The sequence below is a fragment of the Rana temporaria genome, chromosome 4 (assembly GCF_905171775.1).
Source record: "Rana temporaria chromosome 4, aRanTem1.1, whole genome shotgun sequence".
NCBI classification, from domain to species: domain Eukaryota; kingdom Metazoa; phylum Chordata; class Amphibia; order Anura; family Ranidae; genus Rana; species Rana temporaria.
Genome location: NC_053492.1, coordinates 91,787,642 through 91,931,820, shown reverse-complemented (window position 1 = coordinate 91,931,820; position 144,179 = coordinate 91,787,642). Strand labels below are relative to the sequence as shown.

The 144,179-nt window shown below is 44.1% G+C and overlaps 1 protein-coding gene across 1 annotated transcript; it reads left to right on the top strand.

Moving 5' to 3' along the window:
• The first annotated feature begins 33,736 nt into the window (after positions 1 to 33,736).
• RNF144A (ring finger protein 144A) lies at positions 33,737 to 137,446 on the top strand. Its single transcript, XM_040348648.1, has 8 exons — positions 33,737 to 33,851; positions 68,793 to 68,938; positions 87,443 to 87,547; positions 89,283 to 89,343; positions 104,659 to 104,866; positions 133,751 to 133,898; positions 134,002 to 134,091; positions 136,713 to 137,446. The coding sequence occupies exons 2-8, from the start codon at positions 68,804 to 68,806 to the stop codon at positions 136,842 to 136,844; spliced, it is 879 nt and encodes a 292-aa protein (XP_040204582.1). The 5' UTR covers positions 33,737 to 33,851; positions 68,793 to 68,803; the 3' UTR covers positions 136,845 to 137,446.
• Positions 137,447 to 144,179: the final 6,733 nt, after the last annotated feature.

Here is a 144,179-nt window from a genome sequence, read left to right as displayed (position 1 = left end):
AGCACTTGTGTGTTAAACCAATCTTATTTTTTTCTACAATTCTCCTTTAAGGGGGCGTGGCAAGGGGTGTGTCTTATGCCTGAATACTTTTTGCTGATAGGTGTCCCTCATTCCCATCTCAAAAAGTTGGGAGGTATGGATATGCAGTAGCGTCCTCTGCTCCACCTGACACCTCCAACAGTGATCTGTAACATTTGGGAAATATTTATGATGGAGAGAAGGGGTATAATACCACAAGTCAAGTTTTTAAAGTGGTTTCCTGTACTCTCATACAGATTGAGGACTTCAAGGCAAACCAAATAATGTTACTCCATTGGTCCGCCTTAAAAGTCCTCTCCAAGTCTAGTTCCCATTTTTTCGAGGAAGGGCAATTGATAGCTGTCTGTGTGTGTTACCAACAGGGAATACATTTTTCAAACCACACTCCTGTATCAGTGCAATATGTCTTGAACATAGTCAGACTGTGGTGGAAGTCATGTGGAGGTGGGAGAGACAAAATTATGTAACTCCAAGACCCTCCAAGAGATCAAATGGAAGAGGGTTCTGATGTTACCCAGTCTATCCAATTTTTGGCTGGACTTACATTTTAAAACTGTGGTCCCCAAACTGCAGCCTGCATGCCAGTTGTGGCCCTATGCTTACCTTTGCCCTTGTGGCACTCGTCCACCCAGGGCCAGATTAAGAACATCATGGGCCTGGTGCTGAGGATTTTGGTGGGGCCTTTTAGGCTGCATTCACACCTCCGCGACGCGTACGCGGCGTATTTTGCCGCGAATAGTGTAACTTTTTTTTTACAAATCCTTCCTATTGCTTTGTATGGCCGAACGCCAATGCCGCCTGAAAAAAAGGGTCCGGGAATTTTTTTTATTCCGCAGGTGTACGGCGTCTATGAGATGTGAACCATCTCATAGACAGCAATGGGAATTCTCCCCTCCAGCGGCACGAGCGGCCGGCGTCTGGCGTTTTGTTGCGGAGGTGTGAATGGGGTGTAATAAATAATAAATAAATGCTTGGGAATGACATAAACGCAGCCCAGCCAAGGCAAGTGACCAAAGGCACAGAACCCAGAAGGAAGACCGGGTGAAGATGGAAGTGTCCAGGCCCCGCCTGATTCATCGCAGCACTGGAGGGCTCAGTCTGAAAATTGAAGTGTACACTAATGTGCTAATATGCTGTGCATACTTGTACATTGTGGCATAACCTACCCCAGGGCCTCTAAAAAGTAGTAATGTCAGGAAAGTTTACTACCGCTTTATTATCACAGGATCCCAGGAGCCTCTCATGGGGCCCCTACTGACCCGGTGGACGGTGGCCCTTGGGCAGTGCCTAAGTGCACAGTTGCCAACATTTAAAAAATATTTTCAGGGCCACTTTTTTATATAAGTGCTATATTTAGAGTAGCTGAGATCCCCAATGTTCCTCTATACATCATAGTAGTAATCACAAAATTAAATGAGTACTAATAATGGGGCAGAACAAATATGAGAACTGATATTTCCTTTAGTTGAACTAACAAAAGTGTGTCCATTCTAGAGCTGGTAACATTGAGGATATTCAGTATAATTTTAAAGAACTGTTTTTGTGGGTAAGCAACATAGGGGAGGAGTATGGACGGTATATAAGTGGGAAGTATGTGCAGGTGAGGGAGAGGAATGTGGAGGGTGTAACAGTGGGCACTATGTACAGGAGTGGAGTACAAAGGGTACGGAAAAAAGCACTATGTACAGGAGAGGAGTGTGAAGGGTATGACAATGGGCAGTATGTGCAGGAAGAGTGAGGGGGTATGACAGAGGGTAGTACGTACCAGAGAGAAGTGTGGAGGGTATGATGGGGCAGTATGTACAGGAGAGGAGTGTGGAGGGTATGATAGTGGGCTCTATGTATAGGAGAGGAGTGTGGAGGGTATGACAGTGAACACTATGTATAGGAGAGGAGTGTGGAGGGTATGACAGTGAACACTATGTACAGGAGAGGAGTGTGAAGGGTATGACAATGGGCAGTATGTACAGGAAGAGTGAGGGGGTATGACAGAGGGTAGTACGTACCAGAGAGAAGTGTGGAGGGTATGATGGGGCAGTATGTACAGGAGAGGAGTGTGGAGGGTATGACAGTGGGCAGTATGTACAGGAGAGGAATGTAGACGGTATGATAGTGGGCTCTATGTATAGGAGAGGAGTGTGGAGGGTATGACAGTGAACACTATGTATAGGAGAGGAGTGTGGAGGGTATGACAGTGGGCACTATGTATAGGAGAGGAGTGTGGAGGGTATGACAGTGAGCAGTATGTACAGGAGAGGAGTGTGGAGGGTGCGACAGTGGGCACTAAGTACAGGAGAGAAGTGTATGACAGCAGGCACTATGTACAGGAGAGGAGTGTGAAGGGTATGACAGTGGGCGCTATGTATAGGAGAGGAGTGTGGAGGGTATGACAGTGGGCACTATGTACAGGAGAGGAGTGTGTAGGGTATGACAGTGGGTACTATGTATAGGAGAGAAGTGTGGAGAGTATGACAGTGGGCACTATGTACAGGAGAGGAGTGTGGAGAGTATGACAGTGAGCACTATGTACAGGAGTGGAAGGATATTTAGGGACTGAGTAGTGGTTAAGCGGGTCATACATGGATTGAAATTACGCCAATTATGCAGAGACCAGCCATAGTCAATCTATGTATGGGCTAGCTGGTTTTACACAAGTCAATCTATTAATCAACTTGAGTACAACCAGCCTGTTTTTTTTTTTCTTAAAACAATCAGTGCTGCCAGCTAAAGTTAGCAACACTGATCATTGTACGCACTGGCAGAACACAATAACACTGCAGGAGTGATTCCCCCATCCACAGGTCAGCAGGTGAGAGGGTGTGTGGGGACAGGCTGGGGAGAGATACTAGTCAGTGGCTGGGTAGGCACTGGTAGTATCAGAGCCAGATACACACAGGTTACATACGCCACGATCGTTAGAGCGAGAACAATAATTCTAGTACTAGACCTCCTCTGTAACTCTAAACATGTAACCTAAAAAAATGTAAAGCATCGCTTAGGATACCAAAAAAAATTGTGCTAACTTAACTAACTAACTGTTTTTTTAATGATTGAAACATTTTTTTCCCAAAACATTTTTTTGAAGAATTGCTGGGCAAATACCGTGCTAGAGCTGCACAATTAATCGCTAAAAAAATTGTGATCTCGATTCAACCCCCCTGACGATCTTCAATGCAGAGTTTGCTGATTCTTTCATATAACAAGTGGAGAGACTTTCAGCTGTCAAAAGAAAATATCTGGGCAGTCTGCCAAGTTTTTAACAGGAAACATTGTAACTGACGCTTCCTTCTTAGATCAAAGGGATACACTTCTGTGTGTAAAGAACAAATCTGGGCAGTCTGCGAAGTTTGTAAACAAAATGAAACATTGTAACCAACTAACATTGTAACTAAATTTAACCACTTAAAGTCCAACACTTGTTTCTTAAGTTAGAAAGCAATATTATTTGCTAGAAAATTACTTGGAACTGCCAAACATTATATATATTTTAGCAGAGACTCTAGGGAATACAATGGCTATTGCTGCAATATGTTATGTCACACTGCATTTTCCCACTTCAATGAATAATAAAAACCATAAAAACAAAACAGTGAAGTTAGCCCATTTTTTTTTGTTTTTTTTGTTTTAATGTGAAAGATGATGTTACGCCGCAACAATCGTGAGAGAATCGTGATCTATCTTCTAAGCAAAAAAATTGCAATTCTCATTTTAGCCAGAATCGTGCAGCTCTATACGGTGCAACATAAAAAGTGCAAAGACCACCATAGAGTAATTTTCTAGCAAAAAACAAATGATGATTTTTACATGTAGTAGAGAAGTGTCAGAATTGGCCTGGGTGGCAAGGGGTTAATTACCATGAGTAATATACAAATAATTATTATAAGCACTGTGATCCTATCAGTCTGCTGTAGTGTCAGCTTGTATTTATATTGGCCGCTCTGAATGTAGCTTCTGACAGGCTGTGCAAGCAGGCCCGTATCTCCGGAACCATAAATGATAGCCGTCCCATATTTTAACCAGTTGTGGGGTAGCTCTTCCCATGCCTACCCCCAAATGTGGGGTTTCTGTGACCTCTGGTCATCGAGCTACAACCCCCCAAATTCGATCTTTTTTTTTTTTGGGCAAATGGGCCTATCTTGAGAAAGGGGCCTGGAGCTGCAGCTCCATCAGCCCCATTGTTAATCCGGCCCTGCGTCCACCCACTGATACAAATAAAAAGTCATTATTCCTTCCACTGACACAACTGATACAGCATAATTACTCCCACTGACACCAATAATGAGCCAATTCTACCCACTGACATTATAGATGGGGTACTATTCCTCCCACTGACACCAAAGATACACTCCATAGATATGTGCCTGCAGAGCATCATCTCGTTTAGCCCTCATTCTCTTTCCCATCCTCTTCCCCCAAAAAATGTTAAAAATGTTATTAGAGTGACTGGCACTCTTTTGTCTGGCCTCACTGTAGGGCCAGGATCACCGTAAGATGGGATGGAGACTTGTAGATCTCTCAAGAAAACAAGCAGAGGGCATGCCGTAATGTAATTTACTGTGACCCAAGGGAAAAAGGTGTTATATAATGTAAAAGTGGGACTGGAGTACTGTAGAGATTAAAATCTATGGCATATCTAATTGTACCGTAATTTCTCTCTGATGAGCTGTAATGCTGCCCCCTCTCACCATGCTGCCCTAGGTCTTGTTCAACGAGAACATAATGGTACATATTACCCTGAGAGAGTGTCATTTATCCAATAATGACGTGCTTGTAAGAATGATAAAATAAAATGTCCAAAAGAAAAAAAAATTAGACATCTATAAATGGCAATAAAAAAAAAAATCCATAGAATAGCTATGAATGAAAACTGAATCTAGCAATGCAGAAAAAAACAACTGGCACATGTATTCAGTTGCGAAAATCATGGACAAACACATAGCACACTGTAAAATATGCGTTACCACAAAGTAAAGCACTGTGCTTTGTGATTATAGATTATTACATCCCAATGCACATTTACAATGCATTGCAACGCATTATAGTGAAAAGCAATGCACAGACACATATACCCTGTGCGTTGTGCTGCACTTACAATAATCATGCAAGATCTATTATAAAGTTCATTGACAACGCGTTCAAAATGAACTAAATGGCTGTCATGCTAATCCAATGGTTTTGCTTTTTTCGGAGTCAATGACCTGGAGCAACATATGCAGATCAGGAGTTTGGGCTGAATTCTGACTTCTAGGGCCAGATTCACATAGGTTAGCGGATCTTTTGATCCTCGTAACCTATGTGATTTAAGATCCGCCTCCGCAAGTTTTTGAGGCAAGTGGATAATTCACAAAACACTTACCTCAAAACTTGCGGCGGCATATCGTAAATCCCCCGGTGGAATTCTAATTCCGCGGCTAGGGGGAGTGTACTATTCAAATCAGGCGCGTTCCCGCGCCGATCGAATAGCGCATGCGCCGTCCGGAAATTTTCCCAGCGTGCATTGCTCCAAATGACGTCACAAGGACGTCATTGGTTTCGACGTTTACGTAAATTACGTCCATCCGTATGCGCAAACGACTTACGCAAACAACGTAAAAAATTTAAATTTCGCCGCGGGAACGACGGCCATACTTAACATTGGCTGCGCCTCATAGAAGCAGGGGTAACTATACGCCGGAAAAACCGAACGCAAACGACGCCGGGAGGTCGTTCGTTTTGGAAGGTGGTGTAAATAAAGCGAAACGCCACCTAGCGGCCGGCCTGGAATTGCAGCCTAAGATCCGACGGTGTAACACAGTTACACCTGTCGGATCTTAGCCATATCTATGCGTAACTGATTCTATGAATCAGTCGCATAGATACGACCAACGTAAATCAGAGATACGACGGTGTATCAGGAGATACACCGTCGTATCTCTATGTGAATCTGGCCCCTAATCTGTATGCCTGTTCTGGGTCAGTGACTCAAAGTATTACAGACAGAAGACAGGTAATAAGCAGTTTTAGAAGGGGATCAGAAATTGAACTTTACATGGTAGTTAAACCTAAGTTGGTACATCTTTATGCTGGTCATTGGCAATACAAATTCTAGATGAAGTGCGACACTTATATAGTACATTATATCGAAGGCATGACAGTCAGAGTCTCAATACCTAGGCACATTCTATAGTCAGTACTGACGTCAATGATGAGAGTCCTGTTTCTAAGGTAATGTACAGCAGACAAGCACCCTGAGTCATTTCAGTGCTAAACATGTATTTATACCTGCCAGCTGTGCAGGGCTAATTACTGTGGGGACAGGAACATCATCTTTTGCCCATCTACATTAATTGAAAAAGTGCTCAAATCACAATAAGACAGTGGAAGATGTAAATCCACGTAGTTAATCTGTGCCCTTTCCTTTTAAAGTAATGAGTTTATTTCCTGTTATCTATATGTATAATATGCTAAATGTGTCCATACACAAAGGAACCTGATTATTATGAAGAAAATAATCAGATCCTTAAATGATCGTCCTTTACCCAACACGACCATGTATGATAAGTTGAATCTTTATTTCTTGTGATGTTTTTTTACCCAAGTGACCATACAAGTCCATGAGCAGTGCAAAATCTGTCTGTGGCTGGTCAAATTGCAATGCTTATAGGCAGGTTGAACGGTGTATGGTTGCAGTGAGTTGGATTGGATTGGATTGGATTGGAATAAATACTTATAGAGCGCCGAATGCGAGTTGTGAAACTCGCGTCTAAGCGCTTACCAGCAAGCTGGGGGTATCCAGTTCCCAAGAGCAAAAGAAGAAACTAGGACATCGAAGTAAAAGAGGGGAACAGACAATAAATAAACAGAAATATAAAAAGAAGGGGGGGGTGTCAGGGCACAAAAAGCCTATCCCTACTCCCTGACCATGGACCACAGCCTGGGATTAAGGCAGCGTCCTGCTAAGGGCTTGGAAGGCCAAGTCTCTATCTGTAGGCTTGTGAAAAAAGAAGTGTTTTCAAGCCCTTACGGAAGGCCATCAAGGAGGAGGATGCTCGGAGCTGATGAGGGAGCTGGTTCCAAAGAGAGTTCCCCAGTGTTTGGAGCCGGCGGCCACCTTTTGAAGCTGATCGACTAGATTTAGTAATTGCTAACAGGGCGTCAGTCGAGCGAAGCTCTCTGGGTGGACAGTAGTGTTGTGTCATATTCGATAAGTACATCGGACCTAGTGTTCAATAGGCCCGAAACACCAGACAGAGTGCCTTGAACTCAACCCGTTTTGCTATCGGGAGCCAGTGTAGATTCTTAAGCACCGGAAGATGTGATTCCGCCTTGGGCAGTTTGTGACTAGTCTTGCAGCATGATTCTGTGTAATCTGCAATCATTTTATCCACTTCTGTGGGAGCCCTAGAAAGAAAACATTAGAACAATCTAACCTAGAGTTAGCAGCTGGTCCAGGCCAGAGAAAGGGGTTAACTTGTGAAAGTTCTGTTCCTGGGCTTTTGGTTCTAGTTGTCCCACCTGTGATCTAAAAAGGGGGAGGGCTGAGATCCTGGGCTCTTCTTGGGGGTTTACCTGCTTGGTTGGACTTTCCTAGCTGTCTGTACTTGGAAGCAGGATTGAAGACACAGGACTTTTGGAGACAGCCAAGCCATGGACTCTTGCCTCACAGAGTTATGCCGCATACACACCATCACTTTATGTGATGAAAAAAAACGACATTTTCTGTGAAGTAAAAAACGACGTTTTTGAAACTTCAATTTTCAAAGACGAAGTTGCCTACACACCATCGTTTTTCTCACAATGTTCTAGCAAAGCGAGGTTACGTTCACCACGTTTTTCCATTGAAGCTCGCTTCATAACTAGCTTCTGGGCATGCGCGGGTGTAAAAACGTCTTTTTAAACAACGTTTTTTGCTACACACGGTCAATTTCTGTGAAGTAAAAAATGACGTTTTGAAAAACGACACATAAAATTGAAGCATGCTTCAATTTTTTTTGGTCGTTTTTTACAAGACATAAAACAACGTTTTCCCCCACACACGGTCATTTAAAGTGACGTTTTTAAAAACTTCGTTTTTTTTCAATCACATAAAGTGATGGTGTGTACGGGGCATTATGCCTGGGCAGCTACACCACCATAGTTAGAGTTAGGGGAAAGACGTTCATAATGAACTGTTATGCCACACATCTTTAGTAAAGTAACAATAACAGTTATGAGCCTTGTCTAAAGTTATTCAAATGGGTGCATGTTAGTTTTGGCGTATCTAGAGAACCAGGGTCTGTAAAGCACTACGGTGTATGAAGCAACATTGCTACAGAAGGGTTAACTTGGCAAATAAAAGAGTGTAGTTGCTAAGAGTAACCAATGTCATCTTCCACCAGGCAAAAGACACACCTTCTAAATTCACCAAGATTTGGTCTTGCTGGCTACATTTCACTACTACAGATGAGTACACACAGGTCGTATCATGAAATGACCTTGAGAGTGGTATTGGCAGTGGCGGCTGGTGCTCAACATTTTTGGGGGGGCGCAAACAAACAAAAAAAAAAACAATTGCAGCCTCACTGTGCCCATCAAACACAGCTACTGTGCTCATCAATTGCAACCACTGTGCCTATCAAATGCAGCCACTGTGCCCATCAAATGCAGCCACTGTGCCCATCAAATGCAGCCACTGTGCCATCAATTGTCGCCACAGTGCCATCAATTGTAGCCACTGTGCCATCAATTGTCGCCACTGTGCCATGCCTTCAAATGCAGCCACTGTGCCATGCCATCAAACGCAGTCACTGTGCTGTCAAATGCAGCCACTGTGCCATCAATTGTTACCACTGTGCCATCAATTGTTACCACTTTGCCATCAATTGTCACCACTGTGCCCAGCAATTGTCACCACTATGCCATGCCATCAAACGCAGCCACTGTGCCATCAATTGTCGTCACTGTGCCCATCAATTGAGACCATAAAACAGCTCACGCATTCACCTGAGGCCAGGAGGGCTATCAGGTCAGGATCGGAAGACGCCACCAAACCAGTGTCCGTTCCTTAAGTACCCTCCCCCAGAGTGCACAGTGGGTTGACCATGGCCGCTGGGCTGCTTCTGGAAAGAGATACCCAATGCATCCAGCCTGTTGCCTTTCCAACCGTGACCTGTGGTGATAGCGACACCCACCGTCAAGGGGAAAATCATGCAACCCAGCTGAACTGAAACAGAACAGCAAATTTAACACAATCTTTCTGAGCCAAACTATTGCTCAGACAACTATAATTTAACACATAGCGCCCCCTCATTGGGAGCAAGGCGCTACATAAGAATGGATGCAGAGAGTCCCCCCTATATCTTAGGGATACGGGGGAATTGATGCACGTTTGGTGTTGCCCAAAACTATTTAGGTATTGGGAAGAAGTGGTAGCCAGAATTTTTGACTTTCTGTACGTATTTTACCTAATCCTTTAAAGTGTGTACTGGGTTGGTTGATGGTCCTAGAGGAGGATGCTCTTGACCATATGTATTGGTCCTCTCTCTTTCATAGCAAGGAAACGAATAGCTATGTATTGGTCCTCCTACAGGGGGACAGACCCCCCCCCCCCCACAAGAACAAACTGGTCAATTCTCTCAACCATTAGCTGAGAGTACTGATCGGATGCTGGCATTTTTCAATCATTCCCGCTTGACAGAAGCTGGACGTTTGGCCGGCTTCTGTTGGGCTGGCTACCGTACACACAGGCCGAATATTTGATCCGTGTGTACAGGGCTTTTGGGTATCCTGGCAGCTGGCAGCACCACAGCAGGAGATTTGTCCATCTGCGCTGTTTAGGGCAGATTAAAAAATGTTATGTAGCGCCCCCTTACTTTCAGTATGGGCACTACGCTAAAGTTAGTGGGGAATGGGAGAGTTACTTTTGCTCCCATTCACAATTTGTTAAATTGCAGGGCTGCTGTCCTTTCAGAACTAGCTTGTAGGTCAGTCTGCGTTTCAGGGGTACGTTTCCACCTCTGGGCGGCAGTTGGCGCTAGAGGGGTTCTGGCAGAGCCACTTTGCCCAGCAGCCAATTAGAGGAGTTTTCCCTCACTGAGCGTGCTGGGGAAGGGTATATCTGGGGCAGACGCCATTGATTCTAGGTCCTTTTTCGCAGGATTCGAGTTCCAGGTGCGGCATCCACTTTCAGGGTGCGCGCATCCATGGACCCCGCCACCATGGCCTACCTGGCCGGAGTTGCGCACCATGCAGAGCTCCATCCTGATGCGGAAAGGGGCCCCAGCGACTTGCTGGGTCCCAACCTTTGCTAAGAGGATCCTAAGCTGTGCGGTGGGGAATCGGCTCAGGGAGAACCTGGAGAGAGGTTATCCAGGAGGCCTGAACGAACCATCGGGGATCTGGTCACCACGATCCTGACAGGTATATTGCAGCTGTCAACGGGTGGCTTTAACTGAATTTACTGTGAGGATTCGCTCAATCCAATTATTGCACCCTAAATCGCTAGGCCTGTGGCAGAGGTCTGTCCGGGGGCACTTTACCCACTCTGGCTAGAGTGGCGACAAACTGATCTTTTTATTACTAAGAGCAGGACTGCTCTTCTTCATATCCAAGGCCTGATACTAAAGTTGTTCTCATGCTTCATCAACCTTTCCTATCTTGTCTTATGTTGATGTTGGCCATGTTGGGCCTTGGAATAAAGCATTGAAGAAAACCCAATTGATGACTGGACCTTCGCTCATTGCCTCAACTCACTAGTATCACCCCTAGACACCCTGCAAGATAACTCAATACGCCGATCCCACAAACAACCAGCGGCTCCTGCGGGGGTAGCGATACAGTTAGATTTCTTTTGTTCAGTTGTCAGGCTAAGTTAAAGAAATCTAAAGGTTTATAGCCGGTTTAATAAGAGATTCATAAAAATTGGCCAGCAGTAGGAGAAATTTTCATCACAGACCACACCCATAACATGCACACCATTACATTCAGCACACCAAACCATGCACAACTTTACAGCCAGCACACCATACCATGCACGCCATTACACTCATTACACCATACCATGCACGCCATTACACCATACCATGCACGCCATTACACTCATTACACCAGGTGTGCCCAAACTTTTTTCAAAGAGGGCCAGATTTGATGAAGTGAACATGCGTAAGGGCCGACCATTTTGCCTGACATTCTTTGAACCATTAAAATTTGGTCTAAGTGTGTCAAGCACTAATACACCGCCCAACAAGAATTCACTTGCCTTTGTGGCTGTGTGTGGTGAAGAGATGAGCTTGGGCATGTTATTTGGATATACCGTATTTATCGGCGTATAACACGCACCTTCACTTTAGGAAGGAAGTTTCAGGGGGAAAAAATGTAAATAAAGAACTGTGAAGCAAAATAAGGGTCATTGCCCATCAATGCAGCCTAATCAGTGCCCATCTGCAGCCTCGCCATTGCCATGAATGCAGCCTCTCTATTGCCATGAATGCAGCCTGATCAATGCCCATCTGCAGCTTTGGAGGGCTGGACGAGCGCCAACAGATTACATACAGGAGAATCTCCTGTTTACACAGCAGCCTCTTTAATACAATGTCCCGCCTCCTATGATAGACAGAGGAGTCGTCCTATGGCAGCCCAGGAGACGGCACTTCCTATTACAAATGCCACCAAGTAAACCAGTGATTCTCCTGTATGTAATTTGACAGCACTCGTTCCCCCCTTCCGAGGCAGCACCGATAAATACAGTATATATCCAAATTACCAGGGGGGCCACATTAAACTGGAAAGGGGGCCGCAATTGGCCCCCGGGCCAGACTTTGGACATGCCTGCATTACACCATACCATGCACGCCATTACACTCATTACATCATACCATGCACGCCATTACACTCATTTCACCATACCATGCACACTTTTACATTCAGCACACCATGCCATGTATACCATTACACTGACCACATCATGCCATGCACACCATTACACACAGAGCACCATACCACGCATACTATTGCACTCATTGCACCACAGCATGCACAAAGCTTGCTTTTTGACTTCTAACACAGTAATACTAAGCATTTTATAAAGCAGTTACTCATTGGTTAAAGAACAAATGACATGAAGTGCACTTTCTGTCACAAGGTTACATAAAATAGAACAGTCATCTCGGCACGGTGCATCCAATGCAATCTAATTGTATGCTGTATATTAGAAAGGGAGCCGTAATAAAAGGTAAGCAAATTACAGAATATGTTTTTTCTGCTAATGATCACCAACTTTGTTGCTTAGAGACACGGGCAGTGTCTGTGACATTCTTCTCTCCCTGCAGTTTGTGTTTATTATGCAGATCCATTGAGGTTCACTAAAGCACAAATAACAAAGGAGCCTCTACATCAGTACTGCTCCAGAAAATGCGGTCATTGCAGATGTTAAAGACCCTGAACTCAGTGCCCAGTCCATTATCACAGTGGCTCTGTGCTCAGAGTTCAGCTTGTTTAAATGTGTGTTCTATGGAAAGAGTTCATTAATAACAACCAAAACATTTTTTTCTGCATTTATTAGCATCAATACATTATATAAAGTCCCAAACTTGTCTGCTGGTGAGCTCAGGATTCTGTGTTGGGGCTCTGGGCGACTGCACAGTAACAAGTGAATTTCCAAAGTAACAAAGTAGTGTCTCTTTAGAATACTACACACAGAAGTAACAGATGTGTGGTTCCTTTAAGATGATTTGCCTTAACCACTTGCCTACTGTGCGCATATACCCCCTTCCTGCCGGACGAAATTTTAGCTTCCGGCACTGCGTCGCTTTAACTGACAATTGCGCGGTCGTGCGACGTGGCTCCTAAACAAAATTGACGTCCTTTTTTCCCCGCAAATAGAGCTTTTCTTTTGATCACCTCTGCGGTTTTTATTTTTTGGGCTATAAACAAAAAAAGAGCGTAATTTTGAAAAAAAACACAATATTTTTTACTTTTTGCTATAATAAATATCCCATTTAAAAAAAAAAAAAAATTGTTATCTCAGTTTAGGCTGATACGTATTCTTCTACATATTTTTGGTAAAAAAAATAAAAAAAAAATAAAATCGCAATAACCGTATAGTGACTGGTTTGCGCAAAAGTTATATTGCCTACAAAATAGGGGACATAATTATGATTTTTTTTTTTTTTTACTAGGAATGGCGGCGATCTGCGATTTTTTTCAGGACTGTGACATTATAGCGGACACATCAGTCACATTTTTGGGACCATTCACATTTATACAGTGAACAGTGCTATAAATATGCATTGATTACTGTATAAATGTGACTGGCAGGGAAGGTGTTAACCACTAGTGTTGCTCACGAATATTCGCATTGCGAATATTCGACTCGAATATAGCATATTCGAGAAATCGCGCTATATTTCGAAATTCGCGGTGAATATTCGCAATTCCGAATATTCGATTTTTTACTATTTTTTTTTTTAATCAGATCACATCCTAGATATCTCCATCGACGTCTAAAAGCATTGCTGGTATCATTAGAGACCCTGGGCCGAGTAGCTGAAGCGTTCATTGAATTTTCCAGAAAGATCGCAATGCGATTATTCGGCAAACGCAATATCGCGCGATTATTTTCCTCGCCCCGATCTTCCGCATCAGAGCGATTTTTACAGTTTCATTTTTAAAACAGATCACATCCTAGTGATCTCCATAGACGTCTGAAAGCATTGCTGGTATGATTAGAGCCATTGGGCCGAGTAGCTGAAGCGATCATTTTATATTGCCGAATATTCGCAATGCGAATATTCGGCAATAGGAATATTGCGCGATTATTTGCTCCGCCCTTTTGCATCAGAGCCAATCAGAGTTCTCCTTCCACACTCGTCACAGGTTAGCAACCAATAGGAACCTGCCTGCATGGACATTATATAAGCTCACTCCCAGCACCATTTCATTGCAGATTCAGAAGCTGGCTATAGAGTGTGGAGGCTGTTTCTGTGTTCCTGGTTTCCTGTGTCTTTGTTCTTGATTGATTTAGATCATCACCAGCATTGCTATTTAGTGATTCCAGTGGATCTTTTCCAGTATATCAACTGCTTTTTTCAAAGCAATAGACCCAAGAGCTTTTTTCAAAGCTACGTTTTGTGCTGTTTTGTGCTGTTTTTTTCATTTGTGTTACTGTTTGATCCTGCAATCCTCCCTGTTCAGTTATATTTGCAAGAGATTTCAGAACACATTTTGCTGAGCTTTATAAAAGAGCTTTTCTAAAAGCTAAGTTTTGTTCATCTTGTGTTACTGTTAGATCTTGCAGGTTCGCTGTTCAGTGATATTTGATAGGCATCTCAGTTCAAATTTTGTTTAGTTTTCCCTAAAGAGCTTTTATAAAAGCTAAGTTTTGTGTTCAGTTTAGTTAAATTTTGTGTAGTAAGTGTACACACTGTTAGTGTACATTTATTTCATCTAGCTTAGCTTAGTGTGTGTTTAGTGTCTGTGTTTTGTGTTTAAAAAAAAAAAAAAAAAAAAAAGTTAGTGTTTGTTTAGTGCTTTTTTTTTTTTCTTTAATTTTGTAGTCCTTGTCTGGTGTACTACTTTTCTTATAGTTTAGTAGCTGTCTGTGTACGTCTTTGTCTGCGTGCCTGTCTTGTAAAAAAAACACAAAAACACATTTTGTTCACATTTCCCCCCCCCAATAAAGTTTCCCCCCCCCACACACATATCAGCAATAATGAGCGGCATCCGTGGCCGTGGCAGCAGGGGTAGGGGAGTTACTCCCAGTGCTGGATCGCTGCCAGCACGGGGTACCTCTCGTGCCCCTACTAGTGGTAGAGGATCGGGTGCAAGGGGAGTACGCCTGATCCGGGAGTTCTTCCCATCGGGCAGCCGCCCGATATTGCCATCTCAGGCTCAAGTAGTGGTGGACTACATGGGGCACAGCAGTGCCACTGAGTCGTCGGTCCCGACTCACAGTAGTACCACCATTACACCGTTGCCTGTACTACCCCCCCCCAGCCCCCAAGAGTCCAGCATCTTACTGTTCGACAGCGACAGTGATAGGGATCTCTTGGGGGAGGCCATGCATCAGGCAGACCTCCAGCTCTGTCCTGATGGTCAGGACCTTTTTGAAGGGATGGATGAGGAGGATGGGATACCTGCTGGCAGTATCCCAGAGACATCCCTTCAAACTGGTGCTGCTGTTTTGGTGCAGGAAACAGCAGCACCTAGTCAGACCCAGGCGTGGGTGAGGGGACAGCGGAGCCAGGCTAGAGGCTCCATGTCACGTGGTTCCCTCAGACCAACACATCTCAGCCCTTGGTCTGACATCTCTGGGGGCGAAGAGGGTGACCCATCATGGTTGCCATCTGACGCGTCGGCTCACTACGTCAGTGACGACGGGGAAGGTAGGCACCCTGGTGAAACGGTGCGCCAGGTCACCACCAGGGAGACCATCGTCAGGGTCTCCACTGGTGATGGCAGCAGGAGGTGTCAGGAGGAGGAGCAGCAGCAGCAGCAGCAGCAGCAGGCAGCTCCACCTGTGCGCACCGAATCCCAGCAGGTGCAAGTAAGCGTCACCCCATCTGACAGGAGGGCGGTGCTGAAGTCACCTGTCTGGAATTTCTTTACCCTGGTGGCAGACAACCCTACCGTGGCCATCTGCCGGATTTGTAAAGTGAGGGTGAAGAGAGGGAAGTGTTTGGCTCGGGTGGGTACCACAGCCCTGAACCAGCACCTGAGGATAAACCACTGGGCGTTGTATGACGAGATGAAGCGTGGTGGTGGTAGCAGCGCCACCACCACAAGTGAGCAGGGTACAGCAGCCCCTGCCACATCTTCATCTGTTTCCAGCAGGTCATGCCCCCCCGCTCCCTCTAGTAGAGGTACTGGTACCGGCAGCCAGACCTCTACTTCCACAGCACCCTCCACGTCTGTGTCCCGCACTGCCGTCCGGCGCCAGGCGTCGATTTCAGACGCCTTTGACCGCACCACTCCCTTCCCCCCTGGAGACCGACGTGTGCGTTCCCTCAATGGGCTCCTGGCAAGGGTTATTGCCCAACATCTGCTGCCCTTCAACATAGTTGACAGCAACCCCTTCAGGCAGATGTTGGAGCAGGCCCAACCCCAATGGCGTGTCCCCAGCCGCCATTTCTTTGCCAGGACTGGTGTCCCTGCCCTACACCAGCACATTGTGCAGAATGTAACCCTGTCGCTGGATCACGCTGTCAGCGACAGGGTTCATCTGACAATGGATGGCTGGACCAGCAGGCATGGGCAGGGACGCTACATCAGCTTCACGGCCCATTGGGTTTCCCTCCGAGGCGTCGGTGAGGGATCGTCGGCAACCGATCTTGTGGTGCCGCCCCGGGGTGTCCAGGGGAGAACTGCTGGTCTCCCTCAAGCCACTGTCTCCGCAGCTGCTGAGCCTCCCAGCAAGCGCCCCCGTAGCTACTCAAGTGTGGGGCACGTGCGCTGTCAGGCCGTGCTCCAGCTTGTTAGTTTAGGGGACCGGAGACACACTGCAGAAGAAGTGCTGAAAGCACTTCAAGCTCAGGTCCAGAAGTGGCTGACACCCCGAAGGCTCCAGCCAGGTATGGTTGTCTGCGATAACGGCAGCAACCTACTCGCCGCCCTCCATGCTGGCAGTCTGACGCACGTGCCCTGTCTGGCACATGTCCTCAACCTGGTGGTGCAGAAGTTCCTGCGCACTTATCCAGGGTTGAGTGACATTGTGGCAAAGGCGCGTAGGATTGCCAGCCACTTCAGGCGCTCCCCAACCGCTACCGCGTCCCTGTCCAAATTGCAGCGGAAGTACAATCTGCCCCTTCACAGGCTGATTGTGGACAGTGTGACGCGGTGGAACTCCACCCTCCACATGCTGAAGAGGTTGTGGGAGCAGCAAAGGGCGGTGAGGGAGTACCTGATGGAACTAGGCACTGAGAGGGCTTCACCACAACTCCCTTTCATCGCCTGTGCGCAGTGGGGGCAGATAAACCAGGTCTGCCAAGTGTTGTCCTCCTTCGAGCAGGCGACCAAGATGGTCAGCAGTGAGCAAATTGGCCTCAATAGCGTGCTGCCAATACTGTTCATGCTGGAGAGGACACTAGATCGCCTGCTCGAGGCTGGGGAGAGTGCCTTGGTGGAGCAGGAGGAGTCAGCAATGCTCCACCGAGACCAGGGCCAGGACCAGGAGGAGGAGGAGGAGGAGGAGGATGATGATGAAGAGGAGGAGGAGGTGGTTGCTGGTGTCGTCCCGGAGTCAGGGCCTGGTCAGGAGGGAGAGCCGGTGTTGGGGGCACCGATAGTCCGGGGGTTGGGCATGTCTGAGTTTGACCAGCAGCGCCTCAGGGATGAAGAGTCGCACCTCATTCACCTGGCCAGCATTGAGGAGTCACAGCGGGCTGTGCTCTTCCCCATGGCTGCCCACATGCTGAGATGCCTCAGGAGGGACCCCCGGGTTAAGACCATCAAGACGAGGGATGATTTCTGGATGGCCACCCTTTTGGATCCCAGGTGCAAGGGGAAACTGGAGCAGTTCATCCCAGCCAGCCGGAGGCAGCACCGGATGGAGGAACTGCAGGCAGCCATTGTCAGACGGTTGGAGCAGGCAACTCCCCGGCCTCCAGTTGTCCCCCCTCATCTCACCCAGCAGGTGGCTGCACCCAGCTGCAGCCGAGCAGGGGACCTAATGGAAGAGATGAGGATGTTCTTCCAAACCGAGCGACCCAGTACCACCACCAGCAGCAGCAGCAGCAGTCACCACCAGCGGCTGGCCCACATGGTGGCAGACTACATGGCGTCCGTCGGTGCTTCTGACAGTATGAGCACCGACGACCCCATGGAGTACTGGGTTGCCAGATTGGACACCTGCCGCGAGCTCGCTCAGTATGCGCTGGAGTTATTGTCTTGCCCCCCCTCCAGCGTACTATCTGAGCGGACATTCAGCGCGGCAGGTGGGGTGGTCACGGACAAGAGGACCCGTCTGTCCACAGACTCCGTGGACAGACTCACATTCATAAAGATGAATGAGTCCTGGATCGGCGGTGACTTTCTGGCACCCGTCGTCGGTTCAGGGCGCTGAAGGGTCCCTTGCCATGCATTCCCTGATGAAGCCCCGGACCTGATGTATTTACAGTGCTGAATATAACTATTTCAACATCAGAGAAAATCAATGTTAATATTTGGTACAGTAGGCTTTCTTTGCAATTACAGCGGTCAAACATTTCTTGTAGTTTTACACCAACTTTGCACACACTGGAGGAGGGATTTTGGCCCACTCCTCCACACAGATCTTCTCTACATCAGTCATGTTTCTGGGCTATCGCTGAGAAACACGGAGTTTGAGCTCCCTCCAAAGATTCTCTATTGGGTTTAGGTCTGGAGACTGGCTAGGCCACGCCAGAACCTTGATATGCTCCTTACAGAGCCAATCCTTGGTTATCCTGGCTGTGTGCTTTGGGTCATTCTCATGTTGGAAGACCCAGCCTCGACCCATCTTCAAAGCTCTAACTCAGGGAAGGAGGTTGTTGCCCAAAATCTTGCAATACATGGCCCCGGTCATCCTCTCCTTAATACAGTACAGTCACCCTGTCCCATGTGCAGAAAAACACCACCAAAGCATGATGCTACCACCCCCATGCTTCACATTAGGGATGGCGTTCTTGGCATGGTACTCATCATTATTCTTTCTCCGAACACGGTTAGTGAAATTATGATCAAAAAATTATATTATAGTCTCATCTGACCACATGATTTTCTCCCATGACTCCTTTGGATCAGTCAAGACAATTATGTCAGCAGTTATTTCACACCCTATATACTCTTATTAAGACTGCTGTACATCATGGCAACTCCTGCCCATGTGATATGACTCTGTATCAACTACTACTGTTAATACTACTACTGCTGCTTCAGCTGCTGCTGCCGCCCAGTCAATACACCTATGTCAGCAGTTGTTTAACACTCTATATACTCTTATTCCTACTGCTGTTCATCATGGCACCTCCTGCCCATGTGATATGACTCTGTATCAACTACTACTGTTAATACTACTACTGCTGCTTCTGCTTCTGCTGCTGCTGCCCAGTCAAGACACCTATGTCAGCAGTTATTTCACACTCTATATACTCCTATTCCTACTGCTGTTCATCATGGCACCTCCTGCCCATGTGATATGACTCTGTATCAACTACTACTGTTAATACTACTGCTGCTTCTGCTGCTGCTGCCCAGTCAATACACCTATGTCAGCAGTTATTTGACACTCTATATACTCCTATTCCTACTGCTGTTCATGATGGCACCTCCTGCCCATGTGATATGACTCTGTATCAACTACTACTGTTAATACTACTGCTGCTTCTGCTGCTGCTGCCCAGTCAATACACCTATGTCAGCAGTTATTTGACACTCTATATACTCCTATTCCTACTGCGGTTCATGATGGCACCTCCTGCCCATGTGATATGACTCTGTATCAACTACTACTGTTAATACTACTGCTGCTTCTGCTGCTGCTGCCCAGTCAAGACACCTATGTCAGCAGTTATTTGACACTCTATATACTCCTATTCCTACTGCTGTTCATCATGGCACCTCCTGCCCATGTGATATGACTCTGTATCAACTACTACTGTTAATACTACTGCTGCTTCTGCTGCTGCTGCCCAGTCAATACACCTATGTCAGCAGTTATTTGACACTCTATATACTCCTATTCCTACTGCTGTTCATCATGGCACCTCCTGCCCATGTGATATGACTCTGTATCAACTACTACTGTTAATACTACTGCTGCTGCTTCTGCTGCTGCTGCTGCCCAGTCAAGACACCTATGTCAGCAGTTATTTGACACTCTATATACTCCTATTCCTACTGCTGTTCATGATGGCACCTCCTGCCCATGTGATATGACTCTGTATCAACTACTACTGTTAATACTACTGCTGCTTCTGCTGCTGCTGCCCAGTCAAGACACCTATGTCAGCAGTTATTTGACACTCTATATACTCCTATTCCTACTGCTGTTCATCATGGCACCTCCTGCCCATGTGATATGACTCTGTATCAACTACTACTGTTAATACTACTGCTGCTTCTGCTGCTGCTGCCCAGTCAATACACCTATGTCAGCAGTTATTTGACACTCTATATACTCCTATTCCTACTGCTGTTCATGATGGCACCTCCTGCCCATGTGATATGACTCTGTATCAACTACTACTGTTAATACTACTGCTGCTTCTGCTGCTGCTGCCCAGTCAAGACACCTATGTCAGCAGTTATTTGACACTCTATATACTCCTATTCCTACTGCTGTTCATCATGGCACCTCCTGCCCATGTGATATGACTCTGTATCAACTACTACTGTTAATACTACTACTGCTGCTTCTGCTGCCCAGTCAAGACACCTATGTCAGCAGTTATTTCACACCCTATATACTCTTATTAAGACTGCTGTTCATCATGGCACCTCTTGCCCGAGTGATTTGACACTGTATTGTCAATGTCTACTACTACTATTACAGCTCAGTCAAGACACCTGTGTCCCAATTTTTTGGTACACTATTGACTACTATGACCACTACTGATGCTGTAAAGTATTCCCCAAGTGTTTTTATGCTATGTATTACTATTACCACTACTGCTTGTAAATCATGCCTGTGTGATACTTAGTGGGAATGCTTTAATAAGCATTCCTAGTATGGATACCCGTAAATGTATTAATCTTAATTAGTGTGAATGCTTTAATAAACATTTCCAGTATTGATATCCGTAAATTTAGTAATCTTATTATTCCTTACGTTTTTTGGTTCTGCGTAACTTCGGCATACTTTCAGCTATTGAGACCATTCAACTGTAAAAATGTTCGTCTCGTTCAGCTAATGATGGGACTTCTTCAAGTTTTTTTCTACTTTTTACACTTTTATAAATTTTAAGCTTTTAGACCCTTTTTTTAAACATTGAAGTCAATGAGAACATCCTTTTCCCCTTTGAATTCACATGCCATGCCAAAAGTTTCAGCTACTTCATACTTTCACTTACAGACACTGAAAAAACTTTAAAGCGGTCACAAAATATTTAGCTATCCGGCTATGACTTTTCAGATCGTTATCGTTTACAATTTTTTGGTGAAAACGCAATTTACGTTTTGCGAATTTTTCACAAAAATGCAATAGGTTATAATGTAATCCTATGGAGGGGATTTAGAGTCTGTCATGTGACCTTAACATTGGAGATCTTTGTAATTAAAAATATCTTTACAAAAAGGGGAAACAAATTGGTCTCACGCCCACAAGATCTACTTTTCATACACAATTTTTATATCAAAACGTAGCTATGCTTGTCTGGTTTATGGCAATGTGACCAATTCTGCGATACGTATTTTAGTTTTAATTATTGGAGCAACAGCCAGAAATTATGTCTCATAGACTCTCATGTGAAATTATCTAAAAAATGTTGCTGCAGAACTCACAAAGACGCTCTTTTCTAAATCGCAGACATGGCCACATTTTTAAGTTTATCTACATAAATTTCATATCGATGCGTTTACAAGGGCCGTGTATTTCAAACGGTGTAGTCGTTGTATCAATTGCATGTACGTTTGAGGATTTATTAAGCTTTGTTTGGAGGCTTAAATCATGTATTAGATCTGTGAATTAAAAGCGTTTGTAATGTTATTTCTTTCCATAAATAACTTTCCTGACCTCAGTGCAATATTCCTCCTCACTGACCTGGGGGGGAGGGGAAACCTATTGAGGGGGGAGGGGCGACCAGGAAGTCAGCATACTCTATACTTTGCAGATAGAGAAAGAAGCTGTGTGTCCTAAAGATAGTGTAGTGGTTATGGTGAATGTCTTTGGCAAGGGGCTCACCAATTAAGCTATTCAGCATTCCCACTCGCATTTTCCTCAGGAAATGCATTGTCTAGTTATATTATATTTTAATACTCCTGCTGCTGCCTCCATGCTGAGTAAAGCTTCATGACCTTTCTGGCACAGCGGATCCACCAACAGCCTCCGCTACAAGCTACCAGACCGGACTACCAGACCGGATCTAAACAGCAAGTGTAACTATAACAATGAACCTTATGTTAAACCCTGTTTTGCGGCATTTATACTGCAACCATTGGGCTGACTGCAAGAGCTCATCTGCATTCTCTCTCTTTCTTGCTCTCCCTCTCTCTCTCTTTGTATATATATATATATATATTGTTGCTTTTGTTATGTTCATTTTTCAACAGTTTATTTTGTGTTCGTCGTGTCTGTGTCGTGTGCTTTAGTTTGTCCTAGGTTAATGTTAAATAAAATAATAGTATAAAATGTTTTTGCTTATTATGAAGTTAAATGTGTTGATGTTGATTTGTTTGATGTGAAGTTAGATGTGTTGAAAAACCTACAACTCTATCTCAAAAAGAAATGAAACATTTCCAAAAAATAAGTTTTTTTAATACAAAAATAAATTTAAATATAGCTCTCAATCCGTTTCTGAATGCGGTGCATTTCCGCAATCTGACCCGATAGCTGCTGCTCTAGCAGAGCATTTTGTTGGGTGAGGTAGCTCATCTTCCGCTGGTTCTGAAGGATCTTCTGGTGCGTCTTTTCGATGAGTATATTTTGCCTCCTCAGATCTCTTGATGCTTTTAGGATATAATAAAAAAACATTTGGATTTCAAATAACGTTACCAAATAAATAAATATTTTTTTTTGCTTATTAATCAATCATTATCATGTGTATACACTTGTTATGTGTCTAACACATCCCGGGAGTGCAGAATTATTAGGCAAATGAGTATTTGGACCACATCATCCTCTTTATGCATGTTGTCTTACTCCAAGCTGTATAGGCTCGAAAGCCTACTACAGATTAGGCATATTAGGTAATGTACATCTCTGTAATGAGAAGGTGTGTGGTCTAATGACATCAACACTCTATATCAGGTGTGCATAATTATTAGTCAATTTCCTTTTCTTTGGCAAAATTGGCCAAAAGAAGGATTTGACAGACTCTGAAAAGTCCAAAATAGAGAGATATCTAGCAGAGGGATGCAGCACTCTTAAAGTTGCAAAGCTTCTGAAGCGTGATCATCAAACAAAAGAAGCGTGTGGAAAAACAAAGGTGCAAAATAACTGCCCATGAACTGAGAAAAGTTAAGCGTGCAGCTGCCAAGATGCCACTTGCCACAAGATTGGCCATATTTCAGAGCTGCAACATCACTGGGGTGCCCAAAAGCACAAGGTGTGCAATACCCAGAGACATGGCCAAGGTAAGAAAGGCTGAAAGACGATGACCACTGAACAAGACACACAAGCTGCAACGTCAAGACTGTGCCAATAAATATCTCAAGAAAGATTTTTCTAAGGTTTTATGGACTGCTGAAATGAGAGTGAGTCTTGATGGGCCAGATGGAAGAGCCCGTGGCTGGATTGGTAAAGGGCAGGGAGCTCCAGTCCAACTCAGACGCCAGCAAGGTGGTGGTGGAGTACTGGTTTGGGCTGGTATCATCAAAGATGAGCTTGTGGGGCCTTTTCGGATTGAGGATGGAGTCAAGCTCAACTCCCAGTCCTACTGCCAGATTATGGAAGAGACCTTCTTCAAGCAGTGGTACAGGAAACAGTCACCATCCTTCACGAAAAACATGATTTTCATGCAGGACAATGCTCCATCACACGTGTCAAAGTACTCCACAGCGTGGCTGGCAAGAAAGGGTATTAAATAAAAAAAAGTAATGACATGGCCTCCTTGTTCACCTGATCTGAACCCCATTGAGAACCTGTGGTCCATCATCAAATGTGGGATTTACAAGGAGGGAAAACAGTACACCTCTCTGAACAGTGTCTGGGAGGCTGTGGTTGCTGCTGCACGCAATGTTGATGGTGAACAGATCAAAACACTGACAGAATCCATGGATGTCAGGCTTTTGAGTGTCCTTGCAAAGAAAGGTGGCTATATTGGTCACTGATTTGTTTTTGTTTTGTTTTTAAATGTCAGAAATGTGTATTTGTGAATGTTGAGATGTTATATTGGTTTCACTGTTAAAAATAAATCATTGAAATGGCTATCTATTTATTTTTTGGTTAAGTTGCCTAATAATTCTGCACAGTAATAGTAGTCACCTGCACACACAGATATCCCCCGAAAATAACTAACACTAAAAACAAACTAAAAACTACTTCCAAAAAAATTCAGCTTTGATATTAATGAGTTTTTGGGGTTCATTGAGAACATGGTTGTTGTTCAATAATAAAATGAATGCTCAAAAAATACAACTTGCCTAATAATTATGCACTACCTGTATACTTCTAGCATCAATACCATATTATGGTTCTACAATCTGACAGGTGCGCTTTATATGTTGTCCATTTTTATATCTACATTTTGTTGTTGAAATGTTATTAATCATTGTGCACATATTTACCTTCCTGAATGAGGCTCACAGGACCGCTCTCTTCCTCCTGCTCTTCTGCTTGAGAAGTTGGGGTGGTGGGGGGGGGAAGCTCCTCAGCTTGCTCCTCAACAGGAGCTGGGGTTGGGGAGTGGGAGGGCCCTGGCTGCTCCTCCTCATGCATCTCCTCCTCTGCCGCATCCTCCTCTGCCGCATCCTCCTCCTCCTCCTCATCGGCCTGGCGCCTTCTGCGCTTGGCGCGGACAACTGGCATTGGAGCTCCTATAATAACACAATGTTCATATATTATAAAAATGTTTTCTAATGACGTATGCAAATTCTGTGTACTCTGCTGTATTGTATATGAATACAAATTGATTTATATAGACAGTTAACGAATGGGACAATGTTATATTAAAGGGTCTTGTGGGCACTACAGGGGACTGAGCGTGAGCTGGGATGCAACCATGTTAAAATGAGCTGTTTTTGTCTACTTTGTTTTGTTCAGACCATCTCATGTTAAAAAAAGGGCCTGATGGAGCACACGGGATTACTATAACAACCCCACGCCTAACACAGGAATTTAGTGGTAATCTATATATATAAAACTCAACGTGTGTGTTTGTGCATAAATGTATGTATGTATGTATGTATGTATGTATGTATGTATGTTCCAGCATCACGTACAAACGGCTAAAGATATTTATATGAAACTTGGCACACAGGTTACTTATATGTCAGCCACAAACATAGGATAGGTGGTTTAAACCTTACCCACCCCCACTTGCCATGGTCGGGGTTTTTCTTTAAAGTCCCATGCAAAGCAATGGGAAAATTATGTTCCCACATAACTTCTGTGTTCCTGTCTGCTGTCCCATGTCTTTTTTCAACAGTACTATGAATACCTTGGCTGGTGGTGATATATGTTAGCACAACATGGCATCTTGGTTAACAACATCTGACCTTACATGAATTACATATGACCTTACATAACTGTCACCAAAGGAGCTGCGGTGGCTCCACGCGATTGCCACTGCACTGACAACTGATTCACCTCTGCAGCTAGGGGTTCGGATCCCGCTCTCGGCTACCTGTGAATTGAGTTTGGTGGTCTCAGCCCCGCCCCTGGTGGGTGTGCTATGCGAGGTTGGGTTGGGAGGACCCCCTCACACCCGCCATTGCCAACCGGGGCATGGAGAAAGGTGGCAGATTGCCTCTGGGGGAGGCCTCCCAACTCCTGCAGGCCGGCTCCTCTCTCTTTCGAGTTCACGCACAAAATACACTTTTTAAAAAAAAAACATAACTGTCAACAATAACTTACCTGGATGATATTTAGCCCGAAGACGTCTGACCTGAACCATTTGGCGCCTCTTCAGGTCAGACCACTTCTTAACAATTGCCTTGTGGTCATGTTGGCCGCCAAAGTCAGCGATTAGGGCGCTGACCACAGCCCTTTTCTCTGGCTGCCTCCGCAGCTCATCGTATCCTGTTTCCAGGAACTTCTGCAAGATGAAGAACAAAGTATATTGTAATACTTCTGTTGACAGCCTTATGGATATATGACGTAAATGTATGCTATTCAACAATTGGAAGCATTCTCGCCTTATTAATCAATGACAGGGGTAACATGAAAGATTTTATATCCTGCCATTTCGGTCGCCACCTTTTTTGCATAAATATAGCAGCCATTATCATTTGCATAATTATGAATATATTATTAACAACACAGGATACACGTATAGGGGAGATATGCGTTGCTAACTCTTTTCCCTGTCAGGAGCCTAACGCCCCGGGGGGTCAGAGACGGGACCTTTTTCCGAGGACCACTGACGTATGTACCCGTCGCAGTTTTTTGTGATGTCACTCTTTAGGTGTGTGCACATTTTTCACTGCATCCGGGTGGAGTTTTTGGGTTGTGTTTTGCACGCCACAGGCTTTTCAACAGGAAAAAAACAGCTGGAGGCAGAATGGTTGCAAAACACTACGTGTTTGTTACTTAACTCTGGGTTTCAAGACCAGTCCACCTCCAGCTGTTGCAAAACTACTACTCCCATCAGCCACGGTCTGTCAGTGCATGCTAAGAATTTTACTTTTGCTGCATCTAGGGTGCCACAGTTTAGAGACCCGTGCATAAAGGCCTGAAAAATGGGGGCCTGCAGAACTTACAATACTAGAAGTGCCAGCATTCCCAGGCATGCTGGAAGTTGTAGTTCTGCAACATCTAAAGGGCAATATGTATTCGAACGTCCTTGGGCCTTGAGGACACTGAAGTCAGGACGTTCGCATACGTCCTATGTCCAAAAAATTTTTAAATTCATTATGCTAAATAACAAGGAAAAGTGCCTAAATACACATTTGCCAACCAGGGTGTCTGCAGCTGTCCAGGCATGCTGGGACTTGTAGTTTTGTAAAAGCAGGAGACACATTTTTTGTGAAATACTAATATATGATCATATATACTAACTTTTAAACTAGACTAAAATGCTGGGCTGGGCTGGGACTTGTAGTTTTGTAAAAGCAGGAGACACATTTTTGGTTAAATACTAATATCTGATCATATATACTAACTTTTAAACTAGACTTAAATGCAGTTGAAGATGATGAAATAACAGTGGTCAAAATACTTACACAAATCAGCAACTTTTCCTCAGACTTAGTGAAATTGCTTCCAACCATGTTGCTGTGTGATTGCGCTGCGATCATAAGTTGGAAACTGGCAAGGCTCCAGGAAATGGTCGCGTGTTGTTCGCGTGTTGATTGCGCTGCTTGGACCGAGATGGGTCCATATGGCTTCGGCTGTATGGACCACAGTAACTCTTTTCCCTGTCAGGAGCCTAACGCCCCGGGGGGTCAGAGACGGGACCTTTTCGGAGGACCACTGACGTATGCAACCGTCGCAGTTTTTTGTGATGTCACTCTTTAGGTGTGTGCAAATTTTTCCTTGCATCGGGTGGAGTTTTTGGGTTGTGTTTTGCACGCCACAGGCTTTTCAACAGAAAATAACCAGCTGGAGGCAGAATGGTTGCAAAACACTACGGGTTTGTTACCTAACTCTGGGTTTCAAGACCAGTCCACCTCCAGCTGTTGCAAAACTACTACTCCCATCAGCCACGGTCTGTCAGTGCATGCTAAGAATTTTACTTTTGCTGCATCTAGGGTGCCACAGTTTAGAGACCCGTGCATAAAGGCCTGAAAAATGGGGGCCTGCAGAACTTACAATACTAGAAGTGCCAGCATTCCCAGGCATGCTGGAAGTTGTAGTTCTGCAACATCTAAAGGGCAATATGTATTCGAACGTCCTTGGGCCTTGAGGACACTGAAGTCAGGACGTTCGCATACGTCCTATGTCCAATAAAATGTTAAATTCATTATGCTAAATAACAAGGAAAAGTGCCTAAATACACATTTGCCAACCAGGGTGTCTGCAGCTGTCCAGGCATGCTGGGACTTGTAGTTTTGTAAAAGCAGGAGACACATTTTTTGTGAAATACTAATATCTGATCATATATACTAACTTTTAAACTAGACTAAAATGCAGTTGAAGATGATGAAATAACAGTGGTCAAAATACTTACACAAATCAGCAACTTTTCCTCAGACTTAGTGAAATTGCTTCCAACCATGTTGCTGTGTGATTGCGCTGCGATCATAAGTTGGAAACTGGCAAGGCTCCAGGAAATGGTCGCGTGTTGTTCGCGCAATTGCGCATGCGCGATCGAAAAATCGCAATCGCAATATGTATTTTGGTTAAAATATCATACATATTCGATTTCAGAGTGCTGCTACAGCAGTTTTCGAAATATCTGCAATAAATTTCGCATTCGCATGTTGCGATATTTCGATAAAATATCAGGAATATTCTGAGCCAATCAGAGCGCTCCTCCAGCATATCTCGAAATTGCGCAATAAATATCGCATTCGCATGTTGCGATATTTCGATAAAATATCACGAATATTCTGAGCCAATCAGAGCGCTCCTCCAGCATATCTCGAAATTGCGCAATAAATATCGCATTCGCATGTTGCGATATTTCGATAAAATATCACGAATATTCTGAGCCAATCAGAGCGCTCCTCCAGCATATCTCGAAATTCCGCAATAAATATCGCATTCGCATGTTGCGATATTTCGATAAAATATCACGAATATTCTAAGCCAATCAGAGCGCTCCTCCAGCATATCTCGAAATTCCGCAATAAATATCGCATTCGCATGTTGCGATATTTCGATAAAATATCACGAATATTCTAAGCCAATCAGAGCGCTCCTACCGCAGTTATTAAAAAAATCGCAATTATTTTCGCATTCGCAATAGCGAAAAATCGCATTCAATTAATTTCGATAAAATATCACGAATATTCGAATTTAGCGAATATATCTCGAATATTCGAATATATATTCGAGATATATCGCGAAATCGAATATGGCATATTCTGCTCAACACTATTAACCACTAGGGGGTGGAGCAGGGGTTAAATGTGTAGCCTAGTGAGTATTCTAACTGTAGGGGGAGGGGGGTGACTGGGGGAGGTGACCGATCTGTGTCCCTATGTACAAGGGACACAGCATCGGTCTCCTCTCCCTGACAGGATGTGGATCTCTGTGTTTACACACAGAGATCCACGGTCCTGCTCAGTTACTGGGCAATCGCGGGTGCCTGGCGGCCATCGCGACCGCCGGGCACGCACATTGTGTTCCCAGTAACGCGACAGGTGCGCGTGTGCGCCGCCCGAGTCGCGTGCTCGCCCCCTAGCGGCTTTAAATGACAGGACGTCATATGACATTCTGTCAGAACAATGGAGTCTTTCGCCCGCCATCATTTGACGGCGTGCGGTTGACTAGTGGTTAAAGAAGATCTCCTCCCAGGCCGGGGTCACACTGCTCTAACATGGAAGTCGGACGACTTCCGATCCGACTTTGCGCTATGACTTCACTTCCGACTTCCATGCGACTTCAATGAATAGGATCCGACTTTGATCCGACCATACCAGGCCCTTTAAATCTAGTATAAATCTTGAGTGGGGAACCCCACACCAAAAAAAAAAAAATGGCGTGGGCCCCACCTCTAAACCATACCGGACCCTTTGGTCTGATAAGGATTTTGAGGGGAAACTCCACTCCAAAAAACATAAAAAAAACAGCTTGGGGTCCCAACTAAAATCCATACCAGACCCCTATCCAAGCACGCAGCCCGGCAGGTCAGGAAAGGGGGAACAAGCGAACGCCCCCTCCTCCTGAACCATACCAGGCCACTTGTCCTCAACATGGGGGGTGGGTGCTTTGGGGCAGGGGGGCTCTGCGCCCCCCAGCCCAAAGCACCTTTCCCCATGTTCACCCAAAAAAAGTGTCAAAAATAAATAAAAACAATACACAGGTTTTTGACAAAGTCCTTTATTAAAAATGAAGAATGTCCCTTGTCGTAACTCCAATGTGTTTTCTCCCTCTGGTGATGTCTTCTTCCTCCAGTTCTTCTCCCTCCAGTACTTCTCCCGCTACTGATGTCTCCTTCCCCTGGTTCTTTCTCTGTTTCTTCTTCCTCTGCTGTCTTCTACCTCTGGTTCTTCTGCCGATTCTTCTCCCTCCGCTGATGTCTTCTCCCGACGCTGGCTCCCACTGTTGTGTCGGCTCCCACTGTCTGACATTTCTTATATAACTATGGGGGCGTGACCCTCCGGTGATGTCATACGGAGACCCCACCTCCTTGTGACATCACCGCCCGGGGCATGATGGGGCGATGACATCACAAGGGGGCGGAACAAGCTGGTTCCTTCTTGAATGATGGCCGGCTAAAGGAAGCTTTTTATTGAACTGGCCAAGGTCACCCGACATTTGGCCATGTGTACAAGGCTTTAGGCTACATGTACATTAACCTACCCTGCCACGGGGAAATACAAAATGTGGCAAAAATGCAAACCTGGCCTGTCTACTGTCATAATACACTTATCAACAGCTGAAGCCGATTATCTGCATCCTGCTGATCGATAAAAGTTTTCCAACAGTCCCATTCTATCTACAGAAGCTGATTGAGTGGCAGCTGGTGTGTTTTTTTTGGGAGGGGGATGCAAACAATCCACCGATAGCCACCCCCCGGTCCGTCAGTCAACCGGGGGCCCTGCACTTACCTCGTGGGCAGTGGCACCTTCTCTCTGGGCTGCGGGTTGCTTGTTGGCTTGGTTCTCCTGCGTCTTCTCCCACCTCTCCTCCATGAGCTGTGCGTCTTCTCCCTCCTTCTCCTGCTGGGCAATCCGATCAGATCTCCTTTCAGCCAATTGAGTGACGGGTCTCATGACCCGCTTCCTGATTGACCAGGAGGAGATTCAGGCCGCGTACACATGATCGGTCAAAACCGATGAAAACGAACTGAAGGACCGTTTCATCGGTCCAAACCGATCGCGTGTGGGCCCCATCGGTCAGTTATCCTTCGGTCAAAAAAAAGAGAACTTGCTTTAAAATTGAACCGATGGACGCCTAACCGATAGGTCAAAACCGATCGTTAGTATGCAAAAGCATCGGTCAAAAACCCCCGCATGCTCAGAATCAAGTTGACGCATGCTTGGAAGCATTGAACTTCTTTTTTTTCAGCACGTCGTGTGTTTTACGTCACCGCGTTCTGACACGATCATTTTTTTAACTGATGGTGTCTAGGCACATCAGACCATCAGTCAGCTTCATCGGTTAACCGATGAAATGGTCCTTCAGTCCGTTTTCATTGGTTTTGACCGATCGTGTGTACGCGGCCTCAGTGTTACAATAGCGAATGTTCATTCGCTATTGTCACACAACTGGGTGGGCTTGGAACGCCCAATGCAGCCTCACCACCAGTGCCCATAATGCAGCCTCACCACCAGTGCCCATAATGCAGCCTCACCACCAGTGCCCATATTGCAGCCTCACCAACAGTGCCACTAGACCTGTTGTGGTCTTTATTTAAGGTGAGCTGCTAGCATATAAACAAGGAAAAATAAAACATTCCAAAGCGTGCTCCACCAATAGGATATTAGGGTTAGTCACTCTTTGATTTCTACCTCTCAGATCTCATGGATACAACTCACCTCTCTGCACACCACGCCCCACCACCAATTAACCGCTTGCTGACCAGCCGCCGTCATTATACTGTGGCAGGTCGGCACGATCCCCCCGAACCGTCGTAGTTGTATACAGGAAAAAGAAATCTCGCGCCAAATGAATTACACTAAATTATATACTTGATAAATCAAGTGACTAACTGAGTGAAGCTGCTCCCAAATAAAATCAGGTGACTGACTTGCATATATTGTATAGTGAGGTGAGGGGCGCTATATCAAAATAGTGGATGCGTGTCACAATGTGCGTTTGAGTAGTACACAGTGTAACTGTGTACCCAAATCTATGTGAAAAACCAAACAGATTATAGTCTAAACTCTATAAGTACAATAGTGCCAAATGCTGTGGAAAATAAATAAAATATAAAAAAAAAAAAAAAAATTTAAAAGAATGTCCAGCAAATAAATAGTTAAGTGCAAAATGGATCCAGTGTTGTATCAAGTCCAGGTGCAAAATGCAAATAATCCAATCCCAAATCGCAGGGAAAAGTGCAAATGCTAAAGTGCTTGTGAATCTTCAAAATAGCCAAAGTGCGAGAAAGAAGTGATCCGCCTTCACCTATAGGTCACCAGAATAATAATGGATGGCTCCTTACCACACGGTGTTGACCAGATTACTTAAAATATGGTCGATCAGGCTTGTTTTAAATGAGGATCAGCAGGGTCTCATTGGATTCCAATGTCAGCGATTGCAGCAAATGGTGTACCAAGAAAGGAGAAGAGATACCACCATAGTGTAAAACCATTTAATATCCAAAAGTTAAAATTACAATGCCAAATGGCCTCTTACTGTTGCTGGTGCCCGTTCCCGGCACTGAGGCTGTAGGTGGTGGGGATAGTAAGACAAGATAAGAGATGGCCGCGTCCTGGTCCACGTCCACGTCCTGGTCCACTAGCGTGCGTTCCGCCGCTAGTTGTCCATCAACCAGTGAGACCGGAAGTGCGTGGCTATGCGTGCGCGCTTGGATACCGCCTCGACGTCACGTTTCAGTTAAACCGTCTTCAGGAAGCGTCGTAGTTGTATGTCGGTCCCTTTATACGGAATAGGGACGTGAGTTCCTAATAGCTAGGACCACGATCTGTCATTTCCTCTAAGTCAGTCCCCTCCCCCCACAGTTAGAAACACACAAGGGAACACAATTAACCCATTGATCGCCCCCTAGTGTTAACCCCTTCCCTGCCAGTGAAATTTTTACAGTAATCAGGGCATTTTTATAGCACTGATCGCTGTATAAGTGCCAATGGTTCCAAAAATGTGTCAAAGGTGTCCAATCTGTCCTCCATAATGTCGCAGTCATGATAAAAATCGCAGATCGCCGCCATTACTAGTAAAAAAAAAAAAATAATAATAAAAATACTATAAATCTATCCCCTATTTTGTAGACGCTTTTGCGCAAACCAATCAATATACGCCTTTTGATATTTTTATTACCAAAAATATGTAAGAGAATACATATCAGCCTAAACAGAAAAAAGAGAAAAAATTTGCTTTTCTTAAAAAAATTAAAAATGGGGATATTTATTATAGCAAAAAGTGCAAATATTGTGTTTTTTTTTTTTTTAAATTGTCGCTTTTTTTTGTTTATAGCGCAAAAAATTTAAATCGCAGCGATGATCAATTACCATCAAAAGAAAGCTCTATTTATGGGAAAAAAAGGACATCAATTTTGTTTGGGTACAACGTCGCACGACCGCGCAATTGATAGTTAAAGCAAAACAGTACCGTATTGCAAAAAATGACCCGGTCATTAGGCAGCCAATTTTTCTGGGGCTGAAGTGGTTAAAGTAAAACCTTACACACAGCAGGGAGCAATGATGAAAATCCAGTCACAGCGCCCCCTGTGGTGGGATGACTATTACACAACATAACTGAAGCAGAACGTGTAGCAGACTTGCACAATGTTAGAAAATCAAGGTGATCTGGAGTGTGTAGCAATGCGGACTTGCTGCAATTGTGCAACAAACTTGTGAAGCCTGACAAGTCTAGCAAGAGCTTAGCAAGTAACAATTACTTGCTATCTGGGTTTTTATTCAAGTTCCTCTCTAACATCCTGGCTTCCCCATGTGATGTACATTTTATTTCTAACTAACCCACATAAAATGATAAGAATAATAAAGTCTCATCAGTGGCTGATCTGTGACAGCTGTCATGCTACTATGAGTGTCTATGATCACGTGTGATGATACAATTTATCTGTAGAAGAAATGTTGCGATGATCCTCCAATGACAGCTCACACACACACATAGGCCCGCCCCCTCCTCAAGGGCTCCTCCTCCCAGGCTCAGCCTCTTCCATCTTCTGAGAGCATCATCGGCTCTGCTCATTATCCCGGCATCAGCCTGCACTGCGCATGTGCGGAGCGGACACTGCATCAAGCTGCTGGAGGCTCTTCTTCTTCTGCTGGTGCCGGTAAGTAGACTCGGAGGCTGATCGGGTCAGGACTGGCCGTGAGTGTTCCGATCTGCTGTGTGTATGTGTGTCCTCTCTGGGGACCTCCCTGGTGTCCTGCGCTAGATGTGGACCTCCATCTTTCCCCCAGGAGGCTGAAAGTGATAGGGGGGTGCTTGTTGTGTGCTGGGGGTGCTGTCTGTGATGATGGAGCCCCTCTATAGTCCGGACTCTTCCCCCTCCTTCAGAGGCTCAGCTGCTGAGGTCACCAGATAAGAAGGAAGAGGGAGGGCAGGCTCCAGGAGCTCCTAGGGCTAGCCTGGTCTAAGATCATCACAATGCCTGCCATTGTACAGGGAGGGCACATGCCAGCAATATTATTGTTCTATAGGTGTGCTTAGAGATCCATAGTAGAAGGATAGAGCTCAGGATCAGAATGGTTACTGTCTAGAGTAAGGAGACATCTCCCCTTCTAGTGAGGCTGCCCTGGCACTGCGTGGGTTAAATTCTGGATTAGATCTAGGGGGGGGGGGGCGAAAAAATGTGTTTAACTTACTCAATCCTCCGCCCCCTCCAAGACCGGTGCCCACAGCTTCTCTCCTACGCTCACCCAGACAAGCATACAGACCTCAAATGGACGTGAGACCACCAATGGACAGTCCACCACTGATGGAGCCTAGGGGAGAAGAAGAAGAGCGATGGGCGTGAGACCACCAAGGGACAGCCCACTGCTGGAGCCTAGGGGAGAAGAAGAAGAGCGATGGGCATGAGACCACCAAGGGACAGTCCACTGCTGGAGTCTAGGGGAGAAGAAGAAGAGAGCGATTGGACGTGAGACCACCAAGGGGCAGTCCACTGCTGGAGCCTAGGGGGGAACAAGAAGAGAGCGATTGGAACGTGAGACCACCAAGGGACAGTTCGCCGCTGGAGCCTAGGGGAGAAGAAGAAGAGAGTGATGGATGTGAGACCACCAAGAGACAGTCCACTGCTGGAGCCTAGGGGAGAAGAGAGCGATGGATATGAGACCACCAGGGACAGTCCACTGCTGGATTCTAGAGAAGAAGAAGAAGAAGAGAGCGATGGATGTGAGACCACCATGGGACAGTCCACTGCTGGAGTCTAGGGAAGAAGAGAGTGATGGATATGAGACCACCAAGGGACAGTCCACTGCTGGATTCTAGAGAAGAAGAAGAGAGCGATGGATGTGAGACCACCATGGGACAGTCCACTGCTGGAGTCTAGGGAAGAAGAGAGCGATGGATATGAGACCACCAAGGGACAGTCCACTGCTGGATTCTAGAGAAGAAGAAGAGAGCGATGGATGTGAGACCACCATGGGACAGTCCACTGCAGGAGCCTAGGGGAGAAGAAGAAGAGAGCAAAGGACGTGAGAGCCCCAAGGGACAGTCCACTGCTGGAGCCTAGGGAAGAAGAAGAGAGCGATGGGTGTGAGACCACCAAGGAACAGTCCACTGCTGAAGCCTAGGGGAGAAGAAAAGAGAGCGATGGACGTGAGACCACCAAGGGACAGCCTAGGGGGGAAGAATAAGAGAACCTCTGCTTCGGCCTCTTCCCATTCTCCTAGATCAGGGATATGCAATTAGCGGACCTCCAGCTGTTGCAAAACTACAAGTCCCATCATGCCTCTGTCTCTGGGTGTCATGCTTGTGGCTGTCAGAGTCTTGCTATGCCTCATGGGACTTGTAGTTCTGCAACAGCTGGAGGTCCGCTAATTGCAAATCTCTGTCCTAGATCTAACCCTTCCACATGTGGGCTGACCTACTACAAGGGAGGATTTTTACTTTTCCCAGAGAACAGCTTAAGGGGTTGTAAAGGTTTGTTTTTTATTTTCTAAATAGGTTCCTTTAAGCTAGTGCATTGTTGGTTCACTTACCTTTTCCTTCGATTTTTCCTTCTAAATGTTTTTTTTTCTTTGTCTGAATTTCTCACTTCCTGTTCCTCCTCAGTAAGCTGTTCTGGCTGACTAACCCCCAGCCAGAACGGCTCGGATGATGGGGGCAAGCTTACTGAGGAGAAATAGGAAGTGAGAAATTCAGACAAATAAAAAAACATTTAGAAGGGAAATCGAAGGAAAAGGTAAGTGAACCAACAATGCACTAGCTTAAAGGAACCTATTTAGAAAATAAAACAAAGCATTACAACCCCTTTAAAGTTGGGGCACCGAACCAGGATCTTTCCACTTTTGGTGGTAGTCTGATTTTTACCAAAGCCACAGAGCAGCCTTTCTCAACCTCTGAGGGGGGATGGGGGAAGAGGAGAGGACAAAAATAATGTTCAGGTCTCAGGGAACCCCGGGTTAAAATGATTTTGTATACAAATCGTGGTCAAGGAGAGATGGTCGCCTTAGGCTTGTGGTCAGTGGAAAGAATGCCCTCTTATGCTAGTGGTTCATGTGGTGCCTCCATACATTGGGGCACAGTGGTGAGAATGCTCCTTACATTGGGGGACAGTGGAAAGACTTCTATTTACATTGGTGGTCAGTGATAAGAATGCTTCTTACATTGGTGGTCAGTGATAGGAATGCTTCTTACATTGGGGGACAGTGGAAAGACTTCTCTTTACATTGGTGGTCAGTGATAGGAATGCTTCTTACATTGGTGGTCAGTGATAAGAATGCTTCTTACATTGGTGGTCAGTAAGAGGAATGCTTCTCACATTGGTGGTCAGTGAGAGGAATGCTTCTCACATTGGTGGTCAGTGAGAAGAATGCTTCTTACATTGGTGGTCAGTGAGAAGAATGCTTCTCACATTGGTGGTCAGTGAGAGGAATGCTTCTCACATTGGTGGTCAGTGAGAGGAATGCTTCTCACATTGGTGGTCAGTGAGAGGAATGCTTCTCACATTGGTGGTCAGTGAGAGGAATGCTTCTTACATTGGTGGCCAGTGGGAGGAATGCTTCTTACATTGGTGGCCAGTGGGAGGAATGCTTCTTACATTGGTGGCCAGTGGGAGGAATGCTTCTTATATTGGTGGTCAGTGAGAGGAATGCTTCTTACATTGGGGGACAGTGGGAGGAATGCTTCTTATATTGGTGGTCAGTGAGAGGAATGCTTCTTACATTGGTGGCCAGTGGGAGGAATGCTTCTTATATTGGTGGTCAGTGAGAGGAATGCTTCTTAAATCAGGGGACAGTGGGAGGAATGCTCCTTACATTGATGGTCAGTGGGAGGAATGCTCCTTACATTGGTGGTCAGTGGGAAGAATATTCCTTACATCAGGGCTCGACAAATCCCGGGCGCCAGGTCCCCATGGCGACTAGAAATAGGGTCCTGGCGACTTGGCTTGGAAGGGGGGGCTTGTGAGCTGGCACCATCTGGTGGTGGCCATTGGTATTACAAGTTAAGCATTACAAGTTAAACAGCAATTCTAATGTAATTTTTCACTGCCATCTTCTTCCATCTAATTAGAACCCCCAAACATTATATATATTTTTTATCCTAACACCCTAGAGAATAAAATGGCGATCAATGCAATACTTTCTGTCACGCCGTATTTGCGCAGCGGTCTTGCAAGCGCACTTTTTTGGGGAAAAAATTACACTTTTTATAATTAAAAAATAAGACAACAGTAAAGTTATCCCCATTTTTTTTTAATATTATGAAAGATAATGTTACGCCGAGTAAATTGATACCCAACATGTCACGCTTCAAAATTACGTCCGCTCGTGGAATGGCGTCAAACTTTTACCCTTTAAAATCTCCATAGGCGACATTTAAAAAACTGTACAGATTGCATGTTTTGAGTTACAGAGGAGGTCTAGGGCTACAGTAGATACGGCGATACCTCACATGTGTGGTTTGAACACCGTTTACATATGCGGTCGCTGCTCACATATGTGTTTGCTTCTGCGCGCAAGCTCGTCGGGACGGGGCGCGTTTTCTGGCTCCTAACTTTTTTAGCTGGCTCCTAGATTCCAAGCAAATTTGTCAAACCCTGCCTTACATTGGTGGTCAGTGAGAAGAATGCTCCTTACATTGGTGGTCAGTGGGAAGAATGCTCCTTACATTGGTGGTCAGTGGGAAGAATGCTCCTTACATTGGTGTTTAGGGAACCCTGATTAGGAAAGGCTGCTAAAGACAATGCTCACTAAACTTGGGAATGATCTTCTGTATTCAAAATATTTGTATTAAGAGTAACTTTCTTTCTTAGCAAGAGTGTTTGTTAAAGAAAAAAAAAACAAAAAACAAAAACAAACAACCATGTCAGATAATATGCATGTTTTCATCTAATTATCTGCAGATAGAGAATTAGACATGGAAAAAAATAATTTGTCTGATGAGAAGCGGATCTGAGAGAAATCTGAATGGGGGAAAAAAAAAAACTTTTAAGGTACCCATGACAGAACAATATGATTTAAAACGCATCATCACATACAACCAATACCATACGTCCTCGCTAGCCTCTGCTGATCTTAGATATCTGAAATGAATCAATCACATATTCCATTGATCACTTATTGCAGCTTACAGTGATTTGTTCCCACCCTACGGTGGGAACAAATGGTAATGAGGGCGTGTGATGTGTGAATTAGCTATGTCGCTCTTGTTTAATGCATCATTATTAATTTAAAATTTAATAAAAATCTGACAGTTTTTAGTACTATTGTTGTGTCATGTGTACCTTTTTATAAGTCTGTTTTCTTCATATGTCTCTTGGATGTGGATGTGGTACCCTTTATCACATACTTTCCTGCACTTGCACCTCATTTAGTAGGGAAAGGGTGACCTTTTTCAGTTCCCTAGATCTATTTCTATGTAATGTTAATGCAAGAGAGATCTTTTGAATGAGTGATTTTAGGTGTACACAGGTTTATTTGTTCAAGCTTCTATCTAATGTCTGTATGTAGCTTAGAGTACTGATGGCAGATAAGGACCAAGTGCTCCAACTTGACCACATCTTAAGTGAATTTTATGGACTCTTTTATCCTAAGATCAGTGTGTGCTCCCCCCAGCCCTGAGTGCATTGTCTGTTGTTGATTTTACCACTCTAGGTATTTCATAGTTGGTTCTGAGTGTCTTTTAGATTTGTTTTGTAATGCTTTCTAGTAAAACAATCTGGTGGTGCCCCCTGGACATAGGACTAGAAGACACTTCCCCCTGGACATAGGACTAGAAGACACTTCCCCCTGGACATAGAACTAGAAGACACTTTCGCCTGGCCATAGGACTAGAAGACACTTGGCCCTGGCCATAGGACTAGAAGACACTTGGCCCTGGCCATAGGACTAGAAGACACTTGGCCCTGGCCATAGGACTAGAAGACACTTGGCCCTGGCCATAGGACTAGAAGACACTTGGCCCTGGCCATAGGACTAGAAGACACTTGGCCCTGGCCATAGGACTAGAAGACACTTGGCCCTGGCCATAGGACTAGAAGACACTTGGCCCTGGCCATAGGACTAGAAGACACTTGGCCCTGGCCATAGGACTAGAAGACACTTGGCCCTGGCCATAGGACTAGAAGACACTTGGCCCTGGCCATAGGACTAGAAGACACTTGGCCCTGGCCATAGGACTAGAAGACACTTGGCCCTGGCCATAGGACTAGAAGACACTTGGCCCTGGCCATAGGACTAGAAGACACTTCCCCCCTGGCCATAGGTCTAGAAGACACTTCCCCCCTGGCCATAGGACTAGAAGACACTTCCCCCCTGGCCATAGGACTAGAAGACACTTCCCCCCTGGCCATAGGACTAGAAGACACTTCCCCCCTGGCCATAGGACTAGAAGACACTTCCCCCCTGGCCATAGGACTAGAAGACACTTCCCCCCTGGCCATAGGACTAGAAGACACTTCCCCCCTGGACATAGGACTAGAAGACACTTCCCCCCGGACGTTTACTGAAAAAACATATATTACTAATACCTGCATATGGTTGCCTGCAGAATTCCTCCAATAGACTTTTTAATTTAATAAAAATCTGACAGTTTTTAGTACTATTGTTGTGTCATGTGTACCTTTTTATAAGTCTGTTTTCTTCATATGTCTCTTGGATGTGGTACCCTTTATCTCATACTTTCCTGCACTTGCACCTCATTTAGTAGGGAAAGGGTGACCTTTTTCAGTTCCCTAGATCTATTTCTATGTCATGTTAATGCAAGAGAGATCTTTTGAATGAGTGATTTTAGGTGTACGCAGGTTTATTTGTTCAAGCTTCTATCTAATGTCTGTATGTAGCTTAGAGTACTGATGGCAGATAAGGACCAAGTGCTCCAACTTGACCACATCTTTAGTGAATTTTATGGACTCTTTTATCCTAAGATCAGTGTGTGCTCCCCCCAGCCCTGAGTGCATTGTCTGTTGTTGATTTTACCACTCTAGGTATTTCATAGTTGGTTCTGAGTGTCTTTTAGATTTGTTTTGTAATGCTTTCTAGTAAAACAATCTGGTGGTGCCCCCTGGACATAGGACTAGAAGACACTTCCCCCTGGACATAGAACTAGAAGACACTTCCCCCTGGACATAGGACTAGAAGACACTTCCCCCTGGACATAGGACTAGAAGACACTTCCCCCTGGACATAGGACTAGAAGACACTTCCCCCTGGACATAGGACTAGAAGACACTTCCCCCTGGACATAGGACTAGAAGACACTTCCCCCCTGGACATAGGACTAGAAGACACTTCCCCCCTGGACATAGGACTAAAAGACACTTCCCCCTGGACATAGGACTAAAAGACACTTCCCCCTGGACATAGGACTAAAAGACACTTCCCCCTGGCCATAGGACTAGAAGACACTTCCCCCTGGCCATAGGACTAGAAGACACTTCCCCCTGGCCATAGGACTAGAAGACACTTCCCCCTGGCCATAGGACTAGAAGACACTTCCGCCTGGACATAGGACTAGAAGACACTTCCCCCTGGACATAGGACTAGAAGACACTTCCCCCTGGCCATAGGACTAGAAGACACTTCCCCCTGGCCATAGGACTAGAAGACACTTCCCCCCCTGGCCATAGGACTAGAAGACACTTCCCCCCTGGCCATAGGACTAGAAGACACTTGGCCCTGGCCATAGGACTAGAAGACACTTGGCCCTGGCCATAGGACTAGAAGACACTTGGCCCTGGCCATAGGACTAGAAGACACTTGGCCCTGGCCATAGGACTAGAAGACACTTGGCCCTGGCCATAGGACTAGAAGACACTTGGCCCTGGCCATAGGACTAGAAGACACTTGGCCCTGGCCATAGGACTAGAAGACACTTGGCCCTGGCCATAGGACTAGAAGACACTTGGCCCTGGCCATAGGACTAGAAGACACTTGGCCCTGGCCATAGGACTAGAAGACACTTGGCCCTGGCCATAGGACTAGAAGACACTTGGCCCTGGCCATAGGACTAGAAGACACTTGGCCCTGGCCATAGGACTAGAAGACACTTGGCCCTGGCCATAGGACTAGAAGACACTTGGCCCTGGCCATAGGACTAGAAGACACTTGGCCCTGGCCATAGGACTAGAAGACACTTGGCCCTGGCCATAGGACTAGAAGACACTTGGCCCTGGCCATAGGACTAGAAGACACTTGGCCCTGGCCATAGGACTAGAAGACACTTGGCCCTGGCCATAGGACTAGAAGACACTTGGCCCTGGCCATAGGACTAGAAGACACTTGGCCCTGGCCATAGGACTAGAAGACACTTGGCCCTGGCCATAGGACTAGAAGACACTTGGCCCTGGCCATAGGACTAGAAGACACTTGGCCCTGGCCATAGGACTAGAAGACACTTGGCCCTGGCCATAGGACTAGAAGACACTTGGCCCTGGCCATAGGACTAGAAGACACTTGGCCCTGGCCATAGGACTAGAAGACACTTGGCCCTGGCCATAGGACTAGAAGACACTTGGCCCTGGCCATAGGACTAGAAGACACTTGGCCCTGGCCATAGGACTAGAAGACACTTCCCCCCTGGACATAGGACTAGAAGACACTTCCCCCCTGGACATAGGTCTAGAAGACACTTCCCCCCCTGGCCATAGGTCTAGAAGACCCTTCCCCCCCTGGCCATAGGACTAGAAGACCCTTCCCCCCTGGCCATAGGACTAGAAGACCCTTCCCCCCTGGCCATAGGACTAGAAGACACTTCCCCCCTGGCCATAGGACTAGAAGACACTTCCCCCCTGGCCATAGGACTAGAAGACACTTCCCCCCCTGGCCATAGGACTAGAAGACACTTCCCCCCTGGCCATAGGACTAGAAGACACTTCCCCCCTGGCCATAGGACTAGAAGACACTTCCCCCCCCTGGCCATAGGACTAGAAGACACTTCCCCCCCCTGGCCATAGGACTAGAAGACACTTCCCCCCCCTGGCCATAGGACTAGAAGACACTTCCCCCCCCTGGCCATAGGACTAGAAGACACTTCCCCCCCCTGGCCATAGGACTAGAAGACACTTCCCCCCCCTGGCCATAGGACTAGAAGACACTTCCCCCTGGACGTTTACTGAAAAAACATATATTACTAATACCTGCATATGGTTGCCTGCAGAATTCCTCCAATAGACTGTAAATCTGGTCATACATGGTTCTTTTTTTGTTGTTGTTGTTAAACTCATCGTCTGAAGAAAAAAAAAAGAAGAAAAGAACAGACTCCTCCATGCACCAAAATGAGATGGATGGAGGAATCCCTCGCTCTCCCCCCTTCCCTTCAAGTCCTTTCACACCGAGGCGTCAGCGGTAAAGCGCCACTATTTTTAGTACCGTTTAAGGCTACTTTCACACTGAGGCGCTATAGTGCTAAAAATAGCGCCTACAAAGTGCCCTGAAAGACCCGCTCCTGTCACTCCAGTGTGAAAGCCCGAGGGCCTTCACACTGGAGCGGTGCGCTGGCAGAGCGCTCAAAAAAGTCCTGTCAGCTGCATCTTTGAGGCGCCGCAGGAGCGGTGAATACACCTCTTCCAAATTGCCCCTGCCCATTGAAATCAATGGGCAGCGCCGCAAAACCGCCGCTGCAACGCCGCTTTCCGGGTGGCTTTAACCCTTTTTCGGCTGTTAGTGGGGGTTAAAAACACCCTTCTAGCGAATGAAAAGCACAGCAAAAACGACAGTAAAGAGCTGTTAAAAATAGCGCTGCTATACCACCAACACCCGCGTCACGCTAGTGTGAAAGTAGCTTTACTGTTATTTTTGTGGAGGTATCCGGCCGCTAGGAGGGCGCTTTTTAGCTGCGTTTTACCGCCAACGCCCGGGCGCTTTCAGTGTGAGTTCCTGCCAGCACATTGCCTCAGTGTGAAATACCTCGGGCTTTCACACTGAGACTGCAGGGGAGTCATTTTTTAGGCGCTTTACCGGCGCTATTGTTTGGCCCAAAAGCACCTGAAAAATGCCCCAGCGTGAAAGGGGTCTTACTGGGAAATTTATATTCTGATAACTGTAACCCTTGCTGACAGAAAACACTGATTGGCTACAGCTGCTAATAGAGAAAAACTTTCCGGCTCGGTTTACATGTTTGCGAGTTGGAGGAGTTTTAACTGCATCTGATTCGCATGACATGTGAAATAACATTGATTTCCATTGAAGCTGGTCGCAATTCACATACACGTGGTGCATCTGCAGGGCAAATTTAAAGAGTCCTGTGCGTTTTCTGAGCTACAGTACGGTTCAGGTGCCAATTCCAGGCTCATTGAGTTCTATGGGAACGCTTCTGTATTGCACATGTGCACTGGATTCAGTTCAGGATTTCAGCACAGGTTGCTCTCCTACTACAGGAGTTGACACCCTTTATCTACTAGTATGTATTGGCCAGCACTGAAATCGCAGCTGGTCTTGAACCCCGCAAATTTGCATCAGAACCGCATAAAAAATGCACCGGAACCGCTAAAAGCACTTTTTTTTTATTCGCACTGAAAATGGACATCCAATTCGCACTGGACATGTATCGCAGAAAAGTTTGCACGATTCTCCCATCAACAGGAGAATCAGCAATTTCCCACCCCCTCCGGGAGAAGACAGGGGAAGTGATTATCTTTAGTGGTATGGCTGTAGCAACCAGCCTGCCCATTAGGGTTTGAATCTCGATTCCGGCTGTACTGGCCAAGATTTGAGCTGTGCATGGCCAACCTAAGAAAGGCAATAAATGATGCAATTTTTTTTTTCCTGCAACTATGGGTTGCAGGAAAGAAAATCACTTGATTTCCCTATGAGCACATTCAGTGTTGATGGAGGCAGGGCCGATCTGCCCTATAGGCTCACTATGCAAGCCGCTTAGGGCCACGCAAAGCTGCGAAGGGCCCCCCAAATTACTAGAGGCCCCGCCTGGTGAGAAGTCATTTTCGCCCCCTCACCCCGCTTCTCAACTCGCTGGCTGCATGGGAGAAGAGGTAAGAAGTCAGCACCCCCCGCTTCTCAATTTTAATGCAAGATGTCCTTTCTGACAGCAGAACACCCCCTCCCCCCACTTCTCAACTGACTTGGGTACAATCAGCTTGCCCATGGATGGTTAGAATCTAGGCCGATCCCTGCTGAACGGGCTGAGATTCAAAACTATCTATGGCCAGCTTAACCGGATCGCCCGGCCCCCTTGTCCTCATCTCCACAACAAAGGAAAGCATTGTTCTGTAGTCTCAAGATAAGAACTAGGAGGGGTAATTAAACTCTATGAGATAATACAGAAAGGACTGCTCGGAACTTCTCATCAACAGGTATTTTTTTTTCACTTATTGAACAGATATAAAAAACATTTTCAATTGTATATTTAACCAACCAAAGGGAGCAAGTAAGAGAAGTTGATTGTTAGGGGTTATGTACACTTTAACTGCAGCTTTTCCCTGTTGTGTCTCCATCTCTTGCAGGGCCCATCTGTGACTTGCTACAGGCAGTTATTAGCGGTGTTGGTGGTGTGAAGTAAAGTCACATTGTAGTTGAGTCCTTACATCAGTGTCACTTTTGTCACTTCCTGCCGACAATTGTAAACACCAGATTCCTAAACTAGGGGTTGTATATGTATCCTGGAGTACATGGCTTTCATCCTCCACTGCATAAAGGGGAGTTCACCCAAAAATGGAACTTCCGCTTTAAGTGTAGGTGACCCCCTGACATCCCACATTTGATATGTGATTTATTTATTTGGGGGGGCGCATACCCTCTTTTTAGAGGTATCCAGCTCCCACTTCCTCCTGGGGCACCTCGGCACCGGAAAGAAGTTCACCACAGGTCCCAGAAGATTGCCCGGCCAGTCAAGGTGCCGTTGCTTCAGTGCACATGTGCCGATCACTTTGGCACATGCAGACACAGGGGGGTATCGGGCTATTATTATAGGCTTACCTGTAGCACAAAAAAAAAAGTGTTTACAACCACTTTAAAGCGGGGGTTCACCCAAAAACATTTTGCCGAAACTCGTGACGCGCAGTATGCGACGGTCGGAAGCCTGTCAATCAATTAGGAACGCCCAGTCCCGCAGAAGACATACCCGGAAGCGGCGGTGAAAATACGGTATGTACGGGGATAAAAAAAAAACAAAAAAAAAAAACAGCCGATTGTCATTCTGACAACTCGGCTGAATGTAATGTTAATTTTTTTTTTTTGGGGGTAAACCTCCGCTTTAAATGAACACTAAAGTTTTTTTAAATAACAAACATGTTATACCTCGACTGTGCAGCTCGTTTTGCACAGAGTGGCCCCGAACCTCGTCTTCTAGGGTCCCTCGGCAGCTGTCTCGGCTCCTCCCTGCAAGAATTCACCACCTTCATGCAAGCTTGCATGGTGGTGAGTTCTTGCGGGCATGCTCCAGTGATACAGCCGGCAGCTATAGCCGCTTATTGTATCACTTGGCCCCGTAGTTGCGCCCGGCGCAATATATATGCGGTTTGCGTAAGGCGTACGTCCGGCGTAAAGTTATTCCACATATAGGAGGTGCAACTCATGCAAAGGTATGGACCAGGAAACACAGCCGTCGTATTTTATGTCGTTTACGTAGTACGTGAATATGGCTGGGCGTAGGTTACGTTCACGTCGTAGGCAGTGATTCGACGTATGTTAGGCAGTTGTTTCGACGTGATTCTGAGCATGCGCACTGGGAATGGGGCCACGGGACGGCGCATGCGCCGCTCGTTTAAAGTACTTCTATGGCGTTTGGCCCATCATTCGCATGGGGTCACGCCTCATTAGCATGACTCACGCCCACTTCCACCTACGACGGCTTACGCCGAGGGAACCCAGCGCAGTTTGGGAGGCAAGTGCTTTGAGAATTCGGTGCTTGCCTCTCTGCGCGACATCGGCGTAGCGTATATTAGATACGCTACGCCGGCATAAATATGCGCCAATGTATGTGAATCCGGGCCATTGTTGCTACGCCATCTAAAAGTATCGAGTTTGGTACATCTGGGATGTTTGGTAAGGTTACATTGTATGACGTGTGAGCGCTGCTCTTGGCTGTTTCCCTATTATTATAATGAAATGACATCGGATTCATGGCAGGCCATTGTCTGGACACAATTAGGGGTTTTGTGTTACACGAGAGGGGGGAGTTCCATCCCTTCCCTTACACAGAGCTGCCCAGTGTATATTGTGCCAGGAGCTGTGTGTGCTTATAACACATTCCTGTAGACCGTCTACTTATCCTGCACACTGCCCCGGGTTATGTGTCTCCAGGGTTATTGACCCAGGCAGGAGTATGGGCTGATCTGGAGATTTGTACAGTCCAGCTGTGTACATTGAAGACAATGCGGTCGTCTGATTATTCTAAACAGACGTCACTGAATGGACTATGTGTTTTATCATGTAGTTATTTGTAAAGAGATAAATAAAACATAAAAGTATACCGCGCACCCACGATTTTGCCCTGATTTTCAGGGCAAAATAGTGTGCGGTATACGCCGATAAATATGGTGTGTGTATGTGTGTGTGTGTGTATGTATATATATATATATATATATATATATATATATATATATATATATATATATATATATATATATATATATATATATATATATATATATATATATATAAAAATTCAATGTTCTCCTGCCTCCTTCCCCTTACACATTTTAAGGGGCTTTCAATTCATTCTACATTTTAAAATGTCATCCCAAGGGCACCCAGAAAATAATTGTTTCCTGTGTGTCCCATTCACACTGCAAACGTAGCCCAGAGCTTTGCTCCAGCCTGCTGCGATAAATGGCAGACGTGCTTCATTTTATTGCAGAGCACTGTGCAGAATTGCAGCACATTGTACTGCTGTATAACAACACGAGTGTATGTTTATATACTTCAAATAAAGTTTGTACAAAAAAATAAATAAAGAGAGAGTGTGCGGTACAGCCGGGGCTCCTTGCAGGTCCTCCATGAGCTACTGCTGCCACACACCAGCCAGTAAAAAGAGAAAAAAATGAAAGAAAGGGAGCCGTGTGATGTGATGAATTGTGCACCACACTGCCCCCTACTGCAGACAGGAACTGCTCTAGCAGCTTTCCGTTCCTGTGTGAATACAGCCTTAGGGCTCTTTCACACGGGTTCAGGTCCGCCTGACAGTTTTTTTTTGCGGACCTGAACGGGCGCTCCTCGTCTGCAGGGACCGCCCTGTCATCCGCCGGCTCAGCGGGGATCAACGGAGCGATCCCCGCTAAGCTTACGGAGGTTCACAGGGCAGATCAGTAATGTGAAAGGGGCCTTAAGCCTCGTACACACGACCGGTTTTCCCGGCAGGAGAGCATTTGGCCGGAATTCCCGTCAGGAAAACAGCCAAAAAACCCGACGGGAAAATAGAGAACCCTGCTCTCTATTTTCTCATCAAGTTTCCCGGCAGAGTGTTTCCTGCCGAGAAAACCGGTCATCTGTATGCTTACCTGTCCCAGGTAAACCCGCGCATGCTCGATAAGAGTTTGACGCATGCGTGGTAGCATACAAGTTTAGTGTGGGGTGTAGCAAGATGGCGGCGACGGCATCGAATGTGACGAGCGCCGGCTCGTTGTAGTCTATGACAGGGTTTGACAAATTTGCTTGGAATCTAGGAGCCAGCTAAAAAAAGTTAGGAGCCAGAAAACGCACCCCGTCCCGACGAGCTTGCGCGCAGAAGCGAACACATACGTGAGCAGCGCCTGCATATGTAAACGGTGTTCAAACCACACATGTGAGGTATCGCCGCGATTGGTAGAGCGAGAGCAATAATTCTAGCCCTAGACCTCCTCTGTAACTCAAAACGTGCAACCTGTAGATTTTTTTTAAACGTCGCCTATGAAGATTTTAAAGGGTAAAAGTTTGTTGGCATTCCACGAGCGGATGCAATGTTGAAGCGTGACATGTTGGGTATGAATTTACTCGGCGTAACATTATCTTTCATAATATTAAAAAAAATGGGGATAACTTTACTGTTTTCTTATTTTTTAATTAAAAAAAGTGTAATTTTTTTCCCAAAAAAGTGCGCTTGTAAGACCGCTGCGCAAATACGGCGTGATAGAAAGTATTGCAACGATCGCCATTTTATTCTCTAGGGTGTTAGGATAAAAAATATATATAATGTTTGGGGGTTCTAATTAGAGGGAAGAAGATGGCAGTGAAAAATAGTGAAAAATGACATTAGAATTGCTGTTTAACTTGTAATGCTTAACTTGTAATACCAACGGCCACCACCAGATGGCGCCAGCTCACACATCTGGTGGTAATAACTTGTAATACCAACGGCTCACCACCAGATGGCGCCAGCTCACAAAAAAAACCTTCCAAGCCAAGTCGCCAGGACACCATTTCTAGTCACCATGGCGACCTGGCGCCGGAATTTGTCGAGCCCTGGCATAGCCCATTATTTAATACTCACCTGGGATCAAAGCCCCCTGCTGCGGTGCCCGACACAGCACCGGCTGGCGACTTGTCGTCCCGGAGTTACTTCCGGGTATCTCGGCTCCGGCGCTGTGATTGGTGTACGTGCCATTGCTGCAGTGCGCATGTGCCGATTACATGGAAATACAGGGGATACGTCCTAATCCGTTCAGGTTTAGGAGATATCCGGGGTAGCTACAGGTAAGCCTTATTATAGGCTTACCTGTAGCAAAAAGTGTGTTGAAGGCCCCTTTCACACTGGGGCGGCGCTATACTGTCGAATTTGCCGCGGGATTCGGCCGCTAGCAGGGCGGCATTAACCCCCGCTAGCGGCCGATAAAGGGTTAATACCGCCCGCAATGCGCCTCTGCAGAGGCGCATTGCGGGCGGTATTACCGCGGTTTCCCATTGTTTTAAATAGGAAGGAGCGGTATACATACTGCTCCAAAGATGCTACTGACAGGAGATTTTTTTTTTCTCTCCTGCCAGCGCATTGTCTCAGTGTGAAAGCCCTCCAGCTTTCACATTGAGGTTGCTGGGCAGGTATAGCAGTGCTATTTTTAGCGCTGTACCGCCTGAAAAACTCCTCAGTGTGAAAGGGGTCTAAGGGTTTACAACCAGCACCAGTTTGTCCCTCCCACAGCTCTGCTCTCTGCATGGACTATATACAACACAGTAATGATGTCACCACTACTTTTACAAGGTATTATCTGAATTTGCAAGGCCATTTGTTTCACACAAAGTAGATTTATATCCTCTGTGGTTATTGAGGAGTATATTTAAATGGCAGCTCAGGAGTTTCGCTTTAAATTATACAGAAATGTAAGGCAAATGCAAATATTTATACTGTGATGACGGCTGTTGAACAGGGAAAGTAAAGGTAGAGGTAGCTAGATATATATATACAGTAATGAAAATAAGTATTTGAACACCCTGCTATTTTGCAAGTTCTCCCACTTGGAAATCATGGAGGGGTCTGAAATTGTTATCGTAGGTGCATGTCCACTGTGAGAGACATATTAAAAAAAAAAAAAAATCCAGAAATCACAATGTATGATTTTTTTAACTATTTATTTGTATGATACAGCTGCAAATAAGTATTTGAACACCTGAGAAAATCAATGTTAATATTTGGTACAGTAGCCTTTGTTTGCAATTACAGAGGTCAAACGTTTCTTGTAGTTTTTCACCAGGTTTGCACACACTGGAGGAGGGATTTTGGCCCACTCCTCCACACAGATCTTCTCTAGATCAGTCATGTTTCTGGGCTGTCGCTGAGAAACACGGAGTTTGAGCTCCCTCCAAAGATTCTCTATTGGGTTTAGGTCTGGAGACTGGCTAGGCCACGCCAGAACCTTGATATGCTTCTTACAGAGCCACTCCTTGGTTATCCTGGCTGTGTGCTTCGGGTCATTGTCATGTTGGAAGACCCAGCCTCGACCCATCTTCAAAGCTCTAACTGAGGGAAGGAGGTTGTTGCCCAAAATCTCGCAATACATGGCCCCGGTCATCCTCTCCTTAATACAGTGCAGTCGCCCTGTCCCATGTGCAGAAAAACACCCCCAAAGCATGATGCTACCACCCCATGCTTCACAGTAGGGATGGCGTTCTTGGGATGGTACTCATCATTCTTCTTCCTCCAAACACGGTTAGTGGAATTATGACCAAAAAGTTCTATTTTGGTCTCATCTGACCACATGACTTTCTCCCATGACTCCTCTGGATCATCCAAATGGTCATTGGCAAACTTAAGACGGGCCTTGACATGTGCTGGTTTAAGCAGGGGAACCTTCCGTGCCATGCATGATTTCAAACCATGACGTCTTAGTGTATTACCAACAGTAACCTTGGAAACGGTGGTCCCAGCTCTTTTCAGGTCATTGACCAGCTCCTCCCGTGTAGTCCTGGGCTGATTTCTCACCTTTCTTAGGATCATTGAGACCCCACGAGGTGAGATTTTGCATGGAGCCCCAGTCCGAGGGAGATTGACAGTCATGTTTAGCTTCTTCCATTTTCTAATGATTGCTCCAACAGTAGACCTTTTTTCACCAAGCTGCTTGGCAATTTCCCCGTAGCCCTTTCCAGCCTTGTGGAGGTGTACGATTTTGTCTCTAGTGTCTTTGGACAGCTCTTTGGTCTTGGCCATGTTAGTAGTTGGATTCTTACTGATTGTATGGAGTGCACAGGTGTCTTTATGCAGCTAATGACCTCAAACGGGTGCATCTAATTTAGGATAATAAATGGAGTGGAGGTGGACATTTTAAAGGCAGACTAACAGGTCTTTGAGGGTCAGAATTCTAGCTGATAGACAGGTGTTCAACTACTTATTTGCAGCTGTATCATACACATAAATAGTTAAAAAATCATAAATTGTGATTTCTGGAATTTTTTTTTTTGATTATGTCTCTCACAGTGGACATGCACCTACGATGACAATTTCAGACCCCTCCATGATTTCCAAGTGGGAGAACTTGCAAAATAGCAGGGTGTTCAAATACTTATTTTCCTCACTGTGTATGTGTGTGTGTATATATATATATATATATATAATGTGTGTCTGCCTATAGGAAAAGAGGTGTTATCCTTAAGGACGTTAAAATAACGTTGTAAAAATGCCAGTGGCTTTGCAGTAAGTTTTTTTTTTTTTTTTTTTTTTTTTTTTTTTTTTTATGTTTTTGCAATAGCGTTTTTTTGGGTTTATTAGCGTTTTCCTGCATTAGTGTTTTTTTTTTTCATGGATCAAAAATGTTAAACGCTGGTGAGCTGCGTTTTTGAGCATTTATCTGCATTTAGCTGTGTTTTTGGACATTAGAGCGTTTTTACAGCTGAAAAGCGCTGAAAAACATCTCTCAGAACCTACTAGTTTCTTTTTTTTTTTTTTTTTTTAAGCCAAAAAACGCCCCAGCCAAAAACTGCTGAACGCAGCCTATGTGTACATGGACACATGAGACAACATGATGGGGAGTTTATTGACTGTAGAAAAAAACGTCTGAAGCCAAAAACAGCTGCTGTAAAAAACCTCCAAAAACGTCCAGTGTGCATGAGGCCTACAGTTCACACCTCACATGAATCAAAAGGCTGCAGCAGCATTACCAAACCACTTCATTATTTTGAGTAAACAAAGTTCCTCCCCCTTACCAAGAATAAAGAAATGCGTCTCCCAGCTCTTATGTCTAAACCTAGACAGCAGAAATCGCATGATTTGCGGCCACAGGGGCAATTTGGGTGCTTTACATCATTACAGTTGAAGGTGTTTTTTCATTTGTTTAAAAAAAATGTTATTCTTATTTTTAACATGCAGCGTGCACAAAGCAATGTGCCATATTCCAAAGAAACATAAACATGTAAATATACAAAAATGTTCGTATGACAGAATAAAACATCAGAGGTGACGTAATGTGTTGAGTTTACAGTGAAACCTCGGATTGCGAGTAACGCGGTTAACAAGCGGTTCACTGTATTTTTAAAAATCCTAACTCTGTTTGCGAGTATTGTCTTGAAACACGCGCAGGATTCAGGCCAAGGCGGTGTGCAGTACCGTGTTTGGCCTTAGGTGGACTCAGAAAAATACGGAAATACTCCATTCCAGAGCCTTTCTGCGGTTTGCCGAGGTCAGCCGAGCTGTCCTCGACCCTTTCTGGCTGTTTCCGAGGCTCTCCAACGCCCCCTACCTCTGGCCGCATGCGGTATTGCATGCCATTGAAGTCAATGCAGAACAAATTATTTTAAAGTGATTGTAAACCCACTTTTGTCATTTACACCTACAGGTAAGCCTACATTAAGGCTTACCTGTAGGTGTTGGCAATGTCTCCTAAACCTGCATGGTTTAGGAGATATTCGCCAATGACAGGCACCGCTGTCTACGGAGGGGACCGATATGTGTTCCTCTGTACTGGGAACACAGCATCGGTCTCTTCACCTCTGACCTATTGATGTCCACCCGGAGGGAGGGAGGGTTCCTGGACTATGGACTATTGCTCTTCGCACTTTAATGGCATAAACCTGATCTATACACTCACCGGCCACTTTATTAGGTACACCTTGCTAGTTCCGGGTTGGACCCCCTTTGGCCTTCAGAACTGCCTTTATTCTTTGTGGCATAAATTCAACAAGGTGTTGGAAACATTCCTCAGAGACTTTGGTCCAGTGACATGATAGCATCACACAGTCTTGAAGGTGCTCTATTGGATTGAGATCTGGTGACTGTGGAGGCCACTGGAGTGCAATGACTTCATTGTCATGTTCAAGAAAGCAGTGGTGAGATGATTTAAGCTTTGTGACCTGGTGCATTATCCTGCTGGAAGGAGCCATCAGAAGATGTGTACACTGTAGTCATAAGGGATGGACGTGGTCAGCAACAATATTCAGGTAGGCCCTGACATTTAAACAATGCTCAATTGGTACTAAGGGCCCCAAAGTGTGCCAAGAAATTTTTCCCCACACCATTACATTACCACCACCAGCCTAAACCGTTCATACAAGGCAGTATGGATCCATGCTTTCATGTTGTTTACGCCAAATTCTGACCCTACCATGTGAATGCCACAGCTGAAATTTTTCAGGCTCATCACCTTTAGGCCTCGTACACACGACCGAGGAACTCGTCGTAAATGAAACATCGTTTTCCTCGACGAGTTCCTTGTTAGACTTGTCGAGAAACTTGACAAGCTTTCTTTGCGTACATACTGTCAAGACCAAATCTCGTCGTTCTCAAACGCGGTGACATACAACACATACGACGTCAGGGGAAGTTTGATTCCACTGGCAGAACCCTTGGGGCTGCTTTTGCTAATCTCATGTTACTACGTGTTAAGTAAAAGTTTGGTAAGAGACAATTTGCACTTTTCAGGCTGTTACAGCATGACAAATGTGCTATCTCCATTACAAACGCTACTTTTACCGAAGGTGCGCTCCCGTCTCATACTTTATTCTGAGCATGCGCGGCTTTCTTAGCATACACAGGAACGTGTTTCTCGTCGAAAACCAGCCTGATGAGGAAACTGAGACTCCCGACAAGGAAAAAGAGAACTTGTTCTCTTTTTTTCTCGTTGAGTTCCTCACCAGTTTTCTCGATGAAAAACATACACACGACCGTTTTCCTCGGCAAAAAAGCTCTGCCACCAAGTTTCTTGATGGATTCTGTCGAGGAAAACGGTTGTGTGTACGAGGCCTAACCCTCAGCTTCTTAAGCAGTCGTCATCTTGGAGGTGTGTTTGGGGTAGTTATGTTGGAATACTACCCTGCAGCGCAGTCTCTGCTTCAGTATGTCATAGAACATGTTGACATTCATGGTTCCCTCAATGAACTGTAGCTCCCCAGTGGTGGCAGCACTCATGCAGCCCTAGACCATGACACTCCCACCACCATGCTTGACTGTAGGCAAGACACACTTGTCTTTGTACTCCTCACCTGGTTGCCGCCACACACGCTTGACACTATTTAAACCAAATAAGTTTATCTTGGTGTCATCAGCCCACAGGACAAGGTTCCAGTAATCCATGTCCTTAGTCTGCTTGTCTTCAGCAAACTGTTTGCAGGCTTTCTTGTGCATCATCTTTAGAAGAGGCTTTCTTCTGGGACGACAGCCATGCAGACCAATTTGATGCAGTGTGCGGCGTATGGTCTGAGCTCTGACAGGCTGACCCCCCCCACCCTTTCAACCTCTGCAGCAATGCTGGCGGCACTCATACGTCTATTTCCCAAAGACAACCTCTGGATATGACACTGAGCATGTGCACTCAACTTCTTTGATCAACCATGGTGAGCCCTGTTCTGAGTGTAACCTGTCCTGTTAAACCGCTGTATGGTCTTGGCCACCGAGCTGCAGCTCAGTTTCAGGGACTTGGCAATATTCTTATAGCCTAGGCCATCTTTATGTAGAGCAACAATTCTTTTCTTTTTTTCAGATCCTCAGAGTTCTGAGGTTATGAGGTGCCATGTTGAACTTCCAGCGACCAGTATGAGAGCGATAACACCAAATTTAACACACCTGCTCCCCATTCACACCTGAAACCTTGTAACACGAACAAGTCGCATGACACCGGGGAGGGAAAATGGCTAATTAGGCCTAATTTGGACATTTTTACTGAGGGGTGTACTCCCTTTTGTTGCCCGCGATTTAGACATTAATGGCTGTGTGAGTTATTTTGAGGGGGACAGCAAATTGACACTGTTTGCTACAATGTAAAGTAGTGAGTGTACAGCTTGTATGAAGTGTGATTTGCTCAGTGTTGTCACACTTACTTTTGTGAGATACTGTATCTACCATAATAAAGTGGCCAGTGAGTTTATTTGTTCAGCATGAAGGTGGAAGGAGCAAAGGTGACTTGCAAAGTGTGGCAATCCACATCTTCTTTGTACCGCCTTCCCGAACGAGCTATATAGCGTCCAAATCACGTGCACAGACTTGCTGGATTACACGTGTTTTTGCAAATAAACAAATTGTCCTTCTGCATTTGAACAAAGGCAAAAATTCCATTCTGGTGTCACATCAGTGAAATAAATTGTAGTCATAGAAACATTTATCTGAAAGATGAGTCTTGTGCAGCTTATGCAGCTTTCATATGTTCCATTTTTCATGCTTAATCGGACCAGGTCCAGTCACGTCGGTTTGAGCTCACAGGCCCCACATTCCTGGCTTATCTTCACCTCACAAGCACTTCTCTCTTCTGCCATTTGAAGGCCTCTAAATCTAAATTCTTAATCTTTAAAACATGGTTTACATAATAGAGAAAATAACATTTACAGGGATGTCAGCAGACATTTCAGGACATACTGGATTAAAGACAGCTGAAATAAAATTCTATTCATGTTATTGTATACACAGCGGCCTTGTTGTCTGGCTATCCAGTAGAGAAAGGGAGACAACCTTGGGAAGATACAAATCTAACAAAGCAAAGTACTGAATCACCTTCTATCATAATACTGATGTTTTGATTTCTGGTTTTACACACTTCACAAATTGCAATTTAAAAGTGTATTTAAACCCTAAAAAGAAAATGTAATCAGTTGCAGCTTACCAGTCCTTAAGTGCGGTGGCTGCTTTTGTTTTCTCTTTAAGCCCTGGTTCAGTGATCTGCGGGAATGAAGCTGAATTTCACTCCTGCATGTCAGTCCTCATTTCGGTGACGATTTCACAGACATCTGTCCGGGTCCCTGTACAGATGTCAATAGAAATCTCACCCCGAAATCGCAAAAAGTAGTACAGAACTTTTTGAAATCGGTGCCGCGCTGCAAATGCAGCATCACACCGATTTTTAGGACAGTGCCATTGCCAGCAATTGCCGCAGATTTGACATGTCAAATTGCATTTCAACAACAACATACTTGGGGGACACACCCTAAAATGCTTTACATTCAAGATCGCATGTCAAAACGCACTAATGTGAGCCGGTGCTAAAAGCTTCTTTCTGCCTATATTTTCACCTGGGAATCCAGCAATTAACGCACTTCCTGTCCTAGGGTGAAAATATTAATTTCTCCACAGTGTGTGTATATGTGTGTAAAATATATATATATATATATATACACACAGCGGGAGCCATGATTGCCACCAAGGTTGAACTGCAAACTGCTTTTGTTCATCTGCATTAAAAGAGAAGAGTGGGCGGATGAAAAAAAAAAAACATTCATACGCACCTAGATGGCTGCAGCATCAATCTGATACTGCAGTTGTTAAAGGGGCCTCCCAGGGTCCAATAAGCCCCCCCGCCCGCAGACCCTGACAACCAACGGCCAGGGTTGTCGGGAATAGGCCCTGTCCTCATCAACATGGAGACATGGTGCTTTGGGGTGGGGGGGCCGCTGGGGGCCCCTGCCCCAAAGCACCTACCTCCCCATGTTGAGGGCATGCGGCCTGGCACGGTTAAGGAGGGGGGGCACTCGCTCGGCACCCCCCTTTCCTGACCGGTCGGGCTGCTGCTCGGATTGGTATGGATTTGGGGGGGACCCCCACGCCATTTTTTTTGTTAAAATTTGGCGTGAAGTTCCCCCTCAAGATTCATTTCAAACACAGTACCTGTTACTGGCAGGGATCCAAGTCGGATCCCTGTTCATTGAAAGTCGGACAGATGTCGGCTTCAAGTCGCAGGGCAAAGTCGGATCCAAAGTAGTACTAGTGTCGTGTCGCACCAGTGTGAACCCGGCCTCAGGCAGACCTGATCAGAAGGTCCATGCATTCCTATGGACTGGCAGGTGTAAACAGACTTGTAAACGACTCTGATTAGGCTCACTAAAAAAAACCTGAGGAGGACAGTGTCCTCTTCCGTTTGGGCAGAGCAGATCGAAGACAGCTGGATGTAGACAGACAGCGGAGTCCATTTACTCCCAGCTGCCTATAGGCCAGAGTGGGGTCTTTCCATGTCCACTCTGCACAAACTCAGCGGACATGGACCTTTCATCCCCCCGCTATGCTCCAATCAGCAGGGGATAAGCCCACAGATCCCCAGCTGATCTGAACCAAAGGTGCCGTATGAAACTGCCTTTTGCTGGGTACACACGGGATTTGTTTTCCGCTCAACCGAAAAAACAAAACAAACAAAAACACAGATCGCCGTAATAACAAGTGCGATGTTAGTGAGGTGATCTCCCCGCTGAGCTATTGTGACCCCCCCCCCCCCCCCCCCTCTCGTCAGAACACAGTGATCCAGTAATCTGCGAGTGCTGATCGGATTCTGGTTTTACAACATGCTCGGTTGAATCCGGGTTCAGACGAACAAAGAACTGTACAAACAGCTGAACCAACCGTTTTTGACTGGTTTAGACCCAGCTTTAGAATGTGTTTTTAATCCCTAGACTTGTCTTCTTAGAAAGTTACTTATTTGCATATTGTGAGTTCTAACACTGGAACCCCAAAAACGTGTTAAATGATATTTAGACATTTGAATTAATGGCAGACTATATTTTTATGTGCATGGAGGGTACCAGAGACAGCTTCAGAGTTTTTACACTGATATATATATATGTGCCGTTATATACTGTACCTGTTGATTCACGTCATATTCAGAAACAGTTTAAATGCTCTTAGATGTAGATCAGTCAAAACATGGCATGCGCCAGGAGACACGATTCAGAAACAGAGTTATTTTGAAGAAATGGAATCCAATTTTCTGTTAAGGGACAGTTACATCATCATGGCCAATGACATCAAGGACACACACTGTATTGAGTAAAAGACATTCTGTGTCTTAACACAGAGTGGAGGCCATGTGCGTCATGAGATGAATGGCAATCCGATCATTCAAGGACGGTAAGAATTTCATTGTTTTATCTGTAAGACACAATGTCGTCATCTCTATAGAATTCAGATCTTGAAGAGACACTTGCCATTTCTGACATCGTGTTTTGGAGTATTATTTTTATTTCAGTATTCCTAAAAAATAAGTTGCCCATACATGGGCTACATAACAACAATAGCGTTATATGCCAGAGATGACGAGCAAGAGAACCAAACAAGGAGGGCAGTCCAAAATGAGGTGTTTTTTCACTACTACACGGTGGACAAAATAATGGATACATGAAAAATGTTCCCAAGCCTCTTCCTCAATCTGTTTTTCACCTAATTACTTAAAGTGGACCCTCACATATACCCAGTGAAGTGAACAGCCTCAGATGATACACTGAGATTAAACAAATCTCCCTAAATAGGTTTTACATATATATCTGCTGTCTTCACATTTTATATACTGTACTCTTTAGAAAGTTGAGATCGTGTTAGGAAATGTTCTCCTACTGTTTAACACAGAGTGTGATGTTTGGGCATACAGCCAAGATAGCTAAAAGGCAAATACTCCCTCTCCACATAGGCAGAGACTCTCGGAGGTGTTTTGTAACAGGGCCAGCTCCCTGCTAATTTATTTTAGCAACCTCCTGGACAGAAATTTCAGGCTGCTTTTATCTGATGTGTCAGGAGTTATCAGGCTTATAACAGAGGAACGGGTCAGGAGAGAGCTAATAGAAATAACAAAATACTGCAGATATATGGGCCCAGCTCAAATTTCATGAATTGGGTTTACATCCACTTTAAAAACATGATTGTGGCTTCAGATCAGTAATAGTACAAACTGGAAGGAAACTTATTACATACTGTATACATCTATACTTTTTCAAAGAAAATTAAGTTTCATGTAACAACGCTGTTATAAAGGTTGATTGGATAAATCTGGTCCGTAATTTCCAACCGGACCTGTATTGGCCTTCAGTGCCTCTTCCTGTCTGCGTATCTAGACCTACTTTCTGTATCTTTATGATCTGGTCCTCTGACATTGCTTGCTTGCTGCTTCGAGCAGACCCATCCGCACCATCAGGAGCTCTGGCAAAGTCTAGCTATGCCCAGAGCCGGCTGCTTGGTTAGTCTTCTTTTACATGCTGTAGCTCCAATGCGGGCTGTAGATGATGATTTTTTTTTTTTTAATCGGTGTTGATGGGGGGAATCCCTCCCGCTGGGCTATTGTATTCTTCCAGTGGGGGGGGGGAGGCGGGGTGCAGGACGGTGGAGCGGATATTGGATTGAGGTCTGAGCAGTCGACGCATGCTTGGAAGCATTGAACTTAGTTTTTTTCAGCACGTCGTCGTGTTTTAAGTCACCGCGTTCTGGCCAGTTTAAGGTGAACACTTCGCTTCAGGTAGCTCTTGGGAATATAAACCATTTTCTTTTTTTTTTTTTTTTTTTTTTCATCTTCAGAACTTCTTATTCGCGTATTTGTTGCATTATTACACAGTTTACTAAAATAATATTGTAACGTTAATAGGAATTTATCATGTTATTATGTGTGTGCTGTCAGTGACCTCTTGGGGAGCCTATTTGTAATTGCTTTCACCCAAGATTCACACAACCTTTACCCAGGATTCATGCATTTGTCCAGTTTAATCCATTTAGAAAAAAGTGTGAATTATAGATGAAAGTTGTGTTAATCCTGTGTGAATTATTTTTTTTTTTTATAAATGAACCCCGTTGTGTCTCCCAGTTCTCACTCTTAAACTGGCCATATATGGATTGCAATTTGGCCGGTAAAGAATAACCAATCACATGCATGCAAATTTTTATTTTATTTTAACCACACCGGGCCAATTCTGGCATTCCTCTACATGTAAAAATCATAATTTTTTGTTGCTAGAAAATTGCTCACAGGTATATATATATATATATATATATATATATATATATATATATATATATATATATATATATATATATATATATATATATATATATATATATATATATATATATATATATATATATATATATATATATATATATATATATATATATATATATATATATATATATATATATATATATATATATATTATATACATACACACATACACACATACACACACATACACACATACACACACATACACACACACACATACACACACACACACACACACACACACACACACACACACACACACACACACACACACACACACACACATATATATATATATATATATATATATATATATACACACACACACACTTTTTCAGCAGAGACCCTAGAGAATAAAATGGTGACCGTTGCAATTTCTTATGTCACATGGTTTTTGCACAATTTTTTGGGGGGAAAAAATACACTTCAATTAATAAAAAATATGTACCCCAATGTTTATTTGTATAATGAGAAAGATGATGTTATGCCGAGTAAGTAGATACCTAATATGTCACACTTTATATTGCGCACACTCGTGGAATGGCGCCAAACTTCAGTACTTCAAAATCTCCATAGGCAATGGTTTAAAAATGTTTACAGGCTACCAGTTTGAAGTTACAGAGGAGGTCTTGCGCTAGAATTATTGCTCTCACTCTAACATTCACTGCGATACCTCAAATGTAGGTGCAAACGCTGTTTACAAATGAGGGCGCAACCTATATATGCGTTTGCTTTTGTGTGTAAGCACGAGGGGACAGGGACACTTTACTTTTTTTTCTGTTTGTTTACACTGTCCCATTTTTTTTTTTTTTTTTTTTTTTTTTATCAATTTTATTCCTATAACAAGAAATGTAAACATCCCTTGTAATAGGAATAAGGCATGACAGGTCCTCTCTATGGAGAAATCTGGGGTCAATGAGACCCCAGATATCTCATCTACCCTGGAGGGCATGAGATAAAAATAAATCATCGATCTCTGCTTTCCAGGAAAAAAAAACTGTCAGTTTTTCATCTGTCGGTGCCGTAAAAGTGACATAATGACGTTGCTTTCAGCCTCCCAGGTTCATAGGAATGGCCGGGGACCATCCGGTCTATGGACAGCTCTATGTATAAATACATTTATTTTATTTAATTTATTTTGTTCAGCACGCTGGCTGAATGAGCACAAAAAAAGAAAGAAACGTCTATGGCCAGCTTTAGCCCAGAGAGTCATCTTCAGACAACTGCATAGTCAGTCTCAGACAAAGGGAAAAAATGGAAAAATTATATTAATTTAACAGTGAATATTCAAATTTTTGTAAAAGCCTATTTGTTTATCTTGAAATGCTATGGTCAGGCACAATGAATGCATTTCCTTGACTTTTGCAGAGAATTAATACAGTAATAATAGGAGCATTTTTTTTTTTTTTTAATAAACTGATCATTATTCCCTTAAGCCATATCATTACTGGTTGTAAAACCTTTATTCTTCTTCCAGCATCATCATCCCTACAAGTAGTGTCAGTCGGCACAATCAGAAGGCACAGGTGGAAAATTGCAGCGGCTCTTCTCTTACTGATGCAAATAATAATACAGCTTTCTATGTTTGTTAGGTGCTTCAATTTGCATCTCAGATATTTCAGATATAAAACTAGAGCAACCATGTTTTGTTTTCTTTTTGCAAAAATTGAAGTCAAATATATTTTAAAGTTTCTCCTCTGCAATTTGAAAAAAATATTAAAGGAGAAGTCCAGCCTGAGCTCGTTTGGCTGGGCTTCTCCTATGGGTCACAGGAGTGCAATTTGTTTTGCACTTCTGTGACGCGTTTACAGTAGAGAGCGGTCTGAGGTCTGACATCACCAATATCAGTCCAGGCACCGCTTCATTACGTCTCTGGAAGTCTAGATCCACCAGTGAGCCGCTGAGACGGCCGCTCCCTGCCCCTCCACAGCTCAGCGCTCCAGTGAGCATTGATCAGCAGAGCAGGAGAAATGCTGACTTACAGGCAGCAGCTCTCCGCTCAGGGAGGTGAGAGAATAGAGCAATCGGCGGTGTTCGGTGGCTCGGTTCTCAGTGCAGAGGCGGCAGGGGGACAATGGACCAATGCTGCATCCACCTAGGTAAGTATGATTATGGGATTAAAAAAAAATCCCATACTTCTTTTAAAATAAAGCAGGTGTAAATATTACCAAATCATCTGGAAATATATATATATATATTTAATTTCAATTCTCTATACATCAAAACTTAGGCAGGAGGCAGAAGTGTTATAATTTGAAGCTGCCCATCATAATTTTAGACTAGTTGGAGCCATGGGAGGCAACAGAGAGTAAGCTGTTCAGAATTTGAATAAAGAAGCTCCTCAGTTTATGCAACACCTGAGGCATGCTGAAATGTAGTGTGAACAATTTTTGTTTCTTCCACCATGCTTCACAGTTGAGACAGTGTTTTGATGTTCATATGCAATAGTTTTATCCAGTTATAATGCTGTGTACATTTACCAAAAATATAGGTCCACCTAAGAAGAATTACTTTCTTAGCGTAGAGCTATGCATATTTTGGCCTTTGGACTTTGTTCATCATCATGGATACCCAGTAATGCCAACTCCAGAGACAGCGGGAGGGACAGTTGGAGAGGGATGCCAATGATGTAAAAAAAACGTAGTCCAGAACTGGGCCACCCTAGGACAGGGCCAGAACATATGGAAGAAGGTGCCATCAGCAGAATGAGAACGAATACAATCTGGAGATCTGCCCGGATATATTTGATGTAATCTATGAGGCGTGTGTAAAAATTTAGTTTGAATCAGTTTGCCTTTGGAAGATCTGACCAGTTTAGAGTTAGCCTCAAAATATTCCTCCCAGGTTTCCCTATCCAACATAGAAATATCCACACTGCATCGCTCCCACAACCTGTTTATTCTAGGAGAGTCTATACTCAGCAGAGCTAGGTATTGCTGAAAGAGGTTTAGAGAGTTTGTCCCGCGCTAGAAGATTTTTGATTGGATCTGTAGCTAAATTGAGGGAGCCAGAAAACTGTGATCGAGCTACATGTTGCATTTGGTAGTGCCAGAAATGCATCCAGGGAGGTAAACTAAATTTGCACTAAAGGTCATGGAAAGACAACAAAATACCCTCTGGCATGATATCCCAAAGAGTTATTTCCAAATCTAGACCACAGTTGAGGGCCAGGAATTGTCCTAAACTGACTCAGTGAGGGATTACCACATATAGGGAATTAGGGAGACCATTGGTGGGGTTGCAGGAACTGTTTCCTAGCCACTTCCCAGACCCTAAGTGTAATTCTGGTGGGGTATGGGAGGAATTAGGGGCTCTGGGGCCCCTATAAACCAGGTTGGCCAGTTTGGTAAGGGAGCCCACAATTGTGGCTTCCAGACAAACTGCTGCATTGGCCCTTGATCTTGTGAACCACCACCTAACCATGACCAGAATTGTGGCCCAATAGTATACCTGGAGGTTAGGAAGAGCCAAAACCACACTACCTACAGCCATTTGAAGAGTGTATTTTATTAGCCGAGGTGAAGTACCATGCCACAGAAAGGGACCTATATAACGATCAGCCACTAATGCAAAAAGGGCAATTTCTAAAGAAATGATTACATTTGGGAAATAAAAACATTTTGAGAATGTTTATGCGGCCCATAAGGTTTAGGGGTAGAGAGGACCGAGTGGTACACTTATCGTTCAACTGCAGGAGCATTGGGGAGAGATCAACGTAAAGAACCTATTGAGTTTCATTGCGATCCTAATGCCCAAATATTTAAGCTTGTCCACCCAAGGTAGTGGAGTAGAGCCTATGGCAGTGATGGCTAACCTTGGCACCCCAGATGTTTTGGAACTACATTTCCCATGATGCTCTTGTATTCGGCAGTGTAGCTGAGCATCATGGGAAATGTAGTTCCAAAACATCTGGGGTGTCAAGGTTCACCATCACTGGCCTATGGAAACCCTAACTCCAGGATCGAGTGGAAAAAGGGCCGATTTGTCCCAAACTACCAACTACCAACTACCAAACTCCTCAAAGATGAAAAGAAAATGGATAAATCTTTAGTAAATGTCTTCTGGGCATCGTGGAACTCAGAGACTAATAATTTTTCAATGGCAATACCTTTTTTAGGTTTATGACGGTGCATTGCCATACACGGATCCTGAGCAATTGTTGGAAAATCTCAATGTGTCACAAGTACCCTTTGGCTGCATTCTGATAGTACAATGTAGTTCTGGTGGCCCTGTGAAAGGTTTGAGGATAAGCAGATACCATTTGTGGTAAAACATCTGCCCACAGATATTCTTATAACATTGCGGTAGCTTTGTATTGTTTGAAAATCAAATTACGGTATTTAAAGCAAACATCTTTTTTACTATAAATGGAATAATAATAATTGGTGAGGCTGATTTATGAAAACTGGAAAGAGGATCTTTTTCCCGTACTTTCATTTTCTGGGAAAGTAAAACAAATACTATGATGGGGTAAAAAATTCCAGTTGTTCTCCAGGTTTCATTACTCAGCCCATGTTGGCATTGTATTCTAAGCCAGGTGACCTTGCTGATACAGATTTTAAAAACCACACCATGTTCACTATTTCTGTCTTGGCAGACTAAATTTAAGTTGCGGTATTGGAGTTGGGACATGCGTGTGTCTTTTTTTTCTTCTAATTAGAGGTGAACTCTAGGCAGGCATAAAACATCAATTTATGCAATTATGTATTGAGTAAACAAAAGCATTATGTATGTATGTATGTATGTATGTATGTATGTATATTTATATATGTAGCGCTCACCCCCGAAGGAGCCGCTGGTTATAGATTGGGTGGCATGTTACCTCTGTGACTCCGCCGTCTAGGGTAGTTGATGAGAGCCAAAGCAATGGAATGTCCACACAGCAGGTGTCTTTTTCTTGTGCTTTTATTTTACCCAACACGGTAAACAAATAATACTTGAGGTAGACAGTAGAGATGTATGAGGAGAAGAAACAGCAGATTCGGGATTAACGAAACGGAAGCAGTCCTGCTTCCAACGACACCTTGCTTTCGTCGCCACTCCAGCCGGAGTGGGTATAGTGTACCTGGACAGGCCTCTCACACCGACCTGGCAGCCAGAGTATCACTCGGAACTTTGAGGGAAAAGGTCACTGCCACAGACCCTTCCTAGAACTTAGATCATGGAGACAATCCTCCTTGGTAGAATTTGTGTTTGGATCAGCTTCAGGTAGTTTTCAAATAGGTTACCGACTGACATGTGGCTAACCAGGGCTGTGGAGTCTGTAGATAAATGTTCCGACTCAGACTCCTCAGTTTTATGTACTTCCGACTCCGACTCCTCTGTATTAATATGCAAATGTATTTTATACATTCCTTGAGGGAAAGAAACGCAACCTACCACAAGACTACTGGCTGGGAAGCCAACAGTCTACTGTATTGCACAGTTTAAGCAAAAGACAAACACAATGAAAACAAAGTTTTATTATTTTTTTTGTATTAATCAATCAAGTGGCTGGATGGTAGCAGCAGGCATAAACATCAGGAACAGGATCTTTACCAGTTCAAAAATACAAACCACATTATTTGGTTGTTTTAGAACAAAAACAAAGCTTATCTATAATGAACCAAAAACAAAATCTGTAAAACCTAGAAATGGTTTATATTAATCTTGAAATGTAGTTATAGGCTTAGCAAATGCAAATCAATTCAATGTAGAGTTCTAAGGAAGAGAATTGCCTCTGCCAGATCCTCTTTCATAGAGGCTCTTAAGTCAGACTTTATTATTTTTAGGGCTGAAAATAATCTTTCGACACTGACTTGGGTGGGTGGCATTGCAGTAACTACTCTGGCCACATCACTAACGATCTCTGGATAAACAAGGATGGCTTCTTTAACAGTAAGGGCTCTTTCACACGTCCTGTCAGTTTCTTTTGTCCGCTCCGTCGGCTCAGCGGGGATCCCCGCTGAGCTGTCGGCAGATAAGGCGGTCCCCGCACACAGTGCAGGGACCGCCCTGTCTCAGCTCCGCTCTGCCCTATGGGGAACCGGATGCAGACGGACCGTGTGTCCGTCTGCATCAGTTCCGTTCCGCCGGACGGAAGAAAAATAGGGTTTTCTTCAGTCCGAAAACCGGATCCCGACGGACGCGGACGCTAGCGGATGCTCCATCCGCTAACGGACGCGTTCCCATAGGGATTCATTACAAGTCCATTAACGGACTTGTAATGAACGGACAGGCGGAACGGACATGTGAAAGGGGCCTAAGTTTTGATGAGCGATCATACTTTTCAACTTCTTTTAGTGCTTTATAAAACTCCTGTTGGAATTTTTTTATTTGGACACTTACTGGTTCTCTAACATGCGTTCCCTGTAAAAGCAGAACACAACACTATTGAAAGTATAAGTATTGCAGCTCCTAATTGTGCATTGCGTGCCATATAGTGAAGCACATGAAAAGCATGCTTCTTCACGGTCACTTAACGTGTTCGTTTTGCGGTTACGTGAGGCACTGCATGCATTGGTCTTTATTCTTACAGTAGAGAAGTCATTAATTATAACTTTTTGTGAATTGGGACATTTAAACTTTTTTTTTTTATTCCAATCTAAATTTAGTAGGAGTCGGAGTCGGTGCATTTTTTGCCGACTCCGACTCCAGGTACCCAAAATTTCCCCCGACTCCTCGACTCCGACTCCGACTCCACAGCCCTGTGGCTAACATCCAACCTTTCAGTGTCCGGTTACCTTGATCCCCGATGGATTGTCGAGGCCCTATTGGATCGCCAGCCTCTCTTGGCGCTCCTCAGGCGGACTCCCCACCGAACAGCTATCTTGCTTGGGACCTTCTTAGAATTGGGGACCCAGTAGATTACAGGGGCCCCGCCACAGCTTTAAATGTTCCGGGCCAACATGGTCCCGGAACCAGGAACACAGCGTGGCACGTGCACCCCTGCCTGGTAGGCCATCTCGCCGGGGGGCCGTGATGTGTGGTCACTCTAAAGGTGGGTGCCACATCAGGGAAAGACCCCGACTTAATGGCGTCTGCTCCAGAAGTACCCTCTCCCAGCATGCCCCGCGAGAGAAACTCCCTCCTGATTGGTTGCTGGCAAGAGGCATCCCAGCCTGGACTCCACTGGCGCCACCTGTCGCCCCGGGGTGGTATAACACCCCGGCAACAACAGAATGAGCCCACAGTACAGCCCAGCTGAAACAGAGACCCTTTGTAGAATTGAAAATCAGAATCAGAGTCTGTACACTCTGATTACCCCCTAAATTTTGTCAGAACCGGTACTTAGAAGTAACCAGGCGCTATATATATATATATATATATATATATCTCTATCTATCTTTCAAAAACATTTATTTTTTTATATATTTTTCAAAATAAATACAATACAATTTAGTACAATATATTGTCTTAAAGTCATTAAATATATTTTTGGATGCAAACATAATTACCTGTACCTGTGTTTGATATTAGCCTTCTGTATAGCTGCAGGCAAACTGAAAGAGGGAGGGGCATCACTTGGCGCCAATTAAACTGTACAGTGTGCGTGTTCTGACAGTGAAGAGAGAGTGGATTGAGCAGAGGGATGTCTTTATCTGCAGGCTAATTCTCCTTCATTGTCCAATCCGCAAGATGGGGCTTTGTCTTGTTCATGCTGAGTGCTGTCATGGATCTGGCTGTTCTGTCTGATAGGAGTGACACCCAGAATTAGCTATTATTTGGCTGGTAAATTGGTTCATATACTTATTACTGTGTAGTTAGCTGCTTGCATGGATTTCAGCTTTATAGTTCTAATTTGTAAATTTATAGTTTTAAAATGTTTGTCAGAAAAATATTAAATATTATTTGTACAGCTGCAGACATGAACTTGATTGTTAATATACAGGACTTCTGGTACTGTTCCACATAGACAAAGGGAGAGGATCCAAGTGGTTCCATAGCAATATGCAACTCATCCCAGGTAAGTATAGGTATGGAAGAAGAGGATAATGGGATTATAGCGGTGCTGAAAATGTCATAATATCAACATCAAAAAATATTTTAATTTATTTAATTTGTGATATCTTAATAAAAAAATAAATCATTTTGATGTTGATATTATGACGTCCTCAGCACTGCTCTAATCTCATTATCTTCTTCTTCCATACCTATGCTGTTCCACATATTTCTCAAATGCCTGATAAGAATGGGCTCGGGTGAGTCTGGATCAAGCCTGCCAGGAAGCCTGTGTCCTGTCGAATATTGCCTCCTGTCGAAAAATGCCTCCAAAGGGTCTGCGCACGCAGTACCAAACGTCACTCCAGCTGATATGTTGATCAGCTGGCGTGACTTTAACACAGCACATACGCAGATCGTCCAAGGCATTATCTGACGATATGCAAACAGTGGAGGTAGAAGGTACCTGTCGGATTCTGCCTCTCTGCCTGTTGCAGGCCAGGTTTTCTGTGTTTATGTTTTATGTTTTTTCACCTTAATGCATCCTATGAAACAAACATCTGATGATTGCTGGCCCCCCCAGCCCCCCACTTTTACTTACCTGAGCCCTGGAAAGTCCCACGTCACAGACACGATTTTCCTTTGCTCGGTCTTCTCGGCTCTTCATTGGATAGATTGATAGCAGCGCAGCCGTTGGCTCACGGTGCTGTCAGTCAACTCCAATGACATGAGGGCTGGGGGGCGGGACCAAGTCCTGTAGTCGGTGGCTGTAGTCGCTAACTACAGGACTCGGGAGCGCACCCACAAGGTAACCCCCTTGGTAGAGCGCTTCCCAGAGGGGGTTATCAGAAGCGGGGAGGAGCTGAGACAGCCACCGAGGGACCCCAGAAGATGAGGATCGGGGGCCACTCTGTGCAAAACAAGCTGCACAGTGGAGGTAAGTATGACATGTTTGTTATTTAAAAGCAAAAAAAAACTGAACCTTTAGTGTCCTTTTAAGTGGAAGCACTGAGGGTGGGAGACACATTTTAATATCTACAAATAGATCAAATAAATATAATGGTTTTATTTTGTTACTAAATGTTGATTTTTTGTTGATTGCAGAATTATTTGCCATGACTACAGCACGATACCGGCCTACATTGGACCTGGCCTTGGACCCCCTGGTTTCCTGCAAACTTTGCCTCGGAGAATTTCCTGTAGAACAGATGACCACCATATCACAATGCCAATGCATTTTTTGCACACTGGTATGTATGCCTGTAATACCTGTTATCTTTCCACTATTAATAGGCGCTCTATTTTCGCATCCACAGTAGAATGCTGCAAAACTCCAGCCTTACCGTTTAGTTGTAGATGTGCATTGTTATATTCACTCTACTGCAATTTAGTCTTTCTTTGGAAGGATTGTAGATTTGCTGCTGAGTGTCAGAGTTAAATGACATCCAGCCCCTTTCTCATTGGTCTTGTTTTTAAGAAAATTTGCCCTGTATGCTGTACTTCTGTTGGGAATGTTGCCATGATGGTCTCCATGCAACCCAATCCATGGAGTAAACTGTCTTTGAGAGACACTTGCACTGCTTAATGCCTCAGCAATATAGGGGATTTCTGCCTGCGGTGCGACAGGCTTGAGGAGATGTAGGAAGTTCTGTGACCCCTGTAAACCAGCTTGGAGCGTGGGTATAGAGCGGAAGTGATGTCAGCTTGGGGGGTGGACCACCTATACATGCCTATAAATCTTGCAAGCAGCCATGGTTTTCCGTCATCGGCGGACATTATGACCTGACAGATTTGGATTTGACATATTACAGATGTGTACTTTTCACATGTGAGTTGTTAAAACATTTTTTAATAAACTATTTGCTGCACTTAGATGGTGCTTCCCTGACTTTCTTTACTGGGTTCAGTAAAGGAATCACTGCATTCTTGTTCAAATTGCATGTGATTCTTTGCAGTGCGATCTGAGCCCATTCATTATGTATATGGGCTCAAAAAGGTTATCAGTACTCCGTATTCATGAGTGCTTGGCCCAAAAATATACTTACCGGTAAAAAACAGTATCGGTGCAATCCTAGAAAATAGTATGTGCACTTTGCAAGTGCATTTGCTCAAGAGCTTAGGCGTGCCATAGACGGGGCTAATTTCTTTAATTCAACCACGGGTTGCAAGAAAGAAATTCACCCGATTCCCTCATCAACACAAGCAGTGCTGACAGGGGAATCCCTCCTGCTGAGCCATTGTATTCTCCTGGCGGGGGGCGCAGGATAAGTTGGTACATTCAGCCTGCTCATACTGTACATGGTTCGAATCTCAGGATCCGGTCAAGATTTGAACCGTGTAAATAAGGTGAAACTTCACTTTGCAAAGACTACCCAATTACATGCAAGGGAAATAAAAAAAATAAAAAACACTTTTAATTGCACATGATTGGATAAAGGAAGTCCGTAGAGCTTCCCCTCATTTACTAAGCTTTGGAGCATCTGCATTTGCAAAGTGCACAGGGGGAGATTTACTAAAAGTGATGCACTAAGAATCTGGTGCAGCTGTGCATGGTAGCCAATCAGCGTCTAACTTCAGCCTGTTCAATTAAGCTTTGACAATAAAACATGGAAGCTGATTGGTTTCTATGCAGAGCTGCCCCAGATTTAGCACTCTCCAGTTTTAGTAAATAACCCCCAGAGTGTATTTACCATTAGTAAATAAACCCCAAGGGGTTTAAGAAGGATGATGTAAGGCTCAGTAAGTTGTATCAGTTCACAGCATTTCAGTTTATTATTATTATTCAGCATTTATTCATTAGAGATGAATACATTTTGCTAGAACCTGGAAAACTGAGAAAAAACAAACAATGTCCCTTTAAATCTGTATTGCTGCAGTGACTATGCTTTTAGAACATTTTCTGGTTAATCATTTTCTATACCACTAAGTAATGACATATCGGTGGGGTAGCAGAGAGTCCCAACAAGGGATGATTTATATGACATCTCTATAAAATAAAATTGATCAAGTTTCTTATACTTATCGTGTGCCTTCAAAGTCCAAATTACTAGTCTTTAGTCCAAATCCTAACAAGGGATGTATTTAAAATGTTTTTTCTTTTTCTTTTTTTTGTATATTGCCTGTACAGTATATAATATCTACCACTTATTTATTTTATTAATTTCACATATATTGGCTAAACTTCACGCTACATTTCTTACCTTCCACATCACATTTTTGCATTGCTTAAGTGATAAGCGTATAGTCATATTATGACTGCAGCAGGCAATATGCTGAGGTTGTTGCGGTCATCTCCGACACATTGTCACATATGATGTTGCTTAGCAATGGGATGATAATATAGTCATGGTGCGAATATCATCATAACTGGAAAAAAGCTTTGAATGTAGACAGATATATCTGGATTTACTGACTGATGTAAACAAGTCATTGTTTCTATTGTGATATGCTGTGTGTGTGTATATACTGTATATATGTGTGTGTGTGTGTGTGTGTGTGTGTATATGTGTATATATATATATACATATATATACATATATATTCTAATCTGTAAGTTGACTTTTGCATCTCAAAAAATAAACTATAGATGCAATGTATGCTGAAGACTGGCTTGATACTCAAGGTGTAGCACCTACGGCATTATTATTAAATAGATTACTCTCCTGATGTTAGTCTGTCTGCCTGGCCAAGAACAATGGCCCGGATTCACAAAGCACTTGCGCCGACGTATCTCCAGATACGCCGTGTAAGTGCAAATATGCGCCGTCGTATCTATGCGCCGTGCCCACAAACTAAGATACGCCTAAAAACAGGCTTCATCCGACCGACGTAACTTGCCTACGCCGGCGTAGAGTGGGCGCATATTTACGCTGGACGCATTTGGCGCTCCCATTGATTTTCTATTCAAATATGCAAATGAGGGAGATTCACGATCTTTCTTTGCCCCCGACGCAGGCTACGACTGGTGCGCGTAAGTTGTTCGTACGGCATAAAGTTATGCCCCATAAAGGTGGTGTAACTCAGCAGCATCAATGCAAAGGGCTGCACCAGGAAACACAAGCCCGCGTATTTTACGTAGTTTACGTTGGACGTGAATATGACTAGGCGTAGGTTACGTTCACGCCGTAGGCAGTGATCCGGCTTATCTTGGGCAGTTGTTCCGACGTGATTGTGAGCATGCGCACTGAGATACGTCCATGGGATGGCGCATGCGCCGTTCGTTATACGTATCTGTCTGGCACTCGGCCCATCATTTGCATGGGGTCACGCCTCATTTGCATGGCTCACGCCCACTTCCACCTACGCTGGCTTACGCCTAGGAAACCCAGCGCAGTTTTGGAAGGAAGTGCTTTGTGAATTCCATGCTTGCCTCTCTGCGCTGCGTCGGCGTAGCGTAAAGGAGATGCGCTACGGCGGCATAAATGTGCGCCAGTGTCTGTGAATTCGGGCCATTATATCTTCGTGATTATATCCCTCAAACTCTCCCCTTTTTCTACTAAGACAGCGGCGGTTTTGTATTTGTCTACTCTCAGGGGTTTTTCCTTGTGTATGACTGAGGCCTCGTGCACACGACCGAGTTTCTCGGCAAAAACCAGCAAGATCCTTGCTGGGAGATTTTGTTTTGCCGAGAAAACCGGTCGTATGTACATTTTCGTCGAGGAAACTGTCGAGGAACTCGACGAGCCAAAAAGAGAGCATGTTCTCTATTTCCTTGACTGGAATGGAGAAAATTGGCTTGTCAAGTTTCTCGACAGCCTAACAAGGAACTCGATGAGGAAAACGATGTGTTTCGCCCGTCGAGTTTCTCGGTCGTGTGTATGAGGCCTAAGAACTAAACCATCTTGCTGTAAGTGACAGTTGGGTGATATATTTGTTGGAGGCGGTTTAGGCAATGAACAAACAAAACATGATTAGTATTCAGTAATATTTTTTTTATTATTGTGATCAACACCCCTATATTGTACAACAGATATAAATATCAAAGATGTCTGCCTTAACGTAATAAGTTCTACCAGCAAATATTTGTAATGGTAACAGTTTTTTTGTGTGTGTAACCGCACCATTGGGGTCATAGTAATGCAGGCTTTTTTGGGGTACAAATGTTGGTTTTGTAAACCATGTAAAACTTTCAATAAAAAACGATTGGATTAAAAAAACGGATGCATTGTATGTGCTGGCACATTCTATATATGCATCATTGCTAGTATATTTTTTTACATCTTTTTGTTTTGTTTAGCAACAATTTTTTTTTATTGAAAATAATACAAAATAAAGCAAATATTCAGACAGCATAAATGACTATCGTTACATAACGGACATCGGTATGACATGAACAATTTTCCAAGGATAGAAAACAAAAAAGAAAATGTCCTCATAATAATGACCTAAATTACATCTGGGGTAAGGTAATCAAAGGGAAAAAAACAAACAATATACTCATTGGACATGTAAACCAGTATATACAGACATACCCCACTTTTAAGTACACAATTGGGTTTATTTACTAAAGCGTGAAAGCGCAAAATCAGGCTCACTTCTGCATAGAAACCAATGAGCTTCCAGGTTTCATTACCAAAGCTTAATTGAACAAGCTGGGATTAGAAGCTCGTTGGTTTTTATACAGAAGTGAGCCTGATTTTGCGCTTTCCATCTTTAGTAAATAAGCCCATTGTGTACTTAAAAGTGGGATATGCCTGTACAGTATGATGCTTTTCTTATTATGTAAGAGAAGAGAGAGAAACTAAAAACAGAACAAAGAAACCCAAAATATTAAGATATAATAGCAATATATCATCATGGGCAAAAAATAATCTATTGATCAACAAGCCTACAAGACCGTAGGAGGACCAAAATTCCCATTTTCTGTTAAATACGGGCAGAGTATCCATATGGGAGTGGTAAACACGTTCCATAAGTTGTATGGCCTCCATACGCTTCAGCATCTTATCCCGAGCGATCGTAGGGGACCACCAATACAAAGCAATTGCCCAGTGGACTGCACTAAATAGAGTGTGAGCTAACCTTTGGCAAGGGGGGTCACTTCCGGTAAATCTGCGAAAATAAGCACATCTGGAAAGTTAAAGTCAATTGCATGCTCACCATTTGGGCGACTCTAGTGGACATCCCCTGACAAATTGACTTAATTTCCTTACAGCTCCTGAAGATATGGAGGCGTGTGCCTCTGTCAGGACAACCTTAAAGCAAGTTTCCGGCACTAGTGGATTAAATCTGTGTAATTTAACAGATGTATAGTACCATCCAGTGTGAAGCTTGACTACAGTTTCCTTCACAGGCATAGGCTTTGTGCATCTATGCATGTTGGAGAGCAACTCCAAGCAGTGGTCTGGGGGGAATACCTGGGCTGTTGCTGCCTCCCAACTGAGCATCACTTAGGCCTCGTACACACGACCGAGTTTCTCGGCAAAAACCAGCAAGAAACTTGCTGTTTGTTGTTTTTTTTTGCCGAGGAAACCGGTTGTGTGTACATTTTTCGACGAGGAAACTGTCGAGGAACTCGACGAGCCAAAAAGAGAGAATGTTCTCTTTTTTTCCTCGACGGGAATGGAGAAAATTAGCACGTCGAGTTCCTCGACAGCCGAACAAGGAACTTGACGAGCAAAACGATGTGTTTCGCCCGTCAAGATCCTCAGTCGTGTGTACGAGGCCTGAGGGTTTAGCCAGATCACGTTCATTGAGGCATTTATATAGAATAGAAATGTTACCCTTATCTGGAGGATCTGCAGAGGCGCTCAAAGATGGTGTAATCATTATCTGAGCTCAAGGGGAAGTGGGCAGAAAAAAAACGTCTTATCTGCAGATATTTATAGAATTCTTTATGAGGTAATGCATAGGTTAAGTTGGAGAAAGGAGAAGGAACAAAAAGGGGGGTTCTTTAGTAAGGAACTTCAAAGACCTTATGTCGTTCTTAATCCATTTAGAGAATATATTCTCAGTATTAAAAGCAGGGAGAAACCTAGGGTCCCCCAAAAAACTAGCCAACCAAGGTTTAGAGGGCATTAAAGAGTATTTTGCTTTATATAAAGACCACAGGTGTAACGACTGGCTATTTACATCATGTTTTTATGACTCCAAAGCCTAAATACTTATAGTTTTCTTTGGTTCAGTTGTCATGTTGGCGGAAGTTGAAAAAAGCCTCCTTACATTGCTATTCTACTGAAGCTGCTATGAGCTGTAATGTGAAAGGGTGACTTCATATAAAAAGATGAATGACTCCATTAGGTCACCAGTTATGGCTCTGCTCAGAGCTTAGGAGAAGAAGGGTTGTGTCACACAGGCACTTTAAGGCCCCGTACACACGAGAGGATCCATCCGCTGGAATTGATTCGGGGACCGGCTCCAGCGGATAGATCCCCTGGTGTGTACAATCCAGCGGATCTGTTTCCGCGGATTTTTATCCCCTGGGATGGATTTCCAGCGGATAAAAATTTTAAGACATGCTTTAAAATCTCACCGATCAATCCGTCCGAATCAATCCCCCGCATGCGTCGTAATGATTCGATGCATGCGTGGAATTCCTTATATGACAGTGTCGCGCACGTCGCGACGGCGCGACACGTCATCGCGATGGGATTTCGGAGCGGATTTCGATCCAATGGTGAGTACACTCCATCGGATCAAAATCCGCGCAAATCCTCGAGAGGATTTATCCGCGGAAACGGTCCGGTGGACCGTATCCGCGGATAAATCCTCTCGTGTGTACTAGGCCATAGGCTCCAATACCACTTATAAATGCAGGTGAACCCATGCAAAGATGTCCATATTAATTTCAAGTATTTTCAACACACTGCCCAACCTCATGCGTGTTGTGATGCATTGCCATGCGTTTTGTGATGTATTGCCATGCATTTGTAACGGCACCCCAAAGCACATAATACTGTAAACCAAGCTCCTGCCCCTGGAACAAACCATAATGCATAGATCTGTTGTACTGAATTTTGCCTACGGCAGCCTTTAGGTAATTCTTTTTTTTTTTTTTTTCGTTCAACCAGCGGAGTTGTAAAAAAAAAAAGAAGCCATTCGTATACACTGATCAGTGTCAGCCATTGAAAATATTTGCAGATTCTTTAGGACCTTTGCAGCATTGAGGATTGCAATGGCTGACCTGAGTAGGGAAGAAAATGTGTTCTTTTTTAATATTTACTTCAAACTTCATAGTTTGATTGCATTGCCATGGCTTACTTCATTATATGAGTAACACGCTGCTATACAATTTTATACATTTAGTTTGTGAGGAAGAAAAGGAAAAGATTGCACTTGTATTTCATGAAGCAGATTGCCTTGGCAGAATGTATTCCTTAGGGCCATGTGCAGAATAGCCTTTGCTCTTCTCTGTTCTTCTCTATAACTTGTTAAATGTTCCAGTGTTTTACGAAGTCACGTTCTTGTAGAAGAGAAAACTGATGCGCAAACTTGCTAAATGTAGTTTTATTCATTTTTTGTAACAAAAATGTGCACAAATGTCATATGTAAGAGATTACTTGTAACAATACATCTGATATATATATATATATATATATATATATATATATATATATGCTGTTACTATTTCACTATATAACCTGCTCAGCAGCTACAAGCAACACCTCCACCATTCTCTTCTTTGCACTGAAGAGTGCAAAATCTGGTACAGCTCTGCATAGAAACCAATCAGCTTCCAGGTTTTTTGTCAAAGCTTAACCACTTCAGATCCGTAGGACATCCATGGACGTCCTGGACTTTGTGCGGTGATATCTGAATGATGCCTGCAGCTGCAGGCATCATTCAGATATCGCCGTCTTCAGCCGGCGATTCTGTGCACCAGTAGAACAATCAAAGCGGCGGTTCCGCCGCTCGATCGTTCTTCTAGGCAGCGGGAGGGGACGTCCCCCCCCTCCCGCCGCCATCCGGTGCTTCTCCGGGCTCTCCCGTGCCATCGGGGGCCCGGAGAGCGAATCGGCCGGCGCTCGTTGGTGTACCATAGAGATGACTGGTGACCAGACGGTCACAGTCATCTCTATGACCATCGGAGGACCGGGCGCGACGTTATGACGTCACGCCCGGTACCCGGAAGTAAACAAAGCCGCAATCGCGGCTGTCGGCATGTAATCGGTGATTTTTTTGTTCACCGATTTCATGCTTGTAAACCTGTAGGAGAGATGTGGGGTCTTATTGATAGGGGAATGCCTCCCACTGCATTGTTATATTCTGCCAGCAGGGGACATGAGGAGCCTTCCTGACCAGCTGAATACAATGGTTATTGCTAGCGGCTACAGCCACTGGCAACAACCGTATGTGGAAAAATCCAACAGGCTGGTTGTACCCAAGTCGATCAATGGATCGAAAGTGGCCAGCTTTAGCAAAAGAGTTGCTTTAGAGACCTTTAGGAGAACCAGAAAGTGGATACAAAAAAGGTAAGTAAACCAGAAACTGTTCAATCTATCCAATGAGGACCTGAGACAGCGCCTGAAGCTGCTGGGCTTGCGCTCGTCACTGGAACGATCGGGTTCAGGTAAGAAATAGGGGAGCTCTGGGGGGTAGCTGCAGCACAGAAGGTTTTTTACCTTAATGCATAGACTTTACAACTCCTTTAAATAAATTATTATTTTTATTATTAGTAATATATATTAAAGGGGAGTTCCAACCTTTTTTATGTTTATTAAAAGTCAGCAGCTACAAAAAGTGTAGCTGCTGGCTTTTAATAAACATACACTTACCTGTTCCACTGTCCAGCACCACCCTGCCCGGAGCTTCGCTTCTCCCCCCCCCCCCCCCCCCCCATCTCTGCCGCCCCTCCATTCTAACTGTGGGCACCCGGCCGTGACAGCTTTCAGCTTCACGGCCTGGGCACTCGCTGCGCATGCGCAAACGGCGCTGTGCTCCCTGAGTGGACAGGCGATCGCCTGGGACCTGTCACATGTCCCAGGTGATCGCCTACAGGGAGGGGCCACTTTTGGGTGGAACTCCGCTTTAATAATAATTTTTGAAACCAATAATGATAATAATTATTAATTAATTATTATTTTTTGTGTTAGGATGTTTATTATTATTTTATTTCTTTTAAGGGTTGGGGGTTAATTATTTATTTATTTATTATTATTTATGATTTTATTTATTTGTGCATTTATTGTACATTTATTTATTCATGTATTATTATTATTGGTAGTATTTTTTTATATCCCAACCTTAAAGGGTCACTAATACCTTGTTTTTTTTTAAATAACAAACATATCATACTTACCTCCTCTGTGCAGTTGGTTTTGCACAGAGTGACCCAGATCCTCCACTTCTGGGGTCCCTCAGCGGCGCCGGTGACCCGTCAGAGAAGCACTCTCCTTCGGGAAGCCCGTGCATCAACGCTCCAGAGTCCTGCTGCTGCGTCAATTGACACAGACAGCAGGACTCGGCCCGCCCCCGACTCCTGCATCATTGGTTTGATTGACAGCAGCGGGAGCCAATGTCTGCGCTGCTATCGATCCACCCAATCAGGACACGAGACACCGGCCGAAGCTGGTGTGCCCTTTCCAGTCATGGAAATTACAGGGCTCAGGTAAGTAAAAGGGGGTTCAGGGGGGGGGCTGCTGCATGACTGGAGGTATTTTACTGTAATGCATAGAATGCAGAAAGGTGAAAAACCTTGAGGGTTTACAACCCCTTTAACTTAAATAAATAATAATAAGACAATAAATAAAATATTAACCCTGACACAAACCAGTAATCCTAACCTTAACCCCTTACCCTGACATAAAAAAATAATAAGTAAATAATAATAATAAAAAAAAAAAAAAATCCTGATGAAAAGCCGGAAAACCTAGCAACAGATGGTAGTTTTCTCTATTGGCTAATAAAAAAGCGGCAACACTCAAAGACATGCACAAAAATACACATAAAAACATGCCAAAATCGCGCATTAAAAACGTATGAAAAACGCTCAATGACGTTTTGTTCAGGTGTGCATGCAGCCTTTAATCACAGGAGCTTATGGACAGAATTGCAAATATTTTAGTGGCGGTGAACCTGATTGGCTGAGACGCCTGTCAGTCTTATGTCAGTCTTAACCCCCCGTGCGTCCCTGGATAAGTATTTGGAAGCCGCTGGCTCTGATAGGCACTTCCACAGCCAACCAGCTGCCGTTATTCAGATGGCCGGTGCTCACCAGGGGGCCAGCCATCTGAATAGTCGGCAGCAACGGCAATACATAGATTCATGCAATGCATGAATCTATGTATTGTATTCAGTGGCGGGTGCGGGAGCGAGAGGGGGTCGGCGCTCCGGCGCCCTCTACGGACGCACCGCCACTGGTCAGCTGTGTTTTTTTGCGGTTTGCCTGGAACTAGTCATTCGTAACCTAAATCGAAATAAAACAGATACAATTAGACCCTTTTTTATGTGCTATAGCAGGTGTGTATAAATGGGGCACAGAGATCTTACCAGTGGGGTGACAAAGTGTCATAAGAAGAGGGTAGGTGGTTTCATTACACACTAAAGCCCCGTGCACACGATCGAAATTTCCGATGGAAAAATCAGACAGACTTTTTTCCATCGGAAATTCCGACCGTGTGTATGCCCCATCGGAGTAATTCCATCGGATATTCTGAGGAATTCCATCAGAGTTTAGATAGAGAACATGTACTTTTTTACTCCGTCGGAATTCCGATGTGAGTTTGGCTGGTCAAAAGCCCGATCGTGTGTACGAGGCATAATATACCGTATTTATCGGGGTATAGCGCGCACCCCTAAAGTTGCCCCGAATTCCTGTGGAAAAAAGTTTTGTACTTACAGTTTTGGTGTCTTGCGCGGCGTCCATCGGCGGCCTCGTCGGGTCCGTCTGCGGCTTCGGGTGTCCTCTTCGTCGGGTTCGGCGTCCTTCTGCAGCATCCTCGCGTCCTCCCCGCTCGTTTCCCGCGCCGAGTTTGAATACTGCGCCGACATATACAGAGTGCAGTACACTCGTGTATTGTCGGGCAGGCTCGGCTACTCTCGCGCTGACGTCCTGTACGTCAGCGCGAGAGGACCCGAGACTGCCCGACAATACACAAGTGTACTGCGCTCGGTATATGTCGGCGCAGTATTCAAACTCGGCGCGGGTATCGGCGTATACCGCGCACCCACGATTTTGCCCTGATTTTCAGGGCAAAAAAGTGCGCGGTATACGCCGATAAATACGGTAATATTTTTGAGTGGACTGACCCGTTAAGCACGAGTAGGGTTTGTGCTTATACACTTCTAGCCACCCATATCCTCAAATATATGTTTGTTTATTCACAAATGCCCATCTGCATCCAGCAGAACTACAATAGTCTATTCTCTGCTTTAAGAAATTCTCATTACATAAAAGGATTTCCAGGGAAACAAAATCTGGCAGCATTACTTAATAAATGTGAATCTTCTGCCAGATGTCATCTCACTTATTGTGGCAATTATATCCTGAAATAATCTTTCTTTGTAAAGGAGCCAGTTGTGTTTTTCATGCAGGAAATCCCTCACGCTGTATACTCCGGAGAGCTAGACAGCTGCAAGTGCATAATAACGATACCAGACGTTTACATTTCATGGAGAAGTTCTTGTCTATTGTGCTGAGGAGTGGCTACTGGAAAAATGTCACTTTACAGAGCTCAGTTGGCAGTCAGAGTCTGGCAAAATTTGTATCTTGGTCTATGTTTTTTTGGATGTGACCAGGGGCGGACTGACGATTGGGGCTCTCGGGCACTGCCCGAGGGCCCCATGCCACTAGGGGGCCCCATCAGGGTTGCCAGGCTCAATAAAACCAGGGACAGTATGTAAAAATCTGTGTTTTTTTTTTACATCTGTCCCTGATATGTCTGAAACCGACATTCTTTTGATGTAAAAATCCCGAGATTTTAGCTGCCCTGCCTCTGCACTGCGTGGCGTGGTGGCCATCTGTAAGCCCGGAGACCCCCTAATCTTCTATGAGTTGTCCACCCCTGGATGTGACACAGACTTGTAACCTGTGGGTTAGGACCTCTTTTGGGGTTCCACGATTCATTTTTATTGTCCCAAGTGTTTTAGTTGTACCTGTAATCTTTAACAATGTTTTTTTGGTCCTTAAATGTTGGCATATTGTTCGAGCTTTATTCACGGGATTGTGTAATTCTGTGTCCCTCGTGTTATCTGCTTCTTTTTTTTTATTTTTTATAATTCTTTATTCCGTTTTTCCTTATTTCACATTTCCACAAACAGGGATATTAACACATCATCAAAAGTAAAAACAGACCTTCACACATCTATACATTCTACTTATTTCTGACCTATCCATGGCCATAATTGCCTCCACCGATATACTCTAACATATAAATCAGATATTGATTACACTCTCTTCTTATATTCTATTCCCCAAAAACCTGTGTTGTGTTCTCTCCCTGCTTGAGAGATCATCTGCTTCTTCACAACTTCTCATACAATGCATCTGGAAAGTATTCACAGCGCTTCACTTTTCCACATTTTGTTATTTTCCTCAAACTTCTAAAAACAATACCCCATAATGACAACGTGAAAGAAGTTTGTTTGAAATCCATGCAAATTTATTAAACCAATTACAGCCTCAAGTCTTTTTGAGTATGATGCTACAAGCTTGGCACACCTATTTTTGGGCAGATTCCTCCATTCTTCTTTGCAGGACCTCTCAAGCTCCATCAGGTTGGACGTGGAGTGTCAATGCACAGCAAGTGTGGGCTCTGGCTGAGCCACTCAAGGACATTCACAGAGTTGTCCCGTAGCCACTCCTTTGTTTTTTTGTTTTTTTGGCTGTGTGCTCACTGCTTAGACCCTAAGCCCGGTTGGAAGATGAACCTTCGCCCCGTCTGAGATCCAAAGCGCCCTGGAGCAGGTTTTAATCAAGGATTTCTCTGTACATTGACATGTACAGACATGACGCTTACCATTCAGGCCAAAGTGTTCAATCTTTGTTTCATAAGACCAGAGAATTTTGTTTTTCATGCTCAGAGTCCTTCAGGTAGGCTGTCATGTCTCTTTTACTGAGGAGTGGCGGCTTCCGTCTGGCCACTATACCATACAGGCCGGATTGGTAGAGTGCTGTAGAGATGGTTGTTCTCCTGGAAGCTTCTCCTCAGGCCCCGTACAGACGACCGAACATGTCTACTGAAACTGGTCCGCGGACCAGTTTCAGCATACATGTTCGGTCGTGTGTAGGCCCGAGCGGGCAGGATTCCAGCAAACATTTGCCCGCCGGGCCTTTTCCCAGCGGGCAAATATTTCCGGGCTTGTTTTAAAACAGCCCGCTGGAATCCTGTCCCCTCGGACATGTTCGGTCGTCTGTACAGACCTACCGTACATGTCCGAGCGCCCGCCATCCCTCGCATGCGTCGAATGACTTCGACGCATGCGTGGAAGCATTTAACTGGCAGGCCTTCCCACGTCGCCGCGTCATCGGCGCGGCGACGATGCGGACACGCCCCGCGTATTGTTTACGCGCGGATTTCTGTATGATGGGGAGTACAGCCACCATACAGAAATCCCCGGGCAGACATGTACGGTGAAAACGGTCCGACGGATGCTCGTCAGTACCCGGCATCAGAGAAACGCTGGTGCTCTGTCAGAGTGACCATCGGGTTCTTGGTCACCTCCCTGACTTAGGGCCTTCTCCCCCAATTGCACGGTTTGGCTGGGCGGCCTGCTCTAGGAAGAGTCCTGGTGGTTCCAAACTTCTTACATGCCTAATCGCACATAATGATAGTATTCTCGGAGCGGAATTTGTTTCTGTGTGCGTAGAAGATCAAAAGTGGCAAAAAATAATTTCTTTCATGCTGTAATTATGGGGTATTGTTTGTAGAATATTGAGGAACATAATGAATTGAATCAATTTTGGAATAAGGCTGTACCATAACAAAATGTGGAGAGCGTAAATACTTTCCGGATGTACTGTACTTCTTCCATTCTGTGGACCCAGATGAACAGTGTCTAGTAGTGCATGCAGTAGATATTCGCTTTTTTTCTTGATTCTGGCCTGGGGCTGAGTTCTGTGACAGTTTTTGTGACAGAGCTTTAGCTATACGGTTGCTCCGTTAATAAAAGTTTGGGCACCTAAAGTCTTTAGGGCATCTTTTATTTTGACCACATTGTGTTAGTTTGCACATTTTTGCAATACATATGAATTAATTTGGAATTCATTCTTTGCCACTTTATTACCATTGCAGTTTGCACGTGTAGGTTTATTTATTTCTTTAGCGCAAGATCACTTTAAGAGTTATTAACTCCTGCAGACTGTTTCTCCCAGGACCTCTCTCCTCCTGCACAAAACTTCCACTGTAAACTATTAGTCTTCCTATCCAATCATCTTCACTTTACAAAAGAGATCACTTTGAATAATCCCAGATGCTGGCTTTATTTTCTGACTTTAACAGGTCAGGGGTCTGCCGTACCCCTCCCAGGCGGCCTAGTTGTTTAACAGCTTGCTTTAGTTGATGGACTACTGATCCCAGATATCCCGACTTGCAAATCCTGAGCCTGCAGGCCACACTGATTTGACACAAAACCCCACAGTCTCTCCTCATGCGTTCACATGCATTCTAATAGCTTCTCCAGCCCCTCTGTTCCAGGACATTTCCTCCATGACCGTGTAAGGATGAGGCTCCCTCCCAGCCCTCCTGTGCTCTTCCGACGTGGCGTGCACCCCCCCTTCCTGCTGCTATCTAGCACTCCATTCTCCACATCTCCCAGTCAATAACTGCCCTCCAGTGGGCTGGACCTGAGCTTATATGGGAGGCCTGCCCCCTGTCAATTCCAGTTGGGGATTGGTCAGGGCTCCTCACATGAGCTCCCTGTTACTCCAGTCCTCAGCTCTGCCCTTCTTCCAGAACATTCTCCCTGGAAACAGGGGAGGTGCCCAAGAACTGAAGCACAGGTGGCCACACCCACTGCTACACTAACCACTCCCTGCCCCCAGATCAAAACAAGCAGGCCTATCCTGAAGCATAGGCCTGTCTAAATGTAACTGCTCTGGCAGCTACCATACAAAAATCCTCACTCTAGCACCTACCTATGGTAGAGGGTGCTATATATGCAATACGTGGCCTTATGCCCTGTACACACGATCGGTTCATCCGATGAAAAAACGATCGTGTCAGAACGCGGTGACGTAAAACACAACGACGTGCTGAAAAAAATGAAGTTCAATGCTTCCAAGCATGCATCGACTTGATTCTGAGCATGCGTCGACTTGATTCTGAGCATGCGTGGATTTTTAACCGATGGACATGCCTACAGACGATCGTTTTTTTCTATAGGTTTTTTATCCATCAGATAATTTTAAAACAAGTTCCTAATTTTTTAACCGATGGATAAATAACCAATGGGGCCCACACACGATCGGTTTAGTCTGATGAAAACGGTCCATCAGACCGTTTTCATCAGACAAACCGATAGTGTGTATGCGGCATTAGGCGTGTTTTTAAAGCAGCTTTTCCCCTGCCCGGAGTTCTGGCATTCAGAGGAAATGAGCAAACACCCTGTGTACATGAGGCCTTATGAACCTTTCCTTTTATTGAAACTACTACGAGGTTGTTCATTCCATATTAGGCAAGGTTGGGGATATTATACACAAGATTAAAGTGTTACTAAACCCACAACAGTAAAATCAGTCTGTATATGCAGCATAGCATGCTTGTTATACCCACTCTGAAACTTAAAGGGGTTGTAAAGACAAAAATATTTTCCTCTTAAATTAAAGTCTGACAGTAGCTGATAAAGTAAAAAGTAATGTTTTGCATTATAACTAGTTTGATACCTGTTGAAATCAAGCTGTTTTATTCACCTCCATCACTCCTGAATCATTATTCTCACTGACTTCCTGGTTTGCGGTGCGCATTTATTCTTGCTACATCACAGCCTAATGGGAACTACAGTTCCCATTAGGCTTAGCCTCCATGCCTGTGAGGGATAAGAGAGCATCTTCACGCAGGGCTGTAGTCATAGGGAGGGGGTGAGAACATTCTGCTTTCCACCATGCAAAACAGCTCAGATGCTGGTGGAAAGCAAGAAGAGGAGAGACAGGAAATGGCATTTTCAAACCTGGATTACTGTATTTTGGAGGTCAAAAGGAAAAACGAGGTAAGTAATATTTAAATGCTCTTGCTTACAGCAATCAATTGATCTAATAAAAAACAAAACTTTAGTGTTCCTTTAAGGGGTTAATCCTCTCCATTGTATAAAAAGGCTGTTTTATCCTGTATGCCCTCCCCCTCTCTTCCTGCACTTTCTATCTGGGGAAGGCCAGCTAACACAGGTAGAGTAGTCAACCAGTAGATGCTCAGTTGTATCTTTTATGCTGGAGAGAAGAAGTTAACCCCCCTGACGGTAAACCCGAGCGTGACTCGGGGTTGGTTTTACATGTTAGGATCGTTAAACCCGAGTCACGCTCGGGCTGGACGGGCTTACCTTTCGCTGGATCCACAGGCTTGGTTTACTCACCTTGTCTCTGGATCCAGCGATGCCACCCGCTGTGTGAGCGAGCGGGACCTCCTCGCTCGATTCACAGTCCCCGTGTGCCGCCGATCTCCGTTCCCTGCGACGTTACGACGCACGGGGACGGAGAACGACGCCAAATTCAAAAAAGTAAACAAACACATTACATACAGTATACTGTAATCTTATAGATTACAGTACTGTATGTAAAAAATACACACCCCCCTTGTCCCTAGTGGTCTGCCCAGTGTCCTACATGTACTTTTATATAATAAAAAATGTCATTTCTGCCTAAAAACTGTAGATTGTCCAAAAGTGTCCCTTTATGTCAAAAATGGTTTTAGATCAGCTAGAAAACAGCGATAATAAATTATAATCACTTGCAGAAATGTGCGATAGCGATTTGCGGGGAAATTCGTAATAAAAAAAATAAAATAATGACAGCGACAATTCTGCAACTGCAAATTTCAGTGATTTTGAGTTGATTACATTATTGAATAATTTTTATTATAATTATATTATTATTTGTTATAATTATTTATAATTATTTATTATATTATAATTTATAATTTTGTTTTAAAAAAAAAATCATACCCGGGATGCCTACAAGACTCTTGCTTGGTCAGATTTAAGTGAGTTATTTCTAAAAATTACAGGCCTACAGTATAAATGCCAATTTCCTTGCAAAATAAATGTACCGCTTTTGGTACGTAATTCCAGACAGAATCATACCGCCAGGGAGGTTAAAGAGGAAGTAAACCCTGATGCGTGTTACTTCCTCTTTGTTTCTCTTTGTAACGAGCGGCCATTCTTCACCCCTCTTCCTTCCGGGGCCACAAGCTCCGGCTCTGTGAGTGGCCGGAGTCGAGTGACATCACTCCCGCACATGCATGCGGGAGCCTTCACTCACGGCATGACCCGAGTACTCTGGTGCATGCGCAGAACAAAGCGCCGTACGTTGATTTGCAAATGTCTCCATATTTCAAGCACCTACAGGTAATCCTTAATCTAGTCTTGCCTGTCGGTTAAAGTGGTTGTAAAGGGTTTACTACTACTTTACTACTTTAATACTACTTTAATACAGTAGTAGGGTTTTGCTTAGCCTCAATTCCATTTGACGTTTTTCTCCAAAAAAAATAAATAAAAAACACCAGAAAATGAAAGCTAGATATACTTGTCATACATCTAACAATTACTTTAGGAAAACCGTCGCTGTGAAAATGTAAAACTCTTCACATATGTCTAAAGCAATCATTGCTCTAGTTTAGGTGGAAGATTGGAAGGAGAGCAGTAGCAGTTAGCCTTTTACAGCAAAAACTACATTCCTCTGGAAGCCGAATGTAAACCATATGTGTGGTGGCCACATCACTGTTTTTGTTACTATATAAAGCCAAGCTGGAGACCTGATGTGGATTTCAGTGAAGAGCATACAGTATGTAAATGAGCCGCCGTACTAATCTTCAGGAACGTGCCACTTCCCTTTGCCAAAATAAGCTGCGGAAGACTTGGCTGAGTTGATCTTGGCATGCAGTACTGCTCTACGTTGATACTAACTTTACGTGTACTCTACTGCTACCTATAAATATGGACATTATATGTATTTTTTTTACCATGAAGAAATATTGCTGTGTCATGAAATCTGAAGATAGGTTCAATGCACTTGCTGCAAGCTGGTACCAGTTATTATATTGCTACTTTGCAGTTAAAACGTAAAACACAAGAAGGGAATTTTGCATTGGTTGTTGAGGATTCTACTTAAAGCGGGATTCCACCCGCAAATTTATTTTTTTAAAAGTCAGCAGCTACTAACAGTGTAGCTGCTGACTTTTAATAAGGACACTTACCTGTCCTACTTTCCCGCGCTGATGGCCCCCCGATGCCGATCCCACGATCGATGCAGGTCCCACGCCGCCATTCACACTAGGGGAAACAGGCAGTGCCCATTTCCTACTGCGCATGCGCGAGTCTCGCGCCGACTTGTGAATGGGCGGCTGCTCTCTGAGAACACACACAGTTCCCAGAAAGCAGCGCTTTCACTAGGAGAATATGAAGAAGAAGACGGACCGCGGCTACGGAAGAGGCAGATTATGAACTTCCGCATAGCAACAGGTATTTCGGGTGAGTATAATTTTTTTTTTTTTTTTAAGATTTTTGGGCAAATGTTGTTTTCCTGGGTGGAACGTCACTTTAAGATGTATTTCATTAGCACATCAGATATTTTTTTTTCTCTCCCCCATATACACACTTTTCATTTTATCCAGAATTTACATACAACTATGAATAAATGAAGTTTTTTTTTGTTCTCCATCTCTTAACAGTGTTTAAAACAGTATGTGGAACTTCTGATCAAAGAAGGTTTAGAAACTGCAATTAGTTGCCCGGATGCCAGTTGCCCAAAGAGAGGCCATTTACAAGAAAACGAGGCAAGTATAACTTGCTAATTTGCTAACTATAATGGTTTTAAATCAGTTATTTTGATTAACAAATGATTAAAGTTATTAACTCAATTTTGCATGTATGCTTTACTATTTCATTTCATGACACTGGTGTTACACATAATTATGGTTTTTATCAAGAAAGAGCACAGGAGCTGTCGGAAGCTGTTTTCCTTTCAGACTGTCTCTCTCTAAGTGTAACTTCATAGGGCCACCTCTCTTCAGCTTAGACAGAGCAAAGGACCCCCCTACCCTCATGTAACATCACTCAGGTCTGGCAATTGGCCACCCAGGTACACTTTGCTGCTTTGTGGAAGGACCGGAAAAGAAGCACATACTTGCCAATGCTGGAAGTGCCAAGTATTTTACTTATCTGGCAGATCTGTGGGGAAACTAATTAAAAAGTATAAATGTGTTTGGGGGTGGAGGGGTTAGTTTCAGGTTCACTTTTAAAGTGGTTCTAAAGCCTTAAGGTTTTTTCTCTAAATGCATTCTCTGCATTAAAAGAGAAGAATGGGGTTTGATTTTTTGCAGAATCATACTTACCTAGGTGGATGCAGCATCAGTCCCATGCTGCATCTGTCCCCCACCGGCTCTAACACTGAGAACCAAGCAATCAAACAGAGCTGATCGCTCGGTTCTCAGGGCACCCTGAGAAGAGAGCGGGGACTACCAGTCACCGCTCTCTGCTCTGCCTCCCCTCGCTCACTGAGCTGGGCTGTGGAGGAGGCAGGAGTGGGTGGCTCAGGCTCTCAGCCATTGGCTGAGAGACTGAGCCGGGTGCCGTTCCAGGCATGTGGGCAAGTCCTGACTTCATTGTGGCAATCTTGCCCGAGCCTGGACTGGCTCTTTGATGTCAGCTGACAGCTGGGTTTAGCTGAAAATGGGTCACAGGAGTGCAGAACGAACTGCACTCATGTGAGCCACAGAAGAAGTACAGCCAAACAAGCTTGAGCTGTACTTCTCCTTCAAGGGAAAAAAACTTCTGTGATCGGGACACCCCCAGTCCGCCCTTATATTTACATGCGCACAATCTCGATCCAGCGCAGTGCACAAGAGCAGCAGCTCTATCTGCTCTCTCCCTCCTCACAGGGAAGACTGATAGAAGCAAAAGCCATTGGCTCCTACTGCTGAAAATCGATTTAATCTCCAAATACGGAAAGGTTTCTTTACAGTAAAAGCTGTGAAAATGTGGAACAGACTCCCTCCAGGGGTGGTTCTGGCCAGCTCAGTAGATAGTTTTAAGAAAGGCCTGGATTCTTTCCTAAATGTACAGAATATAACTGGGTACTGACATTTATAGGTAAAGAAAATCCGATTGCCTCTCGGGGAATCAGGAAGGTATTTTTTCTCCTGCTGTAGCAAATTGGAGCATGCTTTGCTGGGCGTTTTCTGCTTCCTGGATCAACTGTGTGTATATGTGATTGTATGATATTATTTTTTATTTATTTAATTATTTGGTTGAACAAGATGGACTTGTGTCTTTTTTCAACCTGATGTAAATTTGATGTAAATTCTACAATATTCATTTGAATGGAGACAAATGCTATGTGCACAGTGTTCCCTGGGGGATTTATTTGAGACTTGCATAACTGGCCCCTAATAAATGCAGTCCTTGGAATATATTTTACTTGAATGCTGTGAGACTAGGAACTCTGAATACAGACATACTATATATGGTTATTTTCTTTTAAAAGTAAAAGTTTCTTATTTATTCTTACAGATTGAATGCATAGTGGCTGCTGAAATAATGCAAAAATATAAGAAATTACAGTTTGAAAGAGGTAAATGAGACTTTATTATTATTGTGGTATTACTCGGTAGGCAGCATGTGCATGTATTTTAGGAGTACGTCAGTTAGTTTCTAAAGGGTCTCTGTTGTGTCTCCATGCATTAATACCTGTGAACACCTACACCAGGGGTACTGAATTAAAATTCAAGGAGGTCCGGTTGCCAACATTTTCTTTGGGCCGAGGTCCGAATCTCAAGTCTGTGCTATGACTCAGAAAGATTGTAGTCACAGGTGTCCCCATCACAGCGCCCCTTTACATCAGGTGTCCCTATCACAGAACCCCTTTACACCTGCCAGAGTGCCTCCTTACATCAGATGTCCCCATTAGAGTCCTCCTTAACATAAAATAAGGGTCACGTTGATGGGCACATTTTATGTTAAGGGGCACTCTGATGGGTATATTTTTAATGTGCACAATTAACATTTTATGTTAAGGGGCACTCTGATGGGCACAAGAAAATGTGTCCATCAGTGTGCCCCTTAACAAAATATGACCATCACTGTGCACATTAAAAATATACCCATCAGCGTACCCCTTGAAATTAAATGTGTCCATCAGCGTGCCCCTTACCATAAAATCTGCCCATCAGCGTGCCCCTTAACATAAAATCTGCCCATCAGAGTGGCCCTTAACATAAAATAAGGGTCATGCTGATGGGCACCTTTTATTTTAAGGGGCACTCTGATGGGCACATTTCATTTTAAAGCGGTAGTAAACTCAAACATGTAATTACTAAATCGCCATATATAGCTTAAGTTAGGTATTTTCAATCAAAGTTACATATATAGTATGCCAAAAAAAACGTCTTACTTGTTTCAATATACGTTTTTGTGAACACTCCTGCTTGTACCTCCCCGCCGCCATTTCTACTGCTGTCTTCCATGCCTATACAGTGATATATTTCCGCCCTCAGTATGTAGCTGTGGCTATAATCCCGCGCGTGCGCATGATTTCCTGAAGCCGAGCCGCGTCTCTCCACAACCCCTCCGACGTAGCGAGTCACATGGGGTCAAGGCTCAGCTTCTTAATAGAAGTATCGCGGGATGTCGGGGCTGACGTCACCATAAGGAAATGACGCAGCCCCGACATAAACAGATTTTTAGCCGGCAGAGGCTCTGCTTGCCGAATTTAACGGGGATCCGGCGCATGCGCGGTACGCGTCCCCACTCGTCAATCTAGCTGTAACTTCAGAAGCAGGCAGGTAAGGAAAAAAATATAAAATGTCAATCGGTTTACAAGGATGAAATGCACAATTACATTGAAAGTGAATATTTTGACTTTACAACCACTTTAAGGTGCACGCTAATGGTTATATTTTTAATGTGCACGCTGATAGGCACATTTTATGTTAAGGGGCACGCTGATGGGCACAACAAAAATGTGTTCATCAGTGTGCCCCTTAACAAAATATGCTCATCACTGCGCACATTAAAAATATACCCATCAGCGTGCCCCTTAAAATAAAAGTGGTTCATCAGAGTGGCCCTTAACATTAACCACATATGCCCAGCAGTGTGCACAATAAAAATATGCCCTTTAGTGATCACTAATGGCCCACATACCTTAATGAAGGAAGGCACTGAAATACCGAAGGGGGTGGAAGCTGAGAGATAAGGAGCCGGGAACCGCGAGCAGCGGGGGGCGGAGCACATGTGATGTCACGCCCCTTCTTGCAAGGAGAGCCAGGAGTGGACCCGGGAACCGCAAACAGCAGGGGGCGGGGCGCGCGCGTGAAGTCACACCCCTAATCACTGCCCGTGAGTCACCCCTAATCTGGACCCGCGGCGAGGAGCAGGGGGCAGGCACACGCACGCACGCACGCAGCGTCACTGGTTGCTGGGGAAACCCCAGCAAACCAACGCTTGCTGTTGCTGTTATAGTGGCGGTCCGGGCAGAAGCGGCACTCGGGCCGGACTCGGACCGCAGGCCGCCATTTAGTGACGGCTGACCTACACTGTATTGGGAAAATAAAGGTCAGCAGCATTTTTCAGTGTGTGAATACACTTTAACAATTCAGAGCTAATGGATGGGCTCAAGCAACAACACATGTACCTCAACATGTGCCAATGCATCGGAAACATAAGCGGTTAACAGGCACGTGTGAGTTGAACCTTAAAGGGTTCCACTGCCAAGTTTAAAATCATAGTTGGACCTTTATGTTGCTGTCTCAGATTCAGAGGGAGGTGGATTCTGCGCAATGCCCATTATCAGGAAAATGGAATTGCTGTAGATTACATTTTCCTGTAGTAACACAAGTATTACAGTAAAACCTTGGTTTGAGAGCGTTTTGCAAGACAAGCAAAATGTTTTCATAAATTTTGCCTTGATATACAAGCGATGTCTTGATATAAGAGCAGCGTCATGTCACAACTGAGTATAAAAAAGAGAGGAGCCTCCAAGTGTAGCAATATGGTTACATTTAATGAAGGTACAACATTTAGCAACTCACATGGTTAATGATTAACCACTTGCTTACTGGGCACATATACCCCCTTCCTGCCCAGGCGAAATTTCAGCTTTCAGCACTGCGTCGCTTTAAATTAAAATTGCGCGGTCGTGCGACGTGCCTCCCAAACAAAATTGGCGTCCTTTTTTCCCCACAAATAGAGCTTTCTTTTGGTGGTATTTGATCACCTCTGCGGGTTTAAAAAAAAAAACATACTGGGGCAGATCCACATACATCTGCCCTGGGCGCAGCGTATCGAAGATACGCTACGCCGCTGTAACTTACTTTTAGTTGGTTTGAATCCTCAACGAATCCGCGCCATAAATTACAGTGGCGTAGCGTATCTCTCGCGGCGTAAGGGCGCGGAATTCAAATTCGGCGGGTAGGGGGCGTGTTTCATTTAAATGAAGCGCGTCCCCGCCCTGAACGAACTGCGCATGCGCCGTCTGTAAAAACTCCCAGGGTGCATTGCTCCAAATGACGTCGCAAGGACGTCATTGGTTTCGACGTGAACGTAAATGGCTTCCAGCCCCATTCACGGACGACTTACGCAAACGACGTAAAATTTTCAAAATTATACGCGGGAACGACTGCCATACTTAACATTGCGTACGCCACCATATAGCAGCTTTAACTATACGCCGGAAAAAGCCAAACGGAAACGACGTAAAAAAATGCGACGGCCGGTCGTATGTTCGTGGATCTTCGGAAATAGCTAATTTGCATACTCAACGCGGATTACGACGGGAACGCCACCTAGCGGACGCCGAAAAATTGCATCTTAGATCCGACGGCATACGAAGACGTACGCCTGTCGGATCTAGCCATGATGCCGTCGTATCTTGTTTTGAGGATTCAAAACAGATACGACGTGGGAATTTTGAAATTACGCCGGCGTATCAGTAGATACACCGGCGTAATTTCTTTGTGGATCTACCCCAATATTTTTTACTTTTTGCTATAATAAATATCCAATTTAAAAAAAAAAAAAAAAGTGTTTTTTTTCTCAGTTTAGGCCGATATGTATTCTACATATTTTTGGTAAAAAAAAAAAGTAATAAAAAAATCGCAATAAACGTATAGTGATTGGTTTGCGCAAAAGTTATAGTGGCTACAAAATAGGGGCTAGAATTCTGACATTTTTTTTATTTTTATTTTTTTTACTAGTAATACGGCGATCTGCGAATTTTGTCAGGACTGCGATATTATGGCGGACACTTTTGACACATTTTTTGGGACCATTCACATGAATACAGCGAACAGCTCTATAAAAACGCACTGATTACTGTATAAATGTGACTGGCAGGTAAGGGGTTAACACTAGGGGGCGAGGAAGGGGTTAAATGTGGATCCTGGGGGTGATTCTTACTGTGGGGGCAGGGGACTAACTGGGGGAGGTGACCGATGCTGTGTCCCTATGTACAAGGGACACAGCATCAGTCTCCTCTCCCTGACAGGACATGGAGCTCTGTGTTTACACACAGAGCTTTACGTCCCTGCTGTAAAACTGCCGATCGCGGGTAAATGGCGGACATCGTGGCCGCCAGGCACGCGCATCGGCATCGCGGTGACGCGCCTCCCAGTGGCCGGAGGCCGTAAAAAGACGGCCTCTCGGTTTTATAGAGCCACCTGGAGGCCGTCTTTTTACTATGGCCCGGGTCTGAAGTAGTTAAGAGGCACATCTAAGTATGCAGGTATTCAGGGTAAAGCTGTCCACATAGACCATATTGCTACACTTAGAGGAGCCTCTGTTCTCTTTTATACTCTTTTAGAGCTCATGCTGGATTTTGCTTCTAATCCCCTTGTGGAGACTTCCATGTGTGGATGGTCATTTTATGGTTATACAATTTATCACATTGCTATAATCTTTTTATATGGACTATAAACTGAAGGATTTATGAATAAATGGTTATGGAAAAATTTACTTTGGTATACAGTAGGTGCACGCGATATTGTGTCAATCTCGCTCCCTTTCTCGGCGAGATTGAGCACCTACGAGCCCCATCGCGGGAGCCAGCGCCGAGCTGGTCAGCCGCGATGGAGACAAAGCCGTCATAGAAGCGACGGGAGATCCGACTTGGATTCCCGCCAATTCTACACGTGTGCGGCGTTTGTTATGAATCCTGAGGGGGAAGTCCCCGCCGGATTTTAAATAAAAATTCGGCATGGGTTCCCCCCTCAGGAGCATACCGGGCCCTTAGGTCTGTTATGGGTTGTAAGGAGAGCACCCTCTACGCCGAAAAAACGGCGTAGGGGGGGTCCCCCTACAATCCATACCAGACCCTTATCCAAAGCACGCTACCCGGCCGGTCAGGAAGGGAGTGGGGACGAGCGAGCGCCCCCCCCCCCCCCCTCCTGAGCCGTACCGGGCTGCATGCCCTCAACATGGGGGGGTTGGGTGCTCTGGGGCAGGGGGGCGCACTGCGGCCCCCCCACCCCAGAGCACCCTGTCCCCATGTTGATGAGGACAGGGCCCCTTCCCGACAACCCTGGCCGTTGGTTGTCGGGGTATGCGGGCGGGAGGCTTATCGGAATCTGGGAGCCCCCTTTAAAAAGGGGGCCCCCAGATACCGGCCCCCCACCCTAAGTGAATGAGTATGGGGTACATCGTACCCCTACCCATTCCCCTGCAAGAAAAGTGGTAAAAACACAAATAAACCACACAGGGTATTAAAATATTTTATTAGTCTGCTCCGGAGGCCTCCCCTGTCTTCTTTAGCTCTTTTACTAGGGGAGGCTTCTTCTTCCGATTTCCGGGGGTCTTCTCCTGCTCTCCGGGGTCTTCACCGCTCTTCTGTGACGTCTTCTCCGCTCCGGGGGGTCTTCTCAGCTCTTCTGTGACGTCTTCTCCGCTCCGGGGGTCTTCTTCTATGTTCGCCGCTCTCCGCTCTTGACTCTTATTAAAGGGGGCTCCCAGATTCCGATAAGCCTCCCGCCCGCATACCCCGACAACCAACGGCCAGGGTTGTCGGGAAGGGGCCCTGTCCTCATCAACATGGGGACAGGGTGCTCTGGGGTGGGGGGCCGCAGTGCGCCCCCCTGCTTCAGAGCACCCAACCCCCCCATGTTGAGGGCATGCAGCCCGGTGCGGCTCAGGAGGGGGGGGGGGGGGCGCTCGCTCGTCCCCACTCCCTTCCTGACCGGCCGGGTAGCGTGCTTTGGATAAGGGTCTGGTATGGATTGTAGGGGGACCCCCCTACGCCGTTTTTTCGGCGTAGGGGGTGCTCTCCTTACAACCCATAACAGACCAAAGGGCCCGGTATGCTCCTGAGGGGGGAACCGATGCCCAATTTTTATTTAAAATCCGGCGGGGACCTCCCCCTCAGGATTCATAACAAACGCCGCACACGTGTAGAATTGGCGGGAATCCAAGTCGGATCTCCCGTCGCTTCTATGACGCGCTTGCTGGAATGTGCTGTCACTATTCCAGTGAGTGCGAGATGTCGGCGAGATCTCGGCACCATGTCGCCGAGAATCAGCGCGATGCTGTCGTGCTAAAAACACAATATCACAAACACCTACTGTACAAGTGCTTTGGATTACAAGCATGTTTCCGGAATGAATTATGCTCGCAATTCAAGGTTTTACTGTATTTGATTGCTTGTATTCTCTGTTCTTCTGGATGTTTCCTTCGCAGAGAAACATGACTCCCAGACTAATCCAATAAAAGAGCAAGGGACAGAGTGTAGGATGGGTAACAACCAATGGGATCTCTCATTTCCTTTAGATTCTTACAGTCACTTTGTGCTTTGCTTTTTGCGTTGTTTATGGAAGTATGTTTAATTTTTCATGAGGCTGTGCTTTCCATCGAAGCCTTCACAGATTATAGATTAGGGGTCAGCTTTCAGGCTGTTAAAGCTAAGAAATTTCAATTAGTTTAATCACTAAGGACATACAAGGAACAAAAGGGTATAGAAAGTGCAGTGAATTATGAATGATGACTGACATCAGAGTACTAAACATTGAATCCTGATTGCTTTTTTATGGTTTTTGCATTTTAGACTATTACAGTGGACTACTGCAGCTTATTTCTATGACATACATATCTGTAAAACAAATAAAGAGGGCAGCACTGAGAAAAGGATGATGACTGCCTGCTGTTGGTTACTGCAGGACTCCTTTCATAGGTGTGCACAGCCTATTGCATTTGAGTATGCACCCCAAAGCTTAAACACATATGTGTGTGTGTGCTGGTGTATACTGTATATACTGATAGTGTCAGTAAAGCAGTGGACGGTGTCAGTTGTTTTTATTATTACTTTTTTTTTTTTTTGCTTACAATTTATTTTGTGAAATATCAGGGGTCTAAACAGGGGAGAAATGTACTACACAGGATGATTAGGGTGTGCCCAGGCACATCTGGCACTTAATTGGATATTATTTGCAAAGTGAATTTTCACCACATGCTAAGCTATAGGAAATTTCCCTTGCAAATGATCTTGCTACACAAACAGCTTATTTGCCTTTAGTAAATCAACCCCATAGTATCAACCAATCCATTTTTATCTCTCTTCATACCTATCAGCAGCTGTCACTTTAACTAATCTGTAAATGGCCTCCAAACTGCGGCCCGGGTGCCGGATATGGCCCTTTGCTTGCCTTTATCCAGCCCTTGGGACACTATTTCTCCCTCTGACAACAACAATGGGGCAAAAAATCCTTCCTCTAATACCAATGATGGAGCACTATTCTTTACTCTGACACCAATGACAGGGCACTATTCCTCCCATAACTACCACAACAGGTGAGTATGCCCCTATTATATTCCATGCATTATACCCAGAGACAGGAGGTTACCGCCGTAGCCAAAAAATTGCATAAAAAATAAGGTAATATTCCACGGGAGGAAACCAAGACGGAGGTACCCCCGGGGATATGAGGGGCTACTCTAGGCAGTAACGGACAATATTAAGGGTAAAAAAAGGTTTATTATATAGTACAAAAGATAATGCTGGGTAGAATAAATTACAACATGTGCTATCAATAGCTAATAATTAAAAACACTATTCCTCCCACTGACACCAATGATGGGACACTATTTCGCACTCTGACACCAATGGGGCATTATTTTCCCACTGACACCAAGGATGGGGGCACTATTCCTACCACTAATACCATAGATGGCGCTCCATTCCTCCTTTTCCTAACCACAGGGTTGCTGTGTAATTTTTTTATTCCTACTAACGCCTGAGCCTGAGACATTATCTACTCTCACTGGACCCCCTTAAAGCGGGGGTTCACCCTTAGAGGGCACTTTTTCCCCTTAGCTTCCTGCTCGTTTTCTCTAGGGGAATCGGCTATTTGTATTAAAATATGTGCAGTACTTACCCGTTTTCGAGCTGCATCTTCTTCCGTCGCTTCCGGGTATGGGCTTCGGGAATGGGCGTTCCTTCTTCCGAGAGGCTTCCGACGGTCGCATCCATCGCGTCACGATTTTCCGAAAGAAGCCGAACGTCGGTGCGCAGGCGCAGTATAGAGCCGCACCGACGTTCGGCTTCTTTCGGCTACGAGTGACGCGATGGATGCGACCGTCGGAAGCCTCTCGGAAGAATGTCAATCAAGAAGGAACGCCCGCTCCCGAAGACCCATACCCGGAAGCGACGGAAGAAGATGCAGCTCGAAAACGGGTAAGTACGGCTCATATTTTAATACAAATAGCCGATTCCCCTAGACCGAACGAGCAGAAATCTAGGGGAAGAAATTTTTTTTTTTTAGAAATGGGTGAACTCCCGCTTTAATCCCGAAGGACAGTAAACAGGCCCTTTTATTTAGAACGTTTGGAGACCCCTGCTCCAAAGCACGTACACAATAGTCATGTGGATCCTAAAAAACAGTAAGCACACACATTACAGTTCATTATATAATCTACTTTAGATGTAAAACGTGTTGTAGTGCAGTACCTCCCTAAACAATCACTTAGAGGTGTTAAACCCCCCCAAAAAATTGTCTTTAAATACATTTTACCAGACATCCCAGTTAAAGGTTTATTAGAAAAAAAATATATAACTTACATTCTCATAATAGGTTAAAATGCATGCAGAAATGACCAGCGTTTTCAACCAACAAGATGGCCGCTGCGTCCCAGCATGTGATCACGTCACACATTCCATCTCCCGCTACGTGTTTCGTCATGGGATGTTGTAGTCAGGGGCGTAGCTAGACGCACGATACAGCTATTTATATAGGGGGCGGCTTATGCAATGAAAATGGATATTGGCTGCGTTCCAGTTGACCAGAAATATAACCAAAGGCCATTCACAGTAAAGGAAGGCACACATATAAACATCAATAATAAAAATGATAATATATTGAACTTTGAAAGATATCAGCCCCTAACAAGGAAGTGAATCATAAACATTCAAAGTTATAATAAGCAATTATTAACTATAAGCAACTTGGTTCCATTGAGAGCGAATAAAACGGGGAACAGCGCCATCTTGTGGCTAATAGATATATTACAATGATAAAACACACCTTAACATACATTGAAAATGCAAAAACATTCTAGTTAACACCATATTGTATCAAAAGAGGAATCCGCTGCTCCAGGTGTGTGCGCAATACCTTTATTGGAATCAAGTAGGAGTGCTAGCCCCAGCCCGCCTCCGTAAAAACTTGAGAAAAAGAAGAAATGGCTACACATCCAAAGTTTCCAAAAGTGCCTTTTATTGCAGACAGTCAAAATACACCAGGGACACGAGGTGTTAGTCACGTAGACACGTTTCACACATCTGATCTGTGGGTAATCATTACTCTATGATTATGTAATGATTAAGCACAGATCAGATATGTGAAACGCGTCTACGTGACTAACACTTGGTGTCCCTGGTGTATTTTGATTGTCTGCAGTAAAAGGCACTTTTGGAAACTTTGCATGTGCAGCCATTTTTTTTCTCAACACCATATTGTAAACAGAAAATTCATTATCAATGTAGTAGTGACAACATCTCTGATCAACCATTAATATTAAAAGAATTACTATCCCATTCGATATTCATACCGAATGGGGTGTAAGTTTTGGCTTTATATATCCACCTCGTTTCCAACCTGGAAATCTCTCTAACTACGTTACAACCCTTTCAATGACTAGTAAACCTATCTATTCCTAAAGAGATGGTACCCTCAGGATTACAGTCAGGTTGCAAAGCATAATGCTTGGACAAGCTATGCTTAGGCAATCCTTTCCTTATGTTGGCTACATACTCGCTCAATCTTGTCTGTAACATACGGGCAGTATGACCAATGTATTGGAGCCCGCATGGACAATAAATGATATACACAACATTTTTGGATGAGCATGTAATAAAGGGCTTGATGTGAAATTGTTTATAGGTAGAGGTGCACTGAAATGAATTGGTTCTCCTACATCTCTCAGCATTTTGCAGATTCAACATTTCCTACATGGGGGAAAAAAATACCCAAATAATGAAAAAAAAGGATAAACCTTTAAGGCCTCGTACACACGATAGGTTAGCCAGAGGACAACGGTCTGAAGGACCGTTGTCTTAGGTTAACCGATGAAGCTGACTGATGGTCTGTTGTGCCTACACACCATCAGTTAAAAAAATGATCGTATCAGAACGCGGTGACGTAAAACACAACGATGTGCTGCAAAAAACGAAGTTCAATGCTTCCAAGCATGCGTCGACTTATTCTGAGCATGCGCAGGTTTTTTAACCAATGGTCGTGCCTACTAACGATCGGTTTTGATCTATTATTAGCAATCCATCGGTTAAATTATAAAGCAAGTTCCTATTTTTTTAACCTAAGGTTAAATAACCTATGGGGCCCACACACGATCAGTTTTGACCGATGAAAACGGTCCTTCAGACCGTTGTCCTCTGGCTATCCTATCGTGTGTACGAGGCCTAACTGGAATGTCTGCATAATGAGGATTGTTTCATTTATATCTTGAGAGTATCATTGTCATGGTGGAAGCTCTAATTGACATTCGTGTGGGCTGTTGGTGAAATATACATCACTACGTATTACTGTTTATTGTCTCCAACAATACTGTGCTAGCTGCTATATGTAAGGATTCCTGTAACAACCCAAGCACAATAGATTTGTGTGTTTTAATTCTGTGTACTTTCATTGGTGTGTGTTGAAGCATTAGTAAAGCGCTGGGCGTTTAAAAAAAAAAAAACCTGCAAGGCAATGTCATAATGTGCTAGTATGCATCGAATACTAGCACATTATGTGGAGAGTTACCTTAGAACGAAGCCCTCCAGCAGTGCACTGTCACCACTGAAGGCGCATCCATCTTTACCCAGTCTTCCTTCCGGGTTTGCGGACTCCGGCTGTGTGAGTGGTTGGAGCCATGATTATGTAACTATTTAAAAACCTTTAGGTGTGCAGACGAAACCAAAGAAATTCCCGGCTCAACTTACCGACCAGCCTGCCAACCAACTGACACATTTGCTAACACATTTGCAAATACATGCTTAAGCCCCATCAAGGCACCCCAGTATCTGTAGTCCTAACTCTAAATTATTAGAGCCTCCACAGTGACTGTGGAGTGGAGAGCCTCTGCAGTTTTGTTTTGCATGCGTTGCCCTTCTATGTGCTCCTTGCTGCAAAGGCCAGTTATAGGTGTAATGGCAGTGGCTTTTAGGTGTGCAGAGTCTTATTTTCTGGAGAAAGCAGCCTCATCTTGGGCCTGTCTCCTGCCAGCATGCTGCAGAGAAGGACTCTTGCGTGGAGGCAGTTGCCTCTCTTCATAGGTCTGGCACGCCTCCTGCTGCGTCAGAAATAGAGCTATCCAATCAGCAGGGAGCGTGAAAATTATAGATTTCAGAGCTATAGGTCTGACTTCATAGGGTGTGTGTTGAGCTTCTCCATAGAGACCAATGCACCTACACAGTGAGTAAGGGTTCTTCTATCCAGCTTGCTGGCAGGGGACAGGCTTTTCTACTCTGGCTGTGGCCACTGTTAAACTTTACATACTTTTTTTTTTTTTATGCACCTGGAATATATTTAAACTGAAAGTTCAGTTGACATTTCATTTTTGAGATGCCAGCAAGAGCGCAAGGTTTTCAGAGTCTCGGCCTTTATAGGTTGAGAATTGCTAAATCTGGAGGGGTTTAGGGAGCTAATGCTGTAAAGGTAACCTTATATAATTTCTAAGGCAGCAGATCTGTCAATATTATTAAACTTCTTCTTAAAAGGATTTTATAACTGTCTTTCAGTTTGAGATCAAAGATTGAAAATAAAAGCACCTAAATGCATCTTCTTAATCACCACACTAATCCTTCACTTTGCTGCCCTTTCCTTTTATCTTCATATGGAACCTGAATAATTAATTAAAACTCTGGCTTTTCCAAGATCAAAACATCCCCAATTTAAATACCTTTATTTAAAAAAAGGTTAAATAATTCACTGGGCAATTATTCTTACTATCCATCTGCATTTATCATAAATGCTTTTTCATTTCACACAGTATACAAGCATTTGCAATCAACTATCTGATTTCATCTTTGACTGGAAAATGACTTTGCTATCTGTGAACAAGTTGATATAAACACATTATGGGAAATGATATTGATCCAATGGTGGTAGCACTTTTTGAATACATTACCATTCAAGTAAACTTTTATAAAAGTTTGGTACCGATGGATTTTTCTATAGTCAGTTATGACTTTGCACAAGTGACAAAGTGTCTCCTACTTGCAACCCTGGTAACAGTTACCCGTTGTAGTCGGGGTATAGACTCCTTCATCGTCTCTTCCTGAGGTTTGAGCTTTAGGTCAAGCTAAAGGCAGCATGTTACATAGAATATTTCATCCCAGGTACGCACTTGGATTTACTGAACTTGCCAATTACACAAATTGTTAAAGTGGTTGTAAACCTCTGAAATTAAAAATGAACAAAGCATATACTTCCACAGTGTGGACCTGCCTCTATCCAAAGCAGTGGTTCTCTATCCCACTCTCCCTGCCTTTTTGTGGCCGCCCAGCTGGGCTGTCCCTGGAGCCAGTGGCCTCCCACTCAGCCTCTTCGCAGCCGCTCCTTTCAGTTCACGGCATGGGTGGGGGGGGGAGAGGCTAGAGGTCAGCTGACTGGTGAGGAATGGGAAGTGGGAGGGGCTGGAGGAGACCCTATCTCCTGATTCCAGCATAGGTGCCACTGCTACGAGATGCCACAAAGTCGGAGGCACAGTGAGTAACACTTACCTGTGATTATAGTTGCCATTAAAAGTCCTCACAACAGTTCTTAGATCAGCAGGTGACCTTGTTCAAGAGCACCTAATCCAAGAAAGACGGTTAGAGAGAGGGATGGGAGGGAAAAAACAAGAAATTTGGATAGAGAGAGATAAAAGGGAAAGAAAGGAGAACAAAAAGAGTAGTACATCCGAAAAAGGGATTTTAATACTGTACAAGTGGAAGGGACTCGGAGAGCGCTAAATGTCTGTGGGTTAGGGGTGCAAATTACTTGTCTTGCCCCGGGCACTGACAACCTACGATACGAAAATAATTTTACTGTTAGGGGTCCCCACAACTTTGGAAATATTATCAAGGGGTCACGGCACTAGTAAGGTTGAGAACCACTGATCTAAAGCATCTAGTGTGATTTCTGTCTTCTCTCTTATTCCTCTGCTCTCTGTACCTTCTGACAGTCGATGCCGACACCAGAAATGCCGGTGTTGTGGTGAGAAATGCCCCCCCCCCCCCGAATAATGTCCGACGGTACTGCACAGGCACGGCACTTGCGCAGTATAGAGCCGCCGAAAGTGTCCGTACGTCATAATTTAGGATCAGCTGTACACGACGCCTGCGCACAAAAGGCGACATTGTGCCACACGCTCCTGATGCTCGTGCAACTCTGCAAGGGGCGGATGTATTCATGATGGGAGCGTATGAGGGGTGGGTGGCAACAGAAGGGGGTGTATTTTGTAATGATGGGCAGTGCTGTTAAGAGGGGGGCGAACTGAAACACATCTCCTAAACAAATATATCTCTGCTATTCTTCCTACGCGTGTTGCCCTTAACACGTGTAGGAAGAATAGCAGAGATATATTTGTTTAGGAGATGTGTTTCACTTTCGTGACAAATTCCACCCCCATCTTAGCAGCACTGCACATCGTTACAAAATACATCCCCTTCTGTTGCCATCTGCCCTTCACACGCTCCCATCATGAACAAGTCTGCCCCTTGCAGACTTGCCCGAGCATCGGGAACGTACGGCTCCTTACTACGCAAGCGCTGGCCCCTCTCCCCCTCCAATGCACAGCAGGTGATTGATAGACTCAGTTGTGCATGCTTTCATATGAGACTGTGTAAGAGCCGGTTCACACTGGGGCGGCACGACTTCGGGGGGCGACTCGGCAAGGCGTCCTGAAGACTATTTCAGAGGCGACTTGCAAAATGACTTCTGTATAGAAGTCAATGCAAGTCGCCCCCGAAGTCGTACAAGAACCTTTTTCTAAGTCGGAATGACTTGCGTCGCTCCTATTAGAAGGGTTCTATTGAATAGAATGGGACGCGACTTGTCAGGTGGCTGAGTCGCCTGACGAGTTGCCCCAGTGTGAACCGGCTCTAAAGGGGTGTGTGTTTATTTTGCTCCACACAGATTTCATAATAAGTTCAGCTTTCTGTTCTCTGCTGTGCAGTGTGTGACATCAGATGCTTGCCCCCTGCTTTCTGAAGCTCAGAAATGCTGCGTCAATTCTGGACTTTGAATTGATGTAGATGAGAGAGGGCTGCAGGAAAAACAGGTACAACTTGTCTAGAGGGATTTGTTTCATCTCTGTTTATCACCTAAGGCTAGCCACTTCACTGGATATATGTAAAAGTTTACAACCACTATAAACTATAGCTAAAGGCAAAATCTTTGGATTTGTGTTGGATAGTGTGGAGAGGACTTAGAACTCCTGTCAGTTTTTATTGCTGTATGTGTCCCCATTAAGGAGATTCACCCTCTCTAGTTGTCCTGTTTACCGTTATCAGTGAAAGTGAAAGAAAAGCCAAAATTTAGGGTGGTCCCCAGAAAAGTAATAGAGGGGACATCTTCCAATGGGGACACTAGTTCTGGGGACCTGGGGTCCCCAAGGAATTCCCTTTATTTGCATGGTTTGGGTATGGGACAGGTAGTGAAGGTAAATCTCCAAAATGGGACACAGATGTCGAAGAAAAAAAATCTGACAGGGGTTATAACCCTCCCTTACTTAAAGTGAAATAAAAAAGTTTTTCCTATAGTTCTACTTTAAGTCTTGAGGGATTTTGATGGTGTAGTGTTTCTTTATTATTGCACATAGATTCTTCACCTGAGTTTGGTTAAGACAGAAATATCCTACTCTTTACTCGGGCCTTGATCTCAGCTTTCTGTAATCTGCTGTACAGCAGTGCTCAGGCCAGGAGGCAGAAGCAGCACTCTATGTGGGCTGCTGCTACTTTACTTTCCAATCATACCAACCTTGGGGTGGGACCTGGGTGAGGCTGAACCTCTTAAAGCGGAACTAAAGTTTTGTAACAAACAGCGAGCAGGCAGGCTTTTATTGCAGAAGAGACATGCAAAGTCTCTTCTTCAATAACGTGCCCCTACATGCCTGCTCACTGTCTTCTCCAGCAATGTAAACTGAGCTGCACATGCGCAGCTCAGCGTACAGAGCTGGCCTGGTCTCTGTGTGCAAGAATGATGGCCTCCTTCACATGTGCAGGAGTAATGCCATCCCCTGCCGGCCAATGAAGATGGCCGAAAACTGGCACACAGAAAAAGATGCGGACAAGGGACAGGGTCATTGGAGAAAGGTACGTTTTTACTTACTTTACTTCTGCTTTAAGTGCAGTGTAGTTTGTATTTTATCTTTTATTTTGACAGGTTCTTAAAAAAAAAAAAAAAAATCCTTTCTTATAATTTTCTAGAAGTTCTTTTGGACCCGTGTAGGACTTGGTGTCCATCATCCTCCTGCCAGGCAGTGTGCAAACTACAAGAGAAAGGGCCCCAGAATCCACAGCTGGTACAGTGCACTTCCTGCGACATTGAGTTCTGCTCATCATGTAAAGCCAATTGGCACCCAGGACAAGTTTGTCAAGAAAACTTGCCAATCACATTTCTTCCTGGAGAATCAAGGTACTTGTTTTAATTTTTTTTTTTTTGTAATAAACAATTCTTATATAACATCACTTTAGTTTGTCAAGCAACAACAAAAACATTTCTAATATAACAGATCTATCTATCTTATCTATCTATCTTATCTATCTATCTATCTATCTATCTATCTATCTATCTATCTATCTATCTATCTATCTATCTATCTATCTATCTATCCTATCTATCTTATCTATCTATCTATCTTATCTATCTATCTTATCTATCTATCTTATCTATCTATCTTATCTATCTATCTATCTATCTATCCAAGGTAATTATTCTTCCTGTAGAAGTCAGTAGAGCTCATTGGATAAGAGTGGATAAAATGTTATATTCATTTGTGTCAGCCTTTGGCCTTTTGGTTCACATTTTTGTATTGTGGTGCACCAAAAGCCAGATTGTGAATCCATTCTTTTAGGGTGTACATTGGGGTAGCATTCAAAGTGATGGCACTGCAGTGCATTGTGAGTTGCGCATTAACACAATACCAAATATGTCAATATTGCCTTAAAGGACAACTTTACCTTTTAATGAAGTTGTCCTTTAAAGTGGATTTCCACCCAAAAATAGAACTTCCACTTTTTGGAATCCTCCCCGTCTCCGGTGTCACATTTGGCACCATTCAGGGGGGAGGAGGGAGAAAATACCTGTGTAATACAGGCATTTGCTCCCACTTCCTGGCATAGATCACCGTAGTGATCGCGGTGACCTATGCCATGTTGGTGCCTACTCTGCCCCTCCACTCCCCCCCCCAACGCTGTCTTCTGGGAGACACACGGGTCCCAGAAGACAGCAGGGAACAGTGAGGACGCGCAGCATGACTCGCGCATGCGCATTAGGGAACCAGGAAGTGAAGCTGCAAGGCTTCACTTCCTGATTCCTTTACCGAAGATCACCGGCACCCTAGAGCCGACAGACAGATTGGCTTTCGCTGCTCACATTGCGGGTGCCCTGGACAGGTAAGTGTCCATATATTCAAAGTCAGCAGCTGCAGTATTTGTAGCTACTGACTTTTAATATTTTTTTTTTTGGCAGAACACTGCTTTAATGAATCTGTCCACCGCTCCTGAATGTAGTTGTCCATTAGGCCTCAAGCACACCACCATAGGAAAATACAGCAACCCCCCCCCCCCCCAAAAAAAAATCCTGCTAAAGATGGTGGGCTAGATTCAGGTAGCCCGCCGTAAGTTTGTTATTTACGCTACGCCGCCGCAACTTAGACGGGCAAGTGCAATATTCACAAAGCACTTGCTCCGTAAGTTGCAGCGGCGTAGCGTAAATCAGCCGGCGTAAGCGCGCCGAATTCAAATTGTCAAGAGGTGGGCAAGTTTTATGTAAATAAAACATGACCCCACGTAAATGACGTTTCTCACGAACAGCGCATGCCCCGGCCGTGAACTTATCCCAGTGCGCATGCTCCTAATCACGTCGCAAATAGTCAATGCTTTCGACGTGAACGTAATTTACGCAAAGCCCTATTCGCGAACGACTTACGCAAACAACGTAAAATCTTAAAAATTTGACGCGGGAATGACGTCCATACTTAACATTGGCTATGCCTCATATAGCAGGAGTAATGTTACGCCGGAAAAAGCCTTACGCAAACGACGTAAAAAAAAATCCGCCGGGCGCACGTACGTTTCTGAATCGCTGTATCCAGCTCATTTGCATATTCTACACTGAAATTGACGGCAGCGCCACCTAGCGGTCAGCGTAAATATGCACCCTAAGATACGACGGCGTAAGAGACTTACGCCAGTCGGATCTTAGCCTAATTTCGGTGTATCTTGCTTTCTGAATACAGAAAGAAGATACGCCGGCGCAGCTTTGAATTTACGCGGCGTATCTATAGATACACCGGCGTAAATTCTTGCTGAATCTAGCCCGCTGTGTTTTTTGGGGCAGTGTGCATGAGACAAGGATGTTCCTAACATGTAACTGTGAATAGAGTGTAGTAGTTTGGGCTTTAACTGTGTTACATTTACACAGAGATTACATACTGACCAAGCTAAGGCTTTCTGCTGCCTGGTGCCATTAGCAGCTCAACATTGATATGAACACTACATTAGAACAAGCGAACTTTGACAGTAATGACATATGATAGTAGATTAGCAGGGAGAATCAATTAGATTTCGGTAAGACTGTCTCCAATGTTTACAACAGTCAATCAAATGTTTGCGTTTATGTAGTAACCAGCACTAGACAATACATAGCTGGGATCTAATTGGTTTCTATGGGCAACCAGTTATCTAAAAATCACCTCAGAGTTTCTAAGGAGACAGAGGTGTCAAGTAATGGAAGGTCAATGGGCTTCTCAATTCTGTTTGTCCTTTTTCCCTGAGAAGAAAGCAGAATGTTGACAATGTTATCCTTTTTTTATACTTGTGTACTATTTTTTTTCTGAGAAATATCATAATCCTACTATTAATAGATGATTTCTGAGTCTAAATAGAGGGTCTGAATACAAATGATACATTTGATATCGCCAGGGCCGGATTAACAATGGGGCTGATGGAGCTGCAGCTCCAGGCCCCTTTCTCAAGATAGGCCCATTTGCCCAAAAAAAAAAAAAAATGTTTTTTTTTTTTTTTTAAGATTTTTTTTTTTCTAAGATCGAATTTGGGGGGTTGTAGCTCGATTACCAGAGGTCACAGAAACCCCACATTTGGGGGTAGGCATGGGAAGAGCTACCCCACAACTGGTTAAAATATGGGACGGCTATCATTTATGGTTCCGGAGATACGGGCCTGCTTGCACAGCCTGTCAGAAGCTACATTCAGAGCGGCCAATATAAATACAAGCTGACACACTGCAGCAAACTGATAGGATCACAGTGCTTATAATAATTATTTGTATATTACTTATGGTAATTAACCCCTTGCCACCCAGGCCAATTCTGACACTTCTCTACTACATGTAAAAATCATCATTTGTTTTTTGCTAGAAAATTACTCTATGGTGGTCTTTGCACTTTTTATGTTGCACGGTACAGAGCTGCACGATTCTGGCTAAAATGAGAATTGCAATTTTTTTGCTTAGAAGATAGATCACGATTCTCTCACGATTGTTGCGGCGTAACATCATCTTTCACATAAAAAAAAAAAAAAAAAAATGGGCTAACTTCACTGTTTTGTTTTTATGGTTTTTATTATTCATTGAAGTGGGAAAATGCAGTGTGACATAACATATTGCAGCAATAGCCATTTTATTCCCTAGAGTCTCTTCTAAAATATATATAATGTTTGGCAGTTCCAAGTAATTTTCTAGCAAATAATATTGCTTTCTAACTTAAGAAACAAGTGTTGGTTAAATTTAGTTACAATGTTAGTTAGTTACAATGTTTCATTTTGTTTACAAACTTCGCAGACTGCCCAGATTTGTTCTTTACACACAGAAGTGTATCCCTTTGATCTAAGAAGGAAGTGTCAGTTACAATGTTTCCTGTTAAAAACTTGGCAGACTGCCCAGATATTTTCTTTTGACAGCTGAAAGTCTCTCCACTTGTTATATGAAAGAATCAGCAAACTCTGCATTGAAGATCGTCAGGGGGGTTGAATCGAGATCACGATTTTTTTAACGATTAATTGTGCAGCTCTAGCACGGTATTTGCGCAGCAATTTTTCAAACATGTTTTTTTGGAAAAAAATGTTTCATTCATTAAAAAAACACTAGTTAGTTAAGTTAGCACAATTTTTTTTGGTAACCTAAGCGATGCTTTACATTTTTTTAGGTTACATGTTTAGAGTTACAGAGGAGGTCTAGTACTAGAATTATTGTTCTCGCTCTAACGATCGTGGCGTATGTAACCTGTGTGTATCTGGCTCTGATACTACCAGTGCCTACCCAGCCACTGACTAGTATCTCTGTCCATCCTGTTCCCACACACCCTCTCACCTGCTGACCTGTGGATGGGGGAATCACTCCTGCAGTGTTATTGTGTTCTGCCAGTGCGTACAATGATCAGTGTTGCTAACTTTAGCTGGCAGCACTGATTGTTTTAAGAAAAAAAAACAGGCTGGTTGTACTCAAGTTGATTAATAGATTGACTTGTGTAAAACCAGCTAGCCCATACATAGATTGACTATGGCTGGTCTCTGCATAATTGGGGTAATTTCAATCAATGTATGACCCGCTTAACCACTACTCAGTCCCTAAATATCCTTCCACTCCTGTACATAGTGCTCACTGTCATACTCTCCACACTCCTCTCCTGTACATAGTGCCCACTGTCATACTCTCCACACTTCTCTCCTATACATAGTACCCACTGTCATACCCTACACACTCCTCTCCTGTACATAGTGCCCACTGTCATACCCTCCACACTCCTCTCCTATACATAGCGCCCACTGTCATACCCTTCACACTCCTCTCCTGTACATAGTGCCTGCTGTCATACACTTCTCTCCTGTACTTAGTGCCCACTGTCGCAACCTCCACACTCCTCTCCTGTACATACTGCTCACTGTCATACCCTCCACACTCCTCTCCTATACATAGTGCCCACTGTCATACCCTCCACACTCCTCTCCTATACATAGTGTTCACTGTCATACCCTCCACACTCATCTCCTATACATAGAGCCCACTATCATACCATCTACATTCCTCTCCTGTACATACTGCCCACTGTCATACCCTCCACACTCCTCTCCTGTACATACTGCCCCATCATACCCTCCACACTTCTCTCTGGTATGTACTACCCTCTGTCATACCCCCTCACTCTTCCTGTACATACTGCCCATTGTCATACCCTTCACACTCCTCTCCTGTACATAGTGCTTTTTTCCGTACCCTTTGTACTCCTCTCCTGTACATAGTGCCCACTGTTAGACCCTCCACATTCCTCTCCCTCACCTGCACATACTTCCCACTTATATACCGTCCATACTCCTCCCCTATGTCGCTTACCCACAAAAACAGTTCTTTAAAATTATACTGAATATCCTCAATGTTACCAGCTCTAGAATGGACAACTAAAGGAAATATCAGTTCTCATATTTGTTCTGCCCCATTATTAGTACTCATTTAATTTTGTGATTACTACTATGATGTATAGAGGAACATCGGGGATCTCAGCTACTCTAAATATAGCACTTATATAAAAAAAGTGGCCCTGAAAATATTTTTTAAATGTTGGCAACTGTGCACTTAGGCACTGCCCAAGGGCCACCGTCCACCGGGTCAGTAGGGGGCCCCATGAGAAGCTCCTGGGATCCTGTGATAATAAAGCGGTAGTAAACTTTCCTGACATTACTACTTTTTAGAGGCCCTGGGGTAGGTTATGCCACAACGTACAAGTATGCACAGCATATTAGCACATTAGTGTACACTTCAATTTTCAGACTGAGCCCTCCAGTGCTGCGCTGTGATGAATCAGGCGGGGCCCGGGCACTTCCATCTTCACCCGGTCTTCCTTCTGGGTTCTGTGCCTTTGGTCACTTGCCTTGGCTGGGCTGCGTTCATGTCATTCCCACGCATTTATTTATTATTTATTACACCCCATTCACACCTCCGCGACAAAACGCCCCGACGCCGGCCGCTCGTGCCGCTGGAGGGGAGAATTCCCATTGCTGTCTATGAGATGGTTCACATCTCATAGACGCCGTACACCTGCGGCATGAAAAAAAGTCCCGGACCCTTTTTTTCAGGCGGCATTGGCGTTCGGCCATACAAAGCAATAGGAAGGATTTGTAAAAATAAAGTTACACTATTCGCGGCAAAATACGCCGCGTACGCGGCGTTACTTGTCGCGGAGGTGTGAATTCAGCCTAAAAGGCCCCACCAAAATCCTCAGCACCAGGCCCATGATGTTCTTAATCTGGCCCTGGATATCGCCACCATTTGTAAATGGCTTTCGGGGCTTTAGATGTGTCATAAAAACACAGACACATACAAGAATGACAGCAGAAAAAAGACCAAGTGGTTCATCAAGTCTGCCCCATTTTTTATTTATATGTTTGCTTTTTTTTCTGAGTATAGATCTATGTTTGTCCCAAGCATGTTTGAATTCACTTAAGATGTGTGAAATCTTCTGGTTCTTTTATACACTTGTTTTTGAGATGCCCAAAATTGCATTGGTGCTGTCTAGATGTGATAGATACGATAAATTCTCTATATGACATCTCACTCACGCCTGATCCTGTCCTGTGTCTCCTCGGGTATATCAATTATAACAATTTAGTATATGATGAGACCGTGACTATAATGAGAGTGCTTTTTTTTTGGCACGTAAATTAATAGCCTCTCGATGGATCTCACCTAACCCTCCTACCATTGGGGCTTGGGTAAAAGGAATGGATAAATACGTATTATATGAGAAATATACTTATCTTCAACATAATGCATGTTTTTTTCCCCCTTTCTCTAATTTTAATTAGAGGCAGTGGATGATAAATTAATTTAAGGAATGAAATATAATAGTGTTGAGGCAGATATATTTGCTTAATTGGAAGGAAGAAGGAAAGAAAGGGAAAATTGTCTTCTGAAATATTGCAGATTTTGGTCTTTTTCTCTCTTGTTGTTTTTATATTTGTTTTGTCTGTAATTTGTTATATAAAAATTCACTTAACCACTTAAGACCCGGACCTTTATGCAGGTAAAGGACCTGGCCAGTTTTTGCGTTCGGCACTGCGTCAATTTAACTGACAATTGCGCGGTGGTGCGATGTGGCTCCCAAACAAAATTGGCGTCCTTTTTCCCCCACAAATAGAGCTTTCTTTTGGTGGTATTTGATCACCTCTGCGGTTTTTATTTTTTGCGCTGTAAACAAAAATAGAGCGCCAATTTTTAAAAAAATGCAATATTTTTAACTTTTTGCTATAATAAATATCCCCCCAAAAGATATAAAAACATTTTTTTTTCCTCAGTTTAGGCCAATACGTATTCTTCTACCTATTTTTGGTAAAAAAAATTGCAATAAGCGTTTATCGACTGGTTTGCGCAAAATTTAGAGCGTTTACAAAATAGGAGATAGTTTTATTGCATTTTTTATTATTTTTTTTTAACTACTAATGGCGGCGATCAGTGATTTTTTTTCATGACTACGACATTATGGCGGACACATCGGACAATTTTGACACATTTTTGGGACCATTGTCATTTTCACAGCAAAAAATGCTATAAAAATGCATTGTTTACTGTGAAAATTACAATTGCAGTTTGGGAGTTAACCACTAGGGGGTGCTGTAGGGGTTAGGTGTGACCTCATATGTTTTTCTAACTGTAGGGGGGCGGGGCTGGACGTGTGACGTCATTGATCGTGTTTCCCTATATTAGGGAACACACGATCAATGAAGCTGCCACTGTGAAGAACAGGGAAGCTGTGTTTACACACAGCTCTCCCCGTCCTTCAGCTTCGGGGACCGATCGCGGGGGCCCGGCGGCAATCGGGTCCCGCGGCCATGGAGCTTCGGACCTGGTTGCGGGCCCGCGACCCACGGCTGGGCACTTAAAGAGGGCGTACAGGTACGTGCTTGTGCCATTCTGCCGACGTATATCTGCAGGAGGCGGTCCTTAAGTGGTTAATGGAGTTGTAAATTAATTTTTTTTGTTCACCTTAATGCAATCTATGCATTAAGGTGAAAAAACATTGCATAACGCTGCCCCCGTTATACTTACCTGACCTCTCGAAAGTCCTGCGTGGTCCCGAGATCCTTTTCGCCGCTCAGCCTGGCCGCTGATTGGCTAGAGCGGATGAGATTGAGAGCAGCGCAGCCATTGGCTGGCGCTGCTGTCAATCACATCCAGTGACGCGGCTCGCCGAGGGGCGGGGCCAATTGATACAGTGAGCGGCTATGGCCGCTCGCTGTATCACGGGAGCGCGCCCGCAATTGGTGACCACCATGCGAGCTCTCGTATGACTGTGGTTACTAATTGCGGGGAGGACCGAGACAGCCGCTGAGGGACCCCAGAAGACGTGGATCGGGGCCACTCTGAGCAAAACGAAATGCACAGTGGAGGTAAGTATGACATGTTTGTTATTTTAAACAAACATTTTTTTTTCCTGTACAAACGCTTTAAGATGGATACACACTATACATTTTTCTTAATTTTTTTTCCCTTTAGATTTACCAAAACCCTATAAATATAAGGTACCCACTTTTAATTTGTTTGCAATCAGGCAGCCCTTGCACTACATAGTTGAAAGTATATCTAAAGGAAAAATCGAGAAAAAAAGTTGTATAGTGTGTATCCAGCCTTAAGCCTAGTACACATGATTGGATTTTCCTACAGGAATTGTGTGATGGAAGGTTGTACGCTACATCGGACAATTGGATAGAGTGGGGGTTGGTGCTGCGTTGTTCCCAATGGATATAGTGCCACTAGGCTAAAAATATATAAATCAGTATAAAATCGGTATAAAAGTACACTCCTAACATAGAAGCTCATATGAAAAAAGTGCATAACATTCTAAATAAATATGAACTATAAGTGGTACTTTAGAAATATAAAGTGCAACGTGCATAAATGATAATGTGCACTGGGTACGGTTGAAGAGATCGTACCTTCAGCCCCTGATGAAGTCACGTGGGTTGTGACGCCACGCGTAGGGACGGAAAGGCACTCTATTTTGACGTTAGCAGACAAGCTCGCTGCTCGTAGAGGATAAGTGTATTGTCTATTTGTTTATGTGAGTACCCTCATAATGTTTTAACAATAAATTACAAATCATTTTAAACATACTACACTATTGGGAATCCTCTTTCTTTTGCACTCTCCCTGCTGCTGAGAAACAAAGACTGAGTATATAACCCATATAACATGTTCAGGCACCCAAGGGAAGAACTACCACTCCAGGCTTAGTCTATATGCGGTTGTCTCATTACTTAAGTGTATTGTTGCACGAAGAAGAGATCCATATCTCTCCAGCACTATATACATTGGGAATAGCGCAGCACCAACCCCCACTCTATCTCATTGTCCATGGGTATGGTCTGGACCCTTTTCGGTGTCTGCAGCAGTTAAGCCATTCATTTCTCTATCCACACTTGGTAGCGCAGGAATAATATTATTACATTTCCATCGGACAATTGTTTTCGGATTTTCCACGGACAAATGTGGGATAGCATGCTTTAAAATTGTCTGCCAACAATTGTGTGTTGTTGGATTTTCCGATCGTGTGTACACAAGTCTGTCAGACAAAACTCCAAAGTACAAACACGCATGCTCAGAAGCAATGCTCACCATAACACAACATTAGCAGAAGTTGCCCAAAGGGTGGCGCTAAAGAGCTGAAAAAAAACACGTAGCCCTTCGGACAAAAGTCATACGCTTTGTCCACAGAAAATCCAATCGTGTGTACAAGGCTTTACTCTTGACAGACTCACTACCTCTGCTGAAAGTCGATCCCAAGTATCAACTACTTTTGGAAAAATATAACTTTCGGTGATTAGTTTTGAACTTTCCTCCTGCTAGTTTGAAATCTTGTCCCCATGTTCTTGATCTTGGCTTTATGTTGAACATTCTGAATTGAGTGACACAGGCCCCAGGAGGGGTTAATATGGGGGTTGACTTACAATTTTTTCTACCTTCCAGTGTCCTTCAATGAACTACAACAGGGGTTTCATTGGGGGCCGCATCAGCAGTATGGTTGCCCTCAAAGGGCCGGTTGTATAGGACTATGCATCTACTCTTTATTATCATAAATAATTGCGCTACGTACACAGTGCATGGGTCAGGATTGCGCTACGTACACAGTGCAGAGTTCAGGTTTGCGCTACGTACAGAGTGGAGGGGTCAGGATTGCGTTGCGTACACAGTGCATGGATCAGGATTGGGCTACGTACAGAGTGGAGGGGTCAGGATTGCGCTACGTACACAGTGCAGGGGTCAGGATCGCGCTACGTACAGAGTGGAGGGGTCAGGATTGCGCTGCATACACAGTGCAGGGATCAGGATTGCGCTACGCACGTACACAGTGCAGGGGTCAGGATTGCGCTACATACAGAGTGGAGGGGTCAGGATTGCGCTACGTACACGGTGCAGGGGTAAGAATTGCGCCCAAAAATTCCTCACATCTGTACTCTCTCCTACCTTCCTACCAGGCCCAGCTCTGGTACCTCGCTGTATAGACGGCTCCCTCCCTTTGTATTGGGCTATAGTTTAGTACCTTCTTTTGAATTGGGCTATAGATGGTACCATCCCTCTGGGCGGATCTCTGTGTTTAGTATCAGTACTTTGCGATATGTTTTTTTCACCTTAACTGCAAAATAGCAGCACACACTTCATTAACACCAGCCTCAGGACGCAGCCCGCTGGATGGGGGAAAGAAACTGCCAAAAAAGCTGCCAGCAATCTCTGCCACTATGCACAGTCAGTGCATGCAAAAAAGCCGGCATCGCTGGCTGGAGGGACTGGGGAGGCGGAGACAGAGAGGCGTCGTAAGCTGAGACAGGGGTGGAGACAGAGCGGAGGCGGCGGTGGAGGTGGAGACAGGGCGGAGGCGGAGACCAGAGTGGCATCGTAAGCTGAGACAGGGGTGGAGACAGAGCGGAGGGGGCGGTGGAGGCGGAGACAGGGAAGAGGTGCAAACCAGAGCGGCATCGTAAGCTGAGACAGGGGTGGAGCGCAGCGGTGGAGGCGGAGACAGGGCGGTGGAGGCGGAGACAGAGCGGCATAGTAAGCGGGGAAGATGTTTATTCCTGTGCTCAGACAGAATTCTCACCGCTCCAGGTGAGCCTCGTGATGATCAGGGGTTGTTGAACCACCAGGGTGCTGGCAATGCGGTAATAGCAAAAAAACAAAAGAACAAAAGCTGGACAGCCGCACTCCAAAATTTTCTTTAAAAGAGATGTCTTTATTTTCAACTGTGCATACAGTCACTGCAAGCCCACAAAAATCAGTATGGCCAACGTTTCGCACTGGCGTCAGTGCTTAGTCATGGCTAGCAAGGTTCACACTACAAATGAAATATATACACAAAACATACAATCATGTGATGAAAAGCCCTGCCTACAGCAGGGAGGAATCAATTAAGTTAATCAAGCAGTAAATCAAACGGCACTTTAAACAGCTGAAATATGGGTTAAACCTCCCTCAAGTGTGTCCCTTTGTAAAAAAGGGAGAAAGCGTGAAAAACACATATTGATTTGTGAAAAACCTGTGTATAAATGAAAATCAAAATGAAATGACAATGAAGATAAACAAATATATAAAAATAGAAATACCCATAAAATTACTTATAAAGTTTCTCAAAATCAGACCACAACATATATGTATAGGTATAGTCTCACTTAAAAAATAAGAAATAATTATAATAATAAAAAAATTCTCTATTATGTGTATACATGTACATATATATATATATAGAAGCGCTCTCACCCGTGGTCATTTAGTGACTCAAAAATGCATAAGTTATTGGAATAAATTAATTAGTGAAGCCAAAATAGACCTATTTTAGGGAATAAACTGTGAAATAGCAAAATCAAATAATAAATTGATGGGAGAATCGCTACATGAATGGACATTAAGTTAAAGTTCAATAGTGAGTAAGACCTTATAATGAATGAGTCAGTGAAAACAAAATCATATGGATATGATGTGCGTGAACATCATGCAGGTAATGACAACATCTGTTAAGGTGCCTTACCCAATAAATGTGATCGTGATGAACATGGTAACGGTTATTTTACCATTAGGTAGATGATGATCTAGTGCAAAAGTCTGAGGTCAAGTGTGGTAATGTGCAATCGATCTGTCTAAATATTTATCCATTCAGAGGTCTAATACATGAATGTAAGAGTATACATAATAAAGAAGCTGGTTATGCTCTGAAAGAGCAGACCAGCGACCATATACATATAAGTGTTGGTTTTTTTTTTTTTTTTTTTTTTTTTTTTTTTTTTTTTTTTTTTATTTATATATATATTTTTTTATTTATTATCCGGTTAAGGAACTGTGTGAGTGACCTCGCACAAGTAAAGAGTGTGAATAGACATCTCTATACGTTAAAAAGACATAATAGTCGCGAGGGCAAATGTAAATAAGAATACAAGCAAGTATGGATATGATCCTGCATGAAAGTCCGGTGTCAATCATCGATATTAAAAACAAAAATAAAAAGATTATTATACCGAACCGGACAATCAATTGGATCTTATAAGGAACGGGGCTAGCACATGAATAGAAAAGAAATTCAAACAGATAAATAAACAAGTGCGCAAAAAGCCCGAGAACCTGTGCAATGGTGTGGCACCTGGTTATATATGACAAGGGACAAGGGTCGACATAAGTCAAACTGTCTATAATGGTACCTCATCAGCCATACAATGAAACCAGTATAGCGTACTGCTCCTAAAACCCAGGGGAAAAATAAAGAAAAAGGAAACAAAGATTAAAGAGGTATAAAAACGCAAAATTGCGAATAGGTATATCTAAAATAGGTTTTTATATAGTATATGTATAATGAGGGACGAATACAATACCCATATGAATATGGGATGTGTAACATAGATTGTATAGAAATGTGTATGCTTCATAATGAAGCGCTAATTGAACCTAGGGGTGGGGGGGGATATATTATGAGAGGTAGATGAAAAATGATGCAGGATGCACTAATAATATTGGTGAAGGTGAAGCTGTGTAATGTGTCTCCAATTACAGTAGAAGAAGACTTGTATATGTTATCACCTCCAGATATGGCATCAATCCAACCGCTAATGCCTGATTAAAAATAATGTTTAATGCATAACCTGCATGTTCACCCGACAAAAAACCCCCCCCTCCCAAAACCCCCGTAGAGCCCTCGTACCCTGTATATTAACAGGCCACACGAGAACCCATATATTAATTTATGGTGTCTTGATAAAAATTATTACCAAGAGCCATATGGTGACCCGCCTGTTCGTGAATGAGATATGCAAAGTATGGACAGTGCAAAGGTGAGCAAAATTGCATAATTATGTAAATATGAATGTAGTCTCAAACTTAAATTGGGGAAGTTACACTGAAACCCGTATGGTAGCCCACCTGCCGAAATAAACAGCAGGTGAGCAGCAAGTGGGTAATGTAAATGAGTTTACCATTAACAACTTGGGTGTAAACCATAGGAACAAGTAATAGAGCCTCAACAAATCAAAAAAGACACTTTGTGTTCCCACAAGATGACAAGTATAATATTGGGTGTGGGAACATGGTTATGTACGTGTGATGATAAATACATTAGAAAAAGAGGACAAAAACAGTGAGTATGCCAAGCAGAGGGGAGGGGGGGGGAGAGAGATGTTACTCTCAATCATGGAAATGGGAAACATCCCAATCAAAGTTGAGGCCCCAAGGCTGTCTAGAATTGAGGTGAAATATCCAATATACCTCCCGTTTACAAAGAAGTTTGAATCTGTCCCCCCCTCTAACCGGACACACAATCCTCTCAATACCCTGTATGGACAGGCTGGAAATGTTTTTGTCATGTACGTTGTTCCAGTGCCTGGCTACATTGGTATTGTGATTTTTGTCAATGTCGTACAGATGGTCACTGAGTCTGTCACGTAGTCTTCTAATGGTCCTACCAACATATTGGACATTGCAGATGTTGCAAGTAATTACATAAACCACAAACTTAGTGTTGCAGTTTATGTATTGCTTAATGTAAAAATTTCTGCCACTGGAGCATGACCGTATAACTTTACCAGCTCCCATTAGGGGGCAGTATCTGCACCCATTGGTGCCGCACTTGAAGGTGCCCACAAAGTCCAACCAAGTTGAAGAAGTGGGTTTGGACTCAAAGAGACTAGGTGAGAGAACCCCCCCCAATGTGGGGGCTCGACGACTGACCGTCTTAATACCCTTCGACAGAATGGATGTGTAAGACGCATCACTATACAGTACAGGCAAATATTTGATAATGATCTGCTTAATTTTGTAAAATTCCATACTGTAAGAGGTAGAAAAGATCGGAGCTGGCTCATTGTTCATGGAGTTGGGAGATCTAGATCTAGATCTCCTGTTGTCCAAAAGTGAGTCTCTTGGAATGGCATTAACCCTACGAAGGGCATTGTTGACCACAGTGGCAGAGTATCCCCTGTCTTTAAACCTATGAGCCATTTCAAGAGCTTCACTCGTAAAATCCACAGGTGAGGTGCAAAGTCTTTTCAGGCGAAGGAACTGCCCATAGGGGATACTATTAATAGTATGCGGAGGGTGAGATGAGTCAGCTCGTAGCAGAGCATTACCTGCAGTACTCTTTCTGAATAAACTTGTGGAAATAATACCATCAGCCCCAGTGAGTTTTAGATCTAAGAATTCAATGGTAGTAGGTTGTAGGTTACCTGTAAACCGAAGATTGAGCTCATTGTCATTGAGATAAACTAGCCACTCATCTAGATCTGCAGACTCGTCGGAAATGACGAGGAGCAGATCGTCGATGTAGCGACAGTAGATGACTGTATCTGAACGACGGGGGCTGGTACCCCCAAAGATGCGGGACTTTTCCCACCATCCCATGTACAAATTGGCCAGGGAAGGTGAGAACTTAGCCCCCATGGAAGCCCCGCACCTCTGGAGGTAGAAGACCCCGTCGAACATAAAGAAATTGTGCGTTAACAAATATTTAAGAGCCAAAACAATGAACTCCTGTAAGACTAATGAATAGTGACCCGACTCTTTCAAAAAGTGAGATACTGCCTGTAAACCTAGATCATGCGGGATGCTAGAGTAGAGACTGCATACATCGTAACTCATCCATCTGTAACCATGTTGCCATGGAACCCCCGACAATTTGCACAAAAGATGTTTGGTGTCTCTTAGGTAACCAGGAAGAACAGACACAAGTGGCTGCAGCCGGCCATCCACCCACTCACCGAGGCGCTCGTTGAGCGACCCGATGCCTGCCACAATCGGTCTACCAGTTAAGGGAACTAGTCCCTTGTGGATTTTTGGCAGATGGTGGAAGACCGGCATTATGGGATATGCTGGGATAAACATTTTACTATCAGCTTCAGAAAAAATGCCTGCGGCTACCCCCCTGTCTAGAAGAGAAACCAAGTCTTTTGTAAACTCCATAGTGGGATTACTTTTGAGACATGTGTAAGTGGATGTGTCAGATAATTGTCGGATGGCTTCTGATCTATAAAGGCAAGAGTCCATGACAACCACCGCCCCCCCCTTATCCGCATTTCGGATCACTACATCCTTATCAGAGCTCAAGGACATCAAAGCCTTTTTCTCGAGCTGTGTTAAGTTAGAGGAGTGTGGGACATTAAGGCAGCTGTGAGCCAGATGAGTCAGGTCTCTCTCCACTAACTTCTGATATAGATCGAGTTCACTGCCCCTGGACCCTAGTGGATAGAATCGAGATTGTAATTTGAAAGGTATAGAAATCAAATCATCCACAGGATCCACGGGGCAGGGGTCCGATTCAATGAGTAAATCAGTTAGGTCTTGAAGACCACAAACATCCTTAAACAGAATAGGAGAAGAGACCAACTCACCCAGCTCCAAGCTGCTTCCTGATGAACTGACTTCGTCTATAGGTGGCTTGAAAAAATGTTTCTTAAGGGTTAATTTTCTTGCAAATCTATTAACGTCCAATATGGTACCAAACAAGTTAAAATGGTTGGACGGACAAAAGTTCAAGCCTTTCGATAGTAGATGGAGTTCATCTGGGTTTAAGTCTCTTTTAGAGATGTTGATAACGTTGTTGGTTATTTCCTTCTGTTTCCCCGTAAAGCGTATGGGGTGCGTGTAGCCTTTGGATCTCTTGCCTCCCCTTCTTGTCTTTTTATGATGGGTTTTCGCTTCTTTGTGTCCTTGGTTCCGTGAGGGTGTCCATTGGGTTGTATATCATCGTCCGACAACGGACTTGGTGTTAGTGCGGGACGGTCCGGAGATGATTCGGATCCGGATGTAACCAAAGTGTCATATGCGACATCGTGCTCGATGTCGGAAAAGCTCACCTTCTTTGCTCTATTCTTGCGAGGGCGTCTGGACTGAAAAGGAACATGCGTGCGTATATAAACTTTATTGCTCTCGTAGTCGGCACGGTCTCTCAGTTGCTTGCCCCTTTTTGTGTCGATGACGAATTTCTCAAGTTTATCCAATCTTTTATTTAATTTGCTGTCCAAATCGGCAAAATCTGGATGTGTTTGCAGCATGGTAAGATCTTTTTGAACCGCTGACATTTCGGTTTGCAATGAGCTAACTTGCTCAAGATTGGATTTGATGAGAATGCTCATTAAGGCAAAAGAGCAGGTGTTAAGGGTATCCGTCCACTCTTGTTGTAATGTCTCATTGGATAATATGGTGGTGGGGAATTTTTTAATTCGTAGTCCCCGGGGGATTTGCTGCATCGTGATGTAGTTGGAAAGGAAGTGAGTGTCCCAATACAGCTTAATTTCTTTTGCCATAGATTGTTCCAATAGTCGGAACATGGCCAAAAGTGAAGCCCCATTATCCTGGCTGGGTGCCGAGGCAGTGTAGGTTCCCAATCGGAACGGGTTCTCGGCCGAGGGTTGAAGGGTTCTGCTAAAAACCGAATCTGTGGCTGCATTTGAAGGTGCACTGTGTTCCATGAAGAGACTGGTGGTTCCAAAGTGTCAACACTAGGTTCCCGTTGACAGAGGCTCCCGAGCTGGTGAACAAGGATGCACAATCCAGAGTAGACACACAGACAGAATTCTCACCGCTCCAGGTGAGCCTCGTGATGATCAGGGGTTGTTGAACCACCAGGGTGCTGGCAATGCGGTAATAGCAAAAAAACAAAAGAACAAAAGCTGGACAGCCGCACTCCAAAATTTTCTTTAAAAGAGATGTCTTTATTTTCAACTGTGCATACAGTCACTGCAAGCCCACAAAAATCAGTATGGCCAACGTTTCGCACTGGCGTCAGTGCTTAGTCATGGCTAGCAAGGTTCACACTACAAATGAAATATATACACAAAACATACAATCATGTGATGAAAAGCCCTGCCTACAGCAGGGAGGAATCAATTAAGTTAATCAAGCAGTAAATCAAACGGCACTTTAAACAGCTGAAATATGGGTTAAACCTCCCTCAAGTGTGTCCCTTTGTAAAAAAGGGAGAAAGCGTGAAAAACACATATTGATTTGTGAAAAACCTGTGTATAAATGAAAATCAAAATGAAATGACAATGAAGATAAACAAATATATAAAAATAGAAATACCCATAAAATTACTTATAAAGTTTCTCAAAATCAGACCACAACATATATGTATAGGTATAGTCTCACTTAAAAAATAAGAAATAATTATAATAATAAAAAAATTCTCTATTATGTGTATACATGTACATATATATATATATAGAAGCGCTCTCACCCGTGGTCATTTAGTGACTCAAAAATGCATAAGTTATTGGAATAAATTAATTAGTGAAGCCAAAATAGACCTATTTTAGGGAATAAACTGTGAAATAGCAAAATCAAATAATAAATTGATGGGAGAATCGCTACATGAATGGACATTAAGTTAAAGTTCAATAGTGAGTAAGACCTTATAATGAATGAGTCAGTGAAAACAAAATCATATGGATATGATGTGCGTGAACATCATGCAGGTAATGACAACATCTGTTAAGGTGCCTTACCCAATAAATGTGATCGTGATGAACATGGTAACGGTTATTTTACCATTAGGTAGATGATGATCTAGTGCAAAAGTCTGAGGTCAAGTGTGGTAATGTGCAATCGATCTGTCTAAATATTTATCCATTCAGAGGTCTAATACATGAATGTAAGAGTATACATAATAAAGAAGCTGGTTATGCTCTGAAAGAGCAGACCAGCGACCATATACATATAAGTGTTGGGTTTTTTTTTTTTTTTTTTTTTTTTTTTTTTTATTTATATATATATTTTTTTATTTATTATCCGGTTAAGGAACTGTGTGAGTGACCTCGCACAAGTAAAGAGTGTGAATAGACATCTCTATACGTTAAAAAGACATAATAGTCGCGAGGGCAAATGTAAATAAGAATACAAGCAAGTATGGATATGATCCTGCATGAAAGTCCGGTGTCAATCATCGATATTAAAAACAAAAATAAAAAGATTATTATACCGAACCGGACAATCAATTGGATCTTATAAGGAACGGGGCTAGCACATGAATAGAAAAGAAATTCAAACAGATAAATAAACAAGTGCGCAAAAAGCCCGAGAACCTGTGCAATGGTGTGGCACCTGGTTATATATGACAAGGGACAAGGGTCGACATAAGTCAAACTGTCTATAATGGTACCTCATCAGCCATACAATGAAACCAGTATAGCGTACTGCTCCTAAAACCCAGGGGAAAAATAAAGAAAAAGGAAACAAAGATTAAAGAGGTATAAAAACGCAAAATTGCGAATAGGTATATCTAAAATAGGTTTTTATATAGTATATGTATAATGAGGGACGAATACAATACCCATATGAATATGGGATGTGTAACATAGATTGTATAGAAATGTGTATGCTTCATAATGAAGCGCTAATTGAACCTAGGGGTGGGGGGGGATATATTATGAGAGGTAGATGAAAAATGATGCAGGATGCACTAATAATATTGGTGAAGGTGAAGCTGTGTAATGTGTCTCCAATTACAGTAGAAGAAGACTTGTATATGTTATCACCTCCAGATATGGCATCAATCCAACCGCTAATGCCTGATTAAAAATAATGTTTAATGCATAACCTGCATGTTCACCCGACAAAAAACCCCCCCCTCCCAAAACCCCCGTAGAGCCCTCGTACCCTGTATATTAACAGGCCACACGAGAACCCATATATTAATTTATGGTGTCTTGATAAAAATTATTACCAAGAGCCATATGGTGACCCGCCTGTTCGTGAATGAGATATGCAAAGTATGGACAGTGCAAAGGTGAGCAAAATTGCATAATTATGTAAATATGAATGTAGTCTCAAACTTAAATTGGGGAAGTTACACTGAAACCCGTATGGTAGCCCACCTGCCGAAATAAACAGCAGGTGAGCAGCAAGTGGGTAATGTAAATGAGTTTACCATTAACAACTTGGGTGTAAACCATAGGAACAAGTAATAGAGCCTCAACAAATCAAAAAAGACACTTTGTGTTCCCACAAGATGACAAGTATAATATTGGGTGTGGGAACATGGTTATGTACGTGTGATGATAAATACATTAGAAAAAGAGGACAAAAACAGTGAGTATGCCAAGCAGAGGGGAGGGGGGGGGAGAGAGATGTTACTCTCAATCATGGAAATGGGAAACATCCCAATCAAAGTTGAGGCCCCAAGGCTGTCTAGAATTGAGGTGAAATATCCAATATACCTCCCGTTTACAAAGAAGTTTGAATCTGTCCCCCCCTCTAACCGGACACACAATCCTCTCAATACCCTGTATGGACAGGCTGGAAATGTTTTTGTCATGTACGTTGTTCCAGTGCCTGGCTACATTGGTATTGTGATTTTTGTCAATGTCGTACAGATGGTCACTGAGTCTGTCACGTAGTCTTCTAATGGTCCTACCAACATATTGGACATTGCAGATGTTGCAAGTAATTACATAAACCACAAACTTAGTGTTGCAGTTTATGTATTGCTTAATGTAAAAATTTCTGCCACTGGAGCATGACCGTATAACTTTACCAGCTCCCATTAGGGGGCAGTATCTGCACCCATTGGTGCCGCACTTGAAGGTGCCCACAAAGTCCAACCAAGTTGAAGAAGTGGGTTTGGACTCAAAGAGACTAGGTGAGAGAACCCCCCCCAATGTGGGGGCTCGACGACTGACCGTCTTAATACCCTTCGACAGAATGGATGTGTAAGACGCATCACTATACAGTACAGGCAAATATTTGATAATGATCTGCTTAATTTTGTAAAATTCCATACTGTAAGAGGTAGAAAAGATCGGAGCTGGCTCATTGTTCATGGAGTTGGGAGATCTAGATCTAGATCTCCTGTTGTCCAAAAGTGAGTCTCTTGGAATGGCATTAACCCTACGAAGGGCATTGTTGACCACAGTGGCAGAGTATCCCCTGTCTTTAAACCTATGAGCCATTTCAAGAGCTTCACTCGTAAAATCCACAGGTGAGGTGCAAAGTCTTTTCAGGCGAAGGAACTGCCCATAGGGGATACTATTAATAGTATGCGGAGGGTGAGATGAGTCAGCTCGTAGCAGAGCATTACCTGCAGTACTCTTTCTGAATAAACTTGTGGAAATAATACCATCAGCCCCAGTGAGTTTTAGATCTAAGAATTCAATGGTAGTAGGTTGTAGGTTACCTGTAAACCGAAGATTGAGCTCATTGTCATTGAGATAAACTAGCCACTCATCTAGATCTGCAGACTCGTCGGAAATGACGAGGAGCAGATCGTCGATGTAGCGACAGTAGATGACTGTATCTGAACGACGGGGGCTGGTACCCCCAAAGATGCGGGACTTTTCCCACCATCCCATGTACAAATTGGCCAGGGAAGGTGAGAACTTAGCCCCCATGGAAGCCCCGCACCTCTGGAGGTAGAAGACCCCGTCGAACATAAAGAAATTGTGCGTTAACAAATATTTAAGAGCCAAAACAATGAACTCCTGTAAGACTAATGAATAGTGACCCGACTCTTTCAAAAAGTGAGATACTGCCTGTAAACCTAGATCATGCGGGATGCTAGAGTAGAGACTGCATACATCGTAACTCATCCATCTGTAACCATGTTGCCATGGAACCCCCGACAATTTGCACAAAAGATGTTTGGTGTCTCTTAGGTAACCAGGAAGAACAGACACAAGTGGCTGCAGCCGGCCATCCACCCACTCACCGAGGCGCTCGTTGAGCGACCCGATGCCTGCCACAATCGGTCTACCAGTTAAGGGAACTAGTCCCTTGTGGATTTTTGGCAGATGGTGGAAGACCGGCATTATGGGATATGCTGGGATAAACATTTTACTATCAGCTTCAGAAAAAATGCCTGCGGCTACCCCCCTGTCTAGAAGAGAAACCAAGTCTTTTGTAAACTCCATAGTGGGATTACTTTTGAGACATGTGTAAGTGGATGTGTCAGATAATTGTCGGATGGCTTCTGATCTATAAAGGCAAGAGTCCATGACAACCACCGCCCCCCCCTTATCCGCATTTCGGATCACTACATCCTTATCAGAGCTCAAGGACATCAAAGCCTTTTTCTCGAGCTGTGTTAAGTTAGAGGAGTGTGGGACATTAAGGCAGCTGTGAGCCAGATGAGTCAGGTCTCTCTCCACTAACTTCTGATATAGATCGAGTTCACTGCCCCTGGACCCTAGTGGATAGAATCGAGATTGTAATTTGAAAGGTATAGAAATCAAATCATCCACAGGATCCACGGGGCAGGGGTCCGATTCAATGAGTAAATCAGTTAGGTCTTGAAGACCACAAACATCCTTAAACAGGATATTCACACTCTTTACTTGTGCGAGGTCACTCACACAGTTCCTTAACCGGATAATAAATAAAAAAATATATATATAAATAAAAAAAAAAAAAAAAAAAAAAAAAAAAAACCCAACACTTATATGTATATGGTCGCTGGTCTGCTCTTTCAGAGCATAACCAGCTTCTTTATTATGTATACTCTTACATTCATGTATTAGACCTCTGAATGGATAAATATTTAGACAGATCGATTGCACATTACCACACTTGACCTCAGACTTTTGCACTAGATCATCATCTACCTAATGGTAAAATAACCGTTACCATGTTCATCACGATCACATTTATTGGGTAAGGCACCTTAACAGATGTTGTCATTACCTGCATGATGTTCACGCACATCATATCCATATGATTTTGTTTTCACTGACTCATTCATTATAAGGTCTTACTCACTATTGAACTTTAACTTAATGTCCATTCATGTAGCGATTCTCCCATCAATTTATTATTTGATTTTGCTATTTCACAGTTTATTCCCTAAAATAGGTCTATTTTGGCTTCACTAATTAATTTATTCCAATAACTTATGCATTTTTGAGTCACTAAATGACCACGGGTGAGAGCGCTTCTATATATATATATATGTACATGTATACACATAATAGAGAATTTTTTTATTATTATAATTATTTCTTATTTTTTAAGTGAGACTATACCTATACATATATGTTGTGGTCTGATTTTGAGAAACTTTATAAGTAATTTTATGGGTATTTCTATTTTTATATATTTGTTTATCTTCATTGTCATTTCATTTTGATTTTCATTTATACACAGGTTTTTCACAAATCAATATGTGTTTTTCACGCTTTCTCCCTTTTTTACAAAGGGACACACTTGAGGGAGGTTTAACCCATATTTCAGCTGTTTAAAGTGCCGTTTGATTTACTGCTTGATTAACTTAATTGATTCCTCCCTGCTGTAGGCAGGGCTTTTCATCACATGATTGTATGTTTTGTGTATATATTTCATTTGTAGTGTGAACCTTGCTAGCCATGACTAAGCACTGACGCCAGTGCGAAACGTTGGCCATACTGATTTTTGTGGGCTTGCAGTGACTGTATGCACAGTTGAAAATAAAGACATCTCTTTTAAAGAAAATTTTGGAGTGCGGCTGTCCAGCTTTTGTTCTTTTGTTTTTTTGCTATTACCGCATTGCCAGCACCCTGGTGGTTCAACAACCCCTGATCATCACGAGGCTCACCTGGAGCGGTGAGAATTCTGTCTGTGTGTCTACTCTGGATTGTGCATCCTTGTTCACCAGCTCGGGAGCCTCTGTCAACGGGAACCTAGTGTTGACACTTTGGAACCACCAGTCTCTTCATGGAACACAGTGCACCTTCAAATGCAGCCACAGATTCGGTTTTTAGCAGAACCCTTCAACCCTCGGCCGAGAACCCGTTCCGATTGGGAACCTACACTGCCTCGGCACCCAGCCAGGATAATGGGGCTTCACTTTTGGCCATGTTCCGACTATTGGAACAATCTATGGCAAAAGAAATTAAGCTGTATTGGGACACTCACTTCCTTTCCAACTACATCACGATGCAGCAAATCCCCCGGGGACTACGAATTAAAAAATTCCCCACCACCATATTATCCAATGAGACATTACAACAAGAGTGGACGGATACCCTTAACACCTGCTCTTTTGCCTTAATGAGCATTCTCATCAAATCCAATCTTGAGCAAGTTAGCTCATTGCAAACCGAAATGTCAGCGGTTCAAAAAGATCTTACCATGCTGCAAACACATCCAGATTTTGCCGATTTGGACAGCAAATTAAATAAAAGATTGGATAAACTTGAGAAATTCGTCATCGACACAAAAAGGGGCAAGCAACTGAGAGACCGTGCCGACTACGAGAGCAATAAAGTTTATATACGCACGCATGTTCCTTTTCAGTCCAGACGCCCTCGCAAGAATAGAGCAAAGAAGGTGAGCTTTTCCGACATCGAGCACGATGTCGCATATGACACTTTGGTTACATCCGGATCCGAATCATCTCCGGACCGTCCCGCACTAACACCAAGTCCGTTGTCGGACGATGATATACAACCCAATGGACACCCTCACGGAACCAAGGACACAAAGAAGCGAAAACCCATCATAAAAAGACAAGAAGGGGAGGCAAGAGATCCAAAGGCTACACGCACCCCATACGCTTTACGGGGAAACAGAAGGAAATAACCAACAACGTTATCAACATCTCTAAAAGAGACTTAAACCCAGATGAACTCCATCTACTATCGAAAGGCTTGAACTTTTGTCCGTCCAACCATTTTAACTTGTTTGGTACCATATTGGACGTTAATAGATTTGCAAGAAAATTAACCCTTAAGAAACATTTTTTCAAGCCACCTATAGACGAAGTCAGTTCATCAGGAAGCAGCTTGGAGCTGGGTGAGTTGGTCTCTTCTCCTATTCTGTTTAAGGATGTTTGTGGTCTTCAAGACCTAACTGATTTACTCATTGAATCGGACCCCTGCCCCGTGGATCCTGTGGATGATTTGATTTCTATACCTTTCAAATTACAATCTCGATTCTATCCACTAGGGTCCAGGGGCAGTGAACTCGATCTATATCAGAAGTTAGTGGAGAGAGACCTGACTCATCTGGCTCACAGCTGCCTTAATGTCCCACACTCCTCTAACTTAACACAGCTCGAGAAAAAGGCTTTGATGTCCTTGAGCTCTGATAAGGATGTAGTGATCCGAAATGCGGATAAGGGGGGGGCGGTGGTTGTCATGGACTCTTGCCTTTATAGATCAGAAGCCATCCGACAATTATCTGACACATCCACTTACACATGTCTCAAAAGTAATCCCACTATGGAGTTTACAAAAGACTTGGTTTCTCTTCTAGACAGGGGGGTAGCCGCAGGCATTTTTTCTGAAGCTGATAGTAAAATGTTTATCCCAGCATATCCCATAATGCCGGTCTTCCACCATCTGCCAAAAATCCACAAGGGACTAGTTCCCTTAACTGGTAGACCGATTGTGGCAGGCATCGGGTCGCTCAACGAGCGCCTCGGTGAGTGGGTGGATGGCCGGCTGCAGCCACTTGTGTCTGTTCTTCCTGGTTACCTAAGAGACACCAAACATCTTTTGTGCAAATTGTCGGGGGTTCCATGGCAACATGGTTACAGATGGATGAGTTACGATGTATGCAGTCTCTACTCTAGCATCCCGCATGATCTAGGTTTACAGGCAGTATCTCACTTTTTGAAAGAGTCGGGTCACTATTCATTAGTCTTACAGGAGTTCATTGTTTTGGCTCTTAAATATTTGTTAACGCACAATTTCTTTATGTTCGACGGGGTCTTCTACCTCCAGAGGTGCGGGGCTTCCATGGGGGCTAAGTTCTCACCTTCCCTGGCCAATTTGTACATGGGATGGTGGGAAAAGTCCCGCATCTTTGGGGGTACCAGCCCCCGTCGTTCAGATACAGTCATCTACTGTCGCTACATCGACGATCTGCTCCTCGTCATTTCCGACGAGTCTGCAGATCTAGATGAGTGGCTAGTTTATCTCAATGACAATGAGCTCAATCTTCGGTTTACAGGTAACCTACAACCTACTACCATTGAATTCTTAGATCTAAAACTCACTGGGGCTGATGGTATTATTTCCACAAGTTTATTCAGAAAGAGTACTGCAGGTAATGCTCTGCTACGAGCTGACTCATCTCACCCTCCGCATACTATTAATAGTATCCCCTATGGGCAGTTCCTTCGCCTGAAAAGACTTTGCACCTCACCTGTGGATTTTACGAGTGAAGCTCTTGAAATGGCTCATAGGTTTAAAGACAGGGGATACTCTGCCACTGTGGTCAACAATGCCCTTCGTAGGGTTAATGCCATTCCAAGAGACTCACTTTTGGACAACAGGAGATCTAGATCTAGATCTCCCAACTCCATGAACAATGAGCCAGCTCCGATCTTTTCTACCTCTTACAGTATGGAATTTTACAAAATTAAGCAGATCATTATCAAATATTTGCCTGTACTGTATAGTGATGCGTCTTACACATCCATTCTGTCGAAGGGTATTAAGACGGTCAGTCGTCGAGCCCCCACATTGGGGGGGGTTCTCTCACCTAGTCTCTTTGAGTCCAAACCCACTTCTTCAACTTGGTTGGACTTTGTGGGCACCTTCAAGTGCGGCACCAATGGGTGCAGATACTGCCCCCTAATGGGAGCTGGTAAAGTTATACGGTCATGCTCCAGTGGCAGAAATTTTTACATTAAGCAATACATAAACTGCAACACTAAGTTTGTGGTTTATGTAATTACTTGCAACATCTGCAATGTCCAATATGTTGGTAGGACCATTAGAAGACTACGTGACAGACTCAGTGACCATCTGTACGACATTGACAAAAATCACAATACCAATGTAGCCAGGCACTGGAACAACGTACATGACAAAAACATTTCCAGCCTGTCCATACAGGGTATTGAGAGGATTGTGTGTCCGGTTAGAGGGGGGGACAGATTCAAACTTCTTTGTAAACGGGAGGTATATTGGATATTTCACCTCAATTCTAGACAGCCTTGGGGCCTCAACTTTGATTGGGATGTTTCCCATTTCCATGATTGAGAGTAACATCTCTCCCCCCCCCCCTCCCCTCTGCTTGGCATACTCACTGTTTTTGTCCTCTTTTTCTAATGTATTTATCATCACACGTACATAACCATGTTCCCACACCCAATATTATACTTGTCATCTTGTGGGAACACAAAGTGTCTTTTTTGATTTGTTGAGGCTCTATTACTTGTTCCTATGGTTTACACCCAAGTTGTTAATGGTAAACTCATTTACATTACCCACTTGCTGCTCACCTGCTGTTTATTTCGGCAGGTGGGCTACCATACGGGTTTCAGTGTAACTTCCCCAATTTAAGTTTGAGACTACATTCATATTTACATAATTATGCAATTTTGCTCACCTTTGCACTGTCCATACTTTGCATATCTCATTCACGAACAGGCGGGTCACCATATGGCTCTTGGTAATAATTTTTATCAAGACACCATAAATTAATATATGGGTTCTCGTGTGGCCTGTTAATATACAGGGTACGAGGGCTCTACGGGGGTTTGGGGGGGGGGGGGTTTTTTGTCGGGTGAACATGCAGGTTATGCATTAAACATTATTTTTAATCAGGCATTAGCGGTTGGATTGATGCCATATCTGGAGGTGATAACATATACAAGTCTTCTTCTACTGTAATTGGAGACACATTACACAGCTTCACCTTCACCAATATTATTAGTGCATCCTGCATCATTTTTCATCTACCTCTCATAATATATCCCCCCCCACCCCTAGGTTCAATTAGCGCTTCATTATGAAGCATACACATTTCTATACAATCTATGTTACACATCCCATATTCATATGGGTATTGTATTCGTCCCTCATTATACATATACTATATAAAAACCTATTTTAGATATACCTATTCGCAATTTTGCGTTTTTATACCTCTTTAATCTTTGTTTCCTTTTTCTTTATTTTTCCCCTGGGTTTTAGGAGCAGTACGCTATACTGGTTTCATTGTATGGCTGATGAGGTACCATTATAGACAGTTTGACTTATGTCGACCCTTGTCCCTTGTCATATATAACCAGGTGCCACACCATTGCACAGGTTCTCGGGCTTTTTGCGCACTTGTTTATTTATCTGTTTGAATTTCTTTTCTATTCATGTGCTAGCCCCGTTCCTTATAAGATCCAATTGATTGTCCGGTTCGGTATAATAATCTTTTTATTTTTGTTTTTAATATCGATGATTGACACCGGACTTTCATGCAGGATCATATCCATACTTGCTTGTATTCTTATTTACATTTGCCCTCGCGACTATTATGTCTTTTTAACGTATAGAGATGTCTATTCACACTCTTTACTTGTGCGAGGTCACTCACACAGTTCCTTAACCGGATAATAAATAAAAAAATATATATATAAATAAAAAAAAAAAAAAAAAAAAAAAAAAAAAACCCAACACTTATATGTATATGGTCGCTGGTCTGCTCTTTCAGAGCATAACCAGCTTCTTTATTATGTATACTCTTACATTCATGTATTAGACCTCTGAATGGATAAATATTTAGACAGATCGATTGCACATTACCACACTTGACCTCAGACTTTTGCACTAGATCATCATCTACCTAATGGTAAAATAACCGTTACCATGTTCATCACGATCACATTTATTGGGTAAGGCACCTTAACAGATGTTGTCATTACCTGCATGATGTTCACGCACATCATATCCATATGATTTTGTTTTCACTGACTCATTCATTATAAGGTCTTACTCACTATTGAACTTTAACTTAATGTCCATTCATGTAGCGATTCTCCCATCAATTTATTATTTGATTTTGCTATTTCACAGTTTATTCCCTAAAATAGGTCTATTTTGGCTTCACTAATTAATTTATTCCAATAACTTATGCATTTTTGAGTCACTAAATGACCACGGGTGAGAGCGCTTCTATATATATATATATGTACATGTATACACATAATAGAGAATTTTTTTATTATTATAATTATTTCTTATTTTTTAAGTGAGACTATACCTATACATATATGTTGTGGTCTGATTTTGAGAAACTTTATAAGTAATTTTATGGGTATTTCTATTTTTATATATTTGTTTATCTTCATTGTCATTTCATTTTGATTTTCATTTATACACAGGTTTTTCACAAATCAATATGTGTTTTTCACGCTTTCTCCCTTTTTTACAAAGGGACACACTTGAGGGAGGTTTAACCCATATTTCAGCTGTTTAAAGTGCCGTTTGATTTACTGCTTGATTAACTTAATTGATTCCTCCCTGCTGTAGGCAGGGCTTTTCATCACATGATTGTATGTTTTGTGTATATATTTCATTTGTAGTGTGAACCTTGCTAGCCATGACTAAGCACTGACGCCAGTGCGAAACGTTGGCCATACTGATTTTTGTGGGCTTGCAGTGACTGTATGCACAGTTGAAAATAAAGACATCTCTTTTAAAGAAAATTTTGGAGTGCGGCTGTCCAGCTTTTGTTCTTTTGTTTTTTTGTTTATTCCTGTGCTCACGGTGACTGACCGGCCGCGCATGCGCTAATTTGCCTCGCCGCTCGCGGGACTGAGAGGGGATGTTTTCCCTTGCTGGGATACCTGCCAGATAAAAAGAGGTAGCGGACGGAGACTGCTGTGCAGGCCACATTACAAGGCCCAGCGTCCCGGATTCGACCCACGGGCCTTGTGTTTGCCACCCCTGAACTACAAGAAAAAAATTATGTTAAGCACAAAAATTTACCAGAATCTAGTTTTACCCCAATGTGCAGGCGATGGGAGATAATTGAATACATTGTATTGCACAATACAGATTACTGCATATTTGGATGTTCATATACAGCATTTGTTTTTATTTGCTTTAATCTGAGCTGTTGCTCTTTCAGCTCTGCACAGAAAGCTGTGGAAGATGACGTACCAATCAAACGGTGTCCTAAATGTAAAGTCTACATAGAACGGGATGAAGGCTGCGCACAGATGATGTGTAAAAACTGCAAGCACGCCTTCTGCTGGTACTGCCTGGAGTCTCTGGATGTCAGTATACATTTCTATCTACACTTCGTACTTCTCAGCATAACTATGAATAGAAAGATGCCAAGCTTTTTATTTTATGTTTTTTTTTTATTCTTTTATACAGGATGACTTCCTGCTGATACATTATGATAAGGGACCATGTCGGAACAAACTAGGTCATTCTCGGGCATCCGTCATATGGCATAGAACACAGGTTTGTGAACATGCTCTCTTGTCCTCAGATGTCCTCGGTTGTGAACTCATTTCAAGAATTTTGGATGGGCTAGTTTGGGTTATAAGATTATGAGAATGGTAAAAGGTCATGCCACAGAGTCCACATAATCCAACATGCCAGTTTGAAGTGGATGCTGGTAGGCTGACTAACGTTCTCCATTGACTTTTGTGTCTTTAGTTATGATATAGCCTTACTTCTGCTAATATATTCATTTTATAATGGTCATAGCCAGACCTTCATGTAATGGTCATAGCCAGACCTTCATGTAATGGTCATAGCCAGACCTTCATGTAATGGTCATAGCCAGACCTTCATGTAAGGGTCATAGCCAGACCTTCATGTAATGGTCATAGCCAGACCTTCATGTAATGGTCATAGCCAGACCTTCATGTAATGGTCATAGCCAGACCTTCATGTAATGGTCATAGCCAGACCTTCATGTAAGGGTCATAGCCAGACCTTCATGTAAGGGTCATAGCCAGACCTTCATGTAATGGTCATAGACCCATGAGCTCTGACACAGAGATTGCCCTGAGAGATGTAAAAAGCCACTGGACAACTTGATCTGCTACCCAAATGCTTGGATTTACCCATACCTTAAAGCCACTATGAATCGCTCAGTAATGAGCTGCACTTTCCTGTTTGATTCACATGAAACGTAAGACGGACAAATTCTGGATGGACCCTCTACACACTGCTATACAACCTTTCCAGCAAACTATACAATGAATAACAGGAATTTTTAGTTCACGCATATTGCAATACGTGTTTAAGCTGGCCAAAGGCATAAAAGTAATCCCTCTTACAGCCAGTCCTACACTGCTTTGCCACTGCATATGCTACGGTGGATACCATGCAAACCTGGGGCATAAAGACCCAAGCTAGGGGAGAGCTACTAGGTTCAGGTCTGGTCACTGACCTAAGCTACAACAGAGAAAATGTTTACCTGTATTTACGTAACATTGACACCCACAGCAGATCACGACTGCAGTGCGTTTTGAACGCAGTGTGGGAAATGTGTACAGAACCAAGCCTAATGGTTACCGTATTTATCGGGGTATTACGCGCTCAGGCGTATCGCGTGCCCCTAATGTTGACCTGAAATTCCTGTAAAAAAACATTTTATTACTTACAGTTACTTACAGTTTTGGTGTCTTGCCCGGCATCTATCGGCGGCCTTGTCCGGTGCGGCGTCCGTCTGCGGCCTCGGTGGTGTCCTCCCGGCTGTCTCCGAGTCGAATCCCCGCTTCCCGCGCTCAGTTTGAACGCCTCCGCCAACATATACCGAGCGCAGTACACTCGGGTACATTCGGCTTCTCGCGCATAAACGTCACAGAGCGTGACCATGAGCGAAGCCGAGCCTGGCCGAATGTACCAGAGTGTACTGCGCTCGGTATATGTCGGCGGAGGCGTTCAAACTGAGCGCGGGAAGTGGGTATCGGCGTATATCGCGCACCCACGATTTTGCAGATTTTCAGGGCAAAAAAGTGCACGGTATACGCCGATAAATACGGTAACTGTAGTTATACTGTATTGTTCTTTATTGAGTATGTGAACATATGAAAAAATGTAAAACCTTGGATTGTGAGTAACTTGGACTGCAAGTGTTTTACAAGAGGGGAGGACAACAAGAGGGGAGGACAACAAGAGGGGAGGACAACAAGAGGGGGGGACAACAAGAGGGGGGGACAACAAGAGGGGGGGACAACAAGAGGGGGGGACAACGAGAGGGGGAGACAACGAGATGGGGGGACAACGAGAGGGGGGACAGCGAGAGGGGGGGACAGCGAGAGGGGAGGACAACAAGAGGGGGGGACAGCGAGATGGGGAGACAGCGAGATGGGGAGACAGCGAGATGGGGGGACAACGAGATGGGGGGACAGCGAAAGGGGGGGACAGCAAGAGGGGAGGGCAGCAAGAGGGGAGGACAAGGGGAAAACTACCATTTGTAAAAGAACTACATTTTGTATCGAGTCAGACAGGTCCTTGCACTACATAATAGATGGTAGATCTAAAGGAGATTGTACTATCATGTTATACACCTTAAGGCTAGATATACTATCAACCGTGTAGTATTATGCCTGCCTAATTTAATACTAATTAAAAGGATTATTTCGGTTTTTCTTCACATTAGATAGTTATGGCGAAGCTAAAGGCATTTGTCAGAGGTGTATGGGCAGTTTAAATGGTGTAGGCCCCTTTCACACCAACTGACTCGATCGGGCCTCCCATTGTTCTCTATGGGGTGGCAGATGTCAGCGGACATGTGTCCACTGTCTCCTGTTGGCATCTGATTCGGTCCGCTAAAGACAGATGGATGGGGATACGTTTGCGAGCTATCGGGCGGATTGGATGACATTTGGATGGAAACACACGTGTAGGTCAGTGGAGTCAAACCCGCAAACGACACCATGGGCGCCTTTTAGGGGAACCACCAAAGAAAGAAAATAATGTCCACTTGTATTGTAAGAATAATTGCTGGTACATTGCTTTTCTTGCCCACCAGCACCACCTTGTGGTAAATGCTTAGAATACGTGCTTGAATGGTTTAACAATGTTCTTTGCACTTAACCTTTTTATATTTTTCTTGTTCTCTGCAGGTGGTTGGCATATTTGCAGGATTTGGGCTTCTGCTATTGGTAGCTTCACCATTCCTCTTACTGGCCACTCCTTTTGTTCTGTGCTGCAAATGTAAATGCAGTAAAGGGGATGACGACCCCTTGCCTACTTAATGTTAAGAAGAATGAAATGGTAAAATACACCTTTCCTGTGCACTGCTGAAGGCTACGTTACAAGTGGGATACAGCGTAGTTTGTCCGGCTCATCTGGCATTCAGAGACACTAAGTGCGCCATTATATTAGGAACTGTCTGCGTTTGTCATACCGACACTATGATAACTACATCATCTGGGAGATAGGAGGATCAGACCGCACAATGTACAGAAGACATCATTCATCAACTTGTATCATACATACTTGTTCAAAACTTTTATGCAAGTTGATCCATTTTTAAAAATCCTTTCCAGTATGTCATCATCCATATACTTATTTTACGCCATTCCTTGTTTCATAGAGGATTTTTTATATATTTTTTTTTTGTTATAGAATGCTGTATATTTCTTATGCATTGTTCTGAAAGGGATTGTTTTTGCTGTAGATGTTCTTTTATATCAGAAGGGTACCACAGAGAACTGAGCCTCAACTACTGAAATAACAGTAGTCTGAATTGATTTTTTTTAGAAAAAGTAAAAAACGTAAACAGACGCTATGCTTAGTTTTTAGTGTTTGCTGTTTATATGCATTTGTACATTATAAATGTTTACTACATACAGTATTGTTGATTATGCGTTATTCTGTCCTCACACTGTGATGTACAGATTTAGGTCCTGTGTTGACGGTCTTTGGGGTTGTATGGATGGAATTAGTTTGGAACACTTCTTCGATCATTCAGACTTCAATGATAGGGACAATTGATCTGCAGTTGACCTGCTTCTGATTTACTATTGACTTGTATGGCAAAATCCACTCAATGTGAAAAGTATAACTAAAGGCAAAACCTATTTTTTTTGTTCTGGGTAGAGCGCAGAGGTATTAGAACACCTGCCAGTTTTTATTGCTATAGAGATAAAAATGTGGTGTAAACTGCGCTAATGTGAACAAGACCGTAAATACGGATGTGTGAGCGTTGCTGTGATGCAAATCTAAAGATGTGATTCGCTGTGTAATATAAACAGTGAACAATAATGGAAAAAGTATCGCGCTAAAATCTCATAAACAATGTGCATATATAAATCAGTGAAAATAAATAATATGACGATTAACAAAATAAACAGTCCTCATATGTTAATGAAAAAAAGAAGAACCATTTGATTGTTTTTCAAAAAGTGGAAGTCCATGAGTCACGTGATAAAGTAAAAAATATATAGTGACAAAACTAGTCCTCATAAATAAAAAGCTGGATAACTTTAAAAAAGAGGGCTCATGGATTAAATATTCAAAAAAATCTAAGAATTGTATCTGTGAGAAAAAAAGAAGAAAGGCAAATCCTCTTCCACCCATGTGAAAAAGTCCTAAATGGAGTAGTCATTAATGGTGTACATATATGGTATTGATAATAGGTGACAATCCAACCAATAGAAGCCTCCACCGAAAGAGCACTCAGATCTGCTTACCAGATCCTGATGGTCCCTTAATTACAGGGGACCCCAGGTCGCATGTATGGCAACACAAACAGATGGGCTTAACAGGATACGGACAGCCTGGTATGGATCATTTCCTCATTCCAATCATCAATGATGGTAACCACATTTACCTGAAAAGAAACAAAGGGATGCCTCGATCGTGTAAAACCCTGTCTCCAGGGTTTTACACAATCGAGGCATCCCTTTGTTCTCCATTTTTCACATGGGTGGAAGACAGTGTTGCCAACCCCCTCAAGTGAAATTTACTGGCAAGATGCCTAAAAATTACGAACAACACCAATTTTTTACTGGCACTTCAAAAAAGCACCTAAAATGGCTGTTTTCGGTGCTAAACTGTGCAATTTTTAGTATTTAAACTATAAACATGTTGCTAATGCTGTTAGCAATGTGTTAAGTTAAACAAAAGTCAAAAAACTAATTTCTCTATTTACATGAAGATCAGGTTAATATAATAGCCAGCACAGCGTTCCCCATTACAGTGTAAGGGAGAACTCTGCGAACCTTGATGTAAAGGACGATACCACAGATCACGATCTAAGCGAGAACTCTGATGTAAGGAGGGGCTCTGCGCTCCCATTTATATCAGAGTTCCAACTTACATCAGTCCGCAGAGTTCTCCCTTGCACTATAAGAGGAAATCCTGCAGACTCTGATTTAAAGGGGAACATTGGGAACTCTAATGAGGGGGGGGGGGACTCTGGTGACCAGAGATTACCTTCCCGCAGAGTGAATACACTAAGGTAAGGGGGTTAACCTTTATTTCAGTGCCCCCTTACATTATTGTGTTCACTCCCCCCCCCCCCTTACATCATTAACCCTTTCTCAGACTGACCTCCTCTCAGGTGCACCGTGCAGGGCTCAGGCAACTCCAGCTTGGCGGCTCTGGTTTTATCTGATAGTTTCCGCTACACAGTCCACACACATCTCTCATGATACCTCGTGATCCCCAATCTGGCAGCGCTCCCGCTCTTGACTCCTCTACTGGCTCCCCCTCAGAGACTGCAGACATGATAAAAGATGAGATGGTCAGAGACTGCAGACATGGTACAGGAGATGGTCAGAGACTGCAGACATACAAGAGATGGTCAGAGACTGCAGACATACTACAAGAGATGGTCAGAGACTGCAGATATGGTACAGGAGATGATCAGAGACTGCAGATATGGTACAGGAGATGATCAGAGACTGCAGACATGGTACAGGAGATGGTCAGAGACTACAGACATGGTCCAGGAGAGGGTCAGAGACTACAGACATGGTACAGGAGATGGTCAGAGACTGCAGATATGGTACAGGAGATGATCAGAGACTGCAGACATGGTACAGGAGATGGTCAGAGACTACAGACATGGTACAGGAGAGGGTCAGAGACTACAGACATGGTACAGGAGATGGTCAGAGACTGCAGACATGGTACAGGAGATGGTCAGAGACTGCAGACATGGTACATGAGATGGTCAGAGACTACAGACATGGTACAGGAGATGGTCAGAGACTGCAGATCGGAGCATGTCACTGTACTATGTATATTCATAATGAGGGCTGCACAACTGTCACTACAGGTACTAGCTACAGAAGGGTCAAAATTCAGGGACTATCTACAGCAGGATTGCCTCCAATAGTAGATCGGAGCATGTCACTGTACTATGTTTGTATATTGATAATGAGGGATGCACAACTGACACTGCAGGTCAGCATCGCCCTTCTATGAGCAGATCCGAGCATGTCACTGTACAAAGTTGTGTTCATGACGGATGCACAACTGACACTGCAGATCTGGGTCGTGTTTATGAGCAGATAGGAGCATGTCACTGTACTATGTTTATTTATTAATAATGAGGGCTGCACAACGGTCATTGCAGGTCAGCATCGCCCTTCTATGAACAGATCGGAGCAGGTCACTGTACTAAGTTCTTCTGTTCATAGTGAGGGCTGCACAACTGTCACTGCAGGTCAGGGCCGCGTTTATGAGCAGATCAGAGCATGTCACTGTACTAAGTTCTATTCATAATGAGGGCTGCACAAATGTCCCTGAAGGTGACAGGTAGATCAGGGCCACTTTTCTATGAGCAGATGGAGTCATGTCACTGTACTAAGTTCTTCTATTCATGGTGAGGGCTGCACAACTGTCACTGCAGTTCAAAGTCGCCTTTCTATGAGCAGATGGAGGCGTGTTACTGTACTAAGTTCTTCTATTCATGGTGAGGGATGCACAACTGTCACTGTATTAAGTTCTATCCATAATGAGGGCTGCACAACTGTCACTGCAGTTCAGGGTCACCTTTCTATGAGAAGATCGGAGCATGTCACTGTACTAATGTAACGTGCACTTACCCACTCTAGCCTGAGTCACATCCTCGAGTGCACACTGCTGCACTGCATGAGCCATCGGGACCGCCATAGTGTCCCGAGTGCTGAGTAATAGTACATCTCATTAGATATAGGGCAGTAGGACTATTGGGACACAAGGGGAATCGGACTGTGTATCCTCATCTATGCAGCCATTGAACTTCTCCTAGAACTTCCCGATCCTGAACGTGTGGAGGGATGCCGGGGATGCCATTCTCAGTACAGGGAAGACACGGACTCTTCCGGTTGGTTCTCTCTCCGTACAGCAGCCCGCAGTAGAGATGAGAGGGGGCGGAGGTGATCGGAGTCCCGGGATGATGAGTACGACTCGGCACGTTCAGCTCCTCCTGGAAACAAAACCAAAAGTAACCTTTGCTGACCAGAGTCCCGAACTATTCAAAAATGGCGCAGAGCGGCGCCATTACGTTACTGCGCATACGCACCTCCCGGCCGAATGCATACAAGCTTTCCCGACACCGGCCGGCTTCGGAACGGCGCATGCGCAGTTGTATGGTCGGCTTGCGGCCATTTTTTTTACTGGCACCTGATGCCCAAAGTGGACTTTAACGGACAGCCCGAAAAGGGGTTAAATTTAGGAGCTGTCCGTAAATATACGTACGGTTGGCAACACAGGTGGAAGAGGATTTGCCTTTCTTCTTTTTTCTTTTTTTGTCACAGATACAATTCTTTGATTTTTTTAATATTTAATCCATGAGCCCTCTTTTTTAAAGTTATCCAGCTTTTTATTTATGAGGACTAGTTTTGTCACTATATGTTTTTTACTTTATCATGTGACTCATGGACTTCCACTTTTTGAAAAACAATCAAATGGTTCTTCTTTTTTTCATTAACATATGAGGACTGTTTATTTTGTTAATCGTCATATTATTTATTTTCACTGATTTATATATGCACATTGTTTATGAGGTTTTAGTGTGATTTTTTTCTTTTTCCAGTTTTTATTGCTGTCTGTGTCACCGTTGGGGAGATTCCCCCTCTATATTTGTCCTGTTTACCGTTATTGAAAGTAAGTGAAAATCACAAATTTTGGGTTGCCCCCAGAAAAGTAATATAGGGGAAATCTTCCAATGGGGGCTCTAGTTCTGATGACATGGGGGGTCCCCAAGGAACGCCTTTCATTTGCAGGGATTTCCTCTCACTTCCTGTTTGGCTATGGGACAGGAAGTGAAGGGAAATGGGACACAGATGGTGAAAAAAAAATTCTAACAGGGGTTATAACCCTCCCTGGGCTCCATCCAAAGTTAAATCAAAAGTTTTGCCTATAGTTTTACTTGAACAAAAGCCAATTGACACCCAGCACCACCTGACATGCTTAGCTTTTGAGCAGAGCTACTGCTGTCACTGGCCTAAGTGAGTTCTCTATTTATGTTTATATAAAAAAACACTGGGGGGCTCTATTTCTGTGTCCTGCAACTTCTAGTGAATTCTCTATAAAACAATGTGAAGAATTGTATAGACCAGTGACCAGGCCCGGATTTACTCCCTGTGCCGCCCCAAGGCCGGGTCCTTCAATGCCGCCCCCCCCCCCCCCACACACACACACACATATCAATGGAGCGCGCCCGCAAGAACTAACCCATATGCGAGAGAGCTCGCATGAAGGGGGTTAGTTCTTGCGAGGAGGAGCCGAGACAGCCGCCGATCCCCTATCACAGATTCCCCCCATCAAAAAGCCCCCATATAAGGTCATCCATCACAAAGCCCCCCATAAAAGATCCCCCATCACAGACTCATCTATTATTACAATGTAATATAAAATGAAATAGTTCAACTCACCATAATGCAGAATGAGTGGGAGCCCTGATATCACTGTCCCCAGCCAGCGGAGTGTTTCCTTACATCTCAGGTGTCACTGTCCCCAGCGGAGTGCTTCCTTACATCTCAGGTGTCACTGTCCCCAGCGGAGTGCTTCCTTACATCTCAGGTGTCACTGTCCCCAGCCAGCGGAGTGCTTCCTTACATCTCAGGTGTCCCACCCACACCCATTAGAGCCCTTCTATATCCCAGCAGGCAGCAGCAGTGTCTCCGCCGCCATTACTGAAGGCTGAGAGGGAACAAATTAGAGTCAACCATTTTCCAGAAGACCACAGACGACTTATAAACAAGAAGGAAGCCTGCCGAGTGGCTACAATAGAAATTTAGAAATTGAGCGGCGGCACCGCCCACCCCTTTCCACAACAGGTCACAGATGACATACCGTGGGCGGTGCCGCAGCTCCATTTCTCTTGTAGCCACTTGACAGGCTCCCTTCCAGGGGAGGGCTCTGAACCACCGAATAAGCTCACCATCCCCAGTGCCCATCAGCGCAGCCTCACCAGTACCCATCAGCGCAGCCTCACTAGTGCCCATCAGTGCATCCTCACCAGTGCCTGGGGATTATAGAGGAGAGCAGCCGGATTACACAGAGCGGAGATCTCCCACTTACCCAGCGTGGCCGCTTCCATGATAGACATCATCCGTGTGCTGTCTATCATAGGAGCCAGTCCAAGCGAAAGGTCTTCGTATGACAGTGCCTGCCAGGTAAGTGGGAGATCCCCGCTCTGTGAAATCTGGTGGCGCTCCCCCTCTGAGGCAGCCCAATGGGCACAAACCCTGGGCGCCCTCCCACTGCTCCATCTTGCGGTGCACCCGCTCCCAATTGGCCCTGCAAAGCAGGAACAAATTGGGGACAGACTTGGTCCAGGTACAGTGTCCTCTGGTCACCCTAGGCTAGTGGCCAGCAGGGCCCATAGGTCAGTGGCCAGCAGGACCCACAGGTCAGTGGCCAGCTCCCAGCAGGATCCACACATGTGGGTCCTGCTGGGAGCTGCCTATACACCTGGGGGTCCTGCTGGCTATGGACCTGTGGGCCCTGCTGGCCATGGCCTGTGGGTCAGTGGGTGGGTCGGTGGCTGGCTGACACTGTGCAGCCTGCTGTGGGTGACTGGCCTGGCTCCCTGCTGTGGGTCAGTGGCTTGCTTGCACGGTGCACCCTGCTGTGGGTGGCTGGCCTGGCTCCCTGCTGTGGGTCAGTGGGTGGGTCAGTGGCTGGCTTGCATGGTGCACCCTGCTGTGGGTGGCTGGCCTGGCTCCCTGCTGTGGGTCAGTGGGTGGGTCAGTGGCTGGCTTGCATGGTGCACCCTGCTGTGGGTGGCTGGCCTGGCTCCCTGCTGTGGGTCAGTTGCTGGCTTTCACGGTGCACCCTGCTGTGGGTGGGTGGCTGGCCTTGCTCCCTGCTGTGGGTCAGTGGGTGGGTGGGTGGCTGGCACAATGCACCCTGCTGCAAGTGGCTGGCCTGGCTCCCTGCTGTGGCTGACAGAGAGGGGTGGACTGACAACGGGAGGATGGGCTGATAGAGGAGGAGTGGGCTGACATAGAGAAGGGGTGGGCTGACAGAGAGGAGGGGTGGGCTGACAGAGAGGGGGTGGGCTGAGAGGGGATGGGGGCTGACATAGGGGAGCTAACAGAGGGGGGTGGGCTGACAGAAGAGGAGTGGGCTGAGAGGGGGTGGGGGCT

Excerpts from the sequence above, each read along its gene's own strand:
- RNF144A (XM_040348648.1), top strand. The coding sequence starts at position 68,804 with ATGACTACAGCACGATACCGGCCTACATTGGACCTGGCCTTGGACCCC. Across the intron at positions 89,344-104,658 it reads GAAATTACAGTTTGAAAGAG|AAGTTCTTTTGGACCCGTGT; the intron begins GTAAATGAGACT and ends ATAATTTTCTAG. Across the intron at positions 134,092-136,712 it reads TCATATGGCATAGAACACAG|GTGGTTGGCATATTTGCAGG; the intron begins GTTTGTGAACAT and ends TGTTCTCTGCAG.